The sequence below is a fragment of the Podarcis erhardii genome (assembly GCF_964252035.2).
Source record: "Podarcis erhardii genome assembly, chromosome: 11".
Taxonomy (NCBI): domain Eukaryota; kingdom Metazoa; phylum Chordata; class Lepidosauria; order Squamata; family Lacertidae; genus Podarcis; species Podarcis erhardii.
The window spans coordinates 30,578,201-30,722,379 of NC_138501.1; the positions used below are offsets into that span (position 1 = coordinate 30,578,201).

Here is a 144,179-nt window from a genome sequence, read left to right on the forward strand (position 1 = left end):
CAGCTAACAACCATGTTTTAGTATTTAGAACCTGAATGGGGAGGCTGAGGCCCTCCTAAGAATGCTGGACTTGCATAATTCCTGACTACTCACCATGCTGGCCAGGGTTTATGGAAGTTGGAATTAAACCTATGGGAGGCCACAGGCTCCCCAGTTCTGATTAAGAAGGAATTTCTGGCAGAGGCTGATTAAAATCAGAATGCATGTCTGAAAAATGGTACATATATTGGGCATATCAAGAAGTCAATAAAGAACGCATTTGAGGTGATCTTGAAGCTAAAACTGCTTTTTTCTGGGGATACTAAACGGTCCCCAAAATGTTAAAAGTGTGTCGCTTACTGTAACAACTTCATAGTGAGTACCAGTTTATTATTCTTCTTATAAAGCAGTGTAATACATAATGTTAGTTAAACAGTCCTGTGTTCTCTGTCATTCTTGGGGACGAGCTTAAAACTGAACCTTTGACAGCAGGTATTATGAAGGCAGAAGTGGAGTTAGTTTGCAAGCAGCCATGGAGGCGGTGCCTGGGGTTTCACAGATCAGTCTGAAATCAGGGCAGCCAAACCCTTTCCCATCATGACACCCAAAGCCTCAAGGAACAATTGTGGTGTGCATACTTAGTGGGTTTTAATAATGTAGGCATTGATTATGAGCAGTGGTGGTGAATTTGCCATTGGAAAAGCATATTTTAAAGGACTCCAGGATTTGAAGACTGAGAAGAACTTGCACAAACTAAAAATGAGGACAGTGCCTGCTTAAACTAAATGAGGAGAAGGGAAGAGCTCTCTCTAAGGGGAAAAAAATTAGAATAAATCTCTAGAGAAAATTCACAGAGTTTCTGAACGGGCAAGCACTTTCTCACTAACATTATTTGAGTGTTACAATCCCTGGGCTCCTTAGGGAGGAAGGGTGGGGTATCAATTGAACTGAATGAAATACATAGTGAAATAGAAATGCCACAAAATTCCAAATTCTACAGAAAATTTCAGATTACATCCCCTGTTGCCATGACAGAAGAAAAATGAGAGATGCACATAAGTTTTATCTTGTGAACTGTCCTGAGATTTATGGGCAGTATGCAAATTAATAAATAATAAAATAATAAATAATAAAATAATTCAAGAGTGTCAAGAGAAAAATGGAAAGAACAGTAATGTGACCAGAGAGCTCTAGAAACTGCACCCAAAAGTGCTCTGCAAAGACACATATATGAAGAATTGTGTGGAACTGTATAAAAGACACAGAGGGAAAAATAGGGAAATGCAGGACCAGTCTTCCTGTACGTTTAATAGCTGTACATAAGAACTTCAAGGTTTAAAAAAGCATTACTGCTAAAGATGGGTAGAAGATCATTAAGCTGCAAGCCCTTGATCATCAAGCTGCAAGAAGCCTATCCCAGCAGCAAAAAATTGAAAATAAGGCACTTCCAGCTTTCATTATAGAAATTCACCTGCTTAGCATAAGTGGCTATTTTTCCCCTGTTCAGTTCATGTTCAGTCTGGGTAACATCTTCCAGACATCAAGAGCTTCCCAGACACATTTGGTGTCCTTATCCACAGAGCACCAACATAAAATCCAAGTATCACAACTCAGTTCTGTTAGAAAAAGAGATACTGTACTGTACTGAGACAATGCACATGCTGACTTCACTAGGTTGGACCTAGATCAAGCCTACTCACTATCGGAGGGTTTGCCATGTTTTGTCTGTTCCTACAAAAACAGTGGTGTAGTGGAGCAGGAGCAGGTGCCAACAAGGCACTGGCACTTATTTCATGGCAGGGACAATGATGTCATCTCCAGGATTGCTATTTGCCAATCCAAACATATACAAAGAATAAAACTTAACAGCAAAAGATATTAAAACACGTCAACACCTATGCATCTGGATAGGCTTGCCTAAACAAAAATAGTTCAACATTTCATTCTAACAGTGGCCAGCCTGATGCCTAGGGGAAGCCCGTAAGTAGAACAAGAATGCAACAGTACTCTGCACACTTGTGATGATTCCCAGCAACTCAGAGGCATACTATCGCCAACAGCAGAGGTCAAACACTGCCACAACGGTTGGTAACAGTTGATAGCCCTGTCCCCAAATGTGGCTAAACCTCATTTAAAGCCATCCAAGTTGCTGGCTGTCACTAAATCTTATGGGAGCAAATTTTATAGTTGAGTATAGTGGTACCTCAGGTTAAGTACTTAATTCATCCCAGAGGTCCGTACTTAACCCGAAACTGTTCTTAACCTGAAGCACCACTTTAGCTAATGGGGCCTCCTGCTGCCGCCGCGCTGCCAGAGCACGATTTCTGTTCTCATCCTGAAGCAAAGTTCTTAACCTGAGGTAATATTTCTGGGTTAGCGGAGTCTGTAACCTGAAGCGTATATAACCCGAGGTACCACTGTATGTACTGTGCAAATAAGTTGTTTCTTTTTTCTGTCCTGAATTTTCAAACATTCCACTTCATTGGATGTACCTTGATTCTAATTGTATGAGAGCAGTAGAAAAACTTTCCCTCTCTATTTTTCCCCCACACCATACATAATCTTATACACCTCTGTCATGTTTTCTCTTACTCTCAGCATTGTTGGTTGGATCATCCACATCTATTTTATTTATTTATTCTATTAATATACTGCCCTTATTCCCCAAGGAGCTTGTTGGCACTCAAATAGTGTAATAGGATTTACCCTTTCGGAAGCCATGCTGATTCTCCTTCAGCAAGACTTGTTCTTCTATATGCATGGCAACTTTGTCTTTAACAATGCTTTCTACTAGTTTGTATGGAACAGACTTTAAGCTAACCAGCCCGTAAGTGGTTGATTAGATTAACATACTTGGCTAAGGGTTCAACTGCCATCAAAAGCAACTATTTATTATGACCCACTAAAATGACAAAAAATAGCAAGCAACCATCTCAGTCCTCCAGTCCTCTTCAGTGCATGCAAAGTGGGAGCAGGGCTGAGAAAAAACCTGGCTTGGGACCGCCATCATTAGTCAAAAAATGCTTACTGTGATAGTGTTATTTGTTGTTATATGGATTTGGCTGGTGCACATTCCATTTAAAGCACACCCACCCACAACGCAGATCCTGGGAGCCCTTGTTTAAGGGTGCTGGGAATAGTAGCTCTGAAAGGGGTAAACTGCAGTTCCCACAACTCTTTGCAGCCGGCAGTGGATGTGCTTTAAATGTATGCTATGTCCCGAGCAAGGGATGCGGGTGGCACTGTGGGTTAAACCACAGAGCCTAGGACTTGCTGATCAGAAGGGCAGTGGTTCGAATCCCTGTGACGGGGTGAGCTCCCGTTGCTCGGTCCCTGCTCCTGCCAAACTAGCAGTTCGAAAGCACCTCTAAGTGCAAGTAGATAAATAGGTACCGCTCCGGCAGGAAGGTAAACGCTGTTTCCTTGCGCTGCTCTGGTTCGCCAGAAGTGGCTTAGTCATGCTGGCCACATGACCTAGAAGCTTTATGCCAGCTCCCTCGGCCAATAAAGCAAGATGAGCTCCGCAACCTCTGAGTCGGCCACGACTGGACCAAATGGTCAGGGGTCCCTTTTTACTATGTCCCCAGCCTTTGTGGGAATGGCAAGTGGGCAGGGAACATGTCATGCTCTGCTTGTGTCCTTCCCATGGGCCACTGGTGATGGGCCAATGTAAGAACATAATGCTGGAGCAACAACAGGTGGGCTTGGGGTCTTCTCTACCATCACACCACTGCCGAAGCCAACCAAAAAAGGCCTCAGCGTGGACCAGAACTGCTTGAACTCTGACCAGTGGCTCAGCCTCCTCTGTTGTTTTATCTCCCCCGCCGCGGCTTCCCTCCACACCTGTTGGAAAAAGTCGCATTCTTAAAACCGGCTTTGTTGATGCCTTTCCATCCGGAAGGCTCCCCAGGGCGCCTTACATTAAGATATTCCCGGGTGCGGTGGGAGGGGGGATACCCCGCTCCTACACCCCCTCCCCTCAGACGCACAGCATTCCTCGACTCGCCCGCCCACCCTCCGAGCCTCGGCGCCGGCCGCTGCCCCATAAGCTGGGCCTCCCTCCCTCCCTCGCTCGCTCGCTCCTCCGCTCCGCCCCGCCCCTCTCGAATCCTGCACATCCGCCTCTCCGCGCCTGCTCACTCCCTTCGCCAGGGAAGTCGGCCGTTCCTGCGCCGCCCGTGTTGTGCCGAGCCGCGGTGCGCGCGCCTTGGCCGGCAACCTGGCGCATGCGCCCCTTTGAGCTGGCTGGCTGAGCTCGCCTCTGTGGAGAGAGGGCGAAGCAGAGGGGACAGAGTTAGAGCAGGACGAGGAGGAGGAGTTGTTGTGCCGTGAAGGGAAGGGCGGCGCGCGGCGGTTCCCTCGTTCTCCCCACCCCCAATTCCCGGTGGCTGTGTCGGACGGGGCCGGGCCGAGTCAGCGAGATGGTCATGGCGTACTTTGTGGAGAGTTTCTGGGTGAGGAGCTGTGGGGTTTTTTTTGGCTTTCCTTCCCTCCCCCCTCCCCCCCCCTCTCCTCTCCTCAGGGGCCGGACCGTGTCACGCACAATGGAAAAGAAGCGCGGGGAGGGAGAAGAGGCGACCGGGACGGCGACCCGGAGCCCGGCGGCGGCGGCGCCTCTGCCTCTTCTCCTTCCCGGCTCTTGCGCCACCTTCGGGGCAGGGTTCGGGCCTGCCGTGGCGACGGGTTGGGATACGGGGGGCGCTGCGAAGTGCGGCGGCCTCGGCTTTTACCTCACGGGCCGCTCCGGGGCCAGTGCCAGCGGGGGGGGGGCGAGCGAGCGAGCGAGGCCGGCATGAGGGGACGACTGGCTTGTGTGGCGGGGGCTTATCCCAGGCCAGTGCCCTTGTGTGGCTCCTGTGCTGAGGGTGCCAGCCTTCCCCGGCTCTCTCTTTCCCTGGGTGGGAAGGAAGTCCAGGGCACCTGTTGCCTTGCCCCGAGAGGAGGGTGACTGGGGGGGGGGTGGCGGCTTAAAATGTGCCCTCCTGTCCCCGAGGGGCGTCTCTCGAGGCGGCGGCGGGACGGGGCCAGGCTTCTGGGTGAGGTTGTTTACTTTTCCTCTTCTTCACTCTCGCTGACAAAACCCTAGAAACTGAGGCTTCTTCGCTCAGTGGAAGTTTACTCGGGATCCTCCTTCCCTTGACTCTTCTACTAAATGCCGCTGGTGAATCTTCAGTGTCTTGTGGAATCCGAAACTACTCCATTGTAGTGCTGCTTTTTTTAAAGGTCTTGTTTGTGTTTTTTTTTTTTTTTAAAAAGCAAGACGAGGTCTTTATTTATGACTTAACAAGGCGATCTTACCAATCCATTATATATAAAACTTCTTAGCAAAGGAACCAAAGAGATGAAGTAATGATAGGAACCTCAAGTCACTGTCTGGACATTGATTTTTTATGTGCTTATTACATGACTTTTGAGTTAAGCGGTTAGAGGTTTTTAACAGTATGTAGTAGAATCAACATAATCACCTAACTACAGAGCAAACCTGCTTTGGGTTTTTTAAAAATATCCTCTATACATGCTTTCTTTCAGAGACACTGTGTTAGTGTACCTGTGCTTTCCAGGAATGAAACTGTATACAAGAACATACAGCTTGTGCTCTTTTTCTCTGCCTCTTCTGCACTTCATGATTCAGAAGAACAGCAAGCTAGTAGTTTCATGTAATGATTTAAATAGCATGGATAGGTTACTAATAAAATAATTAGATGTTGCCTTGGAATATCTGCTATCTTAAAAGTGTCACTAAATTTTTGTCCATTTAAAGTTTCTAAGAATGCTCATTCAGCTTTGATTTCCTTAAATTGGATTTGCTTTACTCTGAAAGCTCAGAGTCCCAGTGAATTGCTGCTTAGGAATTTTGTGAATTAGTACCCAATTGTAGTTGCTGTCTGCCATTTACCTTTTGGGACTTACTTCTGAGTAGACATGTATGGATTTGCAGCAGAAGTGACAGAATCCTTACATGCTTACTCAAGAGAAAGTTCACCTGAATTCATTGTGGTGTACACTGTAGTAAGTGTGCACAGGATTTCAACCTTAGATATCTTGGGGCATTTTGAGACAAGTAATGTGACCAACTGTTTCAGAATCAACTGAAATGTTGATTATGGCTTTATAAATGTTTATATATGGCTGAATGTATTTCAAATGACATCTTTTGAAGGAAGTATCTGTTACAGATATTGGTAGTATATTTGGGGTGGCAGTTCTGCAGATATCTGTACGTTCATTATGTCCATGATCTAGTCCTTTTATGATATAGAAGTCAGAATATATATAACCTGTTGTTTCCTCATACTTATTGCCTGTATTTTCTGTTCCTGTATTTTACAGTTGGGTGGTGGTGGTGACTGGGGTTTTTTTAAGAGTGTGAAATATGTGACAATTGTTGATCATTGCTGGAGAAGAATATACTGCCATTACTGAAAACCTACATACCTTCTTGGTGTCAGGAACAGTTACCTTCTTGGTGTCAGGAACAGATAATGCTAATAACTTAATTATTAGGTTTAACAAATAAAGGTTTAACTGAATCCAGGTTTAACTGGTGTCAGTTTCAAGGGAAAAACACTGGCAAATGAATGTTTCTAATTTTGATGAGACTAAAGGCCTATTTAAAAGTAGATCATGAATACTACTTTATAATGGAACGTGTGAACTGACTCCATAGAAAAGCATTCTGTATGAGGTATTGTGGCCATGATGTTGAGTGAAAATATTTGTTTCTTATAGATGAAATCTACCTTCACTATATTTTCCCTAGAAACATTTCTAAAAACAGAAACTCTGCTCTAAACTCTAGGGTACACCAAGTGGTTGAGTGCTTATTAGTTTCAAAACAAAATGGAGCCACCCCACAATAAGCTAGTTTTTTCTGCTTCCTTGAGGAGTGCCCTAGATATACAGAATTTTATAAATTTATTAATGAAAAGAAAAGTAAAACTGCTAACAAGAACCTGGGAATTTACAGAACATTTAGCTTACAAAGAGATGGGTGGGGGAGGATCTAAATAAATAAATTGGTAGACTGTGAATCTATCAGTCAAGTCTATGTCTGAGAACAGTTTAAGATATGGAATTTCCATTTTACTTAATCAATTATAATATTTAGAGCTCACCTTTCCCCCAAGGAGCTCAAGCTGCAATACATGGTTCTCTTCCAGTCCATTTATCCTCACAACAACACTGTAAAGTCAGTTAGGCTTAGAGAGAGTGGCTGGCCTAAGGTGAGCTTCATGGTTGAGTATGGTTTTGAGCTCTGCTTTTCCAAGTCCTAGTCCAACACAGCCTTTCTCAACCTTGGGTCTGCAGTTGTTTTTGGACTACAACTCCCAGCATCCCTGACTACTGACCCTGCTAGCTAGAAATGATGGGAGTTGTAGTCCAACAACATGAGGGGACCTAAGGTTGAGAAAAGCTCATCTAATCACTAGAATACAATATTTCCTGTCAGTTGTAAAAGAAAGCAAAAAGCAAATGAAGGGCAGAGGAGGAGAGGGAATTGACCTATTCACCACCCCACCTCCTCAGCTGAGTGCCCTCCACCACTTCATAGCTAAGAGATTATTGAGTTTGACACTGGCAACTCTCTAGTGCTATGTAACACAGCTGTAGAAGGCCAGCAGGGACAGAAACTCCTGAAATTCACTTTGCCCCAAGGCCTGAAAAGCATTTAAAGGCTCCTATTATGAGTTCTCGGAATATACTGCAACATTGTGCTGCAGGTCCCTCTTGTTTTTGAAACTCATTAGTGATGGAACAATGATAGAACATTCCTGCATTGCAGGGAGTTGGACTAGATGACTTTTGGGGCCCCTTCCAACTCTACAATTCTATTCTATAAAATGGTTTCAAAGTTATAATTAACTGTTATCCCAGTGACTTTGCCTGAAATGTATATAGGGACACGCATACAATGTATATGATTTTTCACTCACTCTGACACTTGATTTGTCAGTGAGGGTAGAAGGTAACAGGGCTAATATAAATAATCCCAAAATTTTCAGAACTGACTGCAACTATTCTGTTAATTACTTTTCATAATAAAATATGTCAGGTCTGATACTTTGGACAATTATATGTCTTTGAGATATATATGCATTACTCTGAAACTTCCTCCCTGGAGAAACTACACTGGCTTTCTCCTTGTCCTTCTGCTGGCAGGTAAAGACATTCTTGTTCCAACAAGTTTTTGGGAATTGACTGCTTTTGATGAAAGGGCTGGTGCTGTGCTGTTTTTATTGTAATTATTTGTATGTTTTAAACAGATTTTATATGTGTATATAGTTTTACTTCTATTAATGTTTAATTGTTTTTTAATTATAGCTTTTAGTTTTGTTTTTAGTGATTCTTGTTTTTACGTAGGTAACCCGCTATCAGCCCAACCAATACATCATTCCTAATACAATGAAGGAAATATGCCAGACTGTGATGTGGATTTAATGGGCAGCAAATCCCAATGCACGTAGATTGTGTGACTTGGTTGATTTTTGCTGTTTGCTTACAGTGTATAGGTGCCGTGTGTATATAAACTAGTTAAGGCAAAATCCAAATACCAAATTCTATAATACAGTTTATAAATTGGAAAGGGACCTTTAAAAAAACTGCAAACAAAGCCCTGACTTGAGCATATCAGCACTGGCACAAAAAGAAAATAGGTTGATATGTTCATTGCTAAGTCTAGCCCACTGCTCAAAAGCATCCCTGAGAGAGAAAACCATCCAGCCATCCAGCAAAGAAGAGCTTGCCAAGACAGGCTAGTCTAATGTTGAACATCTCTTGCTGTTAGGAGGTTTCTCTGCATGTTTAATCAAAATCTGCTTCCTTGCAATTTCCACTCACTGTGTCTAGTCCTGCCTTCTGGAATAACAGTGAACAAGTCTGCTCCATCTTCCACATTGCAACCCTTTAGATAATTGAAGGCAGTTATAATGTTACTTTTTGATCTTCTCTTCTCGGTGCTGAGTACACCCCTCTCTTTCCACCATTGCTGATAGCTCTTGGTTTCCAGATTCTACACTATTTAGGTTGCATTCTTCTGGACATAATGGATAAGGGTTAAAGCTCTCTAGTCTTACTCTGCCAGCTCCAGCAGACTAGTAAATATTTTTGTAGGCTAGTAACTTTTGTGGGCTTATTTGCAGTGCAGATATAATGAACATATACAATGAACATGCAATTATTGTTCCATTGGAAGAGGTATTTTAATTCATAATTCTTCTAGTTTTATAGACTGAAAGTAGTAAGGCACTGTTAAGCACTGAGACTTCTAAAAGTGGGTTCATGTTTGTATAGAGAGGTACTTTGCTTTTTAGTTTAAGTTCCCTGCCCCATTACAGGATAACTTATTTATAACTGATCATTTGTGGTACTGTAAACACACATCTGGTTTGGTGCTTTAAGACCGTTTGACAGTTGCTGCTGTTTCCCTGTAACAGCCTATTAGTACACTGCATTTTTAAGTACAGGAGAAGGGGAATAGCCATCTTCATATAGGATCAGGAGATCAGATAGTGGAACACTCAAAAAGCTTGCTGTGACCAAATGACTAGACATTTTTCAGATAAAATTGCTTGTATCCGCACTGGCTTCTGAGAGGAATGGGGCTTGGACATTGTTTAGTCAGGTTGTTATGGATCCTTTTAAGCTTGTATTGCATGAGTATGTGGACAAGTTGCTTGGAAGGCTGAGACATATGTGTTCTATAGGGTCTTTCCCATCCTGACAGTTCAGATCAGTTAGAACTGGGTTGGTCATGTGGACAACTCTGAAAGATTAGTTCCCACAGTTCTTAAGGAGGCAGTGGTATAATAATAATAATAATTTATTATTTCTACCCCGCCCATCTGGCTGGGTTCCCCCAGCCACTCTGGTAAAGAAGCTGTATTTGAACCCAACAAATAGCGTACTTACTTCCTAGTTTCCAGTTTCCAATTTTGGAGATTTTGGTGCTGGAGTGGGTGATTTCATCCAGGTGATTTTAGAGGACACTTACTGCAAATTTTATGAAAATAGAATGCAGGATGTGGCTTAGTATCATAGAATCATAGAGTTGGAAGAGACCACAAGGGCCATCGAGTCCAACCCCCTGCCAATCAGGAAACACTGTCTATCATGTGAAACCTCATGGTTGTTCAGTGTTTGCAATATTTGATAAGTTAAGTTGGTGTTTTCAAGGCCTATTCAGATTCTGGGAAGTTTATCTATATATGCATTTACTGAAGAGAAATTATTGACTTGTTTAGCCCTTGGATGCTAGTAGTCAGTATAATATGGCTCATGCCATGGAGTATGAAACCAGCCTTCAACTTCCAGACATTTTGGACTAGAATGCTTACAGTGCTTGTTGGGGCTGATTGGAGTTGTAGTCCCAAACACCTGAAGGGCATTGGGTTAATCTAAGCAGTAAAATATTGCCTGTGAATATGTGACTTACTTCTGAATAGAAATGTTTAGGATTGCACTGTTAAATGTTCTATTCCAACACATTCAAAGCTTTATGTGTAAATTATTTTTAAGTACTTGCAAAAATGTAAATACTGTGGCACAAACTTCTTTTACATTATGCAGTCTGAGATGAAATAAGAATTTTAGCTTCAATTTTTTACTTGACCTGCACAGGCAATCAGGTAACATTCATGTGTATTTGCAGTTTTATTTTATCCCCAATGACAAATCAGGAAAATATATAGAAGTACATTCTTTAACATTTCCTGAGAAACATTAATTACAACTCTGAAACTGCCAAGCTTGCAGCGTGTAATCGTATTGGTATCCACTAATTATTACTACTTTTATGAAACAAAATTTTAATGGGACATTTTCTACAGAAAAATTAAGCATTGGAAAACTTCCTGCAGTTTTCCCACTTTGCAAAACTTTCCATGGTACATTACTGTTGTCAAACCAGTGACAATCACTCCACAATCCTCATACCCTCTTGCTACAGAATGCTCAATATAAACTGGTAGTCACTTGTATGAGCCAATTCTCCCTCTTCCTCTGCCTTCCATTTTCCTCTTTTGCAATTGAAACTCTCAGCCATTAAACCAATAGATACCCGCAGCTAACAAAGTTCCCCAGGTGAGTGTTGAGAACTACTAACAGAAAATGCAGAAATTGAGGAATTTAGCATAATTGCTCCTTCCAAGGAAAAGTGTCAGAAAAGACAGTAGTTCCTGTAGTAGCTAGAGAAGATAGGTACAGTGCTATAGATACAGAAGATATGTTCTGGTGGTACAGAAAGCAGGGAATTGGTGCCTATCTTACAGGGCTCCTTGTTTGAGTCGCACACTGTCTGAGGACCTAGCATGAACTTGAAGGTTCCATCTTCAGGCAATAAAATGAGTTATTTTCTCATTTCTGTCCCTTCTGCCCTATAAGTTGTGAAGAGGGTTTTCAGAAACCTTTCCACTACCTTAAATTGGTTGTATCTGATTTTGTGTGTTTATATTATTATTGTCAGAAAACAAAACTGAAAGTATGTCATCTTATTAGCTGTATGGATTTCCAGAAGTTTTCTTGTCGAGAAAGGTAGTTGAACATAACAGGCTCCAGCAAATCTACTCTCCAGCTTAATTATGGTGACTAGTCTTCCTTGCTCTGGAAAGTGATTGAGGTGATAATGACTAGGCTCAGGGAGGCTTTTAAGTTTTGCTTCTGTTTGTGATGATTAGATCAAATTCAAAAAGGTATGGAAATTCAAGAAACTGAGCCAATCTCTCTGTAGGAGGAAAGGTTTACTTATTTATGCTAATCCGTTGCAGTAAACAGGAATTACAGCTTAAAAACAAAGTAGAGGGAATGGAGGGTGAAGCTTGATTCTCTCATTAGGTTAGTAACCTTTTTGCAATCACTGGCTGTGTCACAGTCAAGCCCCCTCCCAGGCGAGGAAACAAGCAGGAAAACTCCTGTGGAATGCATTCAAACACTTCTGAGGGTTCATCATCTAGTCTACCTAGTAGCAGTGAAGGCAGCAAAGAAGGCATACTTAGCTGCCTCCATTGCATTCTCTTCTTGCCATCCAGCAGAGCTTTTCTGGACTGTGTGGGGCCTCTTACAGTCTGGCTTGAAGGAGGTGGTAGAACCAATGGTAGCTCGCTGTGACTTGCTTGCAAAGCATTTTGAGAATAAAATTGCTTCAATCCACCTGGATCTTAACTCTGCTGTTACAGCAGATGAATCTCAAGGGTTGTCCAGAGCACTGTTTTGGATGAGATTCAGTTAGTAAGGCTTGGATCAGTCACAGCGACTATTTGCACTCTGGACCCTTTCTCCTCTTAGCTGATAATAACTTTCAGGGAAGGGACAGCTGACTGCGCCAGGAAGGAGATTAATGTGAGAAGGGGTGGTCCCTGCCTGCTTGAAGGACGCAGTGCCAAAACCACTCCTCAGGAAACCCTCCTTGGATTCAGAAAGTAACCATCAGCTGGTTGCTAATCTACCCTTATTGGGTAAGGTACTTGAACAGGTGGTTGTGGACCACATCCAGGTGCTCTTGAAGGAAACAGATTTTCTAGATCTATTTCAATCATTGTTTAGGCCCTGTTTTGGCACTGAAACTACTTTGGTCGCCCTGTATGATGACCTTTGTCAGGAGAGAGATGGGAAAATCTGTCCTTGTTAATTCTCCTTGACCTCTCAGCGGCTTTTGATACCATCAACCATGGTATCCTCCTGGAGCGGCTGTCTTGAGTTAGGGGTGGGCGGCACCGCTTCATGGAGGATCCAGTCCAACAGAGATTCAGGTTCATGTGCTGCCTCCCTTCTCCCACACAGCTGGGAGTACAGAAGATTTTGCTTTTTTTGTAATTAGAGTTTGCTTTATCATTGTGGTTAGTTTAAAATGGGGAACGTTTTTGAAATGGGGCAAACATCCTGTTGCAAAGTAGTAGGCTACATTCCAGTAAGGGACAGGGTCAGACTCAAAAATTCATGTGTCACATACAACCACACACCATTATCACACACAGAGAGAACACACTTTCTTCTCTGCTCTGATTTTCTTGCTCCAGATCTTTTTGCAGCGGAAGGTGCTGTAGTTGCACAGCAACATCAGACAATATCAAAAGCCTTTTCCCTCTGGGTGCTCCCTGTTGAACACTATGTTCTGCATCCAGCCCATGGGCCAGGGATCCTTGCACCCCTGGTTTAAAACAAGCCAACTTCAGATCATTATTTCTGAAACTGCTTTGTTCAGTTTCACCATAATTTAAGGTTAAATACAAATCTAGGTTTGGACCACATGGCAAGCTGTAGGTAATGAAAAGTGGAATATTCAGATGCTTCTTGGCTATGCCAGAGAAGTAGAGAGAGAGTACCTGAGCCCAAGTATTGCTGCAGCTTCTTTCTGCTTGTGCATGTCATGCTAAACAATGGTTTAGCATGACATGTAAACGAGGTTACCCAGTTTTCACATTCAAAGTAGTCAACTTGCAATTCAAATTAGTACATACCAAAAATAAAGAAATGGAAATAGGGTAGGGGACAGCGAAGAAAATAATCAAGTAGAACCCGGATACTCTTTTTCTTTGATGTGCTTCCTGTTTTGGCCTAGCACTTTAAATAGTAAAATGTTTTCATAATATTTTCATTTCTGATTAAAATCAAAAGGTGGTATTTGGCTGACTCAAACTTTGTTAAACAAATGTTCAGTGTGTTTGAATCAATGCTGTTTTACTCAAAGGAAGTACCATGGGGTTCAGTGGCGCTTACTCCCAGATAGTTATGCATAACATTGCTGTCTTGGAATGCATCACATAAATTGTTGCATTTGCATATAACAGAAAGCCAATAATTTGAGTTTACTAATCCATGAGTTGCCTACCATGCAGCCTCTTTGCAGCCATTTCTCCCCTTCCTTTATGCAAACACCTAGCATTTAACTCTTATCCATAACATTCAATTGTGTGCAAATTCAGAAATTCTGGTTAATAGCTTCAAAGCAAGCTAGGATATAAGGCATTCTCTGGGTTCATATCCTGGCTTGTTTTGAGTAGATTGCAAATGAGTTTAGCCTTTTAAGATTCCACATGAACACTTTCATGAAAAACTAGTAGTTCTTTATTTTTGTGAATAAATAGTCTTAGAAAATTCAAATAATTTTATTAGCCAAATTCTGCTCGTTCCCTGTCTTTTGTGGTTCTACCAGGAAACAGCAATGTAACTATTTTGTAACTAAACTGATATAAAACGTAGGGTGGTATTCAACTGAGTTTTACTTGGAAAAGATCCACTGAAATTATTATACATAACTAAGTTAGGTCCATTAATTTCATTGGGTCTCTTCTGAGTAAAACCTAGTTGAATACCACATGTAAACCTGGGGCAGCTAAAAATATGAAAGGAGAAGAAAAAACCTGTAGAGCAAATTTCATGTTGAAAGTGGTTGTGGTGGAGGAATTAAGTATACATAAAACTCAAGTTACATCATTATACAATATGTGTATCGTGGCAGGACTGGACTTCACAGCTTGTTACTAGATAGTAATGCATGGCTTCTAAACCTGGCTATAATTTGTATACTTCTGTAATTTTAATATTTGATTAAGCAAGCAAATAATTAAAGTGCACTTAGTGTGGTTTAAATACTAAATATGTTCAATCTTGGGAATGCTTGTAAATATTTTATACCAATGGACAGAGTATGGCAAACAAGCAAGCCCAATCTGATCTCTTAATACAGAATGGCAAATATTATCTAATAGGCATTTCAGAAACCTGGTGGGATGAAACTCTTGACTGGAATGTCGAAATTGAGGGGTCCAACCTGCTCTAATGTGCCCACACATTGCTGCTGCTGCATCGTGAGTGCTTGGAGTGTAAGGCCTCTCCCTCCTCGGGCTAACTCCACCTGGCCTAGGGGGCGGGGCCCAGGCTCACCTTCGCCACGGCGTTAAGAGGCCTCATTGAGGCCAGGGACATTGCTGCTGCTGCATCGTGAGGGCTTGGAGTGTAAGGCCTCTCCCTCCTCAGGCTAACTCCATCTGGCCTAGGGGGCGGGGCCCAGGCTCACCTCCCTGATAAGGACGGTGCTGCTGCAGCAAATGCTAAAGATGTTTTATATATTTTAATGTGTTTTAAACGTGTTTTTATTGCTTATTTTGTTGTACCACCATGAATGGTGGGTTTTATCTATGTATTCTTGTTTTGTTCTATCTTGTTCTGTTTTGGGGTGGGATATTGAGTGGGTGGGGATTGGTTTTTGTTTGGGCACAATTGTTTTTTGGTTGTTTTGTTTTTCTATTTTGTAAATGGAGGTTACTATGAGGCTTGGGATTGCTACCGTGGAGGGGCGAGGGAGGTATGGCGGCGGGGGCAGATGTTATAAGCGAAGGGGATCGAGATACGGATATGCTCGTACCCCTTCCAATCTGCGCCCCATCCCGAGAGACGAGGGTAGGGTGAGCAAGGATTACTCACCTCCTTCACTGGTGTTGTGCAATGCCAGGTCTATAGGCAACAAAACCGCCACCCTGCGAGATTTCTTTATCTCGCAGGGGGTCGACCTGGCTTGTGTGACGGAGACCTGGGTGCGCGAAGGGGTAACTGTTACCTTACGAGAGATGGCGCCCCCGGGTTTCTCTGTCCTCCACCAGTCACGGACTGTGGGCCGGGGGGGAGGGGTGGCATTATTAATCCGGGAAGATTGTCCTTTCAGGGCTCTACCATCGCCATCGATCCCCGGCATTGAATGTGTTGGCCTAGTGTGGGGCTCCGAGGAGAGCTTGGCTGTCTGGCTGGTGTACCGGCCACCTAGCGCACCAGCAGCCACCCTGTCAGGCCTGCTGGAGGCGGTGGCCGGCTGGGCCTTGGAGTTCCCTAACCTATTGGTATTGGGAGACTTCAACTTCCATGCTGATGCCGCTCCCTCCTCACAGGCTCTGGACCTGGTGTCTTCCATGGCGACACTAGGGCTCTCCCAGTTTGTTTCGGGCCCCACACATCAAGCAGGCCACACGCTGGATTTGATCTTTGGTGCCGGTATAGATGTGATCATGTCTCCTTCGATGAAGGTGCCATGGTCTGATCACTACGCTCTGAAAGCCAGGATTGACTTTCCACCCCCACCCTGCTTAGGTGGCGAGCCGATTTGGGCTCGCCCGCAGAGGCTGATGGACCCTGATAGATTCCGTCAAGCCTTGCGGGACCTTGCTCTCCCTGGCGACTCATTGACTGAGCTTGTTGAGGGCTGGAATACCCAGCTCCTGGCAGCCATCGATGAGATCGCACCTAAGCGCCCTCTGCGACCCCGCAGAAACCGGGCTCCCTGGTTTACCGAGGAGCTTCGGAAAATGAAGCGGGACCTCAGACGGCTAGAGCGAGTATGGCGGGGTGCCCGTGACGGAGCCTCAAGAACATCTTATAGGGTTTTTATGAAAACCTATGAGATGGCTGTGAAGGCCGCTAAGAAGTCTTACTTCTCGGCCTCCATTGCATCCGCTAGCTCTCGCCCGGCGCAATTATTTAGTATAATTCGGTCTTTAACGTCCCTTGAAGGACAGCCAAATTTAAATAACAATCTGACACACAGCTGTGAGGCATTTGCGAGCTTTTTTGCGGAGAAGGTCCTGTTGCTCCGCCATGACCTCCCTGCCAATTTGGATACAATAAAGGAACTGGAGGCCCCTCGACTGTCCTCGGGTTCAGTATTGGACCATTTTGACCGGATATCTCCAGCCGATGTGGACAGACTCCTCCAAGCTGGAAAGCCCACCACCTGTCCTCTTGACCCGTGCCCGTCATGGCTGATTAGAGCGTGTCCAGACGAGGTGCGGGCCCCCCTGGGGGATATCATCAATTTGTCCCTTGGCACCGGGATATTCCCAGGGGAACTGAAGGAGGCAGTGGTGCGTCCGCTCTTAAAGAAAACATCATTAGATCCCTTAGATCTATCCAATTACCGCCCGGTTTCGAATCTTCCATTCCTGGGTAAGGTGATTGAGAGAGCGGTTGCTGAACAGCTTGGTAGGTTTCTGGATGAAACATCTGCTCTGGATCCATTCCAGTCCGGCTTCCGTGCTGGTCATGGGACCGAGACGGCTCTGGTCGCCCTAACAGATGATCTCCGTAGGCAGCTGGATCGAGGCGGGTCGGGGCTGCTGATTCTTCTAGATCTGTCAGCAGCCTTCGACATGGTCGATCACGAACTCCTGGACCACCGCCTTGCCAACGTGGGGATCCAGGGCACAGTCCTTCAATGGCTGCGCTCGTTTCTCTCTGGTCGGGGACAGAGGGTGGCGCTCGGGGGGGAATTGTCATCGCGCCACTCCTTGGTGTGTGGAGTGCCTCAGGGTGCAATTCTCTCCTCGATGCTTTTTAACATCTTTATGCGCCCCCTCGCCCAGCTTGTCCGGAGTTTTGGGCTGGGTTGCCATCAGTATGCCGATGACACCCAACTCTATCTGTTGATGGATGGCCATCCTGACTCGGCCCCCGATACACTGGCGAGATGTCTGGAAGCTGTGGCTGGATGGTTACGTGGGAGCCGGTTGAAGTTAAATCCTTCGAAGACAGAGGTCCTCTGGCTGGGGCGGGATGATATGGGATTGAAGGGGCAACTCCCATCTCTTGCGGGGGTGCAACTAGTGCCAGCACCGTCCGTTAAGAGTTTGGGTGTAATCTTCGATACCTCCCTCTCTATGGAGGCGCAGATTACAGCTATAACAAAGGCGGCATTTTTTCATCTCCGCCAAGCTAAGCAGTTGGCCCCTTATCTCTCTCGCCCTGACCTAGCCACTGTGATCCATGCGACGGTCACCTCCAGACTGGATTATTGTAACTCGCTCTACGTGGGGCTGCCCTTAAGACTGACCCAGAAACTCCAGCGGGTGCAGAATGCCGCGGCGAGACTCCTTATGGGGTCTTCGCTGCGAGATCACATTCAACCGGTACTATACCAGCTGCACTGGCTCCCGGTGGAGTACAGGATCAGGTTTAAGGTGCTGGTTTTAACCTTTAAAGCCCTATACGGCCTAGGACCCTCGTACCTACGGGACCGCCTCTCCTGGTATGCCCCACAGAGAAACCTACGGTCTGCAAATAATAACATCCTCAAGGTCCCAGGCCTCAGAGAGGTTAGGCTGGCCTCAACTAGAGCCAGGGCCTTCTCGGCTGCGGCTCCAATCTGGTGGAACGCTCTGTCACAAGAGACTAGGGCCCTGCGGGACCTGACATCCTTCCGCAGGGCCTGCAAGACAGAGTTGTTCCACCAGGCCTTTGGTCAGGGCGCAGCCTGACTCCCTCCTCTGGCAACCTGCTTAGAATCTTGCTTAATTAGTTGCCATTAATTTGATTTTAATTGATTTTATAATGTAATATTTTTAGAATGTGTGAATATTTGATTGTTTGATTGTTGATTGTTGTTAGCCGCCCTGAGCCCGGCTTCGGCTGGGGAGGGCGGGATATAAATAAAATTTATTTATTTATTTATTTAAAATAATATATCAAACCGGAAGGGAGGTTGGAGTACCATTATATGTAAATAATGTGTATACTTGTAAAAAGATCCGTGACTTGGAACATGGAAGAGAGATTGAGAGTCTATGGGTAAAAATATATGGACTTCCAACCCAGACTGAAGACTTGGATGATTACTTACTAGAGCAGTTTACCAATCATTCAGGAAGGAGAGAGAGAATAGTTATGGGAGACTTCAACTTCCCTGATATATGTTGGAACTCAAAATATGCCAATAATATAAGGTCCAACAAATTCCTCACTTGCCTTGCTGACAATTCCATCCTGTTCATTCAGTGGCCAGGTGTATGCCTATGAGAAGCCTGAAAGCAGGACTTTAGTGCAACAGCATTCTTCTCTCCTGTGATTCCCAGCAATTGGTATTCAGAGGCATGCTGCCTTTAACAACATAGGTACTTGCCATTGTGGCAAATAGCTATTGTTAGCCACTAGGGAATATTCTGGGACAAGTTGTGGGTCCTAAGAGTAATTTAATCTGGTGGACATGCTATGTCCCCATGATCAAAATGCTCAGAGTGGTCTTGAGATGAAGAATGAAATTCAAATCCAAATGAAGCATTGAAAAGAGTAAATGTTGTAATGGGTAACTTAAACTTCCCCCACTTCTGTCATGTATGTTCCATGACAGAAAGGTGAAATTTCTGGATACCCTAAATGGCTGTGTCCTAGAACAGTTGGTGATAGAACAGACTAGAGGGGCATCAACCCTGAACTTAATCTTAAGTGGTTTCCAGGACCCAGTATGATGTGTAAGTGTTGGCAAGTCAGTTGGGAGCACTGGTCATAGTTCTGTTAAATTAAACATACATGTATGGCCAATTTTAAAGAAAGCCCACAACAGTCACATTTGATTTTAAAAGAGGATACTTCCCCAAAATGAGGACATTTGTAAAAAGGAAGCTGAAAGGCAAAGTCAAGTGGGCAAAATCACTCAAAAATGCTTGGGAGCTCTTTAAAAACGCAATGTTAGACGCTCAGCTGGAGTGTATACTGCAGATCAGGAAAGGAAGCATAAGGGCCAAGAAAATGCTGGCACTCTTAACAAGCAGAATCAAAGAAAAGAAAGTATTACTGGCAAGAAGGCATCCTTCAAAAAATGGAATTCTTGTACAGATAAAGAGGATAAAATTCAACACTAACTTAGGCCAAAAAATGTGCACGCATATAGTAAAGAATACTAAAAAAATAAAAAAGAATTGGAGGAACACATTGCTAAAAGCCTTAAGTCCAAGAAGTTCTTTAAATCCATTAATAACTATTGGAAACTATTAGGGAAGCAGTTGCACCCTTGGATGTCAAGCAAGTCAAAGATGTTTAAGGAGGATAAGTTTGCAGAGAAGCTAAATTCTTTGCATCTGTAGGGCAGATCCCAGTGCCTGAACTTTTGCAGGAAGGAAGGAACAAGAGATGGAAGTTCTTGGCCTAATAGACAAAATAAACACTGACAAATTGTCAGGTCTGAATGGCATCCACCCATGTGTTCTGAAAGAAATCAAATGTGAAATTGCTGGTCAGCTATCAAAAACTGGTAACTTTCCCCATGTTTCCACCCCTGAGAACTGAAAAGCAACCTATGAAACACCAATTTTTAAAAAGGCCTAAGAGGGGTTATCTAGAAGGGTGTTCTCCGTAGTAGGCTCCAGGCCCTGGTGCTGCTGTCTCTTACATTGTTGTGTTTGAGACTCCAATTGAAACATTTTTATTCACTCAAGCATTTGCAGTTTGACAGATAGGATGTGTACTCTTCATCAACAACTTATGTACTTCTATTTTAATGGTTTGCTATCAATTTCTTGCTGTATATATCTTTTTAGGTTTTCAAGGAAGTAGGATTTATAGATAGGGTGATTTACAGAGAAATAAGTAAGTAATCAGTACTGCCTTCTTGTAGTTTATACTTCAAGTATAAAAATACCAGGGACGCGGGTGGTGCTGTGGGTTAAACCACAGAGCCTAGGACTTGCTGATCCGAAGGTCGGCAGTTCAAATCCCCGCGACAGGGTGAGCTTTCGTTGCTCGGTCCCTGCTCCTGTCAACCTAGCAGTTCAAAAGCATGTCAAAGTGCAAGTAGATAAATAGGTACCGCTCCGGTGGGAAGGTAAACGGCGTTTCTGTGCGCTGCTCTGGTTCGCCAGAAGCAGCTTAGTCATGTTGGCCACATGACCCAGAAGATGTACGTCGGCTCCCTCAACCAATAAAGCGAGATGAGTGCCGAAACCCCAGAGTCGGTCATGACTGGACCTAATGGTCAGGGGTCCCTTTACCATTTACCTAAAAAAATACTGTGTTATCAGATTTGCTAATGTTAATGTAGAAACTGCAGCAGCTTAAGTTTCTGTATTTACCAATAGAATAATGGAAGGAAGCTATTCCTTGCTTAGTTACATATTGTAGAAACAAGAATGCTGTTGAAAAGTTGCTGCACTGCTAAACAGGAGTTTTAAAGTTCAAATATGCTGCTTGGATAGACAAGGGTGATGCCTTCTATCTTTTCTGCAGAATTTTCATATGGCACTAGGATAGTTAACAAAACAAGGAGTTCCTGTAATGTGTTTCCTGTTATGAACTGGTTTTTTGGAAATGCTCTGGTCATTTGATAGTGCTTGCACAGCTACTTTCATTTCCATGTTAGCATTAGAAGTTGTTTTACTTAGTTGATGAAGAGAATAGTCAGATTTAGTACAAACATTTATTTGTTTTACTTTGTAGCCTTGGACTTAAAGAATTGCTATTGGATTCTTGTTCATTAACACTAACAGTTTGTACAGGGTTCTTTATGAACTTAAGGTCATGTACTACACATGCTTCCCAAAGGGCATATGAGGAACATTGGGCTGTACGCCTTCACAGAAGGCAAATAGCTCCATGTTTGCAGCATCCTGCCTTGCATTGCGTTTTCGGAATTTGTTGTGTGATAAAGTGTTGAATCAGGAACACAAGTATTATTGGGTGACATATCATTTAGCACCTTAACAGAGTAATTTGGCTTAGAATGGAAAGAGCAAACAAAAATATCAAGCTGAATTCTTTTTCTCAGTTTTCATTATGAGATTACTTTGTGGCAATTCTAACTGATTCATTGTACTCTAGATATATTACAAATGCTTTCTTAACAGATTTTCATTTTTAAATGTTAGTTAAAAGCCATAGTCAGAAACAAACTATGGTTTAATATGGATGAGCAGCATGCTTTTGTACACAGCTCAAAGTTCTCTCTGTGCTCTTCCTGTACGCCTGCTTATGCACCACCAGGAAGTAAACTGGAGTCATGATGTCTAAACCTGGGCTTTGGTTTGTTTCTCTCCAAACTACAAGTGATAACCAAAGTTTGTTTTGTTTACTGTTCATGGTTGATTTGGGGGGGAAACAAACCACAAGCCTTAGTTCGGATGTCACAACAAGCCACAAACAGGCTTGTTTCCTGGTGGTGTATCAATAGAAGGAGTGAGGAAGGAGCAGAGCAGCAATTTTTCAGCAGCACACATAGGCATGTTGCACGTTCGCATTATATCATTGTTAGCTTTTGACAATGGTTTGATGTGGTGGTTTAATGCCATCAGTCACTATTGTCAGAAGGAACATTTATCTAATTTGGAGCAGGGAAGAACAACACCATGGCCCTCTTGTTACTCTTGGTGTACCATGTTGAACAAGACAGTAATTGCTTACTTCTCAATATAGCTAAAAAGGAAACAGCCCTTCTTGAAGCATTTTCGAATGGGACAAACCTCTGTTGGAAGTAATAAGTATGCAAAATATTAAAACTGGAGCAATTAATTTTTTGCGCTTCATCTTTTAGTGTAAGAGAAGGCTAGTAGAAGGTGTGGACTACACAAGAGTGATGTAATCCCCATATGAGGGTGCTGTTTGTGGTCCCTACTATTGTTGCTCCACATTTCTAAATAAACCACATTATATTAATAGTCCTACTGTGATTTACTTCCAGATACTTTGTTTCACAGAGTTTGCTTCTAGTGCTTGTGCAACTGGTTGTGGAGTGGCGCTAATGAGTGAACTTCTTCTGTTGTTAATTCTATTATTCATAATTTCAGCTAAACCATTTAAATTTTTTTTAATCATAGGGGGAAAGGAACAATGGCTTTGATGTTCTCTATCATAATATGAAACATGGACATGTATCTACAAAAGAACTAGCAGATTTCATAAGAGAAAGGTATGTGTGTTTATTAGCTACTTATTCTGGCATACTTACATAAACCACTGAAGACATCTTTCTGAATACTAGTCAACTACTATATTACAGTTTAATGGTTTTACGTCATAGTTCTATGCATGTATACTTAGACATAAGCCCCACTGAATTTAGTGAGGCTTAATTTCCAGGTCTGTGTGCATTGGACTGCGGCCCTAATAAATCAAGATAGCTTGGGGAACCTCCAGTCTGTGCGCCATTATTGCCTCCGCCACCCAGAGAGCTCCTGAACCTGAGAATTACTCACATGCAAAGTCTTAATTCTGCCAGGATTCTTTCTCAGTGTACTGACACTCATTCAGCCTACATTGGTTCAGAACAGTCATGGTCTCTTTTGATTCAGATTTAGCAAAGAAATAGACCTGGCTGGTGGTAGCATACTGAGGACATCAGAACTCAATCTCTTAGTCACTTGTTTCCAAAACATGCGCTACTGGTTGCTAAACTGGTTTATGCTTGCTGTTGGAAATGCAAGGAGGCCCTTCAAAACAAGAAAGAATGGGAGATGGTTTGGTACTCTTTATTTAGTCTGATTGACAGCATTCTGTAAATCTTAAAATGCATTCAAATTTGTTAATGAAATACAGAGCTGTAGTTTTTATAAAGAATTTTGTCACTGGGTTATGACCATTTAGAATGGTGAAACTCCATAGAGTGGATAATAGTCTCCCTGTTGTAAGGATCTTATAGAAATGTTTTTAATATAAAGTAGATGCTTTAATTTGTTTATGTTTTGATACCTATGTTTTGTATCAGATTTAATTTATTAATATTAAAGAAAAAAGAACACTGAAAGTTTTGTCTTTCTGAGAACACTACATAATCAAAATTTTCTCTTCTAGAATTATGCATGTCTATTTTTTGATCCAAGAAATTAGGCATTTTCACTAGGAAATGCAAATTCTGCATTCTAGTCATGAAAATTAGTGCTCATATCAGTGAGTTAATACAAATGTTCCTTCCCTTCAACAGAGGGAGAACCTTGGATCCCACCTAAGTTGATTTTGCAGCAATACATTGTCCTTACATAGCTTATTTTTCACATGCTATTTGGGTTTACAGCAAGTGTAATTATAGACTAGTGTGCAAAGTGGGAAAATGAGCTATTTGGAGAACATCTGTTTGTAGTTTAAAATATGAATTTGATACAATCAATTCAAAAATTAAACAGAATTCGGTATAGAGCAGTATTATAAAAAAGGGAAACAATGTATTTCTGTGGTCAAAGTTAAATGTTGTAGAGAGATATCTATAGAAGTATGAACCAGTTTCCAGTAAGCAGACAGAGGAATTTAAAAAGCAGAAGCTTGAAGTGTACTAAGGGGCTTGAGTATATTAATGGAACGTGGGGGGAAATCCTTCTAATAAATAAAGCTGCAAAGTTTCAAATAGGATTAGCTGTGCATCGTTCATACCCTTGATCCTCTGTCCCATAATTTAGTTCATTGTCATCCGTTTCTTTAAAATATTCTAATTTGTAACTCTTAAGAGTACGAAATCTCTTTCCATGGTTACTTAAAGACTTGTACTGTTGCAAGCCCTTTGGTCTTGTGTTAGAATGTTTTTATTTATTTATTATTTAAAATCATTTATAAACTTCTTCAGATTAAAAAAGAAATCTTAGGCAGAGAATATTATCTGGTGTTGTGTGTTTGCCTTTGGCTGCTAACACAAAACTTGATGTAAACTGTAATTTGAGTCCCAAGCTTTGCTCTCATTAGTACAGTTAAAGATATATTACAGCCATATCACTTTACCCCTCATGTGGAAGAGATGTGGTGGCACTGTGGTCTAAAAACCACTGAGCCTCTTGGGCTTGCTGATCACAATGTTGGCAGTTTGAATCTGCGCAATGGGGTAAGCTCCCGTTGCTCTGTCCCGGCTCCTGCCAACCTAGCAGTTCAAAAGCATACCAGCACAAGTAGATAAATAGGTACCACTGCAGCAGGAAGGTAAATGGCATTTCTGTGTGCTCTGGCTTCCATCACAGTGCCCTGTTGCATCTGAAGCGGTTTAGTCATGCTGGTCACATGACCTGCTGTCTGCAGACATACGCCGGTTCCCTCAGCCTGAAAGCGGAGATGAGCTCCCCATAGTCGAATTCAGCTGGACTTAACTGTCCAGTGGTCCTTCACCTTTACCCCCTCATATAAGACACTTTCTGCTGTGTTCTGAAATTGTCCAAAAAAAAACCTTTTTATTGCCACTGTAGGACACTTTTTAGACCTTCAAATACATTAAGTAGAATCTAGTGCAGGGGTCAGCAACCTTTTTCAGCCGTGGGCCTGTCCACTGTCCCTCAGACCTTGTGGGGGGCCGGACTATATTGTGGGGGGGAATACAGTGGTGCCTCGCAAGACGAAATTAATTCGTTCCGCGAGTTGCTTCGTCTTGCGGTTTTTTCATCTTGCAAAGCACGGCTATTAGCGGCTTAGTGGCTATTAGCGGTTTCGTCTTGCGAAGCAAGACCGTAGGGAAATTCGTCTTGCGAAGCACCTCGAAAAACGGAAAACCCTTTCGTCTAGCGAGTTTTTCGTCTTGCGAGGCATTCGTCTTGCGGGGCACCACTGTATGAATGCATTCCTATGCCCCACAAATGACCCAGAGATGCATTTTAAATAAAAGCACACATTCTACTCATGTAAAAACATCAGGCAGGCCCCACAAATATCCCAGAGATTCATTTTAAATAAAAGGACACATTCCACTCATGTAAAAACACACTGATTCCCAGACTGTCCGTGGGCCAGATTGAGAAGGCTACTGGGCGGTATCCGGCCCACGGTCCTTAGGTTGCCTACCCCTGTTATAGTGCTTTAAAAGTAATCCTTCAAACAAACTTCTCCAATATTTGGAATAAAGTTGCATTGAAACATCAGTGTAACTGCCTTGACCTAGGGATCTAACGTTAGAGGAATTAATCATGCAACAAATCCAAATTAGTTACCTTCTCAAGGAATGTATCTGCTAGGTATATCTGGGATTAGATTGTATAGAGAGGCAATTTTGTGCAGCAGTCAATATCAGTTTGCAAAGGAGTTTACAAAGGCTTAATAAGAAAGCACATAATATTGTTAGACACCACCAGGGGCGCCGACTTATAAAAAATATTGGGGGGGCGGGGGCCCATACCGACTTATAAAAAATATTGGGGGGGCCCAAGACCTCCAAACCGCTGCTGCTGGGGGAACGAAAGGGGCGAGCCCCGGGCTGCCCCGACCTTAAGTGAACCTGTGAAGGCCCGCCCTTTGCGGCAGCCGATTGGCTGCCGCCGTGGGCAGTGAATATTAATGAGCTAGGGGGAATCCCCGCTTCTCGCGGGGCTGACGCCAGCCCCGCGAGATTGTTGATGGGTCGAGAGCCCGCAACCCCACCCCCTCTCTAGATCGGGAGTGGCTTTGTTTTAACTCATTACTGATTGTATTTTAAAAGGTAACTATCGTCAAACAAGGAAAATAAAAAATACCAACATAATTTTGTGATTTTACAAAGCATAATATAACTAATAATTTTCTTAAATTATTGGGGGGGGCAGAGCCCCCCCAAACGAATTTTTTGGGGGGCTCGGGCCCCCTCAGGCCCCATGGAGTCGGCGCCTATGGACACCACCCATATCTTCATGAGTAGTGTGAAATTTCAGGGGTTGCAGGCACACTTTACCCAAGGTCTGTGTTTCCTTTTGGACAATGTGGCACAGTAGAGGCTATGGTGTCTTGATGATATACGGTTTGTTTACACATACAGTGGTATCTCGGTTTAAGAACAGCCCTGTTTATGAACGATTAGGTTTACAAACTCTGCAAAACCTGAAGTAGTGTCCCGGTTTGCAAACTTTACCTCGGTCTAGGAACGGAAGCCGAATGGTGGAAGGGGACCAGTAGCGGGAGGCCTCATTAAGGAAAGCATGCCTCGATTTAAGGATGGTTTCGGTTTAAGAACGGACTTTCAGAACGGATTAAGTTCGTAAACCAAGGTACCACTGTATATACAACCTGAATTTAGATCAGGCCATCCAACTTTTCATACCAAGTGGGCCTCAAGAGAACTGTGACATAGAACCCATGGGCTGCACACCACCTTGTCACACACACACATGGGGGGGGGTTGACGACCCCCCAGCCCTCATGCTGCCTTCCTAAAGCTGGCTAAGGAAGGCACCAGGCTTTGCAAAGGAGATTTAAGGTTATGGCAGGACCTAATGCCCTCCCACCTCCTTCCCAAAGCTGGGAAAGCCCTAACTAGGCTTTGGAAAGGGGATAGAAGGACTCTAGCACCCTGTCAGAGCCCTCACACTTTCTTCCCAAAGCCCAGCACTTCACTTACCTGGCTTTGGGAAGTGAGCTTGAGGATTGTGAAGGGTAGGGGCATCCAATGTTGCTGATGGCCACGTGTTGGACCACCCTGGTCAATATAGAGGGGTTCAAACCATTATACTCAAAGAGGGTCTCTTGCTTCTCCCATCAGCACAGCAGCATTTGGGTCCAAAACACAGAAACCAGCCATATTCTTTCTCTTGTCTGTCTGTCTGTCTGTCTGTCTGTCTGTCTGTCTCTCTCTCTCTCTCTCTCTCTCTCTCTCTCTCTCTCTGTAATTTCAGCCTACATGCTGTCCCTGGATCCCCTTCTTCTTCCTTGTTGCCTCTAACAGACTGAAAAGGATTTCCCTGAGCCTACATTATCCAAACTAAAAACCTAAACCCCTTTTATCTCTGCCCACTAACACACACTGGAGGAGGGGCTCCATTCCTCTTGATAGCAGGCATTGAAAATGTCCTGATGGCTCAGCTTTTGATGAGTCACAACCCCTCTTTGTCCCCCTAATGACCCACACTCAGCTATTCTTCTACCTACTGGTTTATGTGACTCTTAGAGAAAAAGCACACCTTAGCAGATTGAGTTAAAATACATGATTTTAGGCTAGCTTTAGACTAACTTAGGTAGCGGTTTATTAACAAACAGTGCATTTGTTCATGTGCTCTAAGATTTGTACGTATTTCGCTTTTGGACTGCTGATTGCTGATTGTCTTCTTCCGTTGATAGAGCTACAATAGAAGAGGCATATTCAAGATCAATGACAAAGCTAGCCAAATCAGCAAGCAATTATTCACAGCTTGGGTAAGTTATGATGATTGAAAACAAAATAATTTTGTGCAGTTTCTTGGAGGCTGTTGGAGGAGCTTTTCTGCCTTTCTCTGTATAATATAATATTAATACTTAATTATATTACAGAATTATCTGGAATGTGTGTGGATGTATACAACACTTAAAACTGAGCTCTGTATGTGTGTATATGGCTTTGAGAGCCAGTGTGGTGTAGTGGTTGAGAGCGGTAGTCTTGTAATCTGGGGAACCGGGTTCGCATCTCCGCTCCTCCACATGCAGCTGCTGGGTGACCTTGGGCCAGTCACACGTCCTTGAAGTCTCTCAGCCCCACTCACCTCACAAAGTGTTTGCTGTGGGGGAGAAAGGGAAAGGAGAATGTTAGCCGCTTTGAGACTCCTTAAAGGGAGTGAAAGGCGGGATATCAAATCCAAACTCTTCTTCTTCTTCTTTCTCTTGTGTGTGTTTTCTGAATAAAAACAAAAACCTTTGCATTTAAAGAATATGCAAAATGTTTGTGTATTTTGCATGAATTTGCTGAAGCATGATATACTCTATGTATGGTAGAACTTGGGTAGTTACGTGTTGAATATGGGAATGAAAAGAATCTGTCCTACCTTACAAGGCAGTAGCAATTATTATAAGATAAAGTATGTAAAGATATAAGATAAAGTATGTAACTATTAGCCAGGTAGCTGCCACATTCATTCAGTAGAAGGAAATATGTGGATGCAAACCTACTTCCTTTACTGAATTGAATTTGGGCAGCCCTTAGTAGCTTACAAGTTTAACCCATATGGGACTCTCTCTTTAGTGGAAATTTGACATTTAACTTCCTAGAGGAGTAATACTTTAATAAGTGCTCCATTTGAATGTTAAAAAACCTAAAACATTGATGAGTTCTTCATCTAAACATTTGTAAAAACAATTGAAAGTTATTCACTGTGGTTATTTTTTATTTATTTATTGCTTTCAAGCTATTTCAGCACTAAAACACTCATTTTCTCTCTCTTATTTGTAGGACATTTGCACCAGTCTGGGATGTTTTTAAATCTTCATCAGAAAAATTAGCAAGCTGTCACTTAGAACTTGTTCGGAAGTTGCAAGAACTAATAAAAGAAGTGCAGAAGTATGGAGATGAACAACTAAAAGCTCATAAAAAGGTTGTGTGTAGTCATTTTAATGCATTTTACTAACTTCAGATGAAAATATTAAATTGTTAGTGTTTAACACACATGTCATATTTAACAGACTAAAGAAGAAGTTTCAGGAACTTTGGAAGCAATGCAAAATATTCAGAATATTACTCAGGCCCTTCAAAAAGCAAAAGAAAACTACAATTCAAAGTGTGTGGAACAGGAACGTTTGAAAAAGGAAGGTGCAACACAGAGAGAAATAGACAAGGTAATGTTTTAAAGGTTTAGCTGCCTTTCTTTATAGTTTAATAGTCTAACTGCACAAATAGAAAACACCCATACGGCATTGCTGCTTTTAGTGTTTTTCAGCATAAAAAATAAGGATAATCAAAGGATGTCTTCTGCGTAAAACAAACAATAGTATGTTATATAATAGTATAAAGTAAGGTTCTGTTTGCTTATTGAATTAGCTTGTGTCTGCACAGGTGCAAAATTTTGAGATTCACTGAGGCTGTAATCCTAACCACCTGATGTAGATGATGAGGGTGGGCCAGGATGCAGCATGGGCTCCTCTCTGCCAGCAGAGAGTAGTGTCACTGAGTTAACTTTGCTGTGACAAATGCCCAAACACTGCCTGAGTGGGCAAAGTCTCCCACCAGTGGTAGCCAAAAGCAAGCCCTCGGGAAACAGCGTGGGATCCATGCCACTGTAGATCCCTGAGGAGCTTGATCCTTTGGCTCCTTAACTTGCCAGCCCTACAACTGGCCCAGCAAAAATACAAAAAAGCTGCATCTTCCACCCTGACTGGCAGGAGCAGGCAACATTTTGGAGCAGTGGAACCATAACAGCATCCAGTCTTTGACCCGTGTTAGGATTGCCCTGCTCAGTTTTGTTCATGTGTTCAGTTATGTATAACCCCTGCTGAATTTACTGTGAGGAAAACACATTTTCCCCAAAGCACCTTCTATTAGGCTATGTAATATGTCTCAGATTACTAAAAAATAGTTACCATCCATCTAAATAGATGTCTTAACATGGTCAGCATGCAATAGACTCTGATGCCACAAGCAAGCATGATTACTTTCAGCTTGAAAAGTGTAGCGGCATTTGAATACATAATGTATTTGACTCCTCTGAACAATTCAGTTTTCCACCGTTGACGTGCAAAGGAGAAAATGATTGTGGTAAATTCAACTTTGGGTCTAGTTGGCATTTTTCTTTAAAACAAGCATAGTGCTACACTGATACTGTGCAGTGTAACTGAGCCAATAAACTTGATTTTAATGGAAAATCTAATATATGTAGTGAGATTCAGGAAAGATCAACACCATAGTTTTCACTACTTGTTTATATATAATTAAAGAAATATTTGAAAGGATTAGTAGAGAAAAGATAATAAAATAGAATCATAGGATTATAGAACTGTAGAATTGGAAACGGATCCCAAGGGTCATCTAGTCCAACCCCCTGCAGTGCAAGAATGTCAACTAGATCACACATGACAGATGGCTATCCAACCTCTGCTTAAAAACATCCAAGGAAGGAGAGTCCACCACCTCTCGTGGGAGTCTGTTCCATTGTTGAACAGCTCTTACTGTCAGAATGTTCTTCCTGCCATCTTGTTCTATGTTTTCCCCTTCGAGTTTCAACAAACTCAAAGTTTTTTTAAAATGTGTTAGAAATTACTAACAACTGTGTTTTAATATTGCAAGGTGATATAGCAACTTAATTTCATGTGGTATGTTGTTTGCATGAGCCCTCATGTGGTAAGAACTGGAAATTACTGTGAGGGAGCAAAACATGAAATTGTAAGTCAGCTAAATTGATTGTAAAAAGTATGCCTTGTTATTTCTTCCTTCCCTACAATCATTATTATTATTATTTTATTTTAGGCAGCAGTAAAATCCAAGAAGGCTACCGATACATATAAACTCTATGTTGAAAAATATGCTGCAGCAAAATCTGATTTTGAACAAAAAATGACAGAAACTGCACAGGTAAACCTTCTTTTCAGTATCTGCAAGGCAAACACTATAATTTGCACAGTCTCTGCTCTTCTCACTTACAATTTTCCAAGGAGTCTGGAAAAAGAGAATACAGTCAGCAAAATAAATAAAAGTGTTTCTAATCTGCACAGTTGGCTTTAAGTTCTGGGTTCAGAATTTGAACTTTTGTGTCAGGAAATACTTTTGGATAAGTTTTAAGTGCATGGGATAGAGAAACAACATTATACTCCCCCTGGCTAATTTCTTCTTACATAATGATTTGCTTCTTTCACCTGGATCAAATTTATTGTGGAATTTGTTGTGCTATTTGAATATTGCCATTTTAGTTTTGATATTAAACACTTAACTTTTGGTCCTAGAACTGTTGTTAATAAATAGAGAAATAACATAAACATGAAAAATATGTGAAGTATGCCTGCCATTTAAGGCAAGCTGAGAACTTCCTTGGCAAAGAATGTCATATTTGCAAAGCAAACAAACTGTACTGTGTTTGAGTTTGTGTATTTTAAGTTAGTTCTTTGTGTTGCACTAGAACAGAAGCTTCACATTGCATACTTGTTGGAAGATTCTTAATGCACATCTCTTTATTTTGATTAGATTTGGCATATCAATTTTTAAAAGTACAATGGCATTTATAGGATTGAACTGAATATCAATATAACTTGGTCCATTGGAGTTGTTGGTGACTGCAACAGAAGGGCAGAGTAAAAAAGTAAAACAAATAAACAAAAAAGATTGATATAATTTCCTTGATCAAATTAAGTTCAAAATTTTGAATATAAAATATATATGCCAGGATTTAAGTTAATAAAGCAGAAGTTTCAGCTGTAGTCAATGAAGGCTAAACCTCACACGGGCCTTTTTTTAGTCTCATATTTTTCAGTTTTTTAAGTGTGCTATCTAAACTCTTAAAACCCACAAAAATGGGTCTGTTTCAAACATGATTATATAGGGGGGGAAAGACTTTTTTCTACTCATCATATTAAGACTTTAACTTTCTGCAGTAGTAATGTTCATTTGGGACGCAGGTGACACTGTGGGTTAAACCATAGTGCCTAGGACTTGCCGATCAGAAGGTCGGCGGTTTGAATCCCCGCGACGGGGTGAGCTCCCGTTGCTTGGTCCCTGCTCCTGCCAACCTAGCAGTTCGAAAGCATGTCAAAGTGCAAGTAGATGAATAGGTACCGCTCTGGCAGGAAGTTAAACGGTGTTTCCGTGCGCTGCTCTGGTTCGCCAGAAGCGGCTTAGTCATGCTGGCCACATGACCCGGAAGCTGTACGCCGGCTCCATCAGTCAATAAAGCGAGATGAGCGCAGCAACCCCAGAGTCGGTCATGACTGGACCTAATGGTCAGGGGTCCCTTTACCTTTACCTTTAGACTCTACCTTTACCTTTAGACTCTACCAATCATGTGACAAAGTAAGGCCCTATCCACAGTAACTGAAAATTCACTTATACATAGTACAGCTTCTTCTGTTTTTCAAAATTCCACTGGACGCTTATTTCGCCGTTTGAATCCCTGACATGTCCAGGAAATTCCAGATGTATGGCAACCCTACCTAAAGTCTATACATCTCAGCCACATGTTCATTTACTGAAATGTTACATGTGGCTGAGATGTATAGACTTTAGGTAGGGTTGCCATACGTCTGGAATTTCCTGGACATGTCAGGGATTCAAACGGCGAAATAAGCGTCCAGTGGAATTTTGAAAAACAGAAGAAGCTGTACTATGTATAAGTGAATTTTCAGTTACTGTGGATAGGGCCTTACTTTGTCACATGATTGGTAGAGTCTTTGCAATATTAAGCAGCTGAAGGATGAGTTAGAACCAAGACTAGATACAGCTTAACTGATGAATGTCTTCCATAATCCCAAATGTGAAAGCAAGCTAATTATGGGAGCTCAGTGGACAGTTCAGTATATCAATATTTGAAATCCAGTTTTGACTTAAGCTGTTTTAACTCTTAAATAAGCCCTAAACACAACACTTATTTGTTCTGCAGAAATTTCAAGACATTGAAGAAATGCATCTGTTCCATATGAAAGAGATTATAGAATGTTTTTCAAATACAGTCAAAGAAGTTCACTTACAAATTGGCGAGGTGAGTTTTTTATAGTAGGTCTTATTATTCAGGCTATAAATTAAGATGTATTTCATCTTCACTGAAGTTTGTAGGTATCCAAATTTAGCAGGAGTTGTATTTAATCTGCTGCTGTAGGTGTGGAGGAAGATATGGGTGTGTGATAAACTTTCAATCAAATTTTATAGATTGTTCCTCCAGTACCTGTATCGAGATGTAAAAATAATTTTGGTGATTATGTATTTCTAGGATATGAAGAAATAAAAAGCATATTTGGGCCCATAGAGCTTAAGTCTGTGGGAACGCCCCACCATCAGACCCTCACTTTTCATACTTACGGTTGTAAAGAGAGAAAAGACAGCTTTACAAAAGTCTAGTTGTGAGGAGCTTCACTTGAGATGATGGAGGTTAACCTCAATGCAGCAGTGGTCTTTGTCTTGAGACCTCTGGTATTGGGAAGCATTGGAAACTACAATCTGCTATAGTTCCCATGTTTCCCAGTATCTTTAGATGCCTCAGAACTGGATATCTTCTGCTGCTTTGATGTTCCTTAAAACATTCACCCTTCCTCAGTGCAAGGGTTAGATTGGGGAAAGGGTGGGCTGGTAGTGGGGAGGGCTTGCGGAGTGGCACTGAGTCAAAACAGTTTCTAAATGGATCCAAATTTTAGTGTGGTTTGAGTATAACTTATAATTGGCCCAGACAGGGAACTCATATATTCACAACTCTGAACACCCCGATCCAGAAATCTGGTGGTAGCATGAGAAAACAAATGTATGTGACTAAGGTTGTTGATCTTTGTCACTTGGGACAGGGGCACTTCAGTCAATGAATGTAGTGCCCTCCAGATGTTGTTTGAGGACAACTCCTGTCTTTCTTCAGCATTGGTGATGTTGATAGACACTGATGGGAGTTACAGTTCAACAACCTCTGAAGGGCACCACAATGGCAAGCTCCATTCTGGTGTATCTGGCATGGGGCATAATTATTTTGCTGTTACCAAACAAATTTACTTGGAAGTTGGTCCCCTTGACTTTTATTTACTATAAAAAGGATGCTCCCTGAATCTAAATGAAGAAAACTCTTCACTAGGCACAAAGTGGAAAATATATCTCTATTGGCATTTAGCATAAATGAATCTTGTCTCATAGCTCATTTCCAGGAGTAAAACTTTGACTGCTGAATTTCCATACTGAATGCTTTTATCGTCATCTTGACTGTTTGAATTCTAAAACTTTAATTTTTTTCTTCATGTAATTCAAGAGATCAGTTTGCCCATCTAGGATCTAAAAACAACCTACCATAACAGTTTATATCTATTGTACCTTGTGTTCTAGTATTTTTATAGTTGTGCAGTATTCATTATACTATTAGAATGTTGATATAGCATTTTTGCATATGGTTAAAAAGTAACGCTAAGCAAAACTTATTTTTTATTCCCCAAATCATTAGTTTGAGCTATAAATACAAATATTTGAGATCAAAGGGATGGTGTTTATGATTTTGAAATTGTTTCTTTACACTTTTTTTGTTTTGGCCAAATTCTTATTAGGATTTAACTTAGATGGAGACATGGGTATGGTTTAATTTATATCATTGCATGTTTATATCAATTATAAACAGATATATCATGCTTATACTAAAAATGAAAGTGCCCTTGAGGGAGACAGAATGTATTTCTATCATTCAGATATTCTGAGTAATCCTAATATGTTTGGAAATGAAAGAGAACCTCAGTATGCCATTTGCAGACAGATTTGGACCAAAAAAACTTTTTTTAAGAAACTAAGTTGTTCATATAAGACACACATTTCAGGATCTCAGAGGGGCGTAGTAGTCCTAGCTTATTATATTAACAGTACAGTGTCTAAAATCCAAAGAGTGGCCAAGACATAGTCAAAAATATTGTGCTAGCTCTGTGATAATATTTACTTCAAACAACTGACACCCCACCATCATATTACAAATTGCTTTTGAAACTAAAAGCAGTTTGCCACTCACCATAGGGAATGTTTGAGGAAAACAACCCTAAGGCTTACAGAACTAGTTTCATGGTTTTTTGAGTCCCAGCCTGACACCTTTTACTTATAAGAGCAAGATGGGAAGTGTAATAATTGAGCAATCCGTTAGTGTGCAAATTGCTGAAGCCACAAAGTTATATTTACTAGTGTTCTTTTTCTCAAAGGTACATGAAGAACTTATAAATAACATGGCAAACACAACAGTTGAAAGTTTGATACAAAAATTTGCTGAGTCGAAAGGCACAGGCAAAGAGCGACCTGGTAAGAGATACAAAATAATTGATTTTTTATTTTTTTAAATAAAAGATTGCTTGATATTATCTTCCAGTGTTCAATGCACGCACGCACGCACACGCACACACACACACCTCCATCTATGCTCCTCTTGAATAATTGATACTATGCATGTAGAACTGTAATTTACTGGCAGTAATTAATGCAGATATTTAGTTCACTATCATGATTCTTTTCTTCTTTGGATAATGCCAGTTCAAAGAAAAAAAATGCTGGGGGTGGGACAACTGTGAAAAGGTGAATTCCATGCTGGGTATCATTAGGAAAGGAATTGAAAATAAAACAGCCAACATGATAATGCCATAGAAATCTAGGGTGCAAAAATACTTTGATTACAGTGTATAGTTCTGGTCACCGCACTTCAAAATGGATATTGTGGAGCTGGAAAAGGTTAACCAAAATTATCAAGGGGATAGAGCAACTCCCCTATAAAGCAAGGTTATAGTTTTGGGTGCTTTTTGGTTTAGAGATAGAGTAAGTGGAGACATCATAAAGGTATATATGGTGTAGGGAAAGTGTTCAGGGATTACCCCCCCCCCCCATAAACCTAGAACTTGTGGACATCCAGTAACTGAATGTTAGAACAGGACTGACAAAAGAAAGTACTTCTTCAGTTGGTGCATAGTTAAACTCTGGCACCTGCTCCCACAATAAGTAATAATGGTCATCAACTTGGATGGCTTTAAGGATGTCTAAGAGGATTAGACAAATTCATCCAGGATGAGGTTATTAATTGCTGCAAGTCATGGTGGCTAATATAACACTGAATACCAGTCGCTGAAAATGGAAGAAGGGAAGAATTCTGTTTTGCTCAAGTCCTGCTTGCAGGCTTCCTATGGGCATCTGGTTGGCCATTGGCCTCATTCAGCCGTCTCTTCTTACATTCTTACAATACAAAAATAGTTTTGAAATCTTTTATTTCCAGTCAAACAAAGGTTAAATTCCTTCCATGTGACATTCAAACAGATTAAATTATTGATTCTCCAATCATATTCTTTCCTGTCTTCAGCTGTATTTTTTATTGCCTAATTGTGTTATGCTTAAAATAGTCCATAAAAATTAATAGCTGTGTTCTGCAAACAGCTGCCAAGTTTACCATAATTGTTCTGAACTTGTTGCACAATATTTTTAAACCTTGTCACATTTGTTTCTAGGCTAGCATTCTGATGTTCTGCAGATCGGTTACATGTTTCCAAGGCATTAATTTCCATGACTAATGTGCATATATTACTTAGCATTATCTTATTTGATGTAGTATTGGAAAATCCCAGTAGAGACAAGACTTCAAGGGCTGCAGTTTTGTACCCATGTACCTTGGGAGTGAGGCTTACTTCTGAATAAACGTGTATAGGATTGTAAATCAGCTTCCAGCTGTCCTCATTCTAAAAATAGAAACCTTTTTTATTTTTATTTTTTCCGGGATCATTAAATGCACATAAAATACAAAAGAGGAAATGTTGTAGAAATGGCTGATTTCAACTACCCTGATGTAGACTGACTACATATATGTTCCAAAGAGGTAAAATTCTAGATACCCCAAATTACTGTATCTTAAAGTGGTTGGTCATGGAACTGACCAGAGGGACAGTGACCTTGGACTTAATCTTTAGTAGTATCCATGACCAGGCATCAGATATGTGTTGTTAAGTCAGTTGGGAGCAGTGACCACAGTGCTATTAAATATACATGTAAATGGCTGATTGCTAAGAAAATTCAACACGGTCACGTTTGATTTCAAAACAAGAAACTTGTCCAAAATGAAGGGATTTGTAAAAAGGAATTTGAAAGGCAAAGTCAAAAAGGTAAAATCATTCAGATGCTTGAGAGTTGTTTAAAAGCACCATGTTAGAAGTCCAACAGGAGTGTATGCTGCAGATCAGGAAAGTTAGGAGGGCCAAGAGAATGTTAGCTAACCCTCATTTTAATTGCACATCATTGTATTCAAAGCAGAACACAATACCTGTAAACACCATACATAAGTGCATGCACACAGCAAAGTTGATGTTGAATTGCAATAAGATGCAAAAAAAAGTTCAGCTTTGACAACTTAATTAGAGCTTAAATGAATGCAAAACAAATACATTACAATTGATTTTTACAACCCCTGTAGAAATTCCAACCAGGAATTTACAGACCACATTGGCAGCTGTACCAGACCCAATTAGTTCTCCCTTACTTTAAGGGTAATACTTGAATACACTTTGCCTTCTCAGCTTCCATATTTTGCTTGAACATAGATATGCCCACAGTGTATATTAAAGGACAGAAACGGTATAGCCTCTAGGTTTCTGTTTTTTATAGATGAATTTCTTGTGCAACTTTCTGCAGTGCTGCTTCAGTTTTTAAAAATAAGTATTGCTTTTTTATTTTGGCAGACTGAAGTTACAATAGGGCATTATTTGACTGAGCAGATGAGTAGTGTAAATAGGAAAAAGGAGAGAATCTCAGGTTGATAGAGTTGGAGGAAATCAGTTTTACTATTTCTTTTTTAATTCACTGGCAGTGTGCATGACGCAGTAGTTAAAAGTTGTGATCTAGTAGTATACATAAATGATTTACAAAACCCATGGCCTGCCCCAGCTAATATTCAAGGAGGTAAAACCTGTTATGGTTCCTCACCTGTACAAAACTCTTAAAGGTACAAGAACCCTGAACTCGTCTGCATTTGCTCTTATGCATGTATGTAAAACACATTCTAAAGTGCTGGGAAGGTTAGACTGTTCTGGTAGTTGAACTGGTTAACACTTCTTCTGATAAAGTGTGGAAGAGATAAAAAATGGGTATACAAGACTACAGTCATACCTCGGGTTACAGACACTTCAGGTTGCGTGTGTTCAGGTTGCGCACCATGCTGAACCCAGAAGTACCGTATGTTCCAGCATACAAGATGACTTTTTAACCCAGGAAAACCACCCCAAAAGTTGGGGGCCATCTTATACGTTGGGTATATGTGGAGCCACCTGTTGGGAAGGAGGAGAGGGAGCCGGTGAGCAGAGGTTCTCCTTCTGCCGTCGCTCCTCCTCTCTCCCCACGGAAGGGGACGCAGCCTCCTGTGATGCAGTGCGTGGCCCCACCTCTTCCGTACCGGCACAGCGCGTGTTCGTTGGCCGCTGCTCTCTCCTCACCACGGGAAGTCCTTCCAAGTGTGGTGCTCACCCGCATGCCTGCTGCTGCCGTCATGGGAGCCGGATCCGGCCTCCGTTGTGGCCGCACAGGGCTTTGCTCAGCTCACGGATGCCATGAAGAGGCTGCTGCAGCGAGGTGGTGCGTGGCTTCGGCCAGGGCTCCAAAGAGCTGGGCATCCCCACAGGTGAGGGCTGCGGAGGCCAAACTCTAATAATTTAACAGCAAAAGTTGGGGGTCATCTTATACGCCCAGTCGCCTAATACGCCAGAACATACGGTACCAGAACAGGTTACTTCTGAGTTTCGGCGCTTGTGCAGAAGCGCTAAATTGTGCTTTGTGCATGCGCAGAAGTGTGATCTGTGCATGCACAGACGCAGCACTGCAGGTTTCGAACGCTGCAGCTTGCGAACGTGCCTCCCGCACAGATCACGTTTGCAGCCCAAACATCCACTGTACTAAGATACAGCTTGGACTTCAACAGGATGAACCCTTAGATTGTTTGCTTGGAGGAATAGAAAGTAGAAAACATACACAAGATTTGTATATTTTGAGTCTTAATCTTCTGGGTAACAATGGCATAATGTTGTATACTAAAACATCCAGTACATTTGTGGGTTTTAAAAGACATGCATTACAGTTAAGGCCCAAGTTATACAGAACCATTATTTTCATTCTGCATTGTGTGAGTGGACTTCTATTCATTCCACTGGCTTTTAACTTCCTCTTGCCCTCCCTTCATTTTAAAAAACCTGCTCCAGAGGGTCCTCCAATGTTAAAGCAGATTTTGAGGGTGTGCAAGGGACTGCAAAGAGTAATGTGAATTCCCATTGTGTGAATGGAATTACATTACATATGCATATGGACAACTTTGGATACAACCCATAATATTCAAAATTATCCTGAACCTCATTGTTTCATTTTCTTGTTCATATATTGTTAGAATAACAAGATCTAATGCATCTTGTTTTCTTCGCTGATCACAGACAAGACAGAGCTCCAGCACTAGTTCTTTATTTCATGGGGAAATTGATCTGGATCCACTCTGGTTAAAGTTAGTTGTGTGATGAAAGTCAGTAATTGGATTTACATTAGTCATGATTGAACTGTTCTGTTGCAATGTGATTGGGTCATGACTAGCTGAGTTGTAATCTAGGTATAATCATAGTGGTGTATGGTCAAATAATCTGATACATGGTCTTCCCCTTTAACATAGCATCTTGGTGAATTTTTGTTAGGACATTAATTAATAAGCATAAAACTAACCTTTCACAGCAGGTTAAAATCCTACAAAGATATGTCAATGTCTGACCTGTCATACTTTGTAGCTTACAAAAATGTTTTGAGATTTATCTTATTGTGTTTCCTTTTGTTTTTGGTTTCTTAATTTTCATTTTAGTACCATGAATTAATGTCATGGATATTGTTTGAGTGTGCTGATTGCATTGTGATCACTGACTCTCTGTAACCCAGGGAATATAACTTGGCATTGTGTTAAATTATTAAAATTCATTGTCACTGGACTTGTCTTGATAGAACCTTTCAGGTGTAAAGAATATGAAATGGAATTTTGTGAATTTGACATGTATTTACCTTCAGTGACACAGGTACTGCTGGCCTATTGTTGTTCTAAAGGGGAAACAACTTAGTAATTGAACTGCTTTGATTCTTTAGTATCTCTGCAGTTAAGGCCAGTTGCCAATCATAGTAAATATTTGTAAACAATATGTATTGCATTTCTTTTGACATGCTAGATTTTTTGATTAACATCTTTAGTGACTTTGTTTTGTTGTAATGATGTGGAAGAGATAAAAATGCATCTTGTCTTTCCAAGTCTAAATATAGCCACAGAGTTATCTAGAGAGTGGTTTGGTTTTTATTTATCAGTCAGAAAAAGCTACTGTTGGAGAATATTATTGACTGACAGTTTATATATCTCTCATTTTCAATTTGAAAATTTGTTGGTGCTAAATATGAAATGGCATCAGATGTTAGCAAGGAAAAGATTGCTTGTGTGTTTGTACATACAAAATTGACCTTTGTGATCCAGCTTAACATCTAAGTACTAAGAGCAACCATTTGTTTTGACAGCAGAATTAATTGAGGCTAAAACAGTCGAAATTCCACTTGTATCAAGCTGTTCATTAGGAATTGCTCTCTGGCTTTAGTGCTGTCAGAAAAATAACCTGTTCTGCTATGATTAAATAGCAGAATGATGGTCGGTCCACTGCATTTGAGAAAGAGGTTGAATAAACTTTCTACTGCGGAAACAATTCAGAAGTGACACGCTGCAAGGGGGGTCAGAATGTGCATTGATATCCAGCTGAGCTGTCAACTGGCACTGAGCCAGACACGCAAAGCTTTGCCATTTTGAAGCAGCATGTGAGGCATATGCAGTTTTTTTAAAAATTGTCCTCCTTTCATGCATGATTTAATGCCAGAGGGGAAAAACCCTTTTGTTTTCATCTAAAACCAAGCATATTGTCTGCAGTTATATTTGCAACTACAAGTAGCTTTTTAAGCTTATGTCACTTTTATATAGAGGCTACTTTTTATTATTCAATGTAACATTTTAACAATATGTAAAAACCAGTTTGTTGAAGTATTAGTTGGATAGCATTCCTTTATGCTCCACAAAATATGTTCCTAAGATACTCTCTTTTTTGTTTTAATTTCCATTGTAAAGCTACTAAAATATTTTGGGAATGCATGTGTACTGTTTATCTCTTATAAAGCAAGAATTTTCAACACACATCCTTTTTTCCTCTTTTCCTATTTAAATAGCCAGCATACAGTATTTTCCACTTCATTCATTTTTTTTTCCTTTTTTTAAAAGTTCCTTCAGACCCATGAGTGTGTAGCTGCTGTCTTCATCAAGCTTGGCTTATCCATTTCTGCAGAATACACACTAGTTGACCGATCATGACACTTTTCTCTAACTGGTTGACAAAGCATTTAACTGTTTTCAAGGCCATTAGTGCCACTTCACAGATTAATTAGGTGGCAGGTGACACTGTGACATGACTGGGGTCTTTTTGTTTTTTGTTTTACTGTCTCATTAATCTCTCTTGAGAGATGAAGTGCATCACTGGTAACTATTTGTCTAGCATGCAAAAGATCAAAATAGAATTGGATGTAATACTATATTTACTACTATTACTTCATCAATGTAGTTTCCAGTTCAGCTGAATTTGTCAAAGTGGTGTCAGCTATGTTTGTTTATCCTTCTTAAATAATTGTGTTAACAGCACAATCATCAGACTCCTGATACTATATGCCTTATATGGTAATGGAAGATATGATTTGCATTTATATGTATATTTCTTATACTGCGGATCAGTATAACTAAATCAGTGGCAGGAAGCCTCTTTTAGGCTGCTGTTGTGGACTGGCTGGATTCAGAGGAGTGGGTGGGGGCACCAGTTGGAGAACCCCCAAGGAAGTAAGGCTTAGAGCAGCCTTTCTCAACCTGTGGGTCCCCAGATGTTGTTGGACCACAACTCCCATCACCCCTAGCTAGCAAGGCCAGAGTTCAGGGATGATGGGAGTTGTAGTCCAACAACATCTGGGGACCCACTGGTTGAGAACCGCTGGCTTAGAGCCAGGGGATTGGTGGTGGGATGACAGTGAGTGGTCAGAGGGAGAAGAGGGAGCAGACTGCGAGGAGGAGGTGTCAGGTGCTGAAGAGGAAACAGGGTTTAGTGAGCAGGAAGACGCCCAGCTCCAACTGTCCATTCCATCTGTAGCTATGGTGGACTAATGCTTGGAGGCAGTGATGAATTAGATGAGGGTTAATAAGCTATTATTTAATCCCAGTAAGATGGAGGTACTATGGATAAGCAGTTATGAAGTCTAGGAATTGAGGAGGTGGAGTATTTAGGATAGGGTAGCAGCCACCCACCCCCAGTGTAGCAGGTACATACGGTAGCTTGTATGTATGTGAGCCATAGCTATCATTAGAGGCACAGGTGACCTCTGTAGCAAAGGACTGCATACAGTATACAGTGAACGCTTGGGTTGTGAACGTGATCCATGCAGGAAGCACGTTCACAACCCGCAGCGCTGCGTCTGTGCACATGCGGGTTGTGATTCGGCGTTCCAGTATTTCCGGGTTCAGCGTGGTGCACAACCCGAAATCGCGCAACCCGAAGCGTCTGTAACCCGAGGTATGACTGTATCCAGCTCTAGTTCATTCAACAGCTACAACCTTTCCTGGACCGAGATAGCTTGCTATCAGTAACCTATGTTGTAGTGACCTTGCAGTTGGATTATTGCTATGAGCTCTACATGAAACTGCCCTTGAAAATGGTCCAGAAATTGCAATTAATGCAGAATGCAGCTGCCAGGTTGTTAACTGCAATATCCAGATGGGATCACGTAACACCTATCCTAAAAGCTCTGCACTGGCTGCCTGAATGCTGCCAGGATCAATTCAGGGTGTTAGTGATGGTTTAAAAAGCCCTATGTGTCTTGGGGCCCAATTATCTGGAGGAGCGCTTCATCTAATACCAGCTAATTCATTTCTTGAGATTGGTGCGCTCTGAGTCTGTGTGTATACTCTTTTCCCAGTCTCTGCCAGGATTCAAGTGAGGCAATACACATAGAAGTGCTGCCTCTGTGGTTGGATTTTAATTCTGGAATGATGTATCCTTAGTTGTAATATATTTGTACTTTAATTGATCTCCTACATTTTTTAGTGTATATATGTTATTAGTGCTGTTTTTTTTATTCTGTTCATACGTTTGTACATCACTGTGAGTTGTTTCCGAGGGTGGCGGTTTGTAAATAAATACATAATTTATTGATTAAGTTTACTTTGTGTGTGGATCTCAACTTAGAAATCATTTTGGTAGGGGTGTAAGTCTGTAGGTACTTGTGCTTTAAAAGCTGTCCCATTAAAGGCTGGATAAGTGGTCTACAAGAACTCTATCTAAAAACTACCTGCAATCCTGTCTAACAAACAAACAAACAAACAAACAAACAGGTTCATGTGTGGTATATCTATATAATTCTGCCAAATGCAATATGTGTATAGTAAGACATTTTGTCTTATAATACTCATTGATAGGTTTTATGATCTTTCTGAATTCAAAATCTAGTGAAGTCCAGGAGCTGCTCATCGGTTAAAGCAGTTAAGAAAAAAATCAAGAGAAAGGTGTATACAACTGGGTTTTATTCCAGAGTAAAAATACATATGCTGCACATTGTATTCAGTAATATTTACATGCGTCTTAACATCTTTATGTTACAAAGAGGCATCATTTCAGTTCTTTCATAATCACTGTTCACACATTTATTTGAAAGAGAAGCAGCTAAAACTAACATGCATGCACAGTCCAGGCATTATGTGTAGCACAAACATTTTATATCCTGAAGGCATTTCCCCCCTTAAATCTCATTGAGATACCTATTGCATAGAAATACCGGTAGATTTGGTTGTCTTTTGAATGGCCTAAACTGTGTTATTTTATCCTTAAACTGTGGAGGGGTTACAAAATGTAACTTCCTGAGTTTAGATACAAAACTTTCTTATTTACAGTTACAGATAGGTAGCCGTGTTGGTCTGCCATGGTCAAAACAAAATAAAAAAATTCCTTCCAGTAGCACCTTAAAGACCAACTGAGTTAGTTCTAGGTATGAGCTTTCGTGTGCATGCACACTTCTTCAGATACCTGAAGGGTATCTGAAGAAGTGTGCATGCACACGAAAGCTCATACCTAGAACTAACTCAGTTGGTCTTTAAGGTGCTACTGGAAGGAATTTTTTTATTTTGTTTTTTCTTATTTACAGTTTGTAAAATTGCTCAACTGCACTTTAATTTTCAGAATAGTCTAAAATGTTTCTGTTAGATTTACAAAAAAAATCTATATAGTCTCTACTTGTGCAGTAACAAGTAGCCTCTTTTTGTAGTTAAAACACTGTCCTAGTTCTTGGTATGAAAAAAAGAATGCCACTTAAAATCAAATTATCAAAAAACAATTTTTGGAATGCACTTCATAATAAACCTTGACCATTTGGTCTGATGGCTGGGACCGAGGGGAGTTAAAGTCCAGCAGCTACAGATTCAAGAAGATGAAATCACATTAGGGGTTTGACTGGTCTCAGTAGGCAGCCAAAATTTGTGCTTCTCATTAATCCTATTCTTAGGAGAAAATAGATTCTCATTCATCAACGTGAAAAAGCCTCTGTCATGTGAAAAGCAGTGATCATTGTCACTGTTTTTTCACTGTTGCCAAAGCTTAGTGCAGTCTTAGGGATGAGACTCTGCCCTTCTCCAGCCTTGGGAGAAGGGTGGGGGTTCTTTCCAACCTTAGGCTAAAGGCTCCTCCAGACTGGTGGTGTTTTTGCAGATGTCTTCTGCAACATATAATTGAAACAATAACAGTGCATCAGTGCTGTATGATTTTTTAAATTGCATTTTTATTAGGTTTTTTCTTCTAATGTATATATTTTATTATATTACCGTCTGACCCCCCCACCCCCCAAGAACCTTTAAAATTGCCAAGAAACAGCAATTGAAATGAACTGTGCTATATGCTGCATATTTTTAAATTGCATTTCAATTGCCTCTTTTATTTCTCATACATTATTATTTTAGTCCATGGACTTGTTTGGAACCCACTGATCAAACAAATTGATTTAGTAAATACTGCCGCCCTAGTCTTGATGCATAATGTTTCTCCATAAATTAAAACAAGAAACAGCATTAGAATAACATTGATTTTCCATCATTTAAAGGACTTATTGAATTTGAAGAGTGTAATACAGCCAGTGCAGTTGAAGGTGAGTTTTTCTTGTATTGTTTATCATTCAAAATGTACGTCTTACATCATTTCTAGTGAACATTGGGGAAAGGGTTATATTTTTTATAAGGCTTAAAAGTAAGAAGTGAAGTCGTTTGCTCTAATTAAGATGAAATGAAGTTAATATATTTCTGATATAACAGGAAATGATCAGCAGCCTTATGTTTTGTCTCAATTAAGAGTCAGAACTTGCTCAGTGTGGTCCCATCACAGATGCTAGAGAGAAGTTGGCTAACTTTCAGTATCCTATTAGTGAGGGAGTGGCAAATTTCACTCACATGCATGCATGTGAGTGAAATTCATATACATGTGAGTGACATTCATATATATGTCGTCATATGTGAATGTCCCTGTATCTAATGTCCCATTTCCAAGTATCCCATAGATCTTCTGTTCAATACTTTGGTGCTGCTTATTGGTGCCCAAACCAATTATTAGCACCTTAGTGGAAACTAAGCCAGGGTGTCTTGGATGCTTTCTGTTGATCTAATGGCAGAGCTAAAGATTGGGGTTGATGTTTTGAAGTAGTTCCATTCTTTTTGTGAGAAAAGTCTGAAAAGATGGCTTCACACAATGGAATTTGTCCTCTAGGATGCACTGGGTTTCATTTTTGTCCTCCCTACTTTGGAAACCTCTATAAAACAAAGGGGAGAAAACGTATGACATATTGGAATAATATACCAATAACATTTAAGCTGGTTCTGATGAAAAGGGATAGTACTAAGTTCTGGAAGCATTGAACAGATACTTTGAGTGATAAACTACTTGAGGATGACAAGACTAAAACTCAATCCAGGCAGGACAAGATGTGGGTATTGGTAGTTCTCTTATGTGCAACATAAAATGATACATAATATCTTCGTGTTATTTACCGCAATAGTGTATCTCATTCTGGATATGCCTGAGTCAAGTATCATTTTCTGTACATAAGGGTACAAGGATTACTCTGCATACAGATCATTTCCATATTTACAAACTCGAGCTATTTGCTGGAGATTCATATACCTATTCTGTTAACTAATATTTAATCTTAATTTCCATCTAACAACACATTGTCTGCTTTGCAGGGATAAAGCCTAGAAAAAGAAAGCATTTTGGGTTACCAATTAGTAGAAAGGGAAAAGATGCAGAATCTGTGTAAGTATGTTTCAAACTTGTTAGTAAATCGTTTAATGTTTGTTTTTTTTAAAAAAAATAGAAGCATAAATATTTCTATCTTTTTAAATTTTATTATTAATGCTGTAAGAGATAATGCTCCAATAAATTCCTATATAGCCCCCCCCCCAAAAAAAAACCTTCCCCAATTTTTAAGTGTGGGGGTCACAGTTTGGGAATCTTTATGGATTCTAGGTAGCAACTGTGGCTAAGAGTGCTTTTCCCTAAGTCAGGTTAGGGCACAAGCTGCATCAAATTTTTGGAGGATCATGGCTATTTCTTAGGGTTGGATTACTATCACCCATTACTGTAGCACCCTGAATTATCATCAGCAAGACTTCTGACTGGAGCCAGGATTTTGAGGATGTGACTCCTTTGTTATGGTAGTTTCACAGGCTGTGCATCTCACCATTTTCTGAGGTGTGATCAATGGCAGCTCCTGTCAAGACCTTTGCCCTTGTGTCTACTTCCCCCAGGAAATCCTCCTGGCCACTTCACTAATTTTCCATAGGCAGCTAAATACATTGTTATTCTAGCATCCCAGAATTTATGTGTAGTTATATATGTGTGCTTTTATTAATGTTAGCTGCTGCTGTTGTTATTTTTGTTGCCTTGGGCATTTTTTTTACCTGAAAAGTGATATATGGAAATGGAAAAGTGATATATGAATCCTGAAAAATTAAATAACTGTCTATAGCCTGATTTTAGAGGTGTTCTAAAGCAGCTATGTATCTGGTGAGATGTTAACTAGAAAACCAAAAGAGATTTTGGTAAATAAAAGCCATAGCTATTATAACAATTCACTATTTTTTTAAAACAGGGAATGTCCAGATGCTGATTCAGTTGTAAGTATTCTTATATTGATTAAAGTTATTCAAGAAATTTGTTGTTGTTGTTAATTGAATTTATATACTGCCCTATACCCAAGGGTCTTGGCGGTTCACAATCTCTTTAGTTTTAAACAAGTTATGTATAGTGTGTTCCTTTCATCATTTGTATTTCTAGTTCCTCTTGGCCATATTATCAGTGTTTAATTTGAGATGACAGAAAGGTGGAACTCCCTGTGGCTGAAATGAAAGAATGGATTTCCAGAATAATCTGAAATTTTTCCTGTAGAAACGGCAGCTATCAACCCATGTATTAGGCCTCCAATATTCTAGAAAATTCATGGGTTTGGTTTCTTTTGTTTAAACAATTTTGTGAAATGAGAATGTCTCATAATAAAAAGCACAAAATAAACAGATATAAAATGTATATCTGTCAAATAAACTTTTTCTCTTGTAAACCCACTCTGAAGTTGCTTTTTTCTGAACTGTTGCAAGAAGCCCGAGCAGATCAAGTTTGTGTGTGATTTTATGTTGCTCAAACTGATACATTTATTCCAGGAATTAGGCCATTCACAGAGTGAAACATAAGTGGGGTTGACTTACAATGTTTACTCTTTGACTTGTTTGTTTTGTTGCTCATTGTTTAATAATTAATGAAACAAATCCAAGTGTAAATGTGTCTGGCATATTCCTTTCAAGCTACACCAAGCATGATCGCTCACTCTCCCCTTCCCCAGAAGAATAACTCGGTTTCATAGTTTTCAAAACATAAATTTTATTTCCTTTCTGTAGCATTTTCAAAGTGTTACACATATACTCAGTCTCTTTAATGCCAGTTTTACTAAGAGGCAACATTCTTCAAACTTCACTTTATAACAAAAGTTATGCAAATATAACAAATATGTGAAAAGCACTAAGTAGAGTATTTCCCACCATCAATTTTCTTTCATCAAATAGATGTCCTCAAATTGAAAATGTTTTCGGTATTGTTTGAACTGGCTGGCATGACTCATTTTAAATATCTTCAAAATGTATCCATGTGTTTTTAAAAATGTAGCATTGAACTTGTAGTTGATAGTGACTTTCTTGTGTAGAAGCAGAGGGAAACAAAGAGCTGGTCTTTAGAATATTGATCACTGCTCTAATGCACTTGAATCCAATGCCTTTAGCCAAGGCAATTTAAATGCCTTAGTTGAGGTGGTATAATAGTGATTGTGTTGCTACCAGTGTAGCCTATTGTGGTGTTCACCTGGTCCTTTGAAACATAGGTCCCAATATATAATGAAATAGATCAGGGGTGGGGAACCTCCTTGACTCTGGGAACCAGATCCTTATCAGGATCAGTCTTAGAGGCCAAATTTGACAGGTGGGCAGGCTGTATTGCTCCTAGGAGGCTGGGGAACGTGTTATGAATCCCCTGGGCTACCACTGCATAGGCAAGTAAAGGTTTTAGGTCACATTGAAGGGGACTTACCAAGGCAGGTATTTGTAAGCTGAAATATAATTTAAAATTATTATTTTGTAGTTACTATTCTTTAGCTAAATAGCAATATTTCATAAGTATGAATATAGCAACAGTAGAGCACTGTAAACCAGCTGCTCCATATCTATGCTTTTGGACCACCACCTTTTCCACATTTTACGCTCACATAAAAAGCCAGCTTGCCTGCTGCTGCTTTGGTATTGCATCCTTGTTCTTCAGTTTATGTCACAAGCTATCCAGAGTCTTTGTTTAACGGTCTTTGTTGCATTTAGCTATGATAGGTAACGTAATAGCTTTCCAACTTTAACTATATAACTTCAGAAGTTCTTTGGTTGTATGAGAATGTACACATGGCCTCTAGCTATTTGTATTTGTTCGGTTTACTTTGTTGTCAAGTCTCGTTAGGACATTTAACATGGTTAGCTTGAGGTCAAGCATAACAAAAGCTTTGTGATTCTAAACAACTAGTGCTAAGGTATTGAACCGTGTGATGCCACTCTTTCTGTTTTTAAATCATGTTGCTTTATAAAAGCAAAATGTGCAAGTTCTTGAAAGAGAAACTGTCTAAAGAATCTGGATGAATATTTTCTGATGCATTTTTCTGGTTTCTATTATGAAATTGGTATTTGTTGAGAAATTTGTAATCCTAAGAGAGAGAACTTGTTTTGCAATGTATAAAAAGTGTAAAATTGCTAATCTTCAGGGAAAGGACATAAGCATAATTAATGGGTCTATAATAAAGCTGTCACGTGATTGCCTTACCCATTAAACATTCTGTGTAAACTAATGTCAGTTGGCATAGCTCTGTCTGTTCTTGACCAAAAATTACTATTACGATGCAGTAGAAGAAACTGCTTTTCACATTGAGGTTCTACAAGCAGTAGATGCAAGAGTGATTCTTGCTTCTGCTTTTCTGGGATAATGTGAAGTAGGTATAACTTGCATCCACATTTTGTTGCTTCTCTGAATCAGAATCAGAATCTGATTGCTTCTCTGAACCTGCCAGTGCACCCAGAGTTTATTACACCTGTAAAATTTCAGGGCATTGTTATGCTGCATTGGCATTTTCATTATGAGAGCCTCACATCCAGGGGGTCGGCAACCTGCAGCCCATGTGCCACAAGTGGTCCATGGGGGTCATTTAAACGGCCCATGAGCTGCCCCCCAACCGAGCCGCCCACTCAGCGAGCCCCCCTGTGCTGCACTAAACCGGCGCAGCACGGAGCAGGGACTCACTTCCATGGCACTGGAAATCGCGTGTGCAGAAGCTGAAAATCGCATCTGCACAGACGCAGGCACTGGAAATCACGCGATCCAGCCCACAGAGCGATCTCCGCAGGCGTGAACAGGCCCAGGTCCATCTATACATACTCAAACCTAAACTGAGGGGCTTTGGGGGTTACAGGTTATCTTACTCTGTATTACTCTATATTAGCTTAATTCTATATTAGCTTAATTTCACCCATTCTAAACCCTAAATGCAGTTTTTAAAATGTATTTAAAATTTCCTTCAGAAGGTTGAATAGCATGCATAAAAATAGTAAAGCAGTGTAAAATAGCAAATACTATATTACGTCTAAAAGGGGTCAGGGCTTCCTGAATGTCAAGATGAAAGAAAAGTAATTGAAAATGCCATTTGTGCTGCTATCATGTGCACTTAATTGGGAATGAATCCCATAGAGAAGCCATCTGTTCCTGGTGCACACCTTGATTTAGCATTGCTGTTAAGAGCAACATATGAAAATGCCATAACTGTTCCTGGTAGGTTGTAACAAACCAGTGCTGCTCTTGCAACAGAGTTGTAGGTTTCTGGCTGCTGGCAGTAGTCTATACCAGGTACAATATTGGAACAATAATCAAAGGCTCCAATGTAGTCTGTCAAGGTTATGAAAGCAGGAATAATAGGTCATAAATTCTTTCTGGAGTATGTAATTCCTATGCTTGATTGGTCAGCTATCTCTTGTTTTAAGTGTTATAAGGGGGAAATAGCTTCACTAATGTGGTATATTGTATCTAGTTCAGTGGACAGTGTTTTGGACATAGATTTCAAGAGTATCTTTTTTCTCCAGACTCTCTAGCTAGGTTTATCTCCCAATTTTGATCCCCCAATTGTACAAAATGAACTGTGAATGTTATAAGACTTGTAAAGTACCAAATTATGAGTGCTGTAACCTGATTCCTCTGAACTCGTGGCTTGAAGTTCTGATGACATAAGCACTGCTGCTTTCATAAACAGGTTTAAAGATAATCAACACTACATTATGCTTGCTTTGACATCTATTGGAAAAAATATTTTGATAGTGATGGTCATCTAATAAGTTACCTGTTTTCTTTCCAGAACATTCCGGATGTTGATGATGAAGGTTATAGCATTAAACCAGAAGCTAGTCAGAATATCCTTTTATTGTAATGCTTAATTATTAACCTAGAGCGTGAGCCCTGCTGGATCCATGTCAAAGGCCAGTCTAGTCCAGCATTTTGTTCATGTAGCTAACCAGATGCCTAAGAGATGCTTCAGATCACAAGCAAGAGAATGCTTGATAGCATTCTCTTGCTTGTGATCTGAAGCAACTGCTACTCAAGGCACCCTGCTACTTGATACTGCAGCCATTGTGACTAGTGGCCACTGATAACCTTATCTTCCATAAATTTATCTAATCTCCTGTTAAATCCATCCCAGTTTCCTGTGTATCCCACCATTATGGTTCATTGAATAACCCTGCTTTTTCCACAATCTGCATGTTATCTTGTTTTCTAAACTAGAAAGCCACAAATGTTGTAACCTTTCCTCATAGGGAAGTTGCTCCAGCCTCTGCATAATTTTGGTTGCCTTGGCTGTGTACAATCTCTTCACAAAGCTTTATGAATATGTAAAGGACTAATATCAGTGCTTTTTGTGGGTCTTAAAAACCCTGTTTAGCAACTTATTAACTTGCAGTTGTTCTGTGTTTGTGTGTATGCATAGAGCAGTGCTATTAGTCATTATGTGATTAACTTCATGACGTTCACCTTAACTGCAAATAACATACCAAAGAGAACCACTTCTATTCTTCAAGTGATTCTGACTCTGAAGATGATGAACCAAGGAAGTTCCATGTGGAAATTAAGCCTGTACAGGCAAATAGTAGTTCTCATTATACAATGCCTTCACTGGATGAATTAAAAGAATCAATAGGGAACATCACACTTTCACCAGCTATATCTGTAAGTAAACTGAGCACAATATTTAGTATATCAGGCACAGTCGGTAAATAGTACTTTAAAACTAACCATTTTAGCACAAATGTAGAATATCTCAATTGCCTATTTTTAATAAGTTATGGATTTCAAATGATAAAAGGATGAATTTTGGAATGTGGTATACCAGGTCTTTGGAGCAAGAGCAGAGACGCTGCCTGTGTATATATGGAGTTAAGGGAGTACCGGTACATATGAGGTTAACATAGAGCCACTTTGTTATTAGCAAGAGCCTCATTATTCAGAAACAAACAGCCCAACTTTTGAAGCTATATTCTGAACATATTATGTTATATTTTAATTGTAATCATATATGCTGAAGTCAGATTTTTAGTTTAGAGAGAGTTCTTTGTGCGTGTTAGAATTACAATATTTTTGGCATGGTCCTACCCCATGCCAGTCAAGGCAGGCGAATACATTTTATTGGATTCCTATATTCCATCTTAACTGTCTTTAGAAAAGTGAGAAACGATCAGGTTCCATCCTACAGTGCAACCTGTCACATAACATTATTCGTAACTACAGTTTGCATTTTACATGGATATATATGTCCCTGGCTGACTCTACAAATTTATCTTCCCCAGACTATATCTGCCTCGGGTGTATGAATCCAACAAACTATTTCATCTGTGCTTTGGCTTTTTCTGTACTGGAGTGTCTGCTGCTATTATGAGATGGAGTCTGTTTCTCAAAAGGCATGGGAGAAGGGTTTAAAACAGTGTTTCTCTAACTTGGGTCCCCAGCTGTTGTTGGCCTACAATTCCCATCATCCCTAGGTAGCGGAACCAATGACCAGGGATGATGGAAGTTGTAGTCCCACAACCGTAGGGAACCAAATTTGAGAAACACTGGTTTAAAATAAAACATTTCTATATAATCCAGTACACATCCATTTTAACTATTTGTGTGTCAAATCTGAGCTTTTTTCTAGTTTTTTGTGTTGTTTTCTTTGTGTAAAGGTCATTCTAGATCAGGGGTTGTCAACCTGTTCCCTACTGCCCACCAGTGGGCATTTCAGGATTCTAGGTGGGCGGTAGAGGGTTCTACGGCACAAGCTGAATCCTCCTTCCATTGAGCACTGGTGGGCAGTAAGGAAATTTTACCATCAAGAAAGATGCATTAGTGGGCAGTAGGTATAAAAAAGTTGACTACCCCTGTTCTAGATCAACAGTTGGGCTCTAATACCCATCAGCATGGCTACTGGTTGGGTGATGGCACTTGTAGTCCAACATCATCAGAGGGCCATAAGTTAGCACACACACCCAGCTCTAGATAAAGATGGATACAAATATACAACTAGTGATTCAGTATTTTGGTATTTGAGATCTCCAATAAACAGTTGGTACCATTCAGACCAGGGACGGGGGTGGCGCTGTGGGTAAAACCTCAGCGCCTAGGACTTGCCGATCGCATGGTCGGCAGTTCGAATCCTTGCGGCGGGGTGAGCTCCCGTCATTCGGTCCCAGCTCCTGCCCACCTAGCAGTTTGAAAGCACCCTTAAGTGCAAGTAGATAAATAGGTACCGCTTTATAGCGGGAAGGTAAACGGTGTTTTCGTGTGCTGCTCTGGTGCCGGTTCGCCGGAGCAGCGTCGTCACGCTGGCCACGTGACCCGGAAGTGTCTGCGGACAGCGCTGGCTCCCGGCCTCTAGAGTGAGATGAGCGCACAACCCTAGAGTCTGTCAAGACTGGCCCATACGGGCAGGGGTACCTTTACCTTTTTTTGCCATTCAGACCACACCATCAGGATTCTTGCCTTTTTCTTTAAAATGTTAAAATTATATTTTACAGTTAGGCTTTTTTATTACATTAACGTTATGGCTTGATGCTTCAAGATTTAAAGTTGTGGGGAGGGGAATACAGTAGTACATTTAACTTGCACCAAATCATATGTAATTATGTTTTCCCTATTTTATTTTGTATGCTGACATCAGAGACATAGTCCTGTAAGTATTAAATTATATTTACCATAGTTTACTTCTAATTAAAACTTAGCTGTGTGGGCTGGTGATTGTTTTGAGTGTGTGCATACATGTGTTTCATGGTGGTGAACTTCAAGCTTGCTTTTTTGCTGCACTTCCAAGACACTTAGAAGCGTTAGAGGCAATTGGCCCCTGACCTTATACTGTGTGAGGTCAGGGGCAAGGGGACAAGTGGCTGCCTCTTGTGGAGCAGTGTGGTCCCCATGACAATCATCTGAATTGGGGCACTATGTCAATTTCATATGAGCAGCTTTTTAAAAAAACAAAAACAAAAAACTGCATTTTGCTTCCCTTGCTGCTCTTGATCAGTAATTTACTTCCATATCAGCCCAGCACAGATATCTCAGGGTGGCTTCACAATTTGATGCCTAAGCAGAAGCCATTTGAAGCTGCTCCCACATGGCTACTAATGTGCACACAGGTTATTTCAAGAAAATTCAGAGTAGCAGCTGCTTGGCTTTAAAAACATCTGCCAACAGTATTCAGTCTTGGTCATAAAGAAAAAAAGGAAGAGGACCAACTTAAGTGGCATAAAGTATTGGCTTGCAATAGAGAGCAGTCATCACATTGCAGCAGTTCTAGGCAATCTGCATGGAATGGGATGGCCATATTGTGAAAAGCCACGATCGGTTAATTTTACCACAGATTGCAAACTTAATCTCCAGAAGATCTACCCGATATTTCACTACCTGTCTCTACCAGTTACTTTGCCTGTTAGAGGTACTAAGCCTGATAGCTAGTGGTGGCTTTGGAATTTATCTCCAACTGCCAACTCTTTAGTTTAGGAAGAAAATATTTGTTCACTAAGCATTGTTCATTTTTGTTATTTTTCATCTAGGCACAAATGAACCGGAATTCATCCAGTAAGTGTGTATGAACTGCTGACCATCATCTGGTTTTTCTTATGTTTATATTGGACTTCAACTTCCTGTTCATGAAATCATGCCTGTATAAATTGTTTCTTGTAAATGAAAAGTTGTATGTGGTGGGATATCAGGGAATCCTAAATCAAGGTTTGTTTGTTTTTCTGCTGCCATGTTAATGACTTTAATGACAATTCACTCCCCTGCCCTCACCCACAGAATGCAAAAGTCTGCCTACATTTGGTAATTGTCCAAAACAGATATATATGTCCATAATAAAATTGATTAATAAAATGACTGTGTGATATTAGATGGTTTTAATGGAACTCTTAAAGAATCCGACAGTAGAAACTGTACCACACATTAAAGCTTAGTGCTTGCATCCTGGCTTTAGGGTCAGGCTTTAGGTTGCAGTCCAACTCCCCTTGGTGCCAGGCTTGTGGAGAAAATGGATTTGGTGGAGATATTCCTTCAGGCACCCCTGCCAACCTCCACCCACAGAGTAGCTGCTGGCATGGAGCTCTTCATTCCATTTGCTGGATGGACAGAAGTACTTTGGGATCCCCTGGGGCAGTACCTCACAGCTCCAAAACAAGGGTGTTCCAAGGTGGGGTTAGCCCATGCTGGGATCTACTTGATCCTTAGCCTCACTGATGTCACTTGATGGCATCTGACCCAATATAGGCCCAGTTGCTGCTCCTTTGCCTTCTCTCCCAGGCAGCACAAGTGATGAAGCTCTGGTGATGGCTCTGTTACTCACCATGCCCCGCTGCTGCTCAACCAGGATTTGGATTGTCTTGTAAGCTATTTCTAATAGCACTTCCAACTTTAAAAAAGGAATAATATATTTGTCCTGTTAAACTTTTCTAAAACCTTATAGGATATGGTGACAGTTTGTACATGCTGATAAAAGAACTAGCCTTTGTTGGAGCAATGTGTATAAAATATGTGACAAAGCTCTTCTCCTGTGTGCTGGTGGTGCTCAAAGAAGACTTATCTAGCTTTGCCCTAAAAGGAAAAACATTAGAGAGTTGTGATCTCACAGCTTTTTAATTTTGGAGCGGGGCATTCAGAATCAGGACTGAAGCCTGAGAAACTACAGGTTAATCCCCCATGCTGTTTTCAGCTGCTATTTCCCATTAGGGAGATCATACAAGTACACTAGTTCCTTAATGGGGTGAGTAGGAGGTAAGGAAGGACACGGGTGGCGCTGTGGTCTAAACCGCAGAGCCTAGGGCTTGCCAATCAGAAGGCAGGCAGTTTGAATCCCTGTGATGGGGTGAGATCCCGTTGCTTGGTCCCTGCTCCTGCCAACCTAGCAGTTCGAAAGCACGTCAAAGTGCAAGTAGATAAATAGGTACCGCTCCAGCGGGAAGGCATTTCTGTGCGCTGCTCTGGTTCGCCAGAAGCGGCTTAGTCATGCTGGCCACATGACCCAGAAGCTGTACGCTGGCTCCCTCAGCCAATCAAGCGAGATGAGCACCGCAACCCGAGTCCGTGACTGGACCTAATGGTCAGGGGTCCCTTTACCTTTACCTTTAGGAGCTAGGGAACCTTTGCAGTTGGCAGTTTGCCACATGACAGAGTGATCTACATGTTCCCATATAGAAGTGACTTCCATATAGGAATTTGTCAGGTATTAGTTACTTGAATACTAAAAGTTACTTTGTCAGCACTGTGTACATATGTGCTTAATTGTAAAAACATGTCTCTTTCTAGATTTGCTTAAGGTTTAATTACCTATTAAATACTTACTGATTTAATACAAGTTATTAACCTTTAACTGCAAAGACAGGCTTCTACCCCAAATTTCCTTCTGAGCATGTTCACAAATCAGGGTTTTCCCACAAGCCTGTTACCAATGCACCTCTGAAAATCTGTTTTTGAGAGCTGGAAGTCTCTTGAGAATGGTGCAGGGGGCTATAGATGGAGAAAAGTTGCAAAAAACAACCATCTTCTTACATTAGAAGAGCAAATTAAAATCCAGGCCATAGTTTGAGAAGAATATTGTAATGCCTGTGTCTTACAGTAAAACTATTTTGAGATCAGCATCTTGCAAAACTCGCTTCCTATTTATTTTTCTATTCATATCCTGTTTTTTTAAAAAATTGGGGTCTTCAAAGAGGCTCTCAACATTTATAAAATGCATTGGAAACATTAAAAGCTATACAACTGATTCCGTTTAAGCAGGCATTTGATGTCCTTCCACACCCATGTCCTTCCTGGATTCCTTCTCACACAGCAATTTTTGTTATAAACACTTTTGGAAGAAGCAAAAGTTTCATACTGTGATGCATTTCCACTTCATGTCAGTGTTTGAGTTGTTTTGTATTGCATCTTTGCCATTTAAAACATTACTTTTATAAAGCTGGCTGATTTTGTTAATTAAATGTCATGGCTTTCAATTATCATAATATCTTTTAGGTGAAGAATTAACAAAATCAAAGCTTTCTGCTTCATCTAATGAGTAAGTTTCACATTAGACATTTATTTTTATTTGAAGAGTCACTGAATATTAGGTTTGAAGGGCTTTCTCCCTGCCCCCCACCCCCCAGATTCCTGTGTCCAGTGTTCAGTTCTGATGTGACAGTTTAGGTGTGGGCTGCTTGGGACTCCAAAAGATGAATTTATTTATTTATTTATTTATTTATTTATTTATTTATTTATTTATCCTTCACTTTGGCTGCTTACCTGACTCTCCTTTTAATTTGTGCTCATATCATATGATACATAGTATTTCCAGAATAAAACAATTAAGATGAAAATTTGATAATTACCTGTAGCATAAATACGATGTACATAGCTTTGCATCTGAAAATTTATGTATGATCTGCCAGAAGAATATAAATCACTTTCTTGCTGTCATAAGCCAAAATATTTTTGTTATCCATAAGTAAAAAAAAAATTGCCTTAAAGTCAACCTAAATTCTACAAGGCCATATTGGTAAAAATAATAGCATGGTTGCAGACCAAGGCCAAAAAGAATCAACTTGCTAGCCATACATGATTCCATTCCCACACTGAAGTGCTGCTCTTATGCAGTCTTTTTTTTTTTAATAAATATTTATTATGGTTTTGTATAATAAAACAAGTATTACAATCAAAAAAGAAACAACAGAAAAAGAAAAAGAACTCAATAAAAAACAACAGCGTAACAAACACAATGTATAACAATAAAAATAAAAAAGAACAAAAGTTAAAGAAAAATTAGTTTTTTGATTCTTGTCTTCATAACTCTCTTTCCTGACTTCCTCACATCTCCCTTTCCTGCGTTCCCCTTTATTCAATCAGATTTAGCAGCTCCTTACCCTTTTTCAAATCTTAATCAATATTATACATTCCAATCTATTATGTCTTCTATTTCCCCTTTCTCTTTAATACAATCTTGCAAATTCTTTATAACTTGATCCCTTATATCCTTTATTTGGTTTCGACATAATTTACTCTGGTTTTACCCTTTTTTTCCCTTAAAACATTTTTACATATTTCTTTTTACTATGTCACTGATGCCATATTATCTTTCTATCCAACATCATTTTAACATTCAAACATTTTACAATGTTTTTGGAGATATTCTTTGAACTTCTTCCAGTCCTCTTCCACCGACTCTTCTCCCAGGTCTCGAATTCTGCCAGTCATTTCTGCCAACTCCATATAGTCTATCACTTGCATCTGCCATTCTTCCAGAGTGGGCAGATCTTGTGTCTTTCAATGTTTTGCGATGAGTATTCTTGCTGCAGTTGTTGCATACATAAAAAATGTTCTATCTTTCTTTGGCACCATATGGCCGACAATGCCCAGAAGGAAGGCCTCTGGTTTCTTAGGAAAGGTATATTTAAATACCTTTTTTAGTTCATTATAAATCATTTCCCAGAAAGCCTTAACCTTTGGGCATGTCCACCAAAGGTGAAAGAATGTTCCTTCAGTTTCCTTACATTTCCAACACTTATTGTCAGGCAGGTGATAAATTTTTGCAAGCTTGACTGGGGTCATGTACCACCTATAAATCATTTTCATAATATTTTCTCTTAAGGCATTACATGCCGTAAACTTCATGTCGGTGGTCCACAACTTTTCCCAGTCTGCAAACATAATGTTATGACCAATGTCCTATGCCCATTTAATCATAGCTGATTTAACTGTTTCATCCTGAGTATTCCATTTCAACAGCAAGTTGTACATTCTCGAGAGTATCTTAGTTTTAGGTTCTAACAATTCTGTTTCTAATTTCGATTTTTCCACCTGGAAGCCTATTTTTTTGTCCACATTAAAGGCCTCCCTAATTTGATAATAGTGTAACCAGTCTCATACTTTATCTTTTAGTTTCTCAAAACTCTGCAATTTCAATGTGTCTCGGTTTTGTTCTAGTATCTCCCAATATTTCGGCCATTTGGCCTCCATATTGAGTTTTTTCAAAGCTTTAGCCTCCATAGGTGATAACCACCTTGGGGTCTTGTTTTCCAATAAGTCTTTATATCTTATCCAGACATTAAACACTGCTTTCCTGACAATATGGTTTTTGAATGCTCGATTAGCTTTTACCTTGTCGTACCACAAATATGCATGCCACCCAAAAGCATTATTAAACCCTTCCAAATCCAAGATGTCAGTGTTCTCAAGAAGTAGCCAGTCTTTCAACCAGCAGAATGCTGCTGATTCATAATACAGCTTCATGTCTGGCAGGGCAAGCTCCCCTCTTTCTTTAGCATCAGTCAATATTTTGAATTTTATTCTGGGCTTTTTGCGCTGCCAGACAAATTTAGAAATATCTCTTTGCCACCTCTTGAAACAATCCATCTTGTCCACAATCTGTAAAGTTTGAAACAAAAACAACATTTTTGGCAATACATTCATCTTTATAGCAGTGATCCGGCCTAACAAGGAAAGCTTCAATTTTGACCAAATTTCTAGATCTTTCTTAACTTCTATCCAACATTTCTCATAGTTATCTTTAAACAAATTCAGATTTTTGGCCGTCATATTAATCCCTAGGTATTTGACTTTCTTAACCACAGTTAGATCTGTCTCCTTCTGAAACCTTTCTTTTTCCGTTGTTGTCAAGTTTTTCTCTAAAACCTTAGTTTTTTGTTTGTTCAGTTTAAAACCTGCCACATGACCAAATTCTTGAACCAGTTCTAACATCCTTTTCGTACTAGATTCTGGCTCCTGTAATGTCAACACCAAGTCATCTGCAAATGCCTTAAGTTTATATTGTTTGGCTCCGACCTTAATTCCTTGGATCATCTGGTCCCTTCTGATCATGTTCAAAAACACCTCCAGGACCGAAATAAATAACAATGGAGAGATAGGGCATCCCTGTCGTGTTCCTTTTTCTATTCTAAACTCTTCTGACACCACATTATTAACTATCAATTTTGCTTTTTGTTCTGAATAGATTGCTTATATACCATTTTCAAACCCCCGTCCCACTCCCATTCCCTTAAGATTTTTCTTCATAAAATTCCAAGAAATATTGTCAAAGGCTTTCTCCGCGTCAATAAAAATTAAAACTGCTTTTGTATTAATATTTGTTTGCAATAACTCCAAAATGTCAATAATGTTCCTTGTATTATCAGAAAGATGTCTGCCTGGAAGAAAGCCTGCCTGGTCTTTGTGTATCACTTCATTTAAAACTCTCTTTAGTCTGTTAGCCAAAATATCTGCAAAAATTTTATAATCCACATTTAAAAGGGATATGGGACGGTAGTTTTTGAGTTGTGTCTTTTCAGATTCAGATTTTGGTATTAATGTGATAAAAGCTTCTTTCCACGACTCCGGCGCCTTCTTTCCCTCCAAAATCTCGTTGCACACCTCCTTTAATGGTTGAGTTAAACAGTCTTTCAGAGTCTTATAATACTTGGAGGTTAGTCCATCCGGTCCTGGAGATTTGCCTAATTGCATATTTTGAATGGCACCTTCAATCTCCTGTTCTGTAATTTTATGATTTAATATTGTCTTGTTTTCCTGAGATATTTTTTGTAATCCATTGGTTCTTATAAATTGGTCTATCTCAGTCTCGTTCTGTGGCCCCTGAGTGTAAAGTTGTTTGAAGTATCTCTGGAAGCACTTTCTGATCTCCAAGGGATTCTGGATGTTTCTTCCTTCCACCTCCAGATTTGTAACCGTGTTCAACTTCTGTCTTTTTTTCAACTGCCACGCTAGCAGTTTCCCACATTTATTTGCTGATTCAAAAGTCTTTTGTCTCATTTGTTTAATTTTCCATTCAATTTCCTGATTTATCAATTTCAAATATTGTACTTGGTATAATTTAATTTCTCTCAGAATCTCCTGTGACTTTGGTTTCGATCTTAATTTTTTCTCTCCTTCTTTTATTTTCTCCAAAATCTTCTCTTTTTTCTCATTTTGAGTTCTCTTTTTTATAGCATTCTGTTGTATCAGAAACCCTCTCATGACCGCTTTACTTGCGTCCCAGATTACTCTTTTCCCACTGTGGTTCTCAAATTTACTTCAAAATAATCTCTCAAAGTCTTTTGGGCCTTCTTAACAATCTCTTGATCTCTTAATAGGGTGTCATTCATCTTCCATCTGAAGGAACCAGTTAATGTTAACTTCATTTCCAGCTTCACAGCGTTATGGTCGGAGCATAATCTGCCCCAAAACCTGCTCTTATGCAGTCTTAAAGCTCAATCAGGAACCTTTAGAAGCTGCCATTATATAGGAAGTTCTTCAGTGGAGTGCTAAACAGATTGCTTTGTCAGTGCAAGCTTTTCTGCTTGTCTGAGAGAATGAACTGCCCTCTCCTCCCCCCATGCATTGTTTCGGGAGTTCTCCTGCCCCCCTGAGTAAATTTGGGGGTACAGGGGACACATAGTGGAAGCAGGGGAAAGCCCAATTGTACGAATGGAACTTGGGGGGGGCAGTTAGTTGAATCTGGCCCATAGTTATTGTGTGTAAAATGTATTTTGTTGTATCTGAATCAGAAGGTTTTTTTAAGTCAAATAAAACAGATTTGTGACAGAATTTGATTCAGATGCTTACAGAAGAGGTTTCATTCCATCTGCCTTTTCCAAATAAAAAAATATAGTATAGCAATTTTTTTTTTCTTACACAATTTATCCTAGTCCTATTCTTAACTCCCAGAAATTAATCAATGTACATGAATAATATAATACAATTTAATATGAAATAAAAATACAACACAGCAACGTGTTTTTCTTTACTTTAAAAAAATAATTTAATCATTGTTTGGTCAACAGTTGTTTAATCTTATATTACAAACACACAAGTTCCCAAAGTGGTTTATGGCACATAAAATAGAAACATCAATAGCAAAAGTAACATTGGCATGTCAAACAATTGACAGTTTCAGGGACAATGTCTATGATAATTCAATAGACCATTAAACAGTAACCCAGCAGCTCAAAGCAGCTGTAGGAGTGCACAGATGTAAAATTAGATTAAGGCTACAGTATTCACCCGACTAAGCTGGCAGTAAACCCCACTGAATTCAGTAGGGCTTATTTATGAGTAGAAATAGTTAGGATTGCATTATTAATTAGCCGAGTTCTCAAAAATGGCAACAATGGATTAAAAGCTATAAGAATGGTAATACTTTATATTGATTTAAAAAACCACTAGTATTCTCCCTTTCAACATTTGTAAGGGAATAGTTTCTGGTGTAAAATATTTAAGTATGCATTATTTTTATTTTAATATGCATATGCAGCTTCAACTGTTAGTTCAGTTCTAAAAACATACCTGGTATGATTTATATTCATTTTATGATGACTTATAGGAAGGGGAACAATGACCTCCTGGCATGGGATCCACTCTTTAGGAATTCTGGTGATTCAGCCTCCCTGACTTCAACAATGTCTTCATCTTCATCAGGTAGGTTTATTATTAACAGAGAAAAGCCTGTGGAAGTGCCCCTTTTTCCATTGGAAAACTTTAATGACAAGTGTGCAATGTAAATAGGATTTTCAAACGTAGTCACAGTAATGTCAACTTACATATGATTTCTAAAAAAGAAAATGCTGATAAAGAACACGCAGATCCCACTTACCGTATTTTTCGCTCTATAACACGCACCTGACCGTAACACGCACATAGTTTTTAGAGGAGGAAAACAAGAAAAAAATATTCTAAATGAAACAGTGGATGTATGATTTTTGTGGTTCATGCTGTGGCCACAGACATGTGATCTGACGGTGAGTTTGGGGTAGCCCAGTGCAAAAATCCTGAGGATCCATGTGGATCCGTGCTTTGTAACCATGTTTTAAGTGGGGAGGAAGGAAAAGCACTCAAGGGACAAGGAGCACGCGTGGGGTGTGTGGAGAAGGAGCTTTTCGGGGAGCTGAGCGGCGAGGAAAAGAGCGCGAATTCCCACTGCGCCCCGGAGGCTTCAGGTTCCTTTCACTGAAGCCAGGAGAGTCTTGCTCTCCCGGCTTCAACAAAAGGAACTCAAAGCCTCCGGAGTGCAGCGGGACTTCCTGCTGCACTCCAGAGGCTTCAGGCAGCTGAAGCCTCTGGGCACTGACCCCTCTCGCTCTCCAGGCTTCAGCGAAAGCAACGCGTAGCCTCCGGAGCGTGGAGGGAGCGCTCCCTCTGCGCTTCAAAGGCTTCGTGTTGCTATTGCTGAAGCCAAGGAGCCTGCATTCGCTCCATAGGACGCACACACATTTCCCCTTAATTTTTGGAGGAAGGAAAATGTGTCCTATAGAGCAAAAAATACGGTACTTTCTAGTGCTGCTTTTTAGAGTAGTATTCATACTATTGTTACTACTTGACCACCAATGTTGTGGTCAGTACTGTTGAACTGTTTAGTCCAGTAGTTTCTATGTTTAAATTAGTTTTCTATTCCAATAATTAGTGTACTAGAATATTTTATTGCTGTTTGTAAATGTAAATTCTATAGAAATATATTAATCTTTACTATTGCCTTCCAGCAAGACCAACTACCCCTCTTTCTGTAGGTACCTTAGTGCCTCCTCCAAGACCAGCTTCTAGACCAAAGTTGACTGCAGGGAAACTCAGTGGAATTAATGAAATTGTAAGAGCAGTGCAACTTGCCTTAAGTTATATTTATCTCTCAGTGTAGCTTTCCCCACTTAACTTTTGCATGTATTCATGCTTTTGCATTTTGTTTTCAAGCCAAGGCCATTCAGCCCTCCTTTGACCTCCAATTCCAGCCCACCTCCTTCAGCTCCTTTGGCACGTGCAGAGAGTTCCTCCTCAATATCATCTTCTGCTTCATTAAGTGCAGCAAATACACCTACAGTTGGTAAGGAAGTCTATCAGTGATTCCCTGTGTAGTATCTAATTCTAAAACTTTTTTAGCCTTTGAAAAATGGATATAAAAGCTATTTATAAATCCTTTATAAGAGATGTGAAAGAATTTGTTTAGGAATAAAGGAGCTACTCCAAAAAGGGTCTATTCACTAGGCATGCATGCATGCACACCACACACACATTGCAAACATGCAATGACAGATTCATTTTAACAGGATTTTAGACTTTAAACATAGGTGATCTATATTTTTCTACAAGTGGGATATCTGCATGATAAAGCCTATAAGGTACTGATAAGTTTCTTTTTGGAGAGAATACTTATTTTCATAGGTGAAGTTTTTCTCCCTCTGCGAAAAAGACTTTTTAAAATAGCTAATTATTAAATTGGTTGTCTGGTGCTGTTCATGATAACAAGCAATTATCCAAACAGATTTATCTGGATTGATTTTCAAAGGTATTTAAGATGCAGCATTTGACAAATCTGACCTTGCTCTCTTAAAAATCATTGTATCAGCTGAATGGAAAACATTTTTAATGTGTTCACCAGCAGTATGTATAATGTTCAACTATTGTCTGGGGGTCATGTTAGCTGTCTTATAACTTCTGCCTCTTGCTTCAGGCCAAGAGAAAGGAACTTATGCAGCTTCCTTCCTTCCTTTTTCTCCTTCTGTTGGTTGGTTATAAGTCGCTTTGGGTTGCCTTGGGCAAGATGTAATAAATAATAATAATAATAATAATATTTACCTAATTTATTTTTGTAAGTAACATATTTAAAGAAATTCCTTCTTCTTTTTCATCACCATCTTCCTAAGTAATCTTTTTAAAAGTTACAGAACATACAGAATTACTTGGCATTTATTCTGTTTTATACGTTATTGTAAGAAACGTTCAAAAACAAAGCCGTATTCACAGTGTGGGGATTACAATGCCCAGCTGGCTTTGCCCCCTGCTGTTCTGGTGCCAGGCCTGTCAGCATATGGGCCCTGTATACGTGGTCTCTACCCCTCAAAGCTGTCTGTGTGAGGGAAGAGTGTTCTGCAGATTGGGCCTACAAAGCCTTATTTCCAAGGAGCAAAGTGGGCCAGTAGGTGTTGTTTCAGTCTTCCACCACACATAGATATTATGTCACCTGCATTACTCTGAAACATTTTGTTGCTGTAGTACTACATGGTTTCTTGTTTTTTCCAAAGTGGAAAAAATGATGTGAATATCTTACTTTAAAGTGGGCAAGGAAAAGTTACTTTTCTGCAGTCATTGTAGAGGAAATGGAAATAATTGACATTAACTGGTGGAGTCCTTTTGTTAAATATAGACTTGTTATCTATATTAAATTGTTGATATGATGTTATACATGCATGTGCATGCATGCACAGGTATTTACTTCCATAAATCCTAGTGCAATATCTTAAAATCTGCATCATCTAATATTTGTACTTTAGTATTAAGTCTTACATTAATAATTAATGCCTTTTGAAATTCATAGCTGAAGTAATCCATCTTTGAAGTTGCTAACATGTTAGGAAATGACATCAATAAACTCTCTGCATTCTAGGTATTTCACGTGGCCCTAGCCCTGTCAGCCTCGGAAACCAGGACACTTTGCCTGTTGCAGTGGCCCTTACTGAGTCTGTTAATGCCTACTTCAAAGGAGCAGATCCCACAAAGTTAGTGAAATGTTTGTTTTGAATTTTATATCTTGCATTAAAAAAAACAGATTAAGTTTTTTGTTTTGTTTTTTACTTTGGAAAAAATAATGGAACTTCAGAAATGAAATTCTAATGTACATTTTCCAGTGTCTATTTGGATAAATACACTGCTGGTAAAAGTATGGATTATGTTGTTAGATAACTATTGAATGTCATTCAATACCTGCATCAGACTTGGTTTTCATTTTTATTTATGAATGATTCTTAGGGTAATATTAAGCTGTGACTTCCAACTTGCACATCAGACTTCTGCAAACAGGTCCCCCTTTTGTCTCTTTCCCTCTGTAACCCCAAAAATTTGCTCCATAAGGTTGGGGCACCTTCTGGAGTAGCTGGGGAATAGATGAGGAGACAGGTAGCTCCCAAGAGGAGATGAAAAGTATCACATCTACTGGTGTGGCATTGGATCTCACTGTTAATGGGAACAAAGTCTACCCAGTACCATATTTATATACCACTTTTCTACATAAAAAGGCATAAAAGCTAACAATGTATAAGAGCACATAAGAAGCCATTTCAGAGCCTAGATATAGCATTCATTACCTGTTTCTGAAAGGCAACAAGTTAGGCAAGTTGTCCTCTTGAGGGAGGGAATTTAACAGTTCTGGAGCTATCACAGAGAAAGTCTAGCTCCCAACTGGAGATGGTCTAGCATCCCTTCAAGCAATATTTCACTGGTTGACCATAATTGGAGTCATGAAGCATTCCAAAGGTACTCAGAACTTGTGCTGTATGTTTAGAACTTTCTGCTGAAATCTCTCCTAGTTCTAAAATTGCATTATAAATGAGCAATCTTAGTAAATTTGTATGTTAACTAATACTGTACTTTTTTACAGTTAGATTGTTATAACAACAGACATGTTTTTACTAAATGTAGCATGCATCCTATAGTGTGTTGTAAAAGTAATGCTTGTAATTTTACATCTTTATTTTAGATGTATTGTGAAAATCACTGGTGATATGACAGTCTCATTCCCAAGTGGAATTATTAAAGTCTTCACCAGCAATCCATCTCCAGCTGTGCTCTGCTTCAGGGTAAAAAACACAAGCAAACTAGAGCAGGTTCTTCCAAATGCACAACTTGTATACAGGTTTTGTATTTTTTTATCTAATAGTAAACTATCTAATCTATAAATGTGCTTTGTTGCATTATTATCTTTTTATACATTCTCTCATGCTGAAACCCTGTTCACCCTGCAAATATGCTTTGGTAACTTGCATTGTATATTTTATGCTTGTTGTCTTTTTCAACATCTTCATTCCAATTCTAGTGTTACTTTTAGAGATTTAATAAACTTGCAAGTTTCCATTAGAGCTCACTTAGAACAAATTACTGAAATAACTTAATTTTAAACCATAAAACATTTTTTGTAGTACCATGATTCACAGCTCCTTAAAAAGCTCCCCCACCCCCGCCAGGTTCACCACGCAGAGTCCACATTGCATGCACACACAAGACATAGAAACAATTCCCAGAGGGGTAATTCATAGAGCAGTAGTGAGTCCATGGTGTCTGAGAACTGGATGAATGCTAAATAAATGGTGGTGCTAGAGAAATGCATAGCAGCAGTGTTAATTAACCCATAATGTCCACAGCAGTAGGGCACTGTTTCATGGGTAACAGGGATGTCTTCCCACCTCCTATGATGGTATTCCTTACCCCATGAAGCTAGTTGCATTTCCTCATATGGTTTGATATTACAAACAGATTACATAGCATACTTCGTTTCCTCAAAGCAAACATCTAATGCTTTTTGTGATTTATTTTATTTTATTTACATTATTTTTCAAAACATATTAAGCTCCTTCATTTGAGGAAGGATTTAATCCAGTTTTGAAATATGTGTTAGAGAATAGTTCAGACATCACTCATCACATCAAACTGGAAAACTAAAACTGTATCACTTGTAAACGTTTAGGTACAATCTTAACTTGTTGTTGATTTGTGCCTGTGTGCCATCATAAGGATATGTGTCATGAGTCCCCATAGGTGTTTGGCTTGCAGGTTGAAAGTATGGCAATACATTCTCTTATCAGAATTCTTTGATTCCCAGGCATTATGGAAATCTGAGGGTTGCTCTGCAATTTACTAGCTTCGTGCAGGCTCAGGATATGCCATATATCTTCAGGATTCCTTTTTAAACAATTGGCCGTACACAACACACAGAGTACCTCATTCATTCCTGAGAAACTACAGCCTTCATTTTGGGTTCACATATGGATTACACTGGTCTCTTAATCACAGTCACCTAATTATGTTCTGAGCCACTGAATAAAAAGTTGATTTCTTTACTCAGTACAGAACATGTTCACTGTGGGCAGCTGCTCAAGCTGGACAGAAAGTGCTGTGTAATAGACACATATGAGAGTGATTAAGGCTACTGTCTTCGACCAGCTGTCTCTCTTACTGGACAACATGAATTTTCCCCAGGATATGCTGTTTGTGTGTTTAAAACTAGCGTGCTTTCTTTTACAGGGTTATACATAAATATAATTTGTGCAACATTTATTATGAAGTAAATTAAATTCATCCTGGGTTGCTCCTGTCTGAGTGTTACAGTGGAAGTAGACTTCTAGCTACTTCATATAGCTCCCACTGTGTAAAAATGCAAAATTGAGTATAAAATTGTAGAGGTAGTGTATTGCAACATTTTTACCATCATACTTTATTCATTTACTTACATACTGCTTTTTATTTATACATCATAAAGCAGTTCACAATATGCATTAAGAAATAACAGTTGAACTTTCCAGATAGTCATATAATTTCAGCAGCTACAGAAGCCAAAGAATTTACATATAGGGTGCTGAGGCAGAGAATGTGTGAAATGCCAAGTTCTTCTAGTTATATATGGGCAGAGGGGAAGTGAAACCAGAAACTTCCGAATTGTAATTTAGCCTCTCTGCTGCAGGAAAACATGAGCAGAGACAAAGTCACTATTCTGCAAATATGCAAGAGTTCATTTAGTTTTAATTGGTGGGTTCCATAGCAGCTCCCATTTGTTTGTGATCTTCTGCAAAGGTATAAAACAGTTCTTCTGTGTGTGCTGCAGACCCTTTGGATCCAACCCCCATCCATAGAAGTAGTTTTAAAAGATGGTTAAAAACTTTGTATTCCTTGTTTTGCAAAGCATTTCCAATATGTAAGAAATCTAAAACCTGTGTTTTCACCAACTCTTTGTGCACAGTGACCCATCACAAAGCGATTCCAATGTAAGAGATTTTTGGATGGACATGCAAGCTGTTACAGTCTACCTCAAGAAGCTATCAGAACAGAATCCTTCGGCTTCTTACTATAATGTAGATGTTCTAAAATATCAGGTAACTTTTTATTTTTTACTTTACTAACACCACACTATAGCTTGGCCTTGCATCTGACTGCAAAAAAAGCAATTGACTCTTCCCTTGATTAATTTGTTCAGACTGTTTTTCCTCACAGTATTTATCGAAACATTCTGGTATTTTCTTTTTAGGGCTCATATATGATAACCTAATACTTCTGATCTTGGCTGTTGTCCTAGTTGCAACGTTCTGTTTGTTGCCTTTTTTTGCCCAGATGGGTTCAAAGATCAGAACGAATATTTTGCAGTACTGAAAGACACATCTTGGAGCCAAGAGTTCATAACTTCAATCTGTGCCTTTATCATCTAAAAGTATTTCCTGGCAACGTAGCCATTTTTAGGACTTTTTATAGTAACGTGGTTAATTTATACGTATTAAGTGTAAAGTTTCTGATTAAGTATATTTTGCAGAACACAGCACAAAATTGAAACTTTATAGTTTTCATTATTGGACCTAAAAGTCATTATTTGATTATTTTCAAAGGTATCTTCAAATGGCATCCAATCTACACCTCTGAATCTTGCTACGTACTGGAAGTGCAATAGTAACACTACTGATGTAAGAGTCGATTACAAATACAACCCGGCCTCTATGGCAGTGCCAACTATGCTTTCTAATATACAGGTCATGGTACCGGTTGATGGAGGTGTAATGAATATGCAGTCACTTCCTCCAGCAAAATGGTAATTTTTTAAAAAAAATATTATTATTATTTTACTGCTGATACTACATGGAATTCATTCCACTATGCTGCTGCTGTTTTACATCTGAAACACTGTGAAAAGCAATCCTTTTACTTTTAAATTTTTCACACCATGGTACTGATATTAGGGGTGCTGTACATCTCCTGAAAGATAATACACAGAAAACTAGGTTTTCTGCTTTAGTACAAACCTTCAACAAAACAATGACATTTTCAAGATATTTTAGACTACAAAGTTAATTTCCTTGTTCTGCCCGGCGTCTAGCATATTTTTGTTACGTAAAAAGAAAAACATAAAATTAATGAAAATATTAAAATATTTATTTCTTTAAGCAATATATATCCTTCTATGATTGTCTCATCAGTTTACAGGCATACAATACCAAAAAAAAGTACAAATCAATTTAAACTATAAAATCAAACTTCAATTAAAGTGCCTGCTGGAATTAAAAAGAGAAGTCATCAGTAGGCACTGAACTTTCAAAAGGAAGCCAGCCTGTATGACCTTTACCTGGAAGGGAGTTCTATAAAAATTTGCCATTAGGCTGCAGTCCATTAACCAGACTTTACTTCTTAACAGGAATTCAGAGCAGATGAAAGCTTTATGGAAATTATCTAGTATTTCAGAAAAATCAGAAAATGGAGGTAAGAAAGTATTTTTAAAAAATTAAAGTTAACCAGTATATATTTCTTGTTTATCTTTATTTCAAATTTAACAAGTAAGCAGTGGAAAAGTGATGCACACTTAATGGTGTGTCTGGTATATAGATAATTTTATACATTTTCCACATTTTTATATGTATTATATATTTATATCAGTGTATTTACATGTCTTGGGGGGGGGGCTTCAGGTGGAAAAAGATGCCTACTAATGTATTTCTGCGATGCGGGTGACGTTGTGGTCTAAACCACTGAGCCTCTTGGGCTTTCCGATCAGAAGGTCGGCTGTTTGAATCCCCGTGACGGGGTGAGCTCCCGTTGCTCGGTCCCAGCTCCTGCCAACCTAGCAGTTCGAAAGCACGTCAAAGTACAAATAGATAAATAGGTGCCGCTCCGGTGGGAAGGTAAACGGCGTTTCTGTGTGCTGCTCTGGTTTGCCAGAAGCGGCTTAGTCATGCTGGCCACATGACCCGGAAAGCTGTCTGTGGACAAACACCGGCTTCCTCGGCCTATAGAGTGAGATGAGCACTGCAACCCCAGAGCCATCCGCAACTGGACTTAACGGTCAGGGGTCCTTTTACCTTTTAATGTATTTCTTTTGTTCAAAATGTATCTCTTTTGTTCGAAAGGCACTTTTCTGATTTACCTTCAAAAATAAATTCAACTATATATTTGCAGTTTTAAAGTTGGCCTTGGATATTATAGGCTGTCGCTTTGATCATCAAAATAGCAATGAGAAATAGTGGTTTTGCCTATTTATCCTAAACTCAATGAAAGGAAACCATGGATAAGTTTAAATGAGTGAGTGTGCAAGCGCAGGGTGTGAAAATGTGGTCACTTCCTCCTCTAGTCCTTCTACCACACTACCTGGACCTAGGTCAGCTGATCAGTGCAGTCAGTGAGCCCCAAGTGCCAACTGGAAGCTTAAATTCCCAGTTGCTCCTTTGCAGCTGTGTCTTAACCATCCCACATTTGACATCACATTACATCAGATGTAGAGCAAGTGGATGTGGTTTGAGGGAAATGCCATTGCAAGCCAGATTAGAAGTCCTACTGGGCCTAAATAGGTCCATGGACTGAAGGTTCCCCACTGTAGCTGTTGACTTTTTATGTGCTGAAATGTACATGCCTGTATTATTGACTTATCAAGGTATCCTCCAAATTATTTCCCATCCAGCTAAATGTTGCATTACAAACCAAGTCCTTAATTATTATTCACTTTGTGTGTGTTTTTCCCCTGAATAGGCTCTGGCTCCCTCAGAGCCAAATTTGACCTTTCAGAAGGACCCAGTAAGCCAGCAACACTTGCAGTGCAATTTATCAGTGAAGGAAGCACACTTTCAGGAGTAGACGTTGAACTAGTAGGCACTGGCTATCGGCTTTCCCTACTTAAGAAGAGATTTGCCACTGGTAAGAAGCATAATCATAATAGGGCATACATTTCTTACTTTTTTAAATCATCAGTGGGATGTGGTTAATGCAGTACCAGTTTGCCCTTGCATGGAAGTCAAACATACCTCCTGAAAGTACACTGTGACTCACTGTGGTTCTGCTACACTCAGAACCATGAGTGCAAAGGGAAAACGTTTTTCTGTAATGTAGTAGACTCAGGAGAGTTTCCCCTGTCAGTCACAGTGCTTTGACACAAATCTCCCCTTCACATTTTACAACATTTACAATGGCAAATACCAGTGTATGTTCTGCAAACATATCTGTTGAGAAAAGTGTGTGGAAAAAACCAAAGTTCTGTACTGACTTGACATCTTGGAATATAAGCAACTGAGTGCTCTAACATATACAATTCAAACATTGAAAACAGTGCCACCATTTTTGGCTGGCTGTGTTAGCCAACCAGAAATTATGATTGCCTGTCCCTGTCTCTCCCCCTTGTTGGCTTGCTCCCTCTTTGCCTTTCCTGTAAGTAAGGCTGGCAAAAGACTTGCTGCTTTGGTTGAAGTTCCAGGTTTGGGGAGAAGAGTGGAGCTTGTGTCACCAGAGCACAGAAACCTATGCCAGTGGAAATGTGAAAGCATACTGTATTTCACTGCATACGAGTCGCCACCATGTAATAGTCACACACCCCTTTTTTGGACCCCAAAATTGGTCCCAGAGCATTCCCTGCGCAATAGTTGCAGAGGTAATTCTGAGGCAAGCTGGGAGTAGGCACAGGGGGCTCCTGAGGCAGTGAGGGCCGCAGTCCAGGCCCTCACTGGCTTGCCAGCTAGAGGAGACAAGGCAAGGCAAGGCAAGGCAAAGCCAGGCCCGGGCTGCTACTGCTGCCACCGCCACTAGTGCCGCCACCTTGGACTTGCCAAGAAGGGGAAGCAGCAGGCGGGCAAACATCTCCACTGCCCATCCACCACCTTCCTCCGCCTCTGCACGAGTGAATAGCCTTGAGAGACCCAGGAAGAAAGAACTCTTAACAATGACTGAAGCCGCCACCTCTCCCAACAGAGCTCCGCGCTGGGAGAAGGCAAAATCCAGCGGAAAGGGTGAAGTCTGTGCCTTTTGGTTTGTATTGCAACAGTGCCCTGTTAAGAAAACCGGAGTCCATAGCATGTTGTTGCTTCTTACCATAATTCACCTCGTAATGGACACATCCCCCTTTTTGGAAGGGAAAAATTGGTACAAAAAATGTGACCATTACACGGCAAAATACGGTAATTTAAAAATATAGCCTTAGTTCAAGAATCAATAAATCATTTATTGTGTTTGACTAAAAGCCATTACAAATTCAATTATAGATCCACAAGTCAATTAAAACCTGTTAAAAGAAATACAGAGATATACATCAATTTACAATAAGTCACATTAATGAATCGCCTGCACAGTCTACAGCATTGTCTTTTATAGAGCTAGCATATTTTAGCAGCTTTAGCAAATAGGGCTGTTTTGTATGTGACAAGTGGATCTTAGTTGTTATCTTTAAATAGAAGAAAATCGTTTGTAAATAATTAGTGTAACTGTTTTTCACTTTATTGAAAAGGTATTAACTACAAAAGCTTTTTCTGTCTTTCAGGTCGATATATGGCAGATTGCTGATGAGCCAGTGTGGGGGAAATGAGTTCTCTCAATGAATAGAAATTCACTATTTTACTACCTTTCCAACACTATTTTAACATGCATTTATTTTTTTAAAAATGTGTTGCTTAGTTTTTGAGTCTTATATCCAACAAAAATGCACTTTCCAAAATAAGTCATTTAAAACAAACTCTCTATTTTATTAGCACTGAAGTGAACTCCAACACTATCTGTAGGTGGCCAGCTAAAATACTGGGAAACAAGATTACGCAAATGCTTAATACTTATGTAGCCTCAAAGCCAAAATAGTAGTCATTTCTGGTATTTAAAAGGTGTGGTGCTTTGTGATACCAAAAGCAACCACATTATTTTAGCTTTCTATAAATATTACTGAAGTATACTTTTTTCAGTTTCAATATTGCCATTTCATTTAAAAAAGTGGCAAAGTAATTTTTGTTTCATTCTTGTATATTCATGTGCCATATCTGGTTAGAGATACGTATACAAAATAACTTGATTTTCATATACCATATATAATTAAGTGTATATTATTTTATAAAAGATGGTTTTAAAAATGTAAAGTGCAATGTTTTTTTAAAAAATTGCAACAGACAACAGATATTTACTTCTGCCATTAGTTAACTTTATGGGAGTTGTAATTTTTAATTAATGCTGTAGATTAATTTATTTTTATATGGAATGTGTAACATTTGTGCCTTTTTAAAACTGTGCCTATCAAAATGTCTATATGCCTCATTTCTTTTTTTCAATGTCTAGATCTTCCATACAGAAAAGCTGATGTTTTTTCTGTGTAATATGTACAACTACATAATTCCCTAAAGCAGGGATTTGGAAGGGAAACTTCAAATAACTCTAAAACAGCCGCTAAAATATTACATTGCTTCCTTGTGGGTTGAATGCAATAAATGCAGCCACTATAAAGGGAACTGCTTGACTTTTATATATTCACAGAAAAACAACTTGATATCAAAATTAAACTTCAGTATCACCAAAGATGTGTAAAATTCTGAAGGTGTGTTAAATAAGTTTAAAACAATTTATACAAGAATAATTATAGCATTCCCTTTTGCTAACTATAAAGTTTTGAAGTTTCAAGTGCTTTCAAAGGTGACATGAATGTAAATGTAGTAGCTTTAGAGAAGTAATATTTTTCAATGTTTATTTTGAGCAGAACAAAAATTGTCATTCATGCTAATTTCAACAAAATTGATAAACTTAAAAATTGATAAACTTAGCATTTGAATGTTTGGATTCATCACTTTTTAAACACAGTGGCTCTAAACATCAACAGAAGTGATCTAGTGGGATCATTTTTAGCACAAATTCATACTTTTAAAGCTTGCTATGTATTGTGTTGTTAAGAACTTGTTAAATCCTGAAATAAAAAGTTAAGGGGGTATGGAATTCTGTGCACTTCTGAATTGCAGTGTCTAGGGGGGAAATAATTAAATATAAAAATGCTTATAAAATCAGTATTGGATTGACCAGTCAGCTTTATATATAAAATGTAGATACATAATGCTCTTAGCCACAAATTTTGGAGAATGGGAACACACTATAAAGGCTGCAACTAGTGGCAAATGCACATGTTACATAGATTTCAAAGGAATTTATATTCAAGCTGAGCCAAGTATCCTGTCCTCCCCTCTCCCCCACTTTAATCTCCTGCAAAAGGAGACAGAATATCAGAGATTTTGGGGAGACAGGAACAAAATTTAGGAACTTCTGGCTGGAGGATGGGCTTGCGTTACAAAGTGGCTGAAGGTTTTTTTCATTTTTAACAAACAGAAAAATAAACTGTTTACTGCCATTTCAAGTGGTGTTACCCTGAGCAGTGTTCCTTTTGAAATTAGAAACAGAATGTCCTGTAAGAATGACACACTGTCATGACATAGTGTTGTTCCCAGCAGCACTCTTGGAAGGAAAAGAGGTGTCTGTCACCATTGGTCAATGATACAGCAGAGTTTCCATGGGGTGTTCTGTCCCTAATTTCAAAGGGAAGGCTGCCAAGCTGCTGAAGGCAACCCAGTTGCCTCTTGAACTGGCAGCAAAGCTTCCCCCCTTTAAAATAAAAATAAAAATGCCACCTTCCCTTTAACGGTAATCCCGCACCACATACCCAAGATTATTTGATTTCAGCCATTCTCTGAAGACCAGATTAATCTTGGTTGGGAGTCGTCCCCCACTGCCCTGCCTCCAAAATGCTGAAAAAACTCTGGGCTGAATATTTTGGCCTAGTCATATTTTATACATTCATAACTAAGTGTAGGGTTGCAGTCAAAAGATTTATAGCGAATTAGTTTGCTTTTAAAACATTTTGATTGTTTTATCAAATCTTAACTGGGATTTCATTGCAGCAATATATATTGGATTTTCATATTTAAAAATGTTAGTCTTTACTGAATTATTACTAGAATTTTTAAACTAAAATTGGCATAAATTGGCATTTCAAAAGGTACAGTCTTTTACCAGAATATTAATTGTAATCTGCTAATGCAATCAAAACTGCTTGAACAGTTTAATCCTTACTATTGAAATTCAGTTTATTTTGTTTTTCATTATTAATCATGTATTATTTCTAAATTTGTGCAAAAGCTAAGTTTCAGCACTTTTAATCTAGCCTTAATACCAAGTGTTCTCAAACATACATTTGCAAAGAGTGCAGGTTACAATTTTGAAGCCATACAAGTTTATTAGCATATTTGTAAAGAACTCTAGAAATTGTATAAAACCACAAATATCTGAAAAACTGCATGTAGCAAGCTGGATCTTGCTTCTTTATAAAAGTGATCCGTTTTATAGCTGCCTCTTGAGAGAATTTGTAAACACAACTCTAAAGGGTTTTAGGTTTGTATGAACTGTAAATTAGAGCAATATAAATCTCCTAGAAAAATTGTAAATACATCTGATCTTTCACAAAATGTAAAAAATATTGCACCCCATAATAAACATATAATATATAACTTATAAATTGACTCTGCTGTTTATATGCTATCTCAGGTCAAGGACAGTCTTCTCAGAAAATGTGTTGGTTTTTCAAACAAAGGAAATACTTTTAACATGTTTGTATTTTATTAAAGCATGTGGTACAATAGGGGTTTTTTCCTTTTCTTTTAAATGATACCTAAATGCTACCTAGCAGCCTCCTATGGGCAGATGGTTCTATTTTTCTGTAGGGGGTCATTGGACAGAAAAACTTCATGGGATCTTTGTACCATTTTTGTTTTTAAAAACTCAAGGGATTTGGCAGAAGGAAGCAACGGGATCCCATCATCAGTTTTAAATGTGCCCTGATCTTAAAGACAGCATTCCTCTTCCTTCTCCTAAATGGGTCCCTGCTATTTTCTTCCCCTTCCCATTAGTAAGGGGAGGAATTAGATGGAAACTTTGTGTGCTTTCACAGGCCAGCACCATTACTGGTGCTCACCACTTGGAGAAGTCGGGCAGGAAGAAGGATGATTTATCTGCTCCACTGCTATGACAAGCCACCATACTGAGTAATTCCCAAAGAGGCAGTAAGACTGCCATTCTGCAGATTTCTTTTGGAGGAAGTCCCATTGAACCAGCAAGACTTATGATTGACTGGATCTAGAAAGCAAGTTCTTTTTCTTCAGAATCCTTGGGCTATGTAGTTTATATACCACTTCACATTTTAAAGAAACTATCTAAACATTTTACAACCTAAGAATATCACCAATAAAAATCTAATGCAAAAATACAGTAAAAAATATATATCCACATTTTAGGGCAACACTGATAACTATTAGATAATATATCCTCTTAAACATCAATATCAGCTGCAACAACTACCATAAGGGCACCGTAACAACTACCGTCACAAATGGACTTTGTTTTGATTTTCTGCATTACTAGCTTTATTATAAATTATTTTGATTCAAAGTTTGTGACGCCAGAGTTGAAGTACTCTGTTAAGTGTCCTACCTTGTCTTTTAGCTGTGATAGTGTATACAGTATACATTATTTGAGAGCAAGAGCCAACAGGCTTCACTCAAGAATTTCAAAGTCTGTATTTTCTTATCTACATCTATTCCAGTGCCAAATACACTGTTTCTGCAGTTTGTATTCCTGCCATGTTAAAGTGTCAAGTCCTTTCTTTTGTGTCTCTGGTGATAAACCAGAAGTAACCTCACAGAGGCAACATACTTTCACCATCCAGGTTTATTTTAGTTATTTGGTGTTTGCTCAAACAATGGGGACAGTACAGTGGTACCTCTGGTCGGCAACAAGATCCATTCCGGAGGTCCGGTCGGATCCAGAGTTTTCCACAACGTGAGGAGCACTTTTGCGCATGTGCGTGGGGTGAAAGCCGGTAAAAGACTTCTGGGTTTGTCGTGCTCGCATTCTGAAGTTTATGTAACCAGAGGGTTACGTAAACGGAGGTTTGACTGTATTTGCATAGGGTAGGCATATCTCCTTTCATGGTCAGGTCACCTGGCCAGTTAGCTAAACTGTCATCAAAAGAATATGTGGCAGGGCCTGTTTATACAATGTATAAAACTTTGTTTCCAAAGCGACTTAAAAGTGGAAGACCTGATCTGGTTAAACTGGGAGCTTATAAACTTTGTTGTCTACATCACCTGTATGTTTGTTTTTTATGCAATGAGGAGCCAATTTTACATGGCAGCAGTTGCTAACCTGAGGTCCTCCAAACCCTGTTGGACTCTAGCTCCCATCAACTCCAGGCAGCATGGCAAAAGGCCAGAAATTATGGGAGCTGTAGTCAGCAGCATTTGGAGTGCCACAGGTTAGCTATGCCAACTATTCTGGCGTGGCTACCTCCATGAACGTGAGAGTGCAAGTTTCTAATCTAAAATACTTTTTGCATGAAACATTTTATTTATTTGCTAGAATGAGTTCAACCATACCAGCAAAGTGTTCCGAATTCAGATCTTCCTAGCTTGGTTAAAATCGCCTGCAAAACAGGATAAACATTTCATTGAACCCATCATAAATTACTGTAGTAAAAATCCTACACTTGGCTGGATCCTACCACAGTAGACTGGGTCGATGTACCGCTTCTTAAAATAGCTGCCCGTTTGGTTAGGAGCCATTTGTGATCTCAGTGGCAGCTATACTATCACTACAATGTAAGAATGAACCCTTAGTTGCAAGCTGGCAAATGTAGACCATCTAAATGTACAATTACTGGAGAGTGGACTGCCATCTTAAGAGGACACCCTTGAACCATGAACTGTTAAAGAATTACCACCCAATGACAAATATACCCATTAAGTGAAAGGTGTTGGAAAGGATGATGGCAGTCCAGCTTCAGGGATACGTGGAGGAGTCGTAATGTCTGGATCCATCTCCGTCTAGCTTTAGGACAGGTCATAGCACCCTATGTAGCACCCATAGCTGGTCTGTCACCCTAGTTAATTACATTTGTCAGGATAGAGATGGAAGGAAGGCATGTAGCCTTGCTCATTCTTCTTGATTTTGCAGAGGCTTTTGATACCATTAAATACTATGATATCCTTCTGGAGGGGCTCAACATGAGAACTAGGGGTACTGTACTTAAATTGTTCTACTCCTACCTCCACAATTATTTCCAGAAAGTGGGGGGGGCACTGTTCAAGGCAATGGCAGTTTTCCTGTGGTCTCCTGCAGGGTTCCATCTTGTTCCCCATGCTATTTAACATCTATACGAAGCCCATGGGAACTGTCATTTGAAGTGAAGTGTCATCAGTATGTGAAGGACAACTAACTGTTCCATCTGAATCAGGAAAGGCAGCTGAGGTGCTGGGCCTGTGTTTAGAAGCTGGATGTGGGTTAACAAACGGAAACAATCCTGAAAAGATTCAGAGGTGGTATTAGACTAAATTATTATTATTATTATTATTATTATTACTACTACTACTACTACTACTACCACTGTACTTAGGATGCTTCCACAGAAGAACTTCATATTGGAAATGTGTCATTCTGATTTGATTTTTCTCTGTATACATCTGATACATTAGCTTCCATGCATTTATTTTTCATTCAATATTCATTGCTGTTCTGCCATCCATACCATCAAGCAGAGCTTGATAGAATGTACCTGCCCTGTTTTTCTGTCCTTCCTCTCTCACACTCCTCTCTTGACTTTTGTTACCTTTTCCCATGCTGGACATGCATGTAGTTCTGAACCAGAGTGTGCATACTTTTAAAAATTAATTACCAAGAAGTGTGCAAAAGGAAATATTATCTCCCTTAAACACCCAGCTTCATGGTGGTTATACTGGAGGTTTCCTTTTGTGTTGGGGTCTGTAGAACCAAATGGCTGAGTTGTACTCTGATGCAGAGCAAATGGAAAGGGGCGCAAAGATACCTATCACCCACCAAAATGTAATCACACATGACAAAAGACAGAAGGCACTAAGGAGTGGTTGTAGATCACAAACTTCCTGCTGTTAAAAAAGTAGGAGCTGGAATTTTGACCAGGATGTGCTTGACTTGAGGTGGGAGCAATACCGATTCCACAATAAACTCTTAGATGGTAATTAATTTTCTGGAGCTCCAGGGCCAATGTCTTTTCCACTACACATTTTCTGGTGAACCTGCAGCCGTTTAAAATGTGACAGTATGAAATGTGCCTGTTTGCCACAGAGAACCCAAGACGGAAAAATGGCAAGTTGAAGCTTGGCTTCTTCCTGCATGGTCCTTTCTTATTGGATTGAATATATCCAAAATTATCTAAAAGACTTGGGGTGTATTTTTTATTTATTTCGGTGGCAGCTTTATTCTCCCTGGCAATGAAATAGTCGGCTTGCACCTGCGGACTAGAAGGGTTTCTGTTCCTTGAGCGTCCTGCTAATTTAAAAGCCTACTTTCTTTCTTTGCCCTAGCAGGACGGACCCCTCCGGGCAGCCACAGAGTCCCCCCATTCCTGCTCTCCCAGCCCTCAGGCACTTTCCCTGCCCAGTCGCCGCCCTCCGCTTGGCGGACGCAGGCGCGCCTCCCCGCCCGCTGCTGAGGGGGCTGCTTCTCCACCCCAGAGGGCGCGCTTGCCTCGCACAGGACGGCGCGCTGGCCGGGTAAAGAATCCTCTCTTTCCCTTCAGAAGCGGAGACCGAAGGGAAAGAGGGGGAAAATCACCGCGCGGCTCCCGCTCAAGGTCACTCCGGGCGGCCCCAACCCAGCGACGTCAACCCCCGACGCCGAAGGGAGGCGGCCCGGCGGTCGGCCAGCGGCGCAGCGCCTCACTCCGCGCCCCCCAGCGAAGAGAAAGCGGCGCTCCTCGAGCCGCTCTGCTTGGAGGTATTCGCCGCGCTTCTTGTGCCGCCCGCAACCTCTCTCGGGTCAAGAGGCGGAGGGGGGAAGAGAGGCGAAGGGGGGGGAGCCTATCCTGGGTGCCGTGGCAGGAATGGCGGCTGGGGCCGAGGTGCAGGAGGCGAAAGAGAGGCTCCCTTCCCCCCAGAGCGCCAATGAGAGGCTGGAGCTTTCCCGCCTCTGGGGAGGAAAACAACAGCCCACCCGCCTTCCTCCGGTGCATTAGGCGAGGGCCGACGCTTTCCCCATCCTCAGGGCATTGCAGCTTTTCTCTCTCCCCCCTCACAGCTTCCTGCCATGCTACCGCACGCCTCTGGGTGGCGTTTAAGGTGGTGGGGGGGGGGTTGGTACGTGCCGACCATCACGGGGGTGGACATGGCGTGCGTACAAGCGCTTGTGTGTCTCGGGCTGGGCGCTTGCCCGCCAGGTGTGTCCTTGGAAAAAGGCCGCGCTTTTGACTCGTTTCATTTCTCAGGCCTGGGTTGCAGGGTGTCCTCGTGGGGTGCAAGGGGTCGCCGCTCTTCACGCGGAGGAATGGGCGCTCTTGCCCCATGCAGTGGGGCCGCAGCTTAGTGGTAGAACATCTGCTGGGCTGGGAAAGTCATGTCCTGTCTCAAACCGTAGAGAGCAGCTGCCGGTCAGTCAGTAGCGATGGACCATTGCTCTGCCTCTGTATCAGGCAACTTCCTATGTTCCTATGCTGTCTCCTTTTTACAGGTCATGCTCTCTGCCCTTAACTTTACTGCTGAACCAAGAACACCCAGGAGCAACCATGTCTGTGTGTACAGGTTGCTGGCGCCAGATCGGATTAGTATATTCCCTTCGGTACCTGCTAACTGTAGTTGGATGACACAACATTTATTGTCTTACTGCACACAAACACTGCACACAAACACTGCACACAATGAGTTTTGGCATTCTTAATGTTTTGTTATGGGGAAAGGGGATGCATGCAAACTGTGTAAAAAAAGTTAGAGATCTAAATGGGGAAATATGCATACTTGCAGAAAAGAATGTATCAAAGTCATTGCTGAACTCATTCTTCAGTAGGGGCATGTCAACAGATCCTTTAGGGGTGTTTTGCTCCTGTTGACTCAGCATTAAAAAAAAGACTAATATTTCATTTATCTCCTGCCTTTCCTCCAAGGAGCACCCACTTCTGCATTTTATCTGCACAACAACCTTGCAAGTTGGTTAGGCTGAGACTCAGTGACTGGCCGAAGGTCACAGCTGAGCGGATATTTGAACCAGGTCTCCCAAATGCAATTCAATACTTTAACAAATGTGCCTATTTGATTACAAAAAATAGCTTCAGATTTAACTGCAGAAGTGCTTCCAGCCATATGTACCCTAATCTTTTCTTATAAGTTTCAAAGGTGCACTTGTGCATGGCTGCTTGCTAAGGCATACTTTTATATGCATCTCTGGCAGGCAACTAGTGACTCTCCTGATGTTATTGGACAGCAACTCCCATCATCCTTTGCCCTTGGCTGTGCTCGCTGGGGCCGAAGGGAGTCAAAGTCCAACAACAACTGGAAGGCTGAAGACTCTTCACCCCTTGTCTATGAGCTACGTGTTCCTCATGTGTTTATCTTTTCTTCAGTCATTATCAATAAACATCTATATTGAATGAAAAAAGTCACTTGTGCATCTGTCTGGCAGCAATCTATTAACATCCAGAGCTACTCTTGATTTTGAATAATTTCTAGCTTTTAATGCTATCAGCCTTTAGCATAGATAACTGCATATATTGCAAGCCACGCAGTACATGTCATATGCAATCTCCTGCTTGTGTTGTAGTTAGAAGCCCATTATTCATTTCTTTGTCCTTATTTTTTGATGCAATGAGGACCTCACATCTCACTGTATTGTTAGGAACATAGGAAGTTGCTGTGAGTTGAGTCAGACTACCTGTCCCTCTAGCTCAGTATTGTTTACTCTGACTAGTAGTGGCTCTCAAGGGTTTTAGTTAGGAGTCTTTCCTCCACCGTATTGGGAGATGCCAGGGGGTGAACCTGAGACTACCTGCATGCACAGCATGTGCTCTTCCACTGAACTATGATTCTTTCTCAACAGGGTGTTGTGTTTTGGTTTTGGTTTTGGTTTACAAAGGGGCAGCAACCCTAAAGCTTCAGCAAGTTTTAACAAACTAAAAACTCCACTTTATAAACACACACAAGATTATTATTAGTTACAGATAGGTAGCCGTGTTGGTCTGCCATAGTCAAAACAAAACAAATTCCTTCCAGTAGCACCTTAAAGACCAACTAAGTCAGTTCTTGGTATGAGCTTTCGTGTGCATGCACACTTCTTCAGATACACTGAAGTGTGCATGCACACGAAAGCTCATACCAAGGAGTGTATCTGAAGAAGTGTACATGCACACGAAAGCTCATACCAAGAACTGACTTAGTTGGTCTTTAAGGTGCTACTGGAAGGAATTTGTTTTGTTAAGATTATTATTAGTTATCCAGTTAAAGCTCCTAATTCAATAAAGTTTTAGTTTCCTTAGTTTTCAGTGGGAGTCTGCAGGTGGCAGGTATCTCGTATTCTAACCCAGATCCAGCTACACTTGGGTTGCTGTCCTGTACCCAATTACTTGAGAGCAAGCCTCTTACTTCTGAAATGTATGGGAGCAAAGCTCACTGTTAAGTGACGGTGAAATCCCTTGGAGTTCTGGTCAGTCATTACATCTGTTGAGTTGGCTTTAAACAGGATTTAATCACAACACATTTTAGCTGATTCTGTGTTAGTGTCTGTTAAGCGTCAGGAATTTAATTCAGATAGATTAGTTAATTCAGAGGTTTCTACTGAATCCTGTTCATGTTTACTCCAAAGTCTCATGGAGTTACTCTTGAGTAAATACACATTGGGTTGGAGCCACAGTGTACATCATGATCTTTTCTACTGTTTTGACTTCATAATTCCCATGGCATATGACCTTAGGTTCACTAATACTTCGAATCCTAGTTTCCTCTCTCCTTTGCTGCAGTTCATGGGTAAATTTGGGTAGCACATAAATGCCACATCTTCAAATTGTACAGTTGGCACATTCTACATTGAGACAATGTGGGGGTTGTGGGGATGGCAAGCTTTGATGACTTCATCAAAAACCAAATAGGCACTCTTAATGTGTTATGGTAGAACTTTCTTAGTTTTACAGATTAAAGTTCATTGAAAATGAAACTATATAAATTTTCTAGCATAGGCGCTAGATTCCCCAATGTGAAACCCACAACAGAGAGTTCTTTGTGTTCATTATTTTGTGGTATTGAAAGAATTAAAAAAATATGTCCGCCTTCCCTTTTATATATATTTGTGTCTGCTAAATTACATTGCTACAAGATTGGTGAGGAAAGGACACTTCCTCTAAAACAGCAATAAAGACGTCCATATTTTTCTTTTATGTAGACTTTATATCATTTCAAATTATTTCCATTTGTCCTGGTCTTATGACTTTCTATAATGTTTTAGCAGGGAAGTATGAAGCTTTGTTTATGGAAGGCTTTACTCTGCTTCCAGTTTGATGCTATAAATTTACCAAACGTAGAAAGAAATCACTTCTGGAAAAACCTCCATGCACAAGCCTCCTATCTGTGAGTGGGGCGCTTTTCGTTGCAGTGTCTTTAGGGGCTTAAAGGCCATGCTGCCCTTTGGCACACCTGAGGATCTGCAATGCCAAACTAAACTGCACAAGATGTGTATGTTGCTTTTTCTCTCTCTGCCCACCCCGTTCTGCACACGGATAATCAGAGAGTTCAGGCACATTCCTGTATCCCATCTTGAGCACAATTATTCTACACGTGTAAAACCTCTGCAAACCGTTTAGAGGTTCTATTTACAATTAAGTGGCATACGAATTCTCTTAAATACGTAAAAGCTCATACTCCTCTAAGTGTTCCATTCTTTTCAATAACCCCACAATAGGGACCAGGGATGCTGTTCCCTTGTGATGGAGTAAAAGAGCTGTCGTTGCGTTATGAAAATCTTACAGAGCCCCTTGCAAGGGGAAAGATGTAAATTCTTCACAGTGTATAGCTTTTAGGTGTTTTATGCATTATGGGCTTAAAACACAGCTAAGTTGTTCTTTTTCCCATTTGGGTCGAAGCTGGTTTGGAGAAAAATACACATGATCAAAGCACAGCATTTCTTAAGAAATTACAGGATAGATACAGGAAAGATGTGAGTTAACATTGGGTGTACACTGCTTCCTAGGCTGCAGTGGGGGTGCACTGGATACAGACTAAACAGGAATGTGTACACAGCATTAATTACCTTACCCTACAGCAATGTTCATTGCCTAATTTATCACTTCAAGAAGCTTATATTAGCCTACAAGGGGCTTATCGGACAGTTTCTCATATGAACACTGGACAGATCCAGACCTGTTGAGCTGTAGCAAAGGCTTCATACACACCATACATGTAAAAAACATTAGTTCCTGCAGGGAATCCTGGGAACTGTAGGTTACCCCTTACAGAGCTGCAATTCCCAACATCCTTAAACAAAGCACCATGTGACTTGTTAAGCTCCGCCCCCCGTGTTGGTGTTCCTGGAAGGAGTCTTTTACTTGTATCGACACAGCGGACTGGGATATTTTGGCTAGTCTGTGCTGTTCCCCAATATGTCTCAGACAGGTGGAACCATTTGGTTTATAATTCAACATGTCTTGCATGATGCCAGAGTGTTGTCATTTCTCTCCTTTATTGAGGGCAGGTGCCTAGAGATAAGAGCAGGGTTGAAGTGGTTGCCTTATGAGCTGAAGCTGATCACATGGAATAAGCCCTCTTATGCAATCCAGCTAGGATAAAGTGCTGGGGAAGATGGGGACCTGCTATTTCATCCCCTCTGGATCATGTATATCACATTGAGGAGTAAAATCCTGGCCTGTTTTGTGCACAATGTGGGTTTGGGGCTAGGAAGCAAACTGCATTTTTCTTCATGGTCTCTCTTCAGTCCTTTATTTCCTTACAAGGAATCATTGCAATCATAATTACATTTTTACAGGTGTGAAGGTTTGCAATTTAACTTGTGTTGTGACCAGCCACACAAATGAGTGTTTGCTTTCTGTTTTAATAGTTGCAAATGGACTTTGGACTTCTGTCCTTCTAAGTGCATGCAAATCCTTGCCTCTTCCTGCCTGCCTGCCATGGTCTTTATTTGTCTATCTCATTTATATCCCAAGATGCTCAATGCATCTTACATGGAGTTGGCCCATTTTATCCCCCACAGCACCCCTGTGAGGTACACTAGTCTAAGAAGGATTGCATAAAGCCTCCCAGAGCTTGTTAGCTATTGATATCTGAACTCAGCCCTCAGTCAGAGTTAGCACTCCAGCCCTACCTTCCCCCAAGCTGCTTCCTTCCAGATGTTTAGGACTCCAACTCCAGCATGGCCAAAGACCAGTTGATGGGAGTTGTAGTCTAAAACATCTGGAGGGCACCAGATTTGAGGTAGGCTGCTGCTCTAGCCATGCACCACAGCCTGTCGATCTCTCTACATTTCAGCCACCCTGAGAGTTTATTCAATTCTACTGAATTAAGTTTACAACATTTACTAGCTTCATTGAAACAAACCTCAAATCCCTGGTGCAGCAAGAGAGAACCATGTGGATATCTGAGCAGGGGTACCTACAAAAGTGAACAGCCCTGCCTCAGTGCTAGTGATAAACACTGATACATGTCCATCATTGCTTGCAGTCAACACTTTTTTCCAATCTGATCCCCTGAGAACCTACCTTTGGGGCTGGGAAAGGTTGTGAAGGCATGGTAGGAGCTTGCTTGTACTATTGTAAACAAGCCCTTCACTGAGAGCCCTTCACTGCAAATTGCATACTGACTCAGGGACCTCCAAGTGAGAGATGCTGAGGAAGTACACATAGAGGGTTCAGAGACACTGTGTTGCTCAAGTTACAGATAGGTAGCTGTGTTGGTATGCCATAGTCAAAACAAAATAAAAAAATTCCTTCCAGTAGCACCTTAAAGACCAACTAAGTTAGTTCTTGGTATGAGCTTTCGTGCGCATCTGTGTATCTGAAGAAGTGTGCATGCACACGAAAGCTCATACCAAGAACTAACTTAGTTGGTCTTTAAGGTGCTACTGGAAGGAATTTTTTTATTTTGTTTTGTGTTGCTCAAGACACACACTTTTTTTTTTACTTCCTTTGGGGCCTTAGAAATGGAAGAGGTTCAAACTCTGGATATGAGCTCTCTTTCTCTAGTGAGTCACCGCCCCCTTGTTTATCTGTGTGAGGTGCCTTGTCTTTGCAGCCTATGCTTGAGGTTCCTGGTAGTTGTTTGCATCTGTAAAAGATCTGAGAAGACTAGCCTTATTCATCATTTGTTGTTTGTGCAAAGTGTGCTCCTTCACCACAGTTCCTAGTAGGGAACAGTTCCCACTTGTTGTGTTCCAAACTCTCCAGCCATGGAAGCAGAAGGCTATAGCCCTATGCCACACATGTTGATGTATGTGAACTATATTCTAGCTTATGTACTCCTGGGGTTAATGCCACAACTGGTTGCAGAGTTGGTCAGACTCTCCTGCCATCCGTTGTATGTGGTGGGGAGGTGGTAACAGAGAGGGGGAAGGTGGGGCTCGTATATTGAGCTTTACCCTGACTTCAGTGAAAGTATTTTCAGATTGAGCTGCCTCTTATTCTGATGTAACATAGCATTCTCATAGGCAAGACCACTCCCTGAGCAAGCAGAGGATTCAGCTAAATTCCTCCTCTCCCATGTCATATCCCCAACTCTGCCTGGGAGCAATCCTTTTCCCACCCAGCAGGTGTAAATAAGGGACAGACTCAATATGTGAATTATCTGTTGTTGCCCTTGGCTTAATAATCATAGTCCTCTTTTCGTTTTCGTTCTCAGGCCTACTGAAGTGGTAATGTCATTCTGATCTCCATAGAAGAAAACTTGTTATTCCTTGGTTTGAAGAGGGATATAAAAATAATAATAATAATGTATCCAGTTCCTGGTTCCATGCATGAAGGAGATAATGGACATCCTAGGAAACTTATCTCTTTCCTTTTCGTTTTTGGCATTACGTTGTTATGTGCTGGATTTCTGCTTTCGATGTTTGTGTTGCAGACGTGCCCAAGTGGTGCCTTTGGTGACTGTAAAGGAGCCCTCAAAATCATTGGGCCTCTGCTTGCTGTTACTGGACTAGTTTGTATAATTCTGGCGCAATCGAGAGCTAAAGGCTACCTCAGAGAGGTGCAATTGCAAGATGACCAGGTGTACGGGTTTGTTTTTTGTCGAGGAAACTGCCAGTTTGCTCAGTTCCTTGTCTTTGGTTTTTTATTTTTAACTAGTGGGATGCTAATCAGCGTCCTTGGCATTTGGATTCCGGGATGTAGCCCAGGTTGGCGCTACCAGCAGTTTAACCATAGCAATACTTCTAATGTTGAACTCCAGGATTGTGGATTTCATTCTGTTCAGACCATGGGACCTTTGATTGTGCTCATTGGATTGTGTTTCTTTGTGATAGCTCACATTAAAAAGAAACAAAACATAAATTTCGTCCAGGAGTCTTCTGTCAATGAAGAAGAACAGCTGGATCCTGAATCATTTCAAGTTACAGTGGGTAAGTGAATGACACAGCCAAGAAGCCTCCAAGTGGGCAGTCCCTAGATGTCAGCAACAGGAGACACTTGCAAGGACGCCCCATTCCTCCCCAGCACTTGAGGGGTGGATTAGGAGGGGAGGGAAGAATTTTGGAATTGGAATGTGGGAATGGTGGAAGAAGTAGTCAGGGTGGGTAAGAAAATAAACTCCAGAATCTGCCAATCAAAGTATAGTTGCAAGGACTGCTTTTGAAGTACAGTACACTCCTCAGAAAAGTGGTGAAATTAATAAGAGAACTGGATTCTATTTTACAAAGTATAATAGCAATACTACTTCACATTGTGTTGAGAGCCCTTGTCTCAATAGCCCCTACAACAGCATTTTGGACCTTCCAGTTTATGATGTTACACCATTTGTGTGTCTAGACAAATGCAGATCTTAAAGCTTTAATCTCCAAGCATTTTCAAAATATTTTAAGTTGGCCTGTGATCCTTTGATGAAGGGCAGTGTGGAAATTTAATAAATAATAACAATATTCTGCGTGCTAATAAAAGTGCAATTGTTTTCCAACAAAGTGTAGTAGGGAAAGACTGATAAGAGTTTAATCAAATGCTTTGAAGATGCCCTAATGCCTGGGAGTGATGATTCTTAATGAAATGCACATCACAAGTAGGGCTATCTTGCGTGTTGCTCCAAAGAGAACTGCAGATAAATTTGACCTTAAAGTGTTGGATTTTTCTTTTGTAGGTGATACTGTAATGGTATTCCCACCACCGCCACCACCTTATTTCGCTGACTGTCCACTGCAAACAATAACTCCTAGCGTGGTAACAAGTGATTTGCCTTTAAGTGAAAATCCTCCACCGTACCACAGCACTTTTATTAATTGGTAAGATCATTTTTTTAAAAAAAATGAGCATTTTGAGCATTTTGCACATGGGCTAATGCACAGGTTGCCAAAGTGGGCACCAGTGGGCATATCAGTACCTCAGGTGGCACCCACACAAGGTCCCAGCAAAAATCTCTTCAGAAGACAACAATACATGAGACACTGTTTGCTGCTCCTGCTCAGTTCCTGTTTGCTGCACTGCAAGAGAGGTAGGCTCTCTTAACAAGGCCCATATTTCACTGGATGCCAGGATTGGACATCCACCCTTACTTCACTGGATGCCAGGATTGGACATCCACCCTTACTTTCATTCTGAATAGAAGGAAGGTACAAAGAGGTTCTCACAGTGAGCAAGCACTGCATTGGCTTATGTAGGTATTTCCCCCCTCTTGGGGTTGGAGGAATTCCTACTCCATTTTGAGGTCTTGGCTCTTTCTCTGGTCTTTTAAACGTGGCGGCCATTTTAAGTTGTGCCACACACCCCACAGTGCCCACTAGTCAAAGAAGACTGGCACATCCATTACCAGAGAAGATGGGTAATGGATGTGCTTAAAACTCAACTTTACATGGAAGACCAACAATTGGCTCTCCAAATACCTTCTTCCCTTCTTTTTTGTTTAGATTAGAAAGCAGCCATGAGGGGTGGGGACGCAGGAGAGAAGATTGGGTGGGTACATGGTGATGTTGCTTGGGTTTGCCTTTTCATGCTGGCAGGCCTATTCAGTTGTGTAAACCTTTTCAAGAGGAGCCAGTCATTTCTATGATTTTGTATTTTTAAATTATACTTTGTTTTATTCGCCTACATAGTTTGCTGTATACCACCTGATATTTTATATGAGGGGGCCGCCTATAAATATTTTAATTAATAAATAAGCAGATTCTTGGTTTTCTCAGCACCTGGGTGCCAGACCCTAGTGCTGTGCTGCTGCGAGCTCCCTGGAAGAATATAAATGTTATAAACAAGTTAAACAAGTCACAGGCATTCCATCTGAACATACACTTCACATTACATCATTTCCATCATTACATTTCAGAGCCTTTGTCCTATCTTTTCTGAATCAACCAGAAATGAATCCAAGAAGCCTTTGCATCCCATGGCATGATTGGGGCATCTTCTTACTTGACAAATAAGATCTTTCACAGGTGCTGCTGTTGCGTACTGATTTGCATGCACCATGGCATGGGAAGGGTGTGCCTGTGTCCTTTTTCATTGTAGTATAACACTGCATGATTGGCTTCCTGTCAGAAGTTCGCACTTCTACATTGTCCATAGGCAAGGATATATATGAAACAATTTACCATGTGCAAAGTACTCTTTGGCTCTACCAGTTAGAATTAAACTGGCTGTATCCATGCCAGATGTAATTTTACCACTTTGGTGAATAGAACATTCTCATCATTGCTTTTAGACACCTTGGGTACTATATGTAGAAAGGCGGGGTATAAATCGAAATAACAAATATAGAGAGATTAAACATGCCAACATGTGTACCCTTTCATTATTTCTTTGCAGAGCACAGAATGCTGATGCATCAAACCTGGTTGCTTGAAGAGAGAATGAGCTACTGTATACAATGTCAGGACGTGATTCACCTTCTGAGAACTTAATCCACACTCTCTCATCCCTCTGAGCCATCTCAAAATTATAAGGGCAAACGAGCAGCTGTAAATAATGAATGTGTCTTTTCTTCCTCTCCTTACATCACCCAGATGATCCATTGGCATCCGCTTTGAACCAGCTGTAAGAAATACTCAAGAGGGAAGGTGTCTAAAAGGGGAGAAAAAGAGGACTGTTAAATTACAGGGTGAAAATAGCCTGTAAGAGAGATGGAGGAGCTTTGAGCCAGCAAGGAGAGCAGCAAGCTCCACGGGCAAGAAAGTAGAAGGCCTGCCAAGCCAAGACTTCTGTTACTGGAAAACGAAGCCAAGGCAATCTACAGAGAAATACTTGGGGCACGAAGGACCCAGCACCTTAACACCTCTTCATTTGGCACATTGTATGTAACTGGAATACCCAAAACAATGTACGTCTCAAGTCAAGTCAGCTACCATCTGAACATAGTGCTGTGGCACACATCAAGCAGAAGGAGGGGGAAATCTGGTGGCTTTGTCTTTCTGTTTCCTTTTTTCTTTTTTTGGCTGTTGACAAACTCAAAAGTAAAGACACTGGAGACCTCAGAGCAAATTGCGTGTGTGTTTGGGCTGACCCTCATGTTAACAAATTGTACATGTGAGATTTTCAGTTGATTAAACATTATGACACAATGTACATGGTGACTGTAGCACTTGAGTGGTGTGACCAACAGCAAGTTTTAGCCTATAGAAATAAGAGCCAAAACTGCAAGTTACGCAGGCTCCATGGCTGCTACTCTAGTAGTAGTAGTAGTCGTAGCAGTAGTCGTAATAATAATAATAATAATAATAATAATAATAATAATAATAATAATTTTTTATTTGTACCTCACCCATCTGGCTGGGCCTCCCACTCTGGGCAGCCTCCAACAAAGATTAAACATACATCAAAATGTCACACATTAAAAACTTCCCTGAACAGGGCTGCCTTCAGATGTTTTCTAAATGTCAGGTAGTAGTATATCTCTTTAACATCTGACAGGAGGGCGTTCCACAGGGCAGGCACCACTACCGAGAAGGCCCTCTGCCTGGTTCCCTGTAGCTCTGCTTCTCGTAGTGAGGGAACCGCCAGAAGGCCCTCAGTACTGGACCTCAGCATCCGGGCAGAATGATGGGGGTGGAGACACTCCTTCAGGTATACTGGGCCCAAGCCGTTTAGGGCTTTAAAGGTCAACACCAACACTTTGAATTGTGCTCGGAAACATACTGGGAGCCAATGTAGATCTTTCAAGACCGGTGTTATGTGGTCTTGGTGGCTGCCCCCAGTCAGCAGTCTAGCTGCCGCATTTTGGATTAGTTGTAGTTTCCGGGTCACCTTCAAAGGTAGCCCCACATAGAGCATTGCAGTAGTCCAAGCGGGAGATAACTAGAGCATGCACCACTCTGGCAAGACAGTCCGTGGGCAGGTAGGGTCTCAGCCTGCGTACCAGATGGAGCTGGTAGACAGCTGCCCTGGATACAGAATTGACCTGCGCCTCCATGGACAGCTGTGAGTAGTACAATGTGTCGTTATAAAACCTTCAGTGTTTCCCCACTTGCAGCTCATTGGCTGCTGCATACAGCAGGCAGGGAATCTCTGGACATGATGGTATCACATGGTTCTTATTTAAGGTTACTGGGGGAGTGTGTCATCGGAGGGGCTCAGTTCGGCTTCAGCTGCACTTCCCCTGTAATGCTTGTGGTACCTGCCCAACTGAGTTATTAAATTATAAATGATGGCGAGAGAATGAGAGAGAAATTCTTCGCCAACTCAAAATATTAGAACTGGGGGAACATAGAGTGGACATAGCTGAAGACAGAAAGTGCTTTTTCACATTGTGCTTAATTCAGTTGTGGGCTTCGCTGTCACAAGATGTGGTCATGGCCACCTGTTTAGATGGATTTTTTTAAAGGGTTGAGCAAATGACGGTGGATAGGTCCTCTGCCTCCATGATCAGATACTCAATGTCAACAGCAGAAGGTGGGGTGGGGGGTCACTATTGTATCCATACCCTGCCTGTGGGCATCTCAGAAATATTTGGCACACCAGTTTTGGAAACCGTATTCCTTGGTCTGCTCGAGTAGAGCTGCCCATTGGAGCAGCAGGATTGATATTATTTTACTGAATTTCTTCCCCACCCTTCACCATAAGGTCCCAAGGCAGGTTATGACAACGACAAAATACTAAAATCAGCTAAAACAATTGAAGAATAGGTGGGCCACACACAAATACATAACACTTGCTATAGCCTAGCTCTGGGACCTATCTGCCACTTAGTCCAGCAGCAGAAATTGGAACTGACTCGTGCTGTTCTTCCTCTTACGTACTTTAATCTGCATTGTCTAAGTGTCAAAACTACAACCGAAGAATCAATTAAAAAGTAGTTCTACAAATATTTTGCCTCTTAAAATGTTGAAACTGAACAGCTACCACTTGCTGAATTATTTGGGCCCGGAGTCTGAAATGCATTGAGACTGAAAGCAAAAGTCTTTTGCATTCCTACTAACAAATGCTTTGGTGTCTAATTCAGAGCATTCACAGTCATTACATAAGTCATAATCCCCATGAACATCAGTTTTAGCTGGTGGTTAAGAGCACGACATCGGAGATGAAGAGAGTTAATGCTCTAACCCTTCAGCTGTGGTAATGACTGATTTCATGCGAATTGCTCTTAGTGTAAATCACAGTGCAGGGCTTATACCAACTGGACCCATTTATTTTTCACTAGGCCTCTTCTGTGAGTTTGACCTCTCTCACTGAAACCTGCTATTTGCTCATCTATAAACCAGGAATTACTAGAGAAGATTTAGCGTAAAGGACACTGCAGGTACCTTGAACTGGCAGGTTTGCAACAGGAAGGTTGAGCTCTAATGAATCCCAGGCAAACTTACTAGAGAGTAAAACACATTGAACATAATGGGGCTTACTTCTGAGTAAACACATGCTGCATTTATTGTCATATACTGAGTGTCTTGGGTTTGTTGGTTTGTTTTTGCATGATGTCATTGCAGGCTTTTAAAAAGATTTTTATCTTTCTTTAATGCTGGGGCACATTTTTGACATGTTTGCTATCATCGAAGAACTTCCACAGTACACAGATTTTTCATTTAATACACAGATTTCTTATAAAACATAAAAAACCTTATTACAGTGAAAATGTAATCTACAAAGCAAGTAATCAAAGCAGTCCAGAATCCAGCCTCTGCAGAAAATGCTAAACACTTTCTCAAAGTAGGAAGGCTTAACTGAAGTAGTAGTGGCCCGATTGTGAAATATTCATAATGCTACTTGCCAGGTTCCTAGTTTGCTATGAATTGTATGTTTTTACAAGCCTCCAATACGAAACAAACTTACTCATGACTGAGTGAGCACCAATAAAATCAATTTCAGTTAGAAGCATGGTAGAGTGCTTTTGCAGAGCTTTCATTAGATGACAATTCAAGTAGTTATGCAGAAAGACATTCTCCCAATTCTGTCATGAGTTAGGAGTTTAAATAAAGTTAAATAATTACAGTAACTAGTCCAAAACGGGAGAGGGAAATAAGATGAGCAGGCAAAAAAAAGGTCTTCCTTTGTTTCTAGCCAATGACTGTGAGAATGTTCCCCCACAGGGCATTTGAGAGGCAGGCAAGGGAGTATTTTGAAAGATACTGCAAGGGTTAGGAAGCTGGTGTTACTCTCTGAAGCCTGTACTAATGTAGTTAGGCATGTTGAACATAGAAACGCTGATGGCAGCATTCTGCCTAGAGATTTTACAAGGAGAGACACTATAAAGAGCAGCTTCTTAGAAGGTGTGCTAATCTTAACTTTGCAGTGCCAGCCAGGGAACAGCAACTATAAAATGAAATAATAGAATTGAACTTCCTATTACAGTTCTGACCCCAAAAGAGGAAATAATCCTTATGAGAAACAAATGTACCTCTTAGCAGTAATTGTAAAATGCAGCAATGAATAAACACCTTTTGGCACGCTTCATAAAGGGCTCGGCCACGCGGTCTGAGAAGACTCTTGCAAGGTCACCTTTGCAAGCTGCAAGAGAAGAAATAGCCATTCAGAAAGATGTGGAAATCTGATAGGAATCCGGTTAGGGCAGATATAGCTTTTCACCTGCTACTGCCAGGGAAGTCTGCAGACGGCCCCTTCAAGCCTGAAGCCAACCCTGAATAAAAGGCAGTGTCTGTCGTAGGGCAGTAGATGCTCTGAGTGGGTGCTGTAGTGTTGCCAATTGTGTTGTCTTCGTCTCTCCACCCTAGTTTGCCAAGACCAGTGTCTAGCCCTTGGATTCCATGCTAGACCTAGGTCTTGCAAAGATTCAGTGGCCTTGGCTGATGCAAGGAAAAGGGCAGGGAAATTATCTATGCTGCACTTTGCAGCCTCTAAGTGTTTTCAGCATTAGGGCAGCAGAAGCAAGCTCCATTTAAATCCTGTAGTCAGGGTGGTACTATGATGAGTTGAGTGGGTTTAAAATGTGAAACTTGGCATAGGTTCAGATAATCTATTTCTTTATTTTCATTTTTTAAAAGCCCAAATCTGGATTGCCTTGTCAAGCTTTTTGTTTTAGAGTGTAAAGTGCAGGTGTTGGCAGAGCAGGAAGTGAGGTGGGTGTCTGCATTCCTGGCCTTGTTTGTTTTCTTTGTGGTTTCTGATCTTCCATATCTTTTTCTCTGTGAAGCTTCGGATTTCTTAGTTGTAATCTATGCTTACCTTGGGTTAAGCTCTGTTGAGCACAACTTGACTTACACTTGTGCTTATCTGGGAAGCTGGTGGGTATCTGGGGAGCAATACATACCAGTTATCACAGTGGTGGTTCTTGCCCATTGTCACTGGTAGGGCAGAATGCAGAGAGCCCAACAGTAGGTGGCGCCAGAGCCAATGGCAGGCAGAGCCAACTAATTCTACTTCTGTCCTCTTCTTCCCTGCTGAGTTATACAAGGGTAGCTGAAGAGAAGGGGGAAGCTAATAGGCAGGACCATCTCCTGGGCTGATTGTAAGTATAAAGGCAGGCAGGTGCAGGCTGACTCAGGGCAAACTGCGGTTGGTGGGGCAGTGCCCCTTTTCCCCTAATGGAAATGTCAGCTGGTGAAGAATGTGGTAACCGGATTGCTGATAGGGGGGCATCTGGCTGACAATATGTGAAACCCTCTCCACTGGCTGCCCATCTACTACCCAGCCAGGTTAAAGGTCCTTGTCGTCATTTACAAAGCCCTGAACAACTTAAGGCCCAGGATACTCCAGGGACTGCCCGAACCCTTATATCCCAGCTCGATCACTGAGATAATCTGCAGGAACATTGTTGTTCATTCCCCAAATTGGCAAAACTCCTTTGACTGGAAACTGAGCCTTTAGTGTCATTGGCCCAGTATTGTGGAATACTCTGCCAACACAGATTCAGCATGTGCTGTTTCTGAAAACCTTTCAACTCTGTCAGGCTTATGCAGGGGAAATAAGAGCACATCTTTCCACAAGAGCTAGCGGTTTCTGATTTTGACTTTTTAAATGTGTTTTTTTGTTGTAAGGTTTTGTTGTGCAATTGTGAACTGCTCTGCTATAATTTATAAATGTGGTCTAAACCACAGAGCCTAAGGCTTACAGATCAGAAGGTTGGCGGTTCAAATCCCCATGACGGGGTGAGCTCCCGTTGCTCGGTCCCAGCTCCTGCCCACCTAGCAGTTCGAAAGCACATCAAAGTGCAAGTAGATAAATAGGTACCACTCTGGCGGGAAGGTAAACGGTGTTTCCGTGCGCTGCTCTGGTTCGCCAGAAGCGGCTTAGTCATGCTGGCCACATGACCTGGAAGCTGCCTGTGGACAAACGCAGGCTCCCTCAGCCAGCAAAGCAAGATGAGCTCTGCAACCCCAGAGTCGTCCGTGACTGGACTTAATGGCCAGGGGTACCTTTACCTTTTTATGTATGTATACATATATTTATAAATAAGTAAACAGCTTCCCTTACTATCCCCCGTGAGATGATTAAGTCCAGAGTCTAATGTTACCCAACTGCGCTATTGTGAACAGAGTTCTTGTATAACTAGTGCAAACTTGGTACGTCCTATCAAGGACATCCTCCTTCCTAGGCATTCCAGGACAGGTTTGCACAGTAATGGAATGGAGCGCTGTTAAAGATGCCTTCCCCTGCGTGTTTTCCTTCACTCCTTGTTAGCCGAGCAGTTCTGAACTCATGGTGTCTGATGATCACAAAGCTGGTGCCACACTACTTTTATCTGGTGCGTTCTTGGGGCTAGTAGGAATTATATTCACCATGATGGGATGTGCAAAATATGAAAGGGTCATTCACTTCAAATGGACTCAGTTGCTCGGGCCTATTGTGCTTTCAGTAGACGTGACTTTTTTGCTGATTGCTGTGTGCATGTTTAAAATGATTGCTTGCAAATCATGCAGCCCAAATGAAGGAAGAGCATCTGACACAGGCCAGACTCCTATTGGACAATCTGTTGTTTTCACTAGGATTAGCCAGGCTATAAACTTCCACGGTGCTACAGTGGTGCAGTACATCCCTCCTTATTCAGCCCAGGAAGGTATTGGCAGGAATTTTCATCAAGTATTGAGTCATCCTGGAATTCCTCCATTCTCCGGGCCACTAATTCCAGCTTTGAGCCCTCCTTGTTACTATAATGTCAACCCCCTGGATAACTCTGCTTTTTCTGCAGATGAAAATTACTCTGCTTATCTTCCTGCAGACACCAGAATCAGAAGGTAAGTTACTATGTGTACACTGCATTTCAGTTGCAAGGTCTTTTACATGCACTGGTTAGTGGCGTTAATGAAGCATTGGCATAGTCTTTGCTCAGACAGAATTTCAATTACTGACTTGAAATAAGAGCATTGCCTGAAGCAGCAGCCATAACTGGTTCACAGATATTGCCGTTCCAATTAATGATGCGGCATTCATGGAGCATTTTAATCTCCTATGTGTTGTTATTTTTCTCTGCTAAGTACAACCCCTTTAAAAAAAAATGTATCTGTTACCTCCGACACAGAATTATTTGCATTTTGTCAAAGTAGCATTAGGAGTGGATTAATAGAGATAGAACTCCAGGTTTCTATCGCAGAATCTATTTTTCATGTCAGAAACCTGTAATAGTATGGGGGAAAGGTGTTTCTGAGCATATTCAGAATATGCTTTCCTCAACACTGAGCAAGCATATCCCCTCCCCTCCCTATGGTCTTGAAAATTAGTTTAGAAGAGCAGATCTGCATTGCATGCCCTTATAAGCTCCACAGCTGTTCTCACACTGGGACTTTACCTGTCCCCAAAGAATGCATTGGTGTTTTGTGACTATCATTCTCTGCAGAGGCAGGCTGCGCAACCTGCATTAAAGGGAAGTGGAATTTGGGTTTTTAAAAAAATAAAACACCTGCTTTTGTTAGGCACCTGAATTTTTGCTTTTCAGTTTATAAAATTCTTCCTTTCCCTTCATCACATTTCCAGGTCAAGTGACAGTCTCCAAGAACAGAAAGAGATGCTGAATGAAGACCTTTACAGTGACATACCTACCCCACCATATGAGAAACTATTTCCACAGTGGTCATAAATATAATAAAAGGGCATCCCTGACACTTCTATGTAAGGAACAGAGATTGCTTCTTGAAAACATCCACTTGAACAAGTAGGAACCAAAGAGACTGAGGATTGTCTATTGAGGTTTTGGTTTGGTGATAAGGTCTTGCTGAGAACAGGTGTTGCTCATTTACTGAGCACCTGAGACAAAGGCAAGTGAGCGTTCCTTCCAAATGTGAAACATTTTGCATTTGGCTCCATATTTTAAAACCACCTGGCTGGTTAGTTTTTCCTGGGCTGTTGATTTTCTCTATTCTCAGGAGTCAAAGAGTACGTGAGTGGTTACTCTTGGGTACTGAAATTTATTCTGTCACATCTAGAGCCTAACTTACATTAAGCACAGGTACTCTTTTTTTTTTTTTTTAGTTGCCTAGAATTCCTAAAAACTGTGGTTCAAAAGTATTGCTGTCACTTTGCAGCTGAGAGTACGCAAGGCCACTGATGGGCTTGTGCAGAGGAACAAATAATATGAATTAGTTCTTCAGTCTGCCCGCAGTGACATACAGATGCCAGGCTTTGGCCAGCTGTCATAACCAGACAAATAGTTCCTATAATTGGCTCTTCCCTGTCTTCCTGGCCAGGTCAGAAGTCCACCAGCAGTTTTGCTTGGTGTTGACAGCTGCCACCACTTGGTGAAGAAGGCTCTCTACACCAGGTCAGTTTTATCAAAGTGTGCCTCGTTGCACTCCTGTTTTGCTGCTCCTGTGATTTTATTTAGTGCTATGGTTTTCGTTTAATCCTTGTAACGATCGATCTACTGTTTTAAATTGTAATATTTTATGAAACCTGGCCTGAGACCTTTTGGGAAAGGTCAGGCTATAAGTGTTAATTTCTATAGGAGAAATGGGGTGTGTGTGTGGAGGAGGTACCTACCGAACATTGTTATAAAAATAGCATGAGGCATGAGGACAGAAAAGCCAAGGCTTTCAATGTCTGTGTGCTAATCCACAGAGCATGGGAAGTAAGCAAGGCAAATTCGAATTCCTAGGGTTGTGTCTGATGAAGTAATTGCATGAGCAGGATGACTTCTTCTTGCACAATAGAACTTTTCCTCTCCTCCATCACCTCCCCTCCAGCCTCCCCCCAAATCTGCTCTCAGGACTCCTTCAACTCCTCCAAAGCAAATTTGGGGGAATGAAGGGGAAACACATGGAGGAGAGGGAGGGTAACTGCAGTGACTTGAGGTGCATTCAGACATGGGAAATATTGTGTTAGTTTTCCTGATTATAATATTCTGATATTCCTGTCATACTGCAGTACCTGTTGTGTTATGAAACTGCGGCTTTTTGACTAACATGCCTGCCTGTTATGCTTAATTTCATTCACACCAATGAATATATTTGGACTATGTCACCATGCCACCATGCTTTCCTTACCTGTGCTTCTGTTCCCCCATGATCTCTACATGAAACCAGCAGAATAGAACAGTATGCAGCCCCACAGCAACCTTAGGATGATTCCCAAAGCACTAAACTATGGCTTAGAGTCATATCCAAGCCCTGAGATGTTGGCACAATTGCAGGATCTTTCAGAGGTTAGAATAGGACACACATGATTCTGTTAAGGAAAGCCACAGTAAGTGGCTCTCTACTTGCAGTTTTCCCTAAGGGACTGCAGTTTGATTTCACATACACAAGTCTGTTAGATTAAAAAATAATAACATTGGGAACCTAGGAGAGTTGATCTGTTAAAAATGCTTAGCTGCCCATCTCTTTCCCTTTCTTCCCTGCCCTGAGAAATCTTAAGAAGTATCAGAGTTGGGCCACATTTCCCAAGGATTGTAGGAGAGCTATCTAAGAATGACTGAACTGGTTGCAATATGCATTTAGGTGTGTTTTGGAATATGAGCTCAAGCAGGCTATTCATACTGTTCCTTATCTCATAAGAACAATGCAATATTTGTGATGGTACTTTGCTTCTGCCTTTTTTTAACTGCCAGGCTAGAAGTTTCCCACATTCATTTGCAGATTCAAAGTTCCTTTGTCTCATCTTTCTTAATTTCCATTCTATTTCTTGATTTAAAATCTGTGAATATTGAATCTGAAGAGCTTTAATTTCCTTTTGTGTCTGCGAATTCTTTGGGTTTTGTCTGGTGAAACTATTGAGGAACTGCTCTAGGTCTCAGACTTCTTTGGCATTACTGCCAATGAACACCAGGGAGCAGGAGAGAGATGCAACTGCAGGAACCAAACCTGGCTGTTGGTGGGAGTTTGTAGGCAATAACTGAGATAAGTTGCTTATCTTCTTCACTTAACTGCTGAGCCAATAGGGAGGTGACTCCCTAAACAGCTTTCTCTTCAAATTTTAGAATGGGACAGTCCATAAAGTTGACTCTCTTGTCACAACTTGCCACTGCGGTCTCCATACACACAATTCAGCTGCTCTCCAACCCCAAATCCTGCATAGCATGACCCTCCACCACATATCAGTAGTTGCTGTAAAATACAAATCCACATGGGAGTCAGGACTCAATCTGTACCAGGGTGCCTGCATCTCGTTTCACTACTAGGACTCAGATTTGGAACATATCAAGCCAGAACAAAGTGCCCTTGAACAGCTGAAGAGTGAGTACATTTACCTCATCACTCCATCATACGAGTGACAGGGCTTTCTTTTCTTTTAATGCGCAACCAGGTTCAGGACTTGGGAGTTAGGAATGGTATCCCTCGTTCTCTTGGACCAGATGTTATTTTCTGGAACTACTCTATTCTGAGTCTGGTTGAACATTTGAAAAAAAAAAACCCTTAGCACACATCAGGAATTGTAGTGGTGGAGAGGCTTGAAAATCAGAAGGTGGCATTCAAATCCAGGCCAACTTGAGAAACAAAGCCCTGTATGGAGCAGTGGTTTTCAACCAGTGTGCCGTGGCACCCTCGGGTGCCTCGAATGATGGTTAGGGGTGCCGCAAGCAACACAGGCCTCTGTCCCTCTTTCTTTCCCTCCCTCCTCTGATGCTCTCTTGTGTCTCTGCCTCCCAAGGGCTTGTGTGGCTGTCTGTTGCAGCAGCCCTGGCGATGAGGGTGCCCGGAGAACCCCCAAGGAGAGGGGAGAGGAGAGGAGTCTGAGGGAACACTCCACAAGGGAGGGTGTTCAAAAAGGATTGAGAGGCTGCCTGCTCTGCAGGCAAGGGGTGACAAAACTGGGCTTCTGAGGCTTGGAGCGCTTTTCCCCACAGGGGAACCGCAGAAAGAATATTGTTGGTAAAGGGAGCCATAGACTCAAAAAGGTTGAAAACCTCTGCTATGGAGGAACTGTGAGGTGGAGCCTCTCTTGCTGCCTCCTCACCCCAGTTTTACCACAGCTCCTTAAGGACAAAAGAAACCCACAGCCTCCCATTCCCGCCAACATTGTCACCAGAGATTTTTTTTTTTTTGTCCTAATGACTTTTGTTTCCATTTGCCCTGAAGCGTGGCGTACAGTTGACTCAATCAAATTTACTTTTAGTCAAATTAAAAAATAAAACCAGCTTGGTATTATTTTTAACAGTAGTTTCCCATGTTTGCAAGGAAACACACTGGAGTCTGATTAGGGAAATCCCTCTCTGGGGGCTTCTGTATTCAGTGGTATTTCAAGGTCATGCTACATTCTCAACAACTGCTGCCACTCAGAATTTTTCAGGGCAGAGCATATAAAGAATAGTCCAAGACACTCTCTGCAAAGCAGCCTCATGAAAACACACATGATTCCTGGCAGTCCTTAAAATAGTTAATTTCATCTTCCTCTACTTTAAGCCCAATAATCTGCAAACTGCGACTGATGCATTAGAGATTTACAGCTACCATAATTTATGTCACAGTAGATCACAAATCCTTTTTTTCCTTTTCTCCTTCCCTCCCCCTGGCCCCCGCTCATCGCGTTCCATCCTTTTAAACAATATTTGGCAGCAGCCCACTGCTATGGAAACTGGACTGTTTTACATTAGTCAGTAGTACATTTAATCATTCCCCCGAAATGATTTACTATGGATTACAAATTCTTATATGGCATTTTAAGTTAATGATTAGACAAGTAATAGATCATCAGCATGATTGGTCACATATGGGTTGTACTTGTGTAGTGGGGAGATTACAACAAAACTTTTTTGGTTCTGCAGAGTTTTTCTGTTTGTAGTCATGCTGGATCCACAGAATGAGAAACACAGCCCTCCCCCTGCTCCCACCACCCACCTCTGTGCAGGAACTGTTTCTCCAGTGAAGGATTCCCCAAAAGGTGTAATGCACATGTGAATACTTCAGACACATAGGGACCCTGGAGTAGGAGAATTCAGAGGGTAGCTGTGATTCTTCTAGATTAAATTATCCTTTGGATCCCTTCCAACTCTACTGCTCCATTATTCTATTGCTCCATTATTTGCAAGGTGTGTACAGTTCTCCACCAGGAAGCACCACCTCAGCTTCTATAACTTTTGTAGCTTTAAATAAAGATCTATGAAATCATGCCAGTGCAAACATTACCCCAGTACAGAGAGCACAGATACTCGCATGGCTGCATTTGTGTGAACAGAAGCAAATTGCATTAAATCAGAGGTGTGGAACTCCTCATTCCCCCACAACTTTGACAATTGTGAGGAACCACTCGACTGTCAATCACCTGACATCATAATGACATCAATTGATTGACACCTGCCCAAGTCCAAAGGAGGTAGCTGTAACAGTGTGTGTGTTCGAAGCAGAAAGGAAATTGTGATGCACTGAGCTTACAATACTAATGAAAATTGTTTTATCGTACCTGTTTTGTGATATACATTTATAATAAAACACCTGTGATAGGTTGATATGCATGGACAGTGTTGCCTCTAGTGTGCAGAGTAGAATCCATGTCAGACATTTCCTCTCCCCCCCCCCCGGCTCTTCCTTCTCCATCCTTTTAAAGGCATGTGCAGCACAATCCTACCAACATGTTTACTCAGAAATAAGCCCCACTAAATTCAATGGGACCTATTTCCAGGTAAGTACTATGCAAAGGACTGTGACCTTAGGAAACAAGCCAGAAATGGACTATATGGAATTGGCAAAATGACTGGCAGAATCTGAGACCAGGGAGAAGAGTTGGTGGAAGAAGATTGGAAAAAAATTAAAGATTATTTACAGAAATATTGTAAAATTAATGAGCTATAGAAAAATGGTGGGATGAAGTTATGTGGCTTTGGCAGAAATGTTATAAGGAACTAGGTACAGATAGATTGTTAATGTATTAAAGGGGAAAAAATTAGGTTAGAATATGTTAAGACTAATTACAGGACAGAAAATAGATGAAGATGGAAAGGAATTGCTGAAACAGTTAATTGAAGTGGAATACAAAAAGGGAGGTGTGAGGAAGTCAATGAAACAAGTGAATGAAAGTTAAGATTGAAAATATTGGAAGTGTTTTTAATTGTTTTGTTTTGTTAATTCAATATTTCATGTAGTGTTTTTGTTTTTGTATTTTATTATATCGTCATGTTTAATTCTTTTTTTTTCTTTTTGTAATCTTTAAACTCTTAATAAATATATATATATATTTTTTTAAAGGAAACAAGCCAGAGAACCTATCCTTGCTGTGGATGACATTAAGGTGTCATATTCCTATCTGCTGTGTAATTTCATCTCAGCTTTTAGTCTTCCCTAAGACCACATCCTGGGCCAAACAGCTCCTTTCCCTTAACTGCATCCTAAACTGTACTGACAAGGGAATCAGTTTTGCATTAACGATCACGGTATTAAAGCCCGTGTTTGCAAAAGAGATCATGGGCATGCCATCCTTTGGGAAACAATCACTTTCCTTGTACTTTGTTCTCCATCTCCAGCATGTTTTAAAAGAAAGGCATTGATTTATGTAACTGTTATGGAACAACAACCAGCCCTGAGCAAACCCACAACCACCACCTTCAGTCTGGAGAGATCCTATGTCCAGCTCCTTAGACATATCACCTCTATTAAATTATCCACGGACAAATGCAATTTGCGGATGGAATGCTCTGGTAAACACATTTAGATTATCCTATTTGCCGGGCCGTAATAATATAGGATGGGGGAGGGGGGAGAGAGAGAGGGCTGTGATACTGTGCATGTATTAATCTGGGTCCCAGCTGCCTTCATCTCTCTCCCCACCCCCGGATGTGGCTTCTCTAATGAAGCTCGCATGCCATTGTATACATTACAGCTCCAGAGTGTAATTTTAGTCAGTTGTTTTGATGAATTTCACGGTCCCCATCTGATCTGCATTTGTCTACATGGAAATCGTAGCCCTGGATTAATTTTGGTCGAAAAGCTCTTTCTAGTCGATCTTCTCAGCGGCCGTCGGAGGAAAAGGGGCAGCTTTTCGAACGGCCCCCCGCCCCCGGGATCAAGGATGAGGAGCAGGCAGGGCTCCCGCCTCCCTCCCGAGGCCGGTCGGACACCTCTCTCCCCTCTCCCAGTAAGGTCCTCCCTCGCGTCCGCAAGCCCTTCCCCGCTTGCGTGCCTCCGGCTGCTCGCTTTCCCACGGGCTGCCCCCGATCCTGGCGTCAGAGGCCGCCGCGCTGATGGGAGCTGACGCGTCTCCTTTGCGCGCGCGCATCTTGGCGGCGGCTGGCTGGGGCGCGCTGCTGGGTGGGAGCGGGGCTGGGGGAGAAGGGCCTGGTCCCCCTCCCTCCTTGTCCTGAACGGCGAGGTGACCCCCTCGGCCCCACCTGGCTTGGCTTGCAAACGTCCGGCCTAGGGCGGAAAGAAGGGCGAGGCCTTTGCGGGCTGGAGTTGCCCGCCTCGCCGCCTCCGCTTCGCCCCCCGAGGGTCATTTCTTGGGTCCAGGGCGCCGCCCTCGCCACCTGCTGCAGCTCGCCTTCGTGGCCGGTGTGCAAAAGCCACCTAGAGTGGACGAGAGAGGCGGCCCTTGGGGATATCATTATCATTATCATTATCATTATCATTATCATTATCATTATCATTAACTTGCCCTAAGGTCACAGAGAGGGATACAACAATTAAATCACAATCAGAAAAATAAGGTGGGTGGTACATAACTCGAGTGTCAACAGCCCCGATTCTCCTAAAGAATCCTATAAACTTAAGGAAGCTGAAAGCCAGCAGATCCCTATTGCCCTCAAGGAGCTACAATTCCCACAGTGGTTTAACCTTCAGTTGTTCTTAGAGAGGCCGGTTTTGAGCTGTGAGATTCAGAATATTGACACTGTGACCTGTTCTGTTGACTAGGAATGATTTTCTCAACCAAAGGCTTCATATTGCCTGCATTTATAGAAACTCAATGTTTAACAATCCTTCTTGAGTCATTCTTCGGCCTTTCTTCCTCTCTGCTGACTTAAATAAATCCACACTTGTCCCTTGATTTCTAGTCACAAGTCCACGAGGCTGTCTCTTTTTGACTCACTTTCCCTTGGAAAACATGCTGTTTGCTGCTGAATTGGAACAAAGCATCAATCTGCAGAAAACCCAAATGCAAGTAAAAGAAATTGCAGGCCAAGCAGAAATGTGGGTGAGCCGTCCCTGAAAGCTGTCTGATGAAGATGCCAGGTGCCCATCTGTGGAAGAACGGTGGACCCAATCCTCCCTTGAAGGCACCTCCCAGGAGTTGGTGGTTGTGGGGAGTGGGGCTCCTAATGGCAGGGACAGGTCCCCCTGCTCTTTTCAGCCTCTGTTGTAGGGCAGGGGGATGGAGGAAATTTTGCTATTTACTGCTTACTGTCTGATTCACTAAGTGGCTGGTTTTTTTTCCAGAATAAAATTCACTTTGCTAAGCACACTTTAAGGACAAATGAACAGTGTGCTTTCGAGGTTGTAGTTTGCCCTTCAGTAAGTCAGCTCCATAGCTTAACTTGTCAGTTGGCTGTGAAGCTGTATAGGTCTTTGTACGCTACTAGTACAGTACCAGCACCAGCCAGGTAGTTAATTGGCAGCGAATGCAATTCTTTCAGCAGAGAATATTCTACCCCATTGAGAAGTCAAGCCACCACATTTTGTATTAGCTGCAGTTTCCGCGTCAGCTTCAAGTCCCACATAGAGTGCATTGCAGTAATACAATCTGGAGGTTACCAGCGTATGGAAGACAGTGATCACGTGATCCCGATCTAGAAATGATTGAAGCTGTCTTACCAACTGAAGCAGTCAGAAGCACTTCTAGTCACTGAGGTGCTAGACAACAGAGATGGATCCTGGAGCACCTCCTGACCATGAACCTGCTCTTCCAGGGGGAGTACAACTCCATTTAAAGCAAGCAATTGGCTAGTTATCTGGTACAGTCACCAGACCAGGGCTTACAAGGACTCTCTTTTTTAGATGTTTTAGAGAAATAGAGCTGAGAGCTTATCCAAACTACCTCCTAACCTGCCACTTTCCACTGCCTCACTAGGGGAGGCCACTTTTTAGTGCTCAATCGGAGCAAGCAGTAATTCAGCTTTCCCCCCAGATTGCCATTTGTTCTGATCTGTCACTAAAGAGCAGGTTTTCCCTTGGAAGGGAATGTTAGAATCATAGAATTGTAGTGTTGGAAGGGACCACGTGGGTCATCTAGGGGGAAACCGCTTGGAGTCATTCACGGCACAGGCGGAAGTGTGGACCAGCCCTAAGTGTCATCAGTGATGTTTACAGTGGTACCCCAGGTTACATACACTTAAGGTTACATACGCTTCAGGTTACAGACTCCGCTAAGCCATAAATAGTGCTTCAGGTTAAGAACTTTGCTTCAGGATGAGAACAGAAATTGTGCTCCGGCGGCACAGCGGCAGCAGGAGGCCCCATTAGCTAAAGTGGTGCTTCAGGTTAAGAACAGTTTCAGGTTAAGTACAGACCTCCGGAACGAATTAAGTACTTAACCTGAGGTACCACTGTACTCCCAATGACTTAATGTGGATATTAACCAGCATTCAGGACCAAGATGGTACCCTGAGGCACTCCCCAGCCTTTTCTGTGCTGCCCCCCAGGTTGTAACATGCCTTCCCCTGCATCATACCCACTATTGAACTCAATGGGTTTATGACTATATGCGATTTGGGCTTTAGGCACCATCCCCACACTGTAACCCCATGTAACTTGCAGGTTTATTGTACATCTTTTTATGTTAATCGTTTAATTGTACTTTTGTATGTGTGCCATAAAGACTACTGTCAACAGCTCTGAGATTTCCAGATAGTAAGTGATCTATAAATGGAAATAATAAAATCGATTGGCCAAAAACTTCACACACAAGAAATTGGCAAAATCCTAGCACTCTTTTTTAAAAAAACTAAATAGTTCCCCCGTGTGCCCTGCCCCAGCCATCAGGGGGTGGGCTTGCCTCAGTGAAATGGCTGCTTTTACAAAACAAAGCTTCCTTCTGGGTGGCTGGGAATGTCCATGGCAGGATGCTGTTGGATGGGGTGGTGTGTGTGGGAGGGTGAGATCCTCCTTCAGTATCAAGCCTGAAGAGGGCGGGCCCTGTTGATGCCTGGCTACCTCCCTTGTTTCTCTCCTCCTCCTAATGTCTGAAGACGTCTCACTTCATCTGTCACCCATTCTGTTCGCCTGCCCAGCTGTCAAAACAGGGGGTGTCTCTTTCATTCCAGCTCACAAAGTCCCAAAGGGGAAAGGGACTTTAATGCCTGTGTTTGGACACAAGCAATTATCCCTAATTATTGTTTTTCTTTTGAGCTTGCCCGTCCTGCTGGAGAGCCAGCAGATGAACATGCCCTAATCCTCCCCATTCGGTTGATCTCAGTGGGTTTTGCAGGACAAGTCGGCCGGAGGGCGGGGGGAGCAGGGGACTTGGGGGCTTTCATCTCAATGTGAGTTTAGGGCTGATTCAAACGCTTTGCGATGGGGGAATTAACCTCAGAGCCAGGACTTTCAATGGCCTCTGATAAGAGATTATATGGGTTGATGGCAAACCTTTCTTGGCAAAATGTTTTCAAAGGCCTCAGAGCTGTTAAATCAAAGCGCTATTGAATTGGGGCAGGTCCCTTTGCTCTGACCTTCTCTTTTTCTCTAGTTCAGTGGTGGGTATAATTACTGGTGGGGTGGCAGAGAGGCAGCTCCTCCTTCACAACCCTTTCCCGTTCCCAAATACCATCCCTACTTAGTACTATGAACAAACTTGGGAAATAATAGCCAGAAATAGCAATGCCCATTGTTTCAATCAAACATGTACTTGCATCCACAAGCAAGCCTTAAAACCAGCTTGGTGTCCTCATGACACCATCCAGCGTCAGCCTTCCATCTTTTTATTTAATATCCTTATTTGTACGCTGAAATGTTAAAAAGTGGGGCAAGGTAATTTTGTCTCTGTCAGTATCTTGCTGTTTCAGAAAAGGTTGCATTCTATATACAAAGATTTGTACATAGATTCACATTTCAACATTTAGGACGCACTTGTACTGGTTGGCATATAAGAAGATAGGAACTTGCTTTAGCTCAGTATTACCTATGCTGATTGGCAACAAATCTTCAGGCCTCACCTGCAATAAACATAGCATCATCCCACTTTAAACAGGCACGGCTTCTCCTAAAGAATCCTAGGAACTTAAGGAAGCTAAAAGTGAGTAGACCCTTATTCCCCACAAGGAGCTACAATTCCCACAGTGGTTTAACTGTCAATTCTTAGAGAGGCAGGCTTTGAGCTGTGAGATTCAGAATATTGACTGTGTGATCTCTTCTGTTGACTAGGAATGATTTTCTCAACCAAAGGCTTCATACTGCTGCATTTATAGAAACCCCATGCTTAACAATCCCTCCTGAGTCATTCTTCAGCCTTTCTTCCTCTCTGCTGACTTAAATAAAGGAGATATCATTCATTAATTCATTTAAAGAGCCAGCGTGATAAAGTGGTGAGAGTGCTGGGCAAGGATTTGAGAAACCAACATTCAAATCCCCACTCTGCTAGGAAGGTCCCTGAGTGATTGTGGGCTCTCACCAGAACTCAGCCTAACCTATCTCACAGTGATCTTGTGACGAGAGAACGGATGGGAGAAAACTATGTATTCCACCTTGAGCTCCCTGGAGGAAACATGGGGTATAAATGCAGTAATAAATAAATCATAATCAAGTGAATTTTCAAAAGCTCACTCTTTGTAACTTGGGTGGTAGAAACTGATGGAATGGCTAGAGCAGAGTGAGGAACCTGTAACCCTCTAGATGATGTTGGACACCCAATTCCCATCAGCCCCAACCAGAGCAGAGCCAGTGAGTTCAGCAATATTTGGAAGGCCACAGAATCCTTAAAGAAATGCCTTCCTCCACGCTGACCTGCATATGTCCTATGATCAGCATCAGAGTTCCTCCTCTATTTCTAGCATCTCATGTGAGTGGTGACCGAGGAAAGGACCTTCCTAGTAGTGCTTTCCCCAGTGATGGAATTCTATCTCCAGGGAAGCTCATCTGACACCCCTTCTGTTGTCGTTTAGGCAGAAGGCAAATACATTTTTTTTTCCAGGCTTTACATTTCTGTAACAGCCATAGTCAAAAGCACCTGGAGGGCACCAGGTTGGACAAAGCTTATTTTCTACCTATGAATTTAAAGCTAATCCAAAGGTAAGAGCTAAGTTGAGTCCCTGGAACCTCTAATTTTGTGCATATACTCAGAACTTCTCTGGTTTCTCTCACTGGTGCTATGTCTGCTGGTATGTGGTCTGCAGTTGATGAGTTACTGATGTTCCAATTATCTCTCTTAAATTACTTCCTCTGCTTCTCAGTTGTCTCTGCCAATGAGTTCATGATCCACACTGAAGAAAAAGAATTCCAGTTCAAATATGCTTCTCTGTGCACAGAATATTAGCTCTGGGTATAGAAATTATTTCCCAGTTTTTTGTGTGTTTTTTTTAAATGGATCAGACTACACATCAGTAATCTCATAGTTTTTAATCTTTATACTAAATTACACAAAATGTTGTATTTTCTTCCTTCTGTAGGCTTTATTCTATATTATTCCTGAACTGCTACTTAACTTAGTCTTTATGTCAGTTTCTTAGATCATATATATTCCATATACCCCACCATTCCTCTCTTAAAGAGAGTTTAAAGTTTTGTTTTGTTTTTAAATACAAAACTCAGGTAAAACACATTGAAGCAGTATTTGACTCCTAAAATAATAGATTAAATATTTAGTTCAAATAATGTGTGTGTGTGTGTGTGTGTGTGTGTGTGTAAATTGTTCATAGGATTTGGTTTGGGTTTTTTAATGAGGATGTCTACATATGCCATGGGTTGGAATGTAGATGTGCTAAGTCAGGGACAGAAGACAGGAATGGGGACATGTGCCCCTCCAGACACTTTTGGATTACACTTTGCATCATTCTTGAACATTGATCATGCTGTCTGGGACTGGTAGCAGTTGGAGTTCAACAATCTTTGGAAGGTCACAGGTTCCCCATCCCCATGTGAAGAGTTTCTGCCTCCCCAAACAATATTGTGTGGATGCACTTGGAAACGAATGCCATTGCCAGTCATAAGAACATCAGAACAGCTCTGCTAGATCAGACTACAGCCACATTTAAAGCACTGTGATGCCACTTTCAACAGTCATGGCTTCCTGCAAAGAATTATGGGGACTGTAGTTTGTTAAGGGTGCTAAGAGTTGTTAGGAGAACCCGATTTTCCTTATAGAGCTACAGAGTTCCTAGAGTTCCCTGAGAAGAGGGACTGAATGGTAAACCACACTGGTTACTGTAACTCAGGGAAGAGACTAGGGCTCTCCTAACAATGAGAAGGTTATAGTGGCATTACAGAACCGAAACACTCTTTTCTGAAAGATGGCAAAGAGAGCAGATGCCACATGCAAGAGCTGCAGCTCAGTTGTTTTCTTCCAAGTCCAGAGACTTTGGAGTAAGCCACTTTGGAGAACTCAGCTGCCTGGGACTGTACTGCTTTGGCACCATGCAACCGACTCAGCCAGATGAGATTGCCTGAAGATGTCAGAGGCATGACATGAATCTCGATATTTGGTGACAGCGTTTGTGCAAATGTGTTTCACATTTGAGGTTGCCATCAAGTCAGAGGGGTAGGTGGGCTTCCTGCTTCAGTGACTGCCAGATTGCATTTGGGTGGCCTCAAGTAAAGAATGTGTTTATGCATTTGTAGAGGTTGTGGTCAGGCCCATGAAGCAGGGTGAGGCAGTTGCCTCAGGCGGCAGATCGAGAAGAGGGGCAGCAGATCTGCCTGCTGCTGCTTCTACTTTTGCCTCCTCCTCCTCCACTACCGCTGCCTCCTCCCATGCAGAGGTTGATCTTCACCCCCACTGAGGCTGATCTTCATTCATTCCGGTGCAGATTTACACTCCCCCCTCACAACTTAACCGGCAGAGTAGGGGGGGCACCATTTGTGGTTCACCTCAGGTGCCAAAATGTCTTGGGCCAGCCCTGGTTGTGGTGGTGTGCAGAAGAGATCTCTGTTACACAATGTCTCCTTGTTTGCTGCTGGTTCTCTCTTCTTTAACAGGAACACCATGAAGAATATCTGCAAAGGGGCAGTACTTGCAATCGGAAAGATATGCATTTACTGCGAAGGTGTGTAGGTCAGGTGGAAAGCAGAATTAATGGTTGACTTGCTGCAACCATCTGGGTTGGTTTTCTCTGGGGAAATGAATGCAAATACCTGCTTCGTGCTATGTGCTTTCACGTGGATTTCAGTGAATTTGGCAGCCTGCAGAAAGGCTAAAGTACGAGGTGGCAAGGGCTGCAATGCCTTGAACACAGAAGGGGCCAGGTTTGAATCGTGGCATCTCCAAGCATGGCCAGTCAGGAGGAGGGGGCAGGAAGGCCATTAGCTTCAGGGTCTCAAGTTCAAAAGCATTTGTTAAATAAAAAAAGAATGTATAAATTCCCCTTTATTAACTTTTTTTTTTTTTTTGAGGAGGGTACCTTATTTTGTTTTCGTGTGTCAGCATTTTTTCCTGGCTGCATTTATTATAGCTAAGGGCCTCAAAAGCCAGAAGCATACCAGGCCTCCATGGTAGTGGCCCGTCTCCAAGTAAGAATTCTCCCCCCCCCCCGCCTGACACCCTGCAGGGTTGCTGCCAATCAGTGTAAACAATACTGGGCTAGATGGGCCAATGGAATTAGACAAGGGCCTAGTATCTTGCTATTTGGGTAGCTACTGAATACATTTTTGTTTAAGATAGCTTTTCCTGAACTGTGACGCAGTCATTTTATGTAATATTAATCGTACAGTTGTAGAAATACTTTATTGCTTTCAGTTTATTGTGGGCATGTTCACATTTCAGCATTATTTAGCTGTTAATCCATTTCCCTCCCATTCAAATTGCAGTAATCCACACCCGTACATATTTGAATTTGTACATGAGGAGCAACTTTGTTTCCCACCCCAGGTTTATTGGATTATCCTCCTATTGGGTAAACCTGAATTTACAGGGGGAAAACATCAGGACTGGTGTTAGAGGGTAGCTGCATGTGGACCTTGCAAATTAAATGGGGTCACACCAACAGCTGTAAACACACAGTAAGCACTGATGTGGACTAGCCCTGAGTCTGCGATCTTTAGTATTTTAAATTAGTGTACACACTGCTTTCGGTTGTGAAGTGAAGGACATGAGGCAGGAGTTGATAATGCAGGTGAGCTGCGCACAGGTGAGCTGCAAGCAAGCTGCCGGCCAGCTCTGCGGAGGCTCCTTTTATTGACACAATATGCAAACCCAGGCAGATACATTTTGGGCTGTGACCTTTACACATCTTCCAGTCCCGAGATTGTGGGGTGGTACAAAGCTATTTTGGCACCTGTTTCCACTGCGTCATTTTCCCCTTGCACAGTGTATGATGGAGGAGACAAAAGTCTCAGAGACAAATGTCACAGACAGGACACAGCAAAAGGGATGGCAAAAGGTTAGACAGAGGGCAAGATGTTCAGACAGCTGTGGCTTTATCTGTGAGGGGGAGTGTGCCCCGCACCCCAAGGTCACGCGTGCAGACAGCTGAGGCTGCCTGTGGGCGGGGAGTGTGCTCCGCACCCAGCGATCATTCCTACAGGTTGTGAGGTGGTCTATACATCTGCAAATAAATAAATGAAAGTGCACTTCATTTGCTGAGAAAGTATATAGAAAGTACCCTCCATTACGACACAGAGCCAAACCGTGAAACTGAAGGCTGTTGACACTTCAGTCGCAATTGGCAGCTGCACCCGGCAGACTGCATCACTGAGTCATAGGGCTCATCCATACTTTTGCTTGCCTTGAATTCTGATCGGATTGTATACTGATTAATGGTTCCAAGAGCTTTTCTTGTTGTTTGGTGGCTGTGCCTTGGGGGAAAGCCAATCTTACCCCACTGAATCAGACACTCAGTAAGCAAAATCTCTATTTGGATTTCCCATGTCTCTGATGAGATCCAGTTCAGCGGGTGAGATCTGATTTTCACAAGGCACAGCCATGGAACCTAGAGGAATTAATCAGTACACAATACAATCAAAATAGGGGTCAAGCGAAAGTGTGGAGGAACCCATAATTGGCTATATCTGTGCCCTATGCAGATGTAACAAATCTATGTCATCATCGTTTTCTGCACCGTCGAAGGCAATTCTACATAACATTTTATTTATTACACTCTCACCTCACATGGTCCCAAATGGCTCTGCATCATGTGTTGACTTTAAACCATTTTTTAAAAAAATCCTTATTATTTCAAACAACATGGAAGGGGGAAGGCAAGTCTTTCCTGGTCCCTGCTGAGCTGAGCATGGCGAATTCCCCCTAAAAGGTCATTCAAAAGCAGAAACAATCTTTCTTCCTTAGCCCCTCCTATGCCTTTACCACACACACACACACACACACACACACACACACACGTCTCAAGCCAGCCAGTCACTCCATCCTAGCAAAGGCTCTGCACCTCATAAAGATTCAGGACTCATCCATACTGTTGTTTAATGTCGATAGCACCTCCATTAAATCTCTGTTGCCCATAAGATGTTCTCCTTCAAATCACTGCCTTCCTACCCTTTCGCCTTCCCTCCCTCTGGATTTTCTCATACCACAGATACTCTGAGGAGGAGATAGCATGAGAAAATCTGGATTGAGGGAGGGGAAAGTGTGGGACTGTAGCTGTCATTTTGTAATTGTGGATTCAATTAGAAAGTAGCTTCAAAAGAAACCCTCATGGACGATCTATTCCATCTGGAGGATACTGTTATGAGTTTGTGGGTTCCAGATCCCTTTAATCCTTGGATCCAGCAAGTGTTAAAATATAAACCAGGCTAGCTTCCTCATGAGATGATAGCCTGGGTGATGGGTCATTAAGAGAACAAAAGACAGCGGGCTCTCTGTTAGATGGAAAATGAGTGGGGCGCCTCCGACAACTCTTAGGTAGTTAGAAAGACAAAACGTGAGCTTTAGAGCTGGAATGTGACCTGGAAGCAAAAGAGCAAGCAGAGGGTCAGAGAGCAATGTTTGATTTTTGTTTGAATCCTAGGCTGCAGCTATCAGCAAAGCAAAACACTTTCGGGGTGTTGATTGTATATATGTATAAATAAACCATATCTCATAAATATACCACAGTCTCCACAATGCCTTATTTCTGAAAGGAAACAAAAATCCTGGTTAAGCACCTGCAACCCATGGAATCTCACACCACTTGGAGATTGGTGTGGTGTGCGACACTGGTGTCAGAAGTTGGGATCCATGTTTCCTGGAGGAGGGCCTGTGAGAGAGGTATGTTGTTATTGTTATTTAGTCGTGTCCGACTCTTTGTGACCCCGTGGACCATAGCACGCCAGGCACTCTTGTCTTCCACTGCCTCCCGCAGTTTAGTCAAACTCATGCTGGTAGCTTCGAGAACACTATCCAACCATCTCATCCTCTGTCGTCCCCTTCTCCTTGTGCCCTCCATCTTTCCCAACATCAGGGTCTTTTCCAGGGAGTCTTCTCTTCTCATAAGGTGGCCAAAGTATTGGAGCCTCAGCTTCAGGATCTGTCCTTCCAGTGAGCACTCAGGGCTGATTTCCTTCATAATGGATAGGTTTGATCTTCTTGCAGTCCACTGGACTCTCAAGAGTCTCCTCCAGCACCATGAGAGAGGAATACCTGAGTCAAAACAGAGAATAGCAACACTCCTTGAGTGGCTTAAGAGAGAGAATCAACCACAAAGCTTGCAGTTGGATAAAATGGAGCAGCTGCTGGCGGAGTGGCTGAGAAGCCTCCATGGGGAGGAAAGTGTGATTCCATGCCAAGTGGGAATCCTGCTTGAGAAGCTACTACAGGGGGTTGAGAGTGACCCAGGAGCCCAGCTGCAAGGCACCCAAGAGGAATGGGTGGCCAGTCTGTGAATGGGCAGCTGAGGGCTTGGACTGCAAAGAGATCCAGTCAACAGCTGAAGGCCAAGGGGAAGACAACACTTCAGAGAAAGGCAAGCTGGCTGGAGCTGAGCAGCTGATGATGATTGATTTCTCTACTCCCTGGGAGCCTGATTTGGAAAAGGGGGGTGCAGGAGGAAAGTGCCTCAGCAGAGGGCAAACTGCAGAATGGAGGCGAAGAGCTGCTGCTTATAGATCTCTTCACTCCATGTGTGCCAGCAGCGCAGGGGGAGATTGTGAGATGTGTGTTCGTGAGCAAGAGGAAATGGTGCCTGCAGAGGTGTCAAGAGGAGAAGTGTGTGAGCTCACCAGAAGAGTAGCCAGCAGCTCAGGAAATGGCTGTGTTTTCCTCAGTGCAAGAGGATGTGCAGGAAATGTTTGAGGCATGTATGCAGGCCCCCGAGAAGCTGTGGGCTACTGCTGAACTGGGTGAGATAAACTACCACCACCACCATGATTTTGCCCCTTGGGTGCCAAAACTCACAGTCTTGGGGCTCTCAAATGTGTGGGACTGGGTAAGCTGCTTTGGGATACATAACGGTCTCTAGAGAGTGTGCACCGAGGAGAAAGAAGAAGACCTGAAAAGATCCTGATGGGCTGGAACAGGCTTATTAGGAATAAGCTGTTAACTGTACTGGGTTGGGTTAAAAGTGTAAATGTGTTCTATTATCAGCTTTTGATTATGTTTCTGATGGCAGTTGCTTTTCACAATTATGGATGATTTTAAAGCCAATGGATGCTATTCAGCTAAGAATTATTCAGAGTAAAGGTAATGGGATCCCTGACCATTAGGTCCAGTCGTGGCCGACTCTGGGGTTGCGACGTTCATCTCGCTCTATAGACCGAGGGAGCCGGCGTACAATTTCCGGGTCATGTGGCCAGCATGACTAAGCCACTTCTGGCAAACCAGAGCAGCGCACGGAAACGCCGTTTACCTTCCCGCCAGAGCGGTACCTATTTATCCACTTGCACTTTGTGCTTTCAAACTGCTAGGTTGGCAGGAGCAGGGACTGAGCAACGGGAGCTCACCCCATTGTTTAAATGAATGCATGTAGCTTAGCCATGTTAATTATTTTAAATGGGTCAACTCCAGTGGTGTCCAAACTTTTTCCAAAGAGGGCCCAATTTGATGAAGTGAAGGGCCATGAGGGCCAACCAAAGGGCCAACCAAAGTTGTTAGCCTTTTTTTAGGGTTGAAGTTGTTGGGGGGGGTGGATTTTACCAGACCAGCAGGCCGGATTAGGACCCCGAAATGGACTTTGGACATGCCTGGTCTACTCTGAGTAGTGGCATACAGCCCAGTGGAAGCCCCAACCTGCATCCTTTCCAAATGAGTGGGACTTGTGCAAGATCTGGATTCGGCCTCATGGCTCCTGCCTGCCCATATCTCATCCTGCCACATAGTTACTGGTATCCAGATCTTCGTGGTGTTACCTGAGGTTACCAGCTCACCAAGTCCAGGGTAGTGCCAGCTCATCACAGCCAATTGCTTCATTTAAAACAAGAAGACACGACCACGAAAGCATCTTATTTTTAGTTGATGAAGCAGTAGCTCACATCTGTGCTAGTTCAGTTTTGCTTGTGAGTTTCTGTGTTCTGTTTTGCTTTTCGTTTGCAAGCTTTAGCTGTAATTTGCAAAAATCCTTCCTAATCTTCCATGTACCAGATGTTGATACTGTCTAAAAACATTTTGTTGCTTTGTTTCATTGCTGGAAAAAATCCTTGCTTTACATTCATTTTTTCTGTTGTTATTGGTGTTGTTTTGACGTGCAAAGAGGGTCTGTTTCATTCTGCCTCATTGGAGGAGCTCATCTTTTTTCTCCCACTCAAAATAGCTGGTTTGCCCTTAAGCCCTTTTTGTGGTGTGATGAGGGCATCTTGCATGTCAGCCTATTTACTGTCACATGATGAGATGTTTGATGTCCTCAGATAGCCTGAAAACACCAGGAGGCTTTTATAAATGCAACCACACATAATTTTATCATCTCAAATGCATTGTAATTCCCTAACTGGGGAAAAACATACATACATACAAAAATGAAACAGATTTTTTTACAGTTCCTGCACAAATTTTAAATAGGCAGATGTGGTTATTAGTTTTTTGCCTAGATTTTTTTATTATTTTGCCCTTGTTCTTGTTCTTGTGACTCCATTTACAATGATTTTTTTATTCTTAAATATGACAACAGTCTAGGCTGCAATTTACCAGTATATGCAATAATAAACAATGAAGTTATAAAGTCATCTTTTAATTAATTTTAGAGAACTAGACATGTTATAAAATTAATTGTTTTGCAGTATTGTGATTTCATAATATGTGAACTGTTTCAAAAGATTAGAAGAAGTCAAATTGCAACTTGTATCCAATGTTAGCCCTACTCAGAGTAGACCTACTGTAATTAATGGACATGATTAATGGAGGTACATTAATGCCCATGTGTCTATTCTGAATAGACATGATTAATGGAGGTACATTAATGCCCATGTGTCTATTCTGAATAGAACTTAGTTCAGTGCAATCCCATTATATTAATACCATCAAATAGATAGTTAGATGCTGTCATGTTTCCAATGTTTCATAGTCTTTATGTATGATATGATAAAACATTATTTTTAAAAAATGAAATCCAGCTCATCACTTATGCTGAGAACAACTCTACAATACAAACATTTGTGTGTGTGTGTGTGTGTGTGTGTGTGTGTGTAGATTTGACCGTGACCCTTTCCTTTCACTAGTTAACAAGCTATAGCTGCATATATTCTGTACACTGAGGAACGGCTTTGTGTTTCCAGAGCTGCCCTGAAAATAAAGACTGAAATGCTCAGTGTTCCATGAGCCTCTTTCCATGCTCTCCAAATGACCCCTGATGTCGCCTGGGTCATTACACGCAATATACTAATGCGTCTAACAAATAATTCCATAGACCCACTGCTCCAGAGCTGCCTCTGAGTTCTAGCACACTCGATTACTTCAGCTGCTGGTTGCTGGGGTATAAACCGCATTGCTCCAGATCCTGAAAATCTTAGAGAATATTGAAAAATCACACTTGCTCTGTTAGGTGGAAAAAAGTAGGGCAAAATAGCATCCTTTACATCAGAGCCTTTCCTCAGAGGAATGTAGAAGCTACATTTGATTTGCCCTGCTCCTCCTGCCTGTGGATTGCAGAGCACAGCCAGTCTGAATGACAAGCAATAATATCTCAGCTGGCCAAAGGGGAAGAGATATGTATATGCTGGAATTCAATAGAATGCATGTGGTATATTTATTTAGTTTGCATTTTCCTGCTTCACTGTTGTCTTTTTTTTCTATTCAAAACAAATGATTAAAAATAATATTCGTTGACTGGACGTCACTTCCAGAAGAGGTGGATGGCTATCAACTTGAATGGCTTTAAAGGAGGATTAGAGAAATTCATGTAGGATAAAAGCTGTCGATGGGTCTCTGGCTATGCTCTGCCTCCCCTGTTGGTGGAAGTCTGTCCTTCGGCATTTCACAGTTGATGGGAATAATCACAAGTGGGGAGAGTGTTGTGAGGATTAGGTTCTGTTTGCAGGATTCCCAGGGACATCTGATTGACCACTACGAGAACAGAATACTGGACAAGATGGGCCTTTGGCCTGATCCAGCAGAGCTCTTCTGACATATCTTCCAATGAAAATAGGGTCATCCTAAGGAAAAGCTGGGCATTCTGGGATCAAATCCAGGACTGTCGCTAGAAAATAGGGACACTTGAAGGGCTTGTCCTTATGTCCTTACACCAGTCATGTCCAACGTCCATTTTGGGGGCCTAATCCAGCCCACCAGTTGGTTTATTGTAGCCCCTGTGGCAGTTTATTTTCAGTGGTAAAATCCTAAAAAAAGCTTAACAACTTTGGGGGAAAATCATAATAAAAGTTCAACCACTTCAATCCTTAAAAAAGCTCAACAACTTTGGCTGGCCCTTTGGGCCCTTCACTTCATCAAATCTGGCCCTCTTTGAAAAAAGTTTGGACACCACTGCCTTACACAGTCTCATGTTGCACACCTCATATGTGGGAAGCAGTAGCAATTTTTAGCGAAGTCAGCATTTCCAAGGCCCTCTGACAGACTTAATTACGGCACTGTTATGTACTGAGCTGAATAGGATCCAAATTGCAGCAGTCTGATTGGTCCTAGAACAATGCAGCAGTATGATTGGTTGGCAGGAACCACCCAATCATGCTCCAGATATAAGTGAATGCACAACCTGATTGGCTTACAGTAGAATTCCAGAATTAGCTAATCATGTGCAGCCCATTGTGTAAATAATGTATATAAAGCAGATACTTTGAGGGGACTTTCATTCATTCCTCCTCACCACTATGAGCTGAATAAAGAGCATGAAATCACTTTGCGACTCTGAGTATATTTCAGGCACCCTGGCGGAAACCCTTTCTGCACCTTCCATTCTGAAGAGCGGCCATATGGAAAGGGCCAACTCCTCATCCGTTGTCTGCTCAATAGGCCCAAAGGGGGAAACCCCACTAGCTATAACAACAGCAAGGAGGGGGGAAGCTGCTTCTCTCCAGAGGAGCAACTCCCAGGCAGTTTGTCATGGAATATATTGTACACTTAATCAAAGACACATTTTGTATAACCTCAAGTTATAACCAACACATGGCAAAAGATCATTATTTTAAGACTTTCAAGCTGAACCAGTTCTGACAGTGGGAGGTGGATCTCTCCGAATCTGGCAGCATTTTTCATTCCCGTGTCAACTTTTAACAAGTGTAGAAAAGAAATCAACTCAAGACGGCACAAACCAGAGTCATGTTGATGCTAGAAGGGCTTCCAGGTGCCCTTTATCAAAATCTCTGCCCCCTTCTGCTGCAAGGAAAGTTGATTTATGGGCTGAGGGTGGTGTTTATCTTGCACCTCCCTAAACCCCACTTAATTATCACTGTCCCAGATGAGCTGTGGAGCTCATATAAATACTTTGGGAGATCAGAGGAACATACCTCCCCCGACTTCTCCCTAATGTCATGCCACACTAAGGACAACTTTTCTTTTCATTAAACATTTAATAAACACGCAATCTCCTAAACCTGGGATGGGAAAGCCGCGGAACTCCAGGTGTTGTTGAACTATTACACAGCTCCCATCAGAGCAGCATAACCAATGGTTGGTGGGAACTGGAGTCCAGCAATATTGGGGTGGGGTGGGGGGGACAGTTTCTGCATCCTTCTTCTAAATGAAACGTTTCTCTTTTTTGCAAGTTTGCAGACAGAGCATGAGATATTGCCACAACATTCTTCTCAAAGTGTCACACTGACATACATCTGTATTTTATTCTCTGTGTGTTTAGCAAGTTTTAGAAAGGTTTGTAGTGGACACTTTTTCAATTCATTTATCTTTATATACTGAATAAAGCTTGCCATCTTGTTAAAAAAAAAGAATTTGTTTTGATTTCTTAAATATTGCAACTGTGAAGTGCATTATTCAGCCACAACTATCTACCACAATTCTTTGTGTCACAGTTTGAGTGTTGCCCATATTTTTCGCTCTATAAGATGCACCAGACCACAAGACGCACCTAGTTTTTGGAGGAGGAAAACAAGAAAAAAAATATTCTGAATCTCAGAAGCCAGAACAGCAAGAAGGATCGCTGCGCAGTGAAAGCAGCAATCCCTCTTGCTGTTCTGGCTTCTGGGATAGCTGCGCAGCCTGCATTCGCTCCATAAGATGCACACACATTTCCCCTTACTTTTTAGGAGGGAAAAAGTGAGTCTTATAGAGCAACAAATACAATATTTCTTTACTTGTTCTTCAGTGTCTGCTAAGCACACAGCTGCTAATATAAGAACTACGTCATTTTGCAATACTGCAGTATTTTCCCCATCAGATCTATTTTACAGTGTTAATTCTAGGAATTATACTACTTTATGGCCCACAATTATACATATTTCTCAAAATACTCTATCTCAAAAAGTTTGTGCCAGGGCTGGATTAACCATTAAGCAAAATAAGCACATGCTTAGGGCATCGAGGGAAGGGGAGCACCACAGAAATTTTCCATTGCCGGATTTTTACCATTAATGGTCACAAATTGCTCAGCGGAGCCTTCATTTTCTCAGCTGAAGTATATTAAAAATCCCAACAGAACAACTATGCAACAAGGCAGGCTGGATGCTTTATCTCTACTAAGTGCAGAAGCAGACGTGTTACATTGGTTTGAGGATCTGATAAAAGTAAAAGTAGGAGAAAAAAAATCAAATATAAATAAAATGGAAGTATACAAAAATAAGGATTGTTTTCCATCTTACTTTAGGTTTTGTTTAATTTTGAAAATTTTATTTTACGGTTATTTTACGGTTTATTATTGTTTATATTTTGAATTGACTATATATGGGGGCACCAAAATGTTTTCAGTGAGGGCCTCTAAAGGTCTTAATTCGGCCGTGGTTTGTGCTATTGGACAACATTAATTTAATTTGATTTTTCACCTTCTCACCCCTTGCTTTTTCCTGTAAGACCTATTGCAGTCGTTAAGAGTCGTCAACAGGCTCATCACAGCTATCTGCCAATCACCCAATCCCACCACCCTTCTGAGTAATACCCCTCCCCACCTTCTCACTATATAGAAGGGTCTGGTGACTTCTGTTTCAGTGTATCTGAAGAAGTGTGCATGCACACGAAAGCTCATACCAAGAACTAACTTAGTTGGTCTTTCAGGTGCTACTGGAAGGAATTTTTTTATTTTGTTTTAATTTGATTTTGGTCTTTATTCTCAGGTGCTCAAAAACTTGGCTGAAAGAAAAGGTGTGCCCTTGTTAGCTTGCTCAGGATTGATGCCTAGATCCAAAGAGCTGCTTAATTCATTCAGGGAGCTCATGCTAGCCAAGTGGAATTATTGACCTATTTTTTAAAAGCACCCCCCCAACCCAGCCTTATCCAAAGCTCACTTGTATTTGAAATGCAGCCTGCCTTGTAGCACACATTTTGAAGGGGGAAAAGAGCTACTGAAGTTTCTGTTGGGCCACTAAGGCTGGGTGCACCCTCTGCCCAGGCCCCTGTGGGGCAGTGTGAGGAGGCACCTCTCTTTGGGGCAGTGGGGGGCAGGCTCAGCTCAGAGACCAGGGACGGCAGCAGCAGCTTCCTGGAGGACTCCCAAGGAGAGGGGAGAGGAGAGGAGGCTGAGGGAACACTGCCCAAGGGAGAGGGTTTGAAAAAGGGTGAGAGCTGCCTGCTCTGCAGGCAAGGGGTGACATAACTGGGCTCCTGAGCCCCACAGGGATGCCACAGAAAGAATGCAGTTGGTCAAGGGAGCTGCGGACTCAAAAAGATTGATATCCTCTGTCTTATGGTCACAAGTGCTGCACTTTAACCCACACATATTGAATTACTAGATGGCATGCTAATTTCACAAAGCACACAGCATCATTCTTTCTTTCTTACATTCCTTGCATTTGTATCCCTTCTCTCCACCAAGGTATCATAGTATTGTAGTACAGTAGTACCTCAGGTTACATACACTTCAAGTAACATACTCTACTAACCCAGAAATAGTGCTTCAGGTTAAGAACTTTGCTTCAGGATAAGAACAGAAATTGGGCTCCGGCGGTGCAGCTGCAGCAGGAGGCCCCATTAGCTAAAGTGGTGCTTCAGGCTAAGAACAGTTTCAGGTTAAGAATGGACCTCTGGAATGAATTAAGTACTTAACCTGAGGTACCACTGTATCATAGAACAACAGAGCTGAAAGGGACCCTGAGGATCATCTAGTCCAGGGGTCGGCAACGTGCGGCCCATGAGCCGGATGCAGCCCACGAAGACCATTTTACTGGCCCACGAGCCGTCCCCAAACCAAGCCACCCGCTTAGCGAGTCCCTCGCGCACTGCGCTAAACCAGCACAGTGCGGGGACTCATCAAACGGCGCCAGAAATCGCATCCGCACATACCCAGACGCCGAAAATCGCTTCTGTGCAAGCGCGATTTTTGGTGTATGGGCATGCGCAGAAGCGATTTTCGGCGCCTCAGACATGCGCAGACACAATTTCCAGCATCGCGCTGCACCATGGCCGGTAAACCTTGCCGACCCCTGATCTAGTCCAACCCTCTGCAATGCAGGAATATGCAGCTGCCCCGTATGAGGATTGAACCTGCAAGCTTGGCACACTCTAACCAACTGAGCCGCATTATAGCCTCACAACAACCCCTCTGAGGTAGGTTAGGCTGAAAGTGAGTGACTGGCCCAAGGTGGCACAGTGAGCTTCATGGATGAGTGGGGATTTGAATCCTGGTCTCCCAGGGCCTAGTGTGACACTCTAACCATCACACCACACTTATATATGGAAAGGAACAGATACCCAGCATGTTGTTGAAATTATTAGTTGTAGTCTAATAATAACATCTGGATCTCTACAGTTTCCCCAGGCCAAGGGCAACCTTCCAGAATACTTTGCCCAGGCTCTCAAGGGCATTTGGCTCCCAGTTCTCACTGTACAAATAGAATAATGGAATTGCAAAATTGGAAGGGAGCACAAGGGTCATCTGGAGGCACCTAACCATAAGCCTGCATTTTTATCAAAGCTTCTATATATTTCAATCAAGGCTTGTATTTAAAAATGAGCTTAAAAAGGATTTTCAAATGTTTCATGCCAGGCAGAGAAAACCTTGGCCATTCTCCTAAGACAAGGGGGCCCCATTGATTTATAGTAGAAAAACAATTCTCAAAGTCATAAAAAGGGAGAATTACATATGCTGCCCCAAGGCTGAAAAAACACCATTAGGAATGGGGTAAGATAATACCATTTGCCTCCCAGTAAAATGAGCCATATCTTCTTCCTAAGGTTGAAAGGCCAAGAGCAATGGAGAAGCATCTAGCTGGCTGTGAAAGGAGGGGTGCAAACTGAAGAGGCTTCTTTTAAAAGTTGTGTTTTACTGAGTTTCTTCCTTTTTACTTTGAAAAGCTTTATTCTTTTAAGAGGCTACCTATGATAAATGTATGAAATATATTAGCTTAAATATATTGGCTTAAATGTAATTATGCAAAGGATTTAAGAAATGCTAGATTCTTATTTCATAGAGTCATATTGCAATAGGAGACCAGAGGGGCAAATGAGCCTACCCCCCCTGCCAGACAGAAGACGCCATCCAAGCAGTCTTGATATATAGTTGTCAGGCATTTGTTTAGAAACATTAAATGAAGGAAATCTTTCAATGTTGATGTGAAACTCAAGATCCTTGACATCTGTTGAACATAAAAATGTAAGATTAAACATTTGTTTTAGAAGGCAATAGGGCAAGGAGGGCAAGAGGTGAGCTGGTAATTAAGATTCCATGTAAGATATATTATTACTTATATGTCATATATATAGCTCTTTGTCTCCCTTATAAGGGCAAGGAAGTGGGTGTATCTTTTGTGGGTGTATCTTTTGTGATTGGTTCTAGCAAACAGCCAATAGGAATTTCAACCAGGCTGATTGGACAGAGGCAGCCACAGGAGGAGCAAAGGGGGCTGGATTAAGGGAATATAAGTGCTGGCCAGAATGGCAGGAGGCAGGCCAGAGCTTGGTAACCATGTACCACTGTGCCTCTTATTTATTTGTCTGACAAATAAATTACTATTTTAATTTCTCTATTGCTGCCTTGAATATTTCATTCCAGCTAAGCGTTAACCACAAGCAGGGTGCTACATTTTATGGTGCCCTGTGACTCGGATAAGTGGTCTGCTGGAACGCAGCCCCTTCGCCCTACTGGGCAGGGTACAAGAGAGAGGACAACTGCTTACCCAAAGCGCGCACTGGTAAATTTTTCCAGGGGGAACGCAGAAGACTCGTCTGTCTGATACCCTGCTCACTGGCGGCGACGGACCGGGGGAAACAGGGAACCAACCAAGGGTAAGTGCACAAAGGGATTTTTGGCCCTCCAATTAATTAGGAGGAAGAGAAGTCTTGATCAAACTTCTGCGTCTCAGTAAGGGGAAACTGAGTACGCTAGGTGGTTGGGTACATCAGATGGTGATCTGGTGTAGGGAAAGGGAAAAATTGGGAGGTAGAGTGTGGTGAAGTATCCAGCGCATTGTATGTGTGAGAAAGTACAGAGCAATCTGTAGCTGACCTGAGTGTGGAGTGGGCAGTACTTCGGTTCCTAGTGAGGCGACTCCATCTAGGCAAGGAAACCCACAAAGCGCGTCTGTGAGTGACTGAGTGGATACTTCACAGGGCCATACAATGGGAGTTGGGGGTTCAAAGGGGGAAAATACACCTCTTGAGTGTATGTTAAATAATTTTAAGAAAGCCTTCTCAGGGGCATATGGAGTCAAAATGACGCCAGAGCGCTTGAGAACGTTATGTGAACTAGAATGGCCAAAACAAATTACTGGATGGCCATCTCAGGGAACTTTTGATATAAATTTAGTAAGCAAACTTTGGACTGATATCGCCAAAGAAACTGGAGGGTGCCCAGAACAATTTCCATATATAGATTCCTGGCTGAGCACATTAAATAAAAATCCTCCATGGATAAGGGAATGCAAAGTCAAACGATGCAAATTATTGGCTGTAAAAGCCGAAGCTAGGAAAGGAATCTTGCCAAATAAACTCAAACCCATTTTTGAGGGGCCAGAGGAAGAGGTGCTTCCACCTCCACCCTATGCTCCACATCGAAGGGAGCTTAATCCAAACACTCCACCAGTTGTAACCCCAAGGCAAGAAACTGGAATGAATAATGGGAGTGGAGTCACAGAGTTTGATTCCTTGATAGATTATGATAAATATCTTCAGGAGGCATTGGAGTCCTATAATAAAGCCCAAGCAGAAGTGGTTATTCCACCTGTGACTCCTAATAGACCTCCATCTACAGTCTCCTTTAGTGGAACAACTGATTGCCCACCCCAAACCCCTGTACATCCAAGTCCCAGAGAAATATTACAGAAGTTACAGGGAGACCTTGCTCGGTCAGCAAGCAATACAGCCAGGCGTATAAAGCTGCTAAAAGAACGCCTTGCGACAGATACCATCCCCTATGATTTGAGGCCCCTAGAGCAAAGTGAAGAGAAAGATCACGTAGTAGCCCCTCTTAGAAGAGTATTTGATGCACTTGAGGAGCCTGCGCTGGTTAATGGGCAACCCGGACCACGGCCACCTCGAACTTCGACCCTGCAATATATTCCATTCACAACTACAGATCTGATGAATTGGAAAACACACACCCCATCTTTTGCAGAAAAACCTCAGGCTATGATGGACTTGGTGACTTCAATAGTAAATACTCATAGCCCTACTTGGACAGATTGTCGCCAGCTCCTAAATACTCTGTTCACCACTGAGGAAAGGAGAGACATAATTGAAAAGGCACAGATATATTTGCGTGAGCAGGCCAGAGTGGGAAATATTTATAATATTGACCGTCATCTCCAAGATAACTTTCCCTTGGAAGATCCTAATTGGGATCCAAACAATGCAATTCACCTGGCCAGACTTACCACCTACCGCCAGACACTTGTGCAAGGTATCCGCAGGGCATGCCAGAAGCCCACTAATATGTCTAAAGTCTCAGAAGGGTAGATGTGTTACCCATAACACTGTTTCGTGTTCGGTGTGCACCCACAAAAAGACTTAAGTTGTCACCTTTTGAGCTCCTGTATGGGAGACCGCCCTCCTTTGTTCAGGATATTCCAGCTGACCTTAAACAAATAGGAGATCATGTGACACAGGGACAAGTGCAATCTCTCTCCCGTGTTTTTGTTTCTCTTAACAGGTGGGCCCTCGAGCGCACGCCGTGCAGCATTGCCGAGCCGATTCATCAGTTCCAGGCTGGCGATAGCGTATGGGTGAAAGAGTGGAAACGTGATCCACTTGCACCTAAGTGGCGTGGACCTTACACCGTCTTGCTCTCTACTCCAACAGCGGTGAAGGTAGCTGAGGTGACCCCCTGGATTCATCACTCTCGTTTGAAGAAGTCTGAAGGCAGTTGGACGTGCAAAGGTGACCCCTCTAATCCTTTAAAACTAACTCTCTCCAAAAACCCCTGTATCTAGCCCTACCGGGAACGGGCTAGGTCACGGGCAACATTTGACGACCGGCCTGCTGCAGCCACAACCTGGAAGCTGGCTGACCTGCGCACGCCTGAAGCTTGAGGAGCGTCTGAACCAGCGACTGTGAACGGAAAGATTCTCTAATACAATTGATTGACTGCCCCCCTTGTGGAACAATTATCAGAGATATTACTCATTGGGGATCCTCGGGATATATGTTTTGGTCTTGGTGGTTCCCCATTTCTGTCACTGGGGGAATTATATTGGGGCTAATAATTATTTGCTATCACAATAAGGTAATCTTTTGTGGAAGGAATGCATATACTAGACATCAACATGATTTTATTATTAATCCTGATCCCTTGGGAAGGGGAAGGGTCCTTGAATCTGACCAAATTGGCTAAATATGGATTCAGCCATGACCACAATATGTGGGTAGGTTTAGCTGAAATGGTAGCTAATGTTGCAAATAGGACCAATTGCCTTGTTTGCTCTCTTGGGCCAGATGATTCAGAGGGAGGTATGCCCTTATTACCGATACCATTAGATGCTATTGGTATGGTAAGCGAAATGCCACACCAAACTGAAATACAGAATTTCCCCGGATGGAACTCAACTAAACCATTACGAGTTATACCTGTACAAGGGGAATTCTGTGTACATAAATCATCAGATGCAGCTGATTCTCCCATGATAGGCTCTTCTCATTGTCACTATACTTGGGATTATAAGAAGAATAGTCATACCTGGGCACACGGTACTACCTATCGAACTCGGAATACCTTGCCCTGTGCACCTCCTTTTATTCACGCATGGAAAGTGGTGTGGAACATAACTGTGACAGAAAAAGGCAATCTAACATACTGCACTGTGAACTCTCTACCCCTTTTGGTATTTCGCCTTCTGTACTCCCCGTACCAAAAACCTCAGACCCGATGGTTGTGGTGGATATGTGGAGAATGGGCATACAAGAAACTCCCTTCCAAATGGAGTGGGACTTGTTTCTTGGGTTGGGTATTACCACCAATGTGGATTATGCCCACTAGTTCGGCCAGGCGAACACGAAGGAATGCTGATATTTCTCATATAGCAGGAGGAAGTACCCAAAGTTGGAGCGGTACTGATGATTGGCCGCCAGAGCGCATTATAGCCTATTATGATCCTGCCTCCTGGAATCCTGGTGAGCTCATACAAGGGGCACGGGATCCTATTTATAATCTAAACAGAATAATTCGATTGCAAGCAGTAGTGGAACTTGTAACCAATGCAACGGCCCAGAGTTTGAGACTTATTGCACAACAGTTGGATGAAAGTAGAGCCGCCATTTTGCAGCTGAAAATGGGAATGGATTATGTACTTGCCAGGCAAGGAGGCCTATGTGGAGTCTTGAACTTGACAGGGAATGCCTGTTGCTTTAACATTTCTGATAATGGTGAGGCAATCCGTGTGTTGGCCACAAAGATGGAGAATATAGCACATGTCCCAGTACAAACATGGGAAGGATGGGATATGGGATGGCTCACCAATTGGTTACCTAATGTCACAGGACTCAAAGGGATACTATTGTCTTGCTTGTTTTTCTTGACAGTAGTAGTATTGGTTTTATGTATGATGCCATGTATCATTTCATGTTTTAGAAGTACAATTAGCAAGATGGTTTCAAATGAAACTCTACCTCATATCATGGCCCTATACAGAGCTTTACCTCAGGAATATGATGAAGGTCAAGCTATCAAGGACACTTGGGATGAAGGTCCTTGAGCTTGAAAGGGGGGAATGAGGCACCTAACCATAAGCCTGCATTTTTATCAAAGCTTCTATATATTTCAATCAAGGCTTGTATTTAAAAATGAGCTTAAAAAGGATTTTCAAATGTTTCATGCCAGGCAGAGAAAACCTTGGCCATTCTCCTAAGACAAGGGGGCCCCATTGATTTATAGTAGAAAAACAATTCTCAAAGTCATAAAAAGGGAGAATTACATATGCTGCCCCAAGGCTGAAAAAACACCATTAGGAATGGGGTAAGATAATACCATTTGCCTCCCAGTAAAATGAGCCATATCTTCTTCCTAAGGTTGAAAGGCCAAGAGCAATGGAGAAGCATCTAGCTGGCTGTGAAAGGAGGGGTGCAAACTGAAGAGGCTTCTTTTAAAAGTTGTGTTTTACTGAGTTTCTTCCTTTTTACTTTGAAAAGCTTTATTCTTTTAAGAGGCTACCTATGATAAATGTATGAAATATATTAGCTTAAATATATTGGCTTAAATGTAATTATGCAAAGGATTTAAGAAATGCTAGATTCTTATTTCATAGAGTCATATTGCAATAGGAGACCAGAGGGGCAAATGAGCCTACCCCCCCTGCCAGACAGAAGACGCCATCCAAGCAGTCTTGATATATAGTTGTCAGGCATTTGTTTAGAAACATTAAATGAAGGAAATCTTTCAATGTTGATGTGAAACTCAAGATCCTTGACATCTGTTGAACATAAAAATGTAAGATTAAACATTTGTTTTAGAAGGCAATAGGGCAAGGAGGGCAAGAGGTGAGCTGGTAATTAAGATTCCATGTAAGATATATTATTACTTATATGTCATATATATAGCTCTTTGTCTCCCTTATAAGGGCAAGGAAGTGGGTGTATCTTTTGTGGGTGTATCTTTTGTGATTGGTTCTAGCAAACAGCCAATAGGAATTTCAACCAGGCTGATTGGACAGAGGCAGCCACAGGAGGAGCAAAGGGGGCTGGATTAAGGGAATATAAGTGCTGGCCAGAATGGCAGGAGGCAGGCCAGAGCTTGGTAACCATGTACCACTGTGCCTCTTATTTATTTGTCTGACAAATAAATTACTATTTTAATTTCTCTATTGCTGCGTTGAATATTTCATTCCAGCTAAGCGTTAACCACAAGCAGGGTGCTACAATCTAGTCCAGTGTTTCCCAACCTTGGGCCTCCAGCTGTTTTTGAACTACAATTCCCATCATCCCTGACCACTGGTCTTGCTAGTCAGGGATGATGGGAGTTGTAGTTCAAAAACAGCTGGAGGCACAAGGTTGGGAAACACTGATCTAGTCCAACCCCCTGCAGTGCAGGAATCTGTTGCCCTACATGGGACTCAAACCCACAGTCCTGAGATGATGCTCATGCCCTGCCAACTGAGCTACCAAGTGTACAAACTTAATAAAAGGATTTTATTTTATTGCCTAGATCATTTGTGCTTTAGAGAACACCCAGACACTGTAAATCAACCGCTTCATGAATGTAAGACATGACTTACAGGCAGCCAGGCTAATAATGCTTGACTTACTCCCCATTTTGCCAGGATATATAGGTGTAAGGGGTGGGGGGAGATATGAACCATCTTGCATTTGTGTGGGGGAGACTGTTGGAAAGTTACCAGGCAAAAGAGGTGATATTTTAAAAGCTGGGTGCCGCGAATGGGAAATCTATCTGCAGCTATCTTGAATGACGCATTCTTGATACTTTATTAAATTGCACCACATAAAAGAGGAACTTTTAAAGAACTGGTATAGTGGCTCAGACAGAGGCCAAGCTGGGAGCCAAGAGGCCCCAGCTTCAAATCTATTTGGCCACTCCACCCCCCACCCCCCGCCCCCATGTGGCACACAGCACTGACTAGATGATGGTACTGAGTTTAAGATAATGGGCTTGGAAAGGGTTAAGTGGTCCTTCCATCTACAACTCCTCCTGTCACACTTCCTAACATTAATTGTCCACCCAAAACTACAATCTCCCGTGCCTGTTTTTTCATCTACAAAAGAAAGGAGATGGGAATTGATTTATATTTGCATTGTACAATGGTATCTCGGGTTAAGTACTTAATTCGTTCTGGAGGTCCGTTCTTAACCTGAAACTGTTCTTAACCTGAAGCACCACTTTAGATAATGGGGCCTCCTGCTGCCGCCACACCGCCAAAGCACAATTTCTGTTCTCATCCTGAATCAAAGTTCTTAACCTGAAGCACTATTTCTGGGTTAGCAGAGTCTGTAACCTGAAGCGTATGTAACCTGAAGCATATGTAGCCCAAGGTACCACTGTAATGTGTTTGGTCCTTATTTGTGAAGGTGACCAGAAGGCCTTGTGATACCTCAGGACCAAGGTTGGTGTACGTTAAAGGCATCTTTTCATATAATGTGCAAGGACCAAATAGCACCAGCAGGGTGGACAACTAATCATTAATAGTAATTAAAAAGCATGGTGGGAGAATATTACCCTTTCGTCTCCTGCTGTGGTCCTGTGGAAAATCACTTTCTTGAAGTGGGAATTTGCTTCAGGGGAGCGTTTCCCCACTGCAAATACCAGCGTCAGAAGAGAGCTTTTCTTCAGAATAGCAGCAGAGAAGGAAGTTTTACCTGGAGCCCATCTAAATTCCTCACCTGGTTTGACTTATTGTCTCAATGAGGACTCATTCCTTCGATGAAAACTAACCTTTATTACAGTAGGTTCCACACAGGGGGAATTAAAGTGCACATCAAAGTGCAAGTAGATAAATAGGTACCACTCCAGAGGGAAGGTAAACAGCATTTCCGTGTGCTGCTCTGGTTCGCCAGAAGCAGCTTTGTCATGCTGGCCACATGACCCAGAAGCTGTTTGCGGACAAACGCCGGCTCCCTCGGCCAGTAAAGTGAGATGAGCGCCGCAACCCCAGAGTCATCCACGACTAGACCTACTGGTCAGGGGTCCCTTTACCTTTACTTTAGCCAGTGCTAGTCCTACTTGGAGCAGACCCACTGAAATCAATGTACATGGTTAACTTAAGCCCATTCATTTCAATAGCTATACTTGTGACTAGGACTAGCATTAGCTACAACCCAACATGGACAATGGATTGTAGCCCAGTGTGCAGACTGGAGCTCCTTAAAGGAAGAGTGGAAAGCATTAATCAACAGCGCCTTGGGAAGTTGCCAGCAAGTCTTCTGAGAACCTTGGGAGAGGGACCACCAGGCATCGTTCACGCTGGTGCCAGAATATTATTTATTAAAGGTGCATTTTTCTACATGTGGTTGATGGAGGCAAGAACAGGAACAATAGCGGCAAATTTGGCGCTGACTTAATTAAAACAGCAGCCATGGATATTTGGATGGTGTGAACGATGCCCTTAAGCAAGCAAACAGTTTGGAGAGTCCAAAATCTTGGGCGAAGTTCAGCTAAAAGTGTCTTGATGGTGACTGAGGCACAAAGAAGTGACACTCAAGGAAAACAATTTTCTTAAGAAGAGTCAGTGGGACGCAAAAAGAATAACACAACAGCTACAACAGCCAAAAAAAGAGGGGGAAAGGAGGGGTAGAATCCAAGCAGTCTCTCCAGAAAGCCACATGGCTCTGAGCTTAATGCACCAAATTAAGCAATGAGAGAGAGAATCACAGCAAAAGGAAAGGGAAAGCTGAAGACATGCCAGAAAAGAGTGTCAGTGATGTGACAGCATTTTGTTCCAACCAAGAAAAGAGCTGGCATTGATAAGCCCTTTGCCAAAATGTTCACTTGCAGAATCAAAATAGTGTGTAAATTAAACCATGAAGGAGTCCTCAAAAGGGTAAGGAAGAGCTTTAAAAACAGGAACATAGTGTTATGAATTTGGGAGTGTGTGTGGGAAGACTCCCCATAATCTCTACATTCAGTGAAGGGTCAAAGTCAGAGAAGGGTCATGAGCAAACACCAGCTAACTTCCTCATGGTGGTGATGGTGGGTCACTGAAGAAACTGTGGTCTGATGGCCAGCCATTAGCCTTGCAATGGAAGACATCAACCAGGCAGAAGGCTCAGCCAGGGAGTGTGAAGTCACTGCAGGAAAAGAGAGTGTCCTTTTACAGCAGAGGTTTTGGGAGCAGGGGTTTCTGGGAAAACTGAGCAGGAAGTGGGCAGAATTCCCTATGGGTACTGAAGAGTATCCAGAGAAGGCCTCTGGATAGAAGAAGACGCCTTCACCCCAATATGGTTACCCTTTATCACATACACAGCCCAACAAGACAACAACAAGAACCCGCCAACAGCATTCGAATCCATCAGTCACATCCCACCCCTGCTGCTGTTTCTTTCCCAGCCCTACCAGGGGATGCCAGAATTTGAATATGGGACCTTCTGCTTTATAAACAAGCTATGGGCCTTTTCTGAAAGAAACAGGAGGGCAGCGGCACCACTGTCTTAGAACAATACCTATTAAAACAACATCCGAAATGTGCGCACACATAGCTATAAGCTAGTAATAATTGAATAAAAGACCAAATCTTAAATGGAAGCAGCACTTAAATTCTGGCCACCAAAATAAACACTTTAATGAAAGTGGATTTAAGATTAACCAACCACTGGAGCTTGGCAAGATGAAATAATCAAAACTGAGAGAGGGATTTGTCTCTTGGTATGTCAAGAGAAGAGATCACAGCAAATCTGTAGCAGACATGAAGCAGGGTGTATTATCTGATGACATGGGCATAGTTCATATGAGTCATTTCCAGTCGCTTGTGTTGCAAGATGTTTCTGCAGCATAGAGGAATCGGTGAAAGGACCACACATTGCAAGCCACAACTCACCTCATTGAACTGGGACCTCATTGTCCAGACTAAAGGAGCTTTCTTCAGCCTCTGCCCATGCAAGGCTTCAGGTCAGGACTTACCTTGCATTTCATCCTAGGAGTTATCGTTAAGTGAAGCAAGGGAAATGGGAGTTTCCTGAGAGTTTACCTACATAGGATTATGCCACAGTGTCACAAATCACCAGTTCTTCTGATGCAGTTTCAGCCGGCCCTTAGGATCAAGCGGGTGGAGTGTGGAGAATCAAAGAAGTCAAGGACTTAAAATGATTCTGTAAAAGGAAGATGGAAGGAAAATAGCATGCTGGTTTTTTTATGGGCACAATGAACACTTAACCCTTTGATCGGAAGCTCATTTACTATTAAGTTCCACTCACTCAAGTGGCACTGACTTCCAAGAATTCCATTCTGAAAGAATAAGCATTTTAATCATTTGCTCAAATGAAGCTATCTGTGTGCAAAAGCCAAGTTACCCAGCAGATTAATTTTAATCTTTCCCCTGGACACAGATAAACAAATGCATCTCTTACCCCCACCACACACATACCCCAGAATTGAAAGTATTATTTCCCCCAATTTTTACTGCTTCTTGTGTAAGTAAAAAACATAACTGCAATAACTTGTCCAGTGGTACATTCTTATTAAGTTCCATGATATGCAGTACACAGTACACAAGCAATATGTTTATTTACAGCTGTTTTCTCTGTAGAACCAGGTTCTAAACTGGTGTATCACTTCATCCCCAAAGGCAGAGCAGAAAGTGGAAGGTGCAGTTCATTCCTCATGCCCAGTCCATCCTCATCCTCTGCTAAGCCTGCCAACCAAGGTGCCAATTAGTGCCAATTGCATTAGAGGCCTTGACAACGCGGACACCTACCCAGTTAGCAACGGAACTGAAAGCCTCCAACTGGTTTCGCAGAGGTCACTGAAAAGCAATTGGATGGTAATAATTTTTTAGTCACTACCTACTTGGGCTGCAATCAAACCAGTGACCTGGAGGTGAAAGGCTATATATCCTATTACCAATCAGCTAAACTGTTCAGCCGCCCTTATTACTGCAATTTTAATTAACTGAGCCAATGACACGAAAGTAGAAGGGAGGGAGGATCCATGGGCTCATAGGCAATAGCCACCTCTTTGGGTTCCCTTCTGCAGAGAAGCCCCATCGCACATAGAAGCATCTTGGGCAAGGGACTGGCTGATACTCTCTATCTCACCACTGGTAAAGGGGAATACACAAGCAGGCAGGTTCAGTATGTCTTGGAGCACCATCAAGAATGCACCCCAGATGTCTCACAAGCTGGATAAAACTCTTTGAAGGGGGAGCAAGAGGGATTTCTCCATTGCGTCCAACAAGGAGAGACCAGCCACCACCAGTAGATGAGCAAGTCAATTCACAGCCAGATGACCCATGGAAGTTCCATCTAGCTATGACCGTGATTAATAGCACCAAACTACATGCACCATGGGGATGTGGGTGGCGCTGTGGGTTAAACCACAGAGCCTAGGACTTGCTGATCTGAAGGTCGGCGGTTCAAATCCCCGCGACGGGGTGAGCTCCCGTTGCTCTGTCCCTGCTCCTGCCAACCTAGCAGTTCAAAAGCATGTCAAAGTGCAAATAGATAAATAGGTATCAGGCGGGAAGGTAAACGGCGTTTCCGTGCACTGCTCTGGTTCGCCAGAAGCGGCTTAGTCATGCTGGCCACATGACCTGGAAGCTGTACGCCGGCTCCCTCGGCCGATAAAGCGAGATGAGCGCTGCAACCCCAGAGTCGGTCATGAGGATCCCTTTACCTTTTTACAAGCACCATGCAGCCAGTGGCGCCATCCAAATAGGACTTGGAGGCAGACATACAGGGTCCCACTCAGCAGGATAAACATGAGGTCTTCCAAACAGAAGAGCACCAGCTTGCCACAGTAACTTAAGTAAGGCATATTCTCATCTATCAGCTGGAGGCTACTAAGTCCAAAATCTAAAATGACCTAATGATACCACTGCACATGCTTTGCTATTCCTGAGCTGGCTGTTGATGAGAAAGGATATCCCTGGGGTAAAGTCATGTCCATTCCTTTGCAGGGCATCTCTGTTGATCAAGGAGAGAAGCAGTGGGATGCCCTCAGCCAGCAAGATCACAGGAACACAAGGAAGCATTTCATACCTATTTCTGCCCCGATTCTTCCGTATTCAGACTGGCTGAGCTCAGAAGCAGGGTGCAGACAAATGCTTGTTCATAGCAATGTTGTGTTCCATAACTCATAACAGGAAGCCTGAGTTTTGTTACTTTGGATATGTAATTTTCACACAACAAAGAAGGTTCTGGGAGCCAATTTCCTTGAAAATGAAGACTGACCGCAAACAAGAGTTTAATAATGGCACATTCTTTTATTTTATAGCCAAACATGTTCCCCTTCGAGTCTAATTCAGCACACTGCCTTATGTAACTGCTTAAACTTTAATGTCACCATCCTTCTTTGATCACTAGCATATGTCTGGCTTGGGAAATGGACAGTAACTAAAATTTAAAAGTAAAAAAATGTGCTTCAAAACGCCAAGTGGTAGCTGTGGACTTTGCACACGGGGATCGTCTAAGCGAAAGGAAAGGTCATGGGAGCCGCCCTGGGCTCGTTAGGCTGCAATCCTATACAGTTCCCTGGGAGTAAGTCCAGGGAATGGGGCTTATTTCTGAATAGGCTTGTATAGGATTTCACAATTGGTTAAGTACAGTGCTCTGGCTAATGGGCAGCTGAAGAAGGGGAAGAATTAAGGTGAACAGGATCTCTGGAGGATGAAAAAAATAGTGTTATAAAATGTGCTTGCATTTTCTATTATTAGCCTCTTTTGGTCTACTCAGAAGTAAGCTCGAGGTAGGTGGGCCTAGGATTACAGTAACTGGTAACTGGCACTGGTGTTTATACAGTGTTGTATGTTGCTTTGAGTCACTTTTGTGAGTAAACTGGCTGGCTGGCTGACTTATTTATTTATTTAATAATAACCAGCTCAGCCAGAACAATACTTGGGGCAGGGCATTTGGCATCTACAAAGCTCTCAACCCTATAAATAACCAAGGCCTTCTTAACCCTTACTTGCCCCTAAGCTGGTAAATTAGTACCCTCTATACTTAAGATTTTTAAGGGAATGGTGATCTCAGAAGCGGTGTATGGTGCAGAGGTGTGGGCTTGTGGAAACGCTGTCAAACTGGAAACAAACCAAAATTTATGTGAGGTCAGCCTTAAACGTCTCATGTGGCGCTGCCATTGTCACGATGAAATGTGGGGTTGGGTTCCCTCCCCCATACTGTCCAGCATTCACACTGCCTTGCTTCTGTACTGGTTGAAATTACAACACATGTCAGATACAAGATTGCCTAAGAAAAGTTATTTGGAGCAATTACTAATAGATGTGCACAAAGCTGGGCCAAAAATGTGAAACCCTTATAATTAAATAGGGACTGATGGTTGATGCTCTCAAGGTTGCTACTCCTCTCGTTGCAAAGCAGTATATTAAAAAAAAATATAGTAAATGGTATTAAGCTCTGAGAAAATAATTTTATCCAAGAAACAAATTACTTCTAGCATTTCCAGACAAATCAAATTTAAAGCTGCCTTGCACAAAAGCCCCTGGACTTATTTATCTGCAATATGCCAGGTTTCTTGCCCAGAAGCACCTCTCTAATGTCCACCATTATCATGCCAATTGCCTGCAGAGCACTGGGGGAGATTAGTTGATTCCATTTTTAAATCCCCTCCCCCAAACTATAACAGCTGCCATTGCAGGAAAACACTGAAGTGATGCTTCTGAAATTTCCCAAGATTCATGCACACAGAAGGAATTATTTTGCCTGCAAATTTCATCCACTTCTACCCCAATCTATATATTATAGTGGTTTCTATTAAAAAATAACAAACTTGGTATCCAGCACAAAAGTCCCAGAACCTACCCACCTGTAAGTAATTTGGGAGGCTTTGTACACTAAGGAGTTACTAAACCTGCATATTTGCAATTTCATTAATTCACTAATTTAAAAAAGGAAATTTATAAACTTGGCATTTATTTACTACGTATTCAAACGATAAGGTCCAAGATAATGTAATTTTGACTCTTCTTTCTGCATCACTTGTGAGGAACCTGTCCCCCCCTCCAATTTCTCTGTATATGATTTATAATATAGTTATAATAGCATATGTGACGAACATCAGACAATGCCATATTACAAGCTGCTTTTTGCAAATCTTCTCTGCTTCAGAAATAGTTTTAGAAACACATGGGGGGGAATCCTGCTGGTCATGCAGAACAAGTTGTGCAGTTTTTCAGCTCTTCCCAACTTGTGTATTTCACAATTTCACAGAACAGTCTATAAGTATGTGTATGAAAAATAAATAATGTGTGGTTCTAGGATAAAACCTATTCCAAGCTTATAAATATAATTTCCCACTTTAACTTGACTATTCATCAACTTCACACTGCTTAGGCATGACGGCTGACATTTTATGCATTTTGCCCAACATCACACAACCAAGTTTAGCTTGTGCATTCCTGTTGGATGAAATTACATATGTTTTTGCTGCTAAACTGTTGATGGACTGATTAATGACTGAAGTGGGAGTACAGTGCTTTATCCTTGTATGCTTAAGGAAGTATCAAGAAGTGCACAGCTGAAAGGTGAGCCTTTTCTTTTCATGGAATGCAAGTACAAATCCATCATGGGCTCTTCTGTTATTCCTTGTCTGTCCTTCCATGTACGGTATGTTTAGCTGAAAAGTGTGGTCTCTCTCTTTGTTCCACACCTTGACTGGAAAGCTCAGCACATCCAATTTTACCTGCATCTTTAAAATATCTTCGTTTATAACTAACTGTGACTTTTATCATCTGGAATTTTCCACCATGGTTTTTTAGCAGAGCTTCCAGTTTCTCCAGACACTGTAGACTTCCATAACAGCTAAGTTGTTCTTTTTCTCAATTCAGATTAAAGCTGGTTTAGTGGGAAGTGCATTAAAACACAGTATTTTATAAGAAATGACAATAGAGAGAGAGAGAGAATAGATATGTACTATGGCTAACATCATGTGCACACTGCTTTCCACACCAGCAGTGGGAGTACATGGGATGCAGAGCAAGCAGAAGTGTGTACACAACCATGGTACGCTTGCAATCATATACCGGTACATTACTTTCCCTGGTGCTAAGCCTCGCTGTACTAGAAAGGAATGCTGAAAGTTCCTTTCTCTGCAAACCAGCACCATTCCTTCTAAACCAGTCTGCTTAAAAAAAACCTTTAAAAAACCTAGGCTGCTAAGAAATTAGTAGCTAGCATCTTTTTACAATACATTAGAATAATAGGAATGCTTTCAAAATTTAATCTAAAAAGGAACAGAAGGGAAAAGAAGGGACAAGGAAAAAATAGAAACAGAGAGGGGGGAGGGAAGGAAGGAAGGAAGGAAGGAAGAAAGGAAGGAAGGAGAGAGAAGAGAAAGAAAAGGAAATGTAAAAAGACCTCTGTCCCGCAGCTAAATATAGTATTCACTCAATAACATCCAACTATTCTATTTTCTATAAGCCAATATTTTTCAGTCTTCAAATCCAGATATTATAAGCTCATTTGCTCCCTCACTCAAAAAGTCCATAAGACATTTCCAATCCTTAATAAAAGTCAATGCTTTTTCTCTTCTTAAACATGTTAACTTTGCAATCTCAGCTAAGTCCAATAATTTTTATCAGTCATCCATAGTAAGTAGGGCTGTATCTTTCCGTCTTTGTGCATATAACAATCTCATGGCTGTGATTATATATGGAAATGTTCTTCCCTAGTCCTTTTCCAGTTGTGTATCCATTAGCCCTACCTGGAAAAAGGTCTGGTATTTATAACCAAATTTTTTAGCATTTTTACACCCAGGGAGGTTTGCCTGGCACCTTCATTATACACTTTCAGGTGCCAGGCAAAAACATTCCTCTTTAACCAGGCCTTTGGCTGATTGACATTCAATGCCCTTTTAAAATTGGAAAGGGGGGTTATTGGGTTGTTCTTGTTTATCTTGATTTATGTATTTTGTGTTTTTATATTGTGATTTTATCTGTGAACTGCCTTGAGACATTGGGTATAGGGTGGTATACTACTACTAATAATAATAAGAATAATATCCACCAGGCATGGTAAAATGTCCCTTCGTGTTCTTGACACCTATGGAAAAATAATTTAGTCAGTGGAGCATGAGATTCTTAATCTCAGGCTCCTGAGTTGGACTAGCCGGCCCTCGTTATCCCTTCCAACTCTTCCATTCTATGATTCTATGAAACAAAATGTTGTCTATCTGCCCTTGTTCATTCTCTACTCCCCCATCCTGACCTTTACTCCTCTGATGGCCAACTCCAGAGAATAGTCAGGCATAGGGCAACTTCTAAGGTGGGGAGGGACAAGAGGGCCCACTGAGGAAGTTGGGGAAAAGCTGGATGAAGCCAGCTTCATTGCTCTTCATTGCTCTGTACACCACGGAACAGGAGTGACTGGTGCTCATTGGGACTCGTAGGGCAGAAGGCCGAGAGCCCAACAGTAGGTGGCGCCAGAGCCAATGACAGCAGGCAGGGCTCCCTCATTCTCCTTCCCTGCCGAGTTCTATAAGGGGAAAAGGACAGTGACAGCCAGTGCCGCTGCCCCCTGGACTGGTGGTTAAGGAATTATAGAATTGTAGAGTTGGAAGGCATCCCAAGTTTTGTCTAGTCCATGGGTAGGCTCAGGGGCCGGATGCGGCCCAATCGCCTTCTCAATCCGGCCCGCGGACGGTCCGGGAATCAGCATGTTTTTACATGAGTAGAATGTGTATTTTTATTTAAAATAAATCTCTGGGTTATTTGTGGGGCACAGGAATTCGTTCATATTTTTTTTTCAAAATATAATCCGGCCCCCCACAAGGTCTGAGGAACCGTGGACCGGCCCCCTGCTGAAAACGTTTGCTGACCCCTGGCCTCGTCCAACCCCCTGCAAGGTAGGCAGGTGGAGCTGGCTGACGCAGCCTGCAATTCGCCCCCATAGACCAGCCAGCGATCCTTTTCAAAAAGGAATGGAGGGATGTAAGCTTGCCTGGCTTGCTGGGAGACTCTGGGTTACCCTCTCCATTTCCATGACCCCGTCTCCTTCCGCCCGCCCCCCGCCCCCCATGACCAAGGGCTCTCAGTGATGGGATGGTCAAGCCTCCTCCCAAAATCTCAGGTTCCTCTTTTAACCACCAAGCCTGTCCTGGTTGACACCCCCGTCCCCCTTTCTGCTGCCTGGAGCTTTTGTGCTTCCCCAGAGCAGGGCTGTCAGCCTGAAAGGCGCAGGGGGCGGGCTCTTACTCCCTTCGGAAGGGAGGCAGCCCTGGAGGAGGCGACCACCCAAGTTTCGGAGGGCGAGGGAGGATGGGGCAGAGGGACAGAGTCTGAAAAGTGGGTGTGGGGAGGAATCTGAAACGTACCTTCCAGGTGGGAGGGGGGGGTCCCTTCCAAAGATGCATCTAGCAAGGTGGAGCCTGGGGGTACTTAACTGCCCATTGAATTAACCAGCAGTTCAGAGCGCTCGTGTTGTATCTCCCGGGGGTTGGAGATCAATTTGATTTCATAGAAGCCAATAAGATAGAGAAATCGAGCGAGACTGAACTGGTTTGTACCAGTCAAAGGGTGTGCAGGGGGGGGGACCTGTGGCTCTCCAGATGTTTGTTTGTTTGTTTATAAAAGTCTTTAGATGCTGTCATCTCGTGAAATATCAGGGTCGTGTACAGCAATGCGTGCATACAAATCACCACTGAAAACAGTGGATCGTTGAAGTGAAGCGCGTTGCAATGTTGCTGGGCTCTGCTCCCATCAGCCCCAACCAGCATGACCAATGGCCAAGGATGATGGGAGTTGAAGTTCAGTGACGTCATCTGGCAAGCCCCCACCTCTGCGCAAGACCCTCGCCAGGCGCCCCTTGCGCAAAACACCCAGAGCCGACCGACAGAGGAGGAGGACTTGGATTAAGCCCCTTTAGATGCAGGACCTCACAGTGAAATCCTACACACAGGAATCAAGATCCATTTATTTCAATGGGACTTACGGACAAATTGATGCACGACTGCAGCCTTAACTGGGTTATGCAGTATCGCCTGTTTCGGACCCGCAGCAATCACCAGTTCTAAACTGCACCGGATTCAAACCATCTCGCGAAAAATCCAAATAGATTTTCTGTCCCATTACCGTTTCAGCTCGTTTGCGAGCTGCAAAGCCATTTAGACTTTTATTTAAACAACTGGCAAGAATCAAATTTATTTACAAGTTATTTCAGAATTGCGGACTCGGGTGCGTGTTTGCTGTTTGATTTCCGGGCACGTTCACGCGCCCTTTCGGGCCGACTATGTACCCGCGCTATCCTAAAACTAGTTTATTACCCGATTTACAAAACTCAAAATGACGCAAGAGCCTGATCAACACAGCATAAGCCATCAATGACACCGCAACAAGGATACGAAGTAAGATATCACGAATGAAGACAATAAACCAAGTTAAAATTAATGCACCATTTAGACAAACGACTTTGAATTACACCGGAATAAGTTTAATTAAAGTTAAAGTCCCCGTGATTTCAATCGTACTTAATACTAACACGTTATCTAGATTCTAGAAATAATGTTAAGTGTGCTAACTTGATTTGTGCTAACTGTAGTCCTATGAACATTTACCTGCGAGGAAACCCCACTTGATTTCTGCAAAGCTGTTTAATGGATCTAGCTGATCTCGCTTTCATAGTGCAGACACATACAATCTTCTCTCGCGTTTGGTCCGCGGCAACGGCTTGGAATGAGAGCAGGCTAACCGATTTAATCCCTTCTCTGTGTTCCCAAGAGCCTCCCTTCGCTCTGATCACCCTATAAACCCGTGAGTAGTAAGCTCCACTGGACAAGGACAGGTTTATGCTGCAAGATAAGTGGGTGCAGAATCTAATCTAGTTTCCTCACATCAGAAACTGGGGCGTTTTCCTGTTCCAATTGCTGAGCAGGATCCAGTCAAAGAGAAGCCATTTTTATTCCAGCTGGGAATGGTTTACAGCGCAGTGCTCCACATGCCCACTCAGAAGTAATGGGACTTACTCCAAGGTACTTGCGCATAGGATCGTGCGCCTTGAAAGCCTCTAAATTGCTGCCCTGGCCGAATTGGACACCGGAGTGGATGCGCGCTTGGAGGAACTGCATCTGAGGGCCAGAGAAGATACCTTGGGGGAAGGTGGCGGGATTAGAAGCAGCCCTCCGTGGGGGACACCCCGCAAGGTCCCCCTTTATTTTTATTTTCCTTTATAAGTCTGCCTAATCGACTAATAAAGTCAACAGAGGGCTCTCTGTTTGGCTTCGCAAAACTGGGTAATTTTGTTAGAAAACGTTGAAATCCAACCCGAAAGTATTCCGCCCAAATATTTAGTTAAAGTAACCCTGTGGGTTAATAAACTAAACAAAGCGGCAACCCATGCACGACTGCCGCAATGAAAACCAGGCTAAATAAACGACGGGAAGTTTATAGGAAGCCGTCGGGAGGAGGCCGGAGCGCGCAGGCGGGGTTAATGGGAAGCAGGTGGGAGGGGGGAGAAGCGCGGCCCCGCTCCGCTCCTCGGGCACCACCCCGCCGCTTTAATCCGGAGCGGCTAATCCGGAGTAGCCAGCACACTCTGGGGGCGGTCCTCTTCGTGGCTCACTAATACGGGTTGGAACCATAACCCGTTTTTCAAAGGGCTCCCTCTTCATGAACGCGCATTTTCGCCGCCACCAGCCGATCCAAAAGGACCGGGCGAGGCTGATCAGCGGTTGTGCTAAAATTTCCACCTCTGCTTCCCCCACCGTCTGTTCCGAATTAAGCCCCTTTTTCTGCATGCAAAATAAATATCTCGCTGTAAACGGCCTTTAAATAGAATTCACATCCCTTCCGAAAGATTCGCATCCAGAGCGTTACGTTGAAATTCGTGGCGTCCCGTCCCCCCCGCCCCCGATTTTATTTTTTAGTTTTAGTGG

At 41.8% G+C, this 144,179-nt stretch overlaps 3 protein-coding genes across 3 annotated transcripts; all 3 read left to right on the forward strand.

Annotated features, from left to right (window-relative positions):
• Positions 1 to 4,152: 4,152 nt before the first annotated feature.
• FCHO2 (FCH and mu domain containing endocytic adaptor 2) lies at positions 4,153 to 74,886 on the forward strand. The gene is made up of 26 exons (XM_081881192.1): positions 4,153 to 4,433; positions 22,536 to 22,627; positions 27,706 to 27,780; positions 28,787 to 28,928; positions 29,017 to 29,169; positions 30,794 to 30,898; positions 32,913 to 33,011; positions 35,176 to 35,272; positions 45,167 to 45,211; positions 46,299 to 46,368; positions 47,207 to 47,231; positions 51,035 to 51,089; positions 51,722 to 51,900; positions 53,867 to 53,878; positions 54,753 to 54,777; positions 57,202 to 57,244; positions 62,534 to 62,628; positions 63,687 to 63,790; positions 63,892 to 64,021; positions 65,582 to 65,693; positions 66,671 to 66,826; positions 68,924 to 69,056; positions 69,561 to 69,760; positions 70,361 to 70,425; positions 71,686 to 71,850; positions 73,460 to 74,886. The coding sequence occupies exons 1-26, from the start codon at positions 4,401 to 4,403 to the stop codon at positions 73,480 to 73,482; spliced, it is 2,433 nt and encodes an 810-aa protein (XP_081737318.1). The 5' UTR covers positions 4,153 to 4,400; the 3' UTR covers positions 73,483 to 74,886.
• Positions 74,887 to 80,613: 5,727 nt separating this feature from the next.
• Positions 80,614 to 91,480, forward strand: TMEM171 (transmembrane protein 171). Its single transcript, XM_081881126.1, is given in 6 exon segments — positions 80,614 to 80,742; positions 87,627 to 88,341; positions 89,070 to 89,209; positions 90,726 to 90,758; positions 90,762 to 90,818; positions 90,820 to 91,480. Coding segments are annotated over 5 exon segments (981 nt in total). The 5' UTR covers positions 80,614 to 80,742; positions 87,627 to 87,716; the 3' UTR covers positions 90,946 to 91,480.
• A 5,266-nt stretch (positions 91,481 to 96,746) lies between these two features.
• On the forward strand, positions 96,747 to 99,295 carry TMEM174 (transmembrane protein 174). The gene is made up of 2 exons (XM_081881284.1): positions 96,747 to 98,450; positions 98,983 to 99,295. The coding sequence occupies exon 1, from the start codon at positions 97,001 to 97,003 to the stop codon at positions 97,538 to 97,540; it is 540 nt and encodes a 179-aa protein (XP_081737410.1). The 5' UTR covers positions 96,747 to 97,000; the 3' UTR covers positions 97,541 to 98,450; positions 98,983 to 99,295.
• The last annotated feature ends 44,884 nt before the right edge of the window (positions 99,296 to 144,179 follow it).

Excerpts from the sequence above, each read along its gene's own strand:
- FCHO2 (XM_081881192.1), top strand. The coding sequence starts at position 4,401 with ATGGTCATGGCGTACTTTGTGGAGAGTTTCTGG. Across the intron at positions 47,232-51,034 it reads GTCCAGATGCTGATTCAGTT|AACATTCCGGATGTTGATGA; the intron begins GTAAGTATTCTT and ends TTTTCTTTCCAG. Across the intron at positions 69,761-70,360 it reads TCACTTCCTCCAGCAAAATG|GAATTCAGAGCAGATGAAAG; the intron begins GTAATTTTTTAA and ends ACTTCTTAACAG.
- TMEM174 (XM_081881284.1), top strand. The coding sequence starts at position 97,001 with ATGGTGTCTGATGATCACAAAGCTGGTGCCACACTACTTTTATCTGGT.